At 45.2% G+C, this 132,066-nt stretch overlaps 4 protein-coding genes and 1 non-coding gene across 5 annotated transcripts; 2 read left to right on the top strand and 3 right to left on the bottom strand.

Moving 5' to 3' along the window:
- Positions 1–13,965: 13,965 nt before the first annotated feature.
- On the top strand, positions 13,966–14,037 carry TRNAQ-UUG (transfer RNA glutamine (anticodon UUG)). The gene has a single exon. It is a non-coding gene; the product is annotated as a tRNA-Gln (tRNA).
- Positions 14,038–21,648: 7,611 nt separating this feature from the next.
- GNGT2 (G protein subunit gamma transducin 2) lies at positions 21,649–23,781 on the bottom strand. Its single transcript, XM_065422745.1, has 2 exons — positions 23,698–23,781; positions 21,649–21,774 (listed from the first exon to the last, which is right to left on the bottom strand). The coding sequence occupies exons 1-2, from the start codon at positions 23,779–23,781 to the stop codon at positions 21,649–21,651; spliced, it is 210 nt and encodes a 69-aa protein (XP_065278817.1).
- A 7,109-nt stretch (positions 23,782–30,890) lies between these two features.
- ABI3 (ABI family member 3) lies at positions 30,891–52,982 on the top strand. Its single transcript, XM_065422652.1, has 8 exons — positions 30,891–31,035; positions 35,914–36,081; positions 37,808–37,984; positions 45,250–45,335; positions 47,234–47,329; positions 50,302–50,495; positions 51,915–52,052; positions 52,816–52,982. The coding sequence occupies exons 1-8, from the start codon at positions 30,919–30,921 to the stop codon at positions 52,980–52,982; spliced, it is 1,143 nt and encodes a 380-aa protein (XP_065278724.1). The 5' UTR covers positions 30,891–30,918.
- A 5,532-nt stretch (positions 52,983–58,514) lies between these two features.
- On the bottom strand, positions 58,515–60,484 carry PHOSPHO1 (phosphoethanolamine/phosphocholine phosphatase 1). The gene is made up of 2 exons (XM_065422852.1): positions 60,440–60,484; positions 58,515–59,276 (listed from the first exon to the last, which is right to left on the bottom strand). The coding sequence occupies exons 1-2, from the start codon at positions 60,482–60,484 to the stop codon at positions 58,515–58,517; spliced, it is 807 nt and encodes a 268-aa protein (XP_065278924.1).
- Positions 60,485–86,307: 25,823 nt separating this feature from the next.
- Positions 86,308–121,484, bottom strand: ZNF652 (zinc finger protein 652). The gene is made up of 6 exons (XM_065422498.1): positions 121,414–121,484; positions 96,414–97,561; positions 90,800–90,947; positions 90,393–90,508; positions 89,207–89,351; positions 86,308–88,742 (listed from the first exon to the last, which is right to left on the bottom strand). The coding sequence occupies exons 2-6, from the start codon at positions 97,320–97,322 to the stop codon at positions 88,222–88,224; spliced, it is 1,839 nt and encodes a 612-aa protein (XP_065278570.1). The 5' UTR covers positions 97,323–97,561; positions 121,414–121,484; the 3' UTR covers positions 86,308–88,221.
- Positions 121,485–132,066: the final 10,582 nt, after the last annotated feature.

A 132,066-nucleotide genomic window follows, 5' to 3' on the forward strand; every position in this document is an offset into this window, starting at 1 on the left:
AACCAGTGACCATGCCCCACCTCTCCTTCCCAGTTTGGAAAGGAGAACCCTATGGCGGAAACACTGAACTGGGAGTCAGGAGATCCAGGTTCTATTCCTAGATCTGCCACAGGCTCTCTGTGAACTCAGAAAAGTCACCTAATCTCTCTCGCTGGATGCCTCCTCCCCATGCGGAAGGGAGCAAGGCTGCAAGATTCCACTCCCTGGTGGAGGAGAGAGTTTCTGGTAATGGCATACTGAGGCCATCTTCCCCGCAGCTAGGAGAGGTGACCACTGCCCTCCTATCCAGCATGCAGAAGGGATGGGGACAGAACACAAGGAGGAGGGAAGCTCCAAACCCACTTAAGATCCAGAACAGAGAGGGAAAGAGCCCTCTCTTTCATCCCAGAAACTGGGTCAAGTCAAATACAACCCTCTATATCTCTAACCGCCACCAGCCCAAACAGCAAAACAAGCAACCACATGGGCAGTGTACCCCAGTTTACTAGTTTTCCCTTAAACCACCGCTCCTGCAAACCACACAGCACTTGTGAGCACTTCTAACAAAACCAGTTTTATTTAAGAAAGAATAAAGATTTAAGTAGAAACAAGAAAGGATGGTGGAAACAAATGGTTACAACACAAAACAAAAGCATAAGAAGTGAACCTGGGTCTACACTTACTAATAGTTACCTTTCCTATTTAATAAAGTAGGCTGCCCACCCAAAGTTCAGTCAGTTGCAGAACAGGATGGCTTCACAAAAACCAGGATCCATTTTTTCACGAGAACATCCCTGCTTTCCTCAGGGAATGGATGCAGAGGGTCTCGCTCTCCTCTCTGTTATACTGAAATAGTCTTGTTCCTATTCATAGATAAAACCAAACGGGGGTTCACCCTAATATTCCTTTTTTACCTTCAACAGGTTTTGATTGTTTGCAGTTGTCTCTGGTGGTTTGCCACTCCTTTCCAATTTCTCAAACATGCATTTCCCCAAGTCCCATGGTTTCGTCACTGTTCAAATAATAGCTAGTAGAGAAATATGAAGATAACTATGTTTTAACTGCACTGTACATTGGTCCAGCAACATTTCCCCCCCTCCTTTCTCCTGTGCAGTCTTCCCTAGAAGGAGCTGTACTAAGTCATGTCCATATTGAGCTGTGGTATGCATTGCACAGAAAGAGTGCCTGCCAACAGTTGTGCAACGAACAGGATTTGTATTTAATAACTTGCTATCTGCCTATCATGAAAATACTGAAGCCACAAAGTGGGGTTGCTCAGCATTTGAAGGGGGGGAGGGGAGGAAGAGTCTAACCAAACTTCTCTTTGGGTGCCTAAATTTAGACACTTGGGCTTGAACGTTTGGGCCCACCATTTAAACAAGCCATGGTATGAACACTGGTGGACTAAAAACCACACACCTAAATCATCTATAGCAATCACTTCTAAATAAACCCATGGAAGACAGAAGCACCCTCTGCTCCACGTTTTGAGCTTTAAACTCATCAGCTTACCAGGGGGAATGAGATGGGAATCCTAAACTTAAGGAGGAATGGATTTTTCACATCAGCAGGACTCAAAAGGAGGAAATCCAGCCACACAAAACCTATTCCAGGACCTAGTCTGACATTAGCAATACCACCATGGCTTATTTACATGGACCCAAGAAAGGAAATGGCACTTATACAAACAGCACAGTGTGAGGGGAAAGTCCAACTAGACTTGGAATGCTGTCCATCATGAAGGGCCCCATCCTGCAAGAACACGTACACAGGGAAAAGTCATTTTACTCACACAAGCTATTCTCCATTACTTCCGTAGTATTTTTTGAGTGAGCAAGTTACTCACTTGCCTACATGTTTGCAGAATCAAGTCTTAACAAATAAGTCAGTTAATTATAGGGTTTGTCTTCACTGAAGAATTAACGAGTTCTGTTCACACCCAAACCCTCTGAACTCCAAGTAGGGGTGCTTTTAGCTCAAGTTAGCTGGCCCATCAGGTGTATAGACTACAGCTGGCCAGCTGTTAACACAATTGCTCTGTACTACAGTGGCCACTCACACATCCCCAGAATAATGGACACTCTGGTACTTCTGGGAATGGTGTGGGCCCGCCCCCGCCAGCATGACCTCGCACACCTGGTGCGTACAAGCTCATGCTGCACAGAGGACGCCATTTTGAAGAACGCGCCGCTCCACTCACACAGGCGGAGGTGGAATGGCGCATTCTTCAAAATGGCGTCCCTCGCCTGATACTGGACAAAACCAAGTCTGGTTTTGTCTCAGTAACAGCCAGGGGACAAGTCACCCAAAAAGAGGACTGTCTGGTTTAAAACTGGAGGAATGGCCTTTCTGCACGGTGCTGCTCACGTGAGTCATTTTGCAGTGTGGCACTTTCCCTTCAGCCAGGCTAACTCGAGAAGAGTAATTTGAGTTCACCCAGCAATGACGAAGTTGTAACCATAAATATTCTTTGTTTGTTTGTTTTCCTTTCAGTTTGTCATGTACAGAACAATTAGAGAAAACATTTGTGTTTTTTTTTTTTTAAAGTTCCCATTAAAATTTTTTTAAATACACATCATGGAAATATTTTTTAGTTTTCGGAATTGTAAAAGGCATTTTCCCTTTTATTTTATATATCATTTTACTTAAGATCACTCAAATTGTATTGTGAAGGACAAAATTCAAAAGAAAACAATAACTCTGAAGAAAAATTACTATTTGTCAGGCTTATATCCTCAAGTCACTTTGGATCCTATTCACACAAAAGGCAACTTCCAGATATTTGTAAAAAAGCCAGATCACACAAGAACAGGGAGATTATAAAAATTCTGGTATTTTTAAACAAACCAAAAAAATTAATTCTGCCTCACCGTCCCTTTTAAAATGATTACCCTGAAGAATAAAATTCCAGAAACTAAACAAGGAAGATAATAAAATAAAACATAAGACATTCAGAACTAAAGCAAAACTTGGGACCAGTCCTTAAACATTTAATAATTGTGAACATTATGCCTGGTATTGGTATTGCCTGGTTTACTGGAGCATACCAAGATCTCTTGCTTTTTGGCTGGTGGTAGGAGGAAGATTGTAAAGAAAGCATTACATGCCTCTGGAATTATTGCACTTGATATTTCAGACAACTCCTCCCCAAAAGTAAAAATTTTGTTAGCCTTTTATCTATAGGATTAATCTTGAAACCCTTATTCATTAAAGTAGTTCCTTATGATTTTATTTAAGTCAATATGGCTACTCTCCTGATTAGGGGTCATTTGTAAGGCACCACAAGTCTTACAACCGTATGCAAAGTTTTGGGATAAGCGAATACAACCACCTGCAAGTACAATGATTCAACACAAAAGCATTGACTTGAAGTAGGGGAAGGGGTCTTACTACTATTAGGGCATGGGAACTCATAAAGTGAGGTATTTTTGAGAATATCTTACTTTCAAGTTTTTTTGTTGGCAGAAATACAGGCAAACAGGGAATACAAGTTTACTTCTGCATTTACTCTTCTTGATCAACAAGGAAGAAAGATGTTTAAATGTATCTATGATTGCGACCTTCCTGGGATTTATTGGATTCCTTCGCATTGAGTTCCTCTTCTCTATTTTTAGTACCCTTTATTCTGAGGCATTATGGTAATTTTTCTTTTTGGGACAAGGAAGTGGCTGTGTTTAAACACTGAAGCAGCAGTAGTTTCTTCTCCCCTCTGCCCCCCTCATCATTCAATATAGCTAAGAGATGTGTGCGCCTTTAACACACACACACACACACAACAACAAGCCACAATCAAACCTGCAGTAAGATCTCGGAATCCACTGGCAGCTGAATACCCTGGCTACGTAGGAAGCCCAGGAATAAGGAGAGATCCATTCCCAGAACATGTTGATTCTAACCAACCAAACACGCCCGAGGACCATGAGCTCCCCACAAGTAACCAATTGCACTAATCTGAGCGATATGGCAAAGAGAGCTGTCCAGACCTCCCAGAAACTCACATCCCTAGTACACAGGTACCCAATATCATCTTATCTCCAGGTATTCAGTGTCTACAGCCCACCCTCTTAACAAGTGCAATAACTGCAGATCTACCTGAGAAACAAAGCATCAAACACATCTTTACCCTGAAGATGCTTGTTGGCCGCTCAAGGGGCTCGAGGGGACAACAAAGGTCCGTGGCCCGGTGTGCTTAGCACCAATGAAGACACCGAGGGGAGAAAGCAAGCCAAGTTTATTTCAGAGCTCTGAAATGGCACTAGGAGACCAGCATGTCTCAAATCCAGTGCAACAAATACAAACAACTTTTACCTTTTATACCCCAAACTGTTTCCATACATCTCTTTGTCTGGCTGTTCCCCCACCCCTCCCTTCCAGACAACTGTTACAATAAGCTCTACATAAGCTTGTGAGAAAACTTTCCCAGTCTCTGCGACCTTGGGTTAGATGCCTGTAAACTAACTACCCCTCCTTCCCTCGCTCCTTATCTCTATTATTTCTGCTAGTGTGAGTGAAACTGCAGCCATCTGCTAGAAACGCTGACCAATACATTTCTGCTTCAGCCTGCTTCAGAGCATGTAAGCAGTGAGCATAGAAGTAGGTGAGAGTTCACAAGATGGGATTTGGGGGTTCAGATAGGCCCAGAGCAAAAGAGTTTCATCGACACTTTGGCCTTCCACTCTCTCGAGTTACCTGGTAGCTATGCCTAGTGGACCCCAACAATCCCTCTTTTGAGAACACTCAACAAACCTTTGTCAGAGTTTTCTCATACTCTAAAGACAAAATGCGATTAAGCTCCATGCAATCAGGATTATCAATGAGAGGGTATAAGGGAACTTCTGGAAAGGGGGAGGTACAAATCTTACCTATGAGCACTTTACAGCAAATGAGCAAAAGAACAAGAACAAAACATATCACCACACCTGTGAGCAAGATGCGAACAATACTTCCCCCTATATCCTCTAGTTCCCCTAAACCAGGTATCCAACCCCAAAGGGAATCCAAAATAGTGGGTTCTCCTTCTTGGGCCTTCCACTGGTTAAAGGCCCGTTCAGCTGACAAGATGTGCTTGTTAATGTCCTGTGAAAACTCTGGGACATAGGTACAACACTCTTCTCCAATAAGGGCACATACCCCGCCTCGTGAGGCTAACACATAATCTAGGGCCTGACGGTTCTGTAAAGCCAGCAGTCGAAGCTGGTACAGCTCAGAACTTATGCTTTTCTCTATGGCTAGGGTATCATTGGCAAACTGGGTGAGAAATTTAGACAGTCTTCTGTAAAGTTGGGTTAGCTGTCCCACCCCATAGGAAGGGAGGGCTATCATCCCAAACCTGTCTCCTTCACTGATGGGTTCTAAGGTAGCTCTCAAGGACCGATAGTACCTGGGACGACCTGAGGGAGCCTTGGGTAGAATGCGGAGGGGAGGAGCAAGATAGCCTTTGTAACAGCTACCATGCCAACCATTAGGAAGCCATTTGTAGGCACTAGTACCACAAACCCAAAAGGCTTCACCATAACTAGCCTTTCCATTGTTACCTTGTGAGTCCCGTAGGGTGGCTTGTGGGGAAAGGGTTACCACAAACCCAAATACCCAGAAGACAAGAATTATTGACACTAAACAAGTCAAAAAATAACAAGACCAAATACATAGGCCAGGTCGGCCTTCTGTGAGAAAATAAAACCAATGCTCAGGGTTCTCGCGGGGAGTATGCTGTGACTGTTCAGAAAGATCACAACGCATTCCCAGTGACCCTTACTGTCTTTTGAATAACAGCTTAAGTCCCAAATCGTCGTTAACAGTCTTCTCCGCAGGCTGGACAGTCCACTGTTCAGGAGCGGGTACTGCTTTCAGTCGAGAGTGATGAATCCAGTTCTTGTGTCCTTCGACCTTTGCCGCTGTGTGGGAGACAAGCAGGACGGTGTGGGGTCCCTTCGACTTCTCTTGGAGGGGCTCGTCCTTCCAGGTCCACACGAGAATGGAGTCACCAGGTTGCAGAGAGTGGACCGGAGTATCCAGCAGAAGAGGCTGTGAATCTTTGGTGTACCTGTGAAGAAAAGAAAGAACAGCAGACAGAGAGCACATATACTGAGACAAGAAACCACACCCCACTTCCCATTCCCCTGCCAGAACTGGGGTACCATTCATAGGCCATGCACTTCCAAACATAATCTCGAAGGGACTAAGCCCTATTCTACCCTTAGGGAGAGCACGAATGCGAAGTAACACAAGGGGCAAGGCATCAGGCCACCTAAGAGAGGCCTCCTGACAGACCTTTGAGAGGTGTCGCTTGAGTGTCTGATTTGTGCGTTCCACTACTCCACTGGCTTGTGGTCGCCAGGGTGTGTGGAGTTTCCAGGGGATTTGCAGAGCACTTGATATCTTTTGAACAATTTGAGATGTGAAGTGTGTTCCATTATCAGATTCCATCCACTGAGGAAGGCCGAAGCGAGGAATGATTTCCTTGACAAACTTAAGAGCCACTGTCTTGGCAGTGTTGTTGCGACATGGGAAGGCTTCAGGCCATCCGCTGAATCGATCCACTAAGACGAGGAGGTACCTGTACCCTTGGGTCCTGGGAAACTCAGTAAAGTCTATTTGCCACACCAATCCTGGGCCTGGGGTAGGTTCCAGGGTGGCTGGTGGCACTGCTACTCCTGGTCAAGGGTTATTCTTTTGGCAGATTAAACATTCAGCTTGTAACTGTGATGCTAGGGGTTTAAGTCTAGAGGTTAGAAAATATTTATTCATGAGCTGGGTAAGAGCCTCTCTGCCTGCGTGTGTGGTTTGATGCAGTTCCTGCAACACTGGTCGAATCAAGCCCTTGGGCAGGAGGATTTTCACCTCTGTGGAATAAAGCCATCCCTCCTTTTCCTGGAGACTGAGACTGTCAGCCAGGTTTCTGTCCTCTTGGGAGTACTGAGGGGCTGCCAGCTCCCCTACTGATGGGATGAGGGCATGCATTTGGACATTCTCCTCAGTTGGTGATTTCAGGGTAGCAGCTCGCTTAGCTTCCCTGTCTGCTCTGGCATTGCCCTTGGTTACATCTTGATCTTCCCTTTGATGGGCTTTGCAATGCACCACTGCTACTGCTGAGGGGAGTTGTACTGCTTCTAAAAGCCGGAGAATTTGAGACCCATACTTGACCGGAGAGCCTTGGGCTGTTAGCATTTCCCTTTGCTTCCACAAACCAGCGTGAGCACCCAATACCCCAAAAGCATACTTTGAATCAGTAAAGATATTAACCCGTTTGTCTTTTGCCAGCTCGAGGGCACGAGTTAGGGCCACTAGTTCAGCAAGCTGGGCAGACGTTCCTGCCGGTAAACTCTCAGCTTCCACGGTATCTTGAAGAGACACAATAGCATAACCAGCCCTCCTTTGCCCATCCACAACAGTACTACTTCCATCTGTATACCATTCCAAGTCAGCATTTGGGAGTGGCTGATCTTTTAGATCTGGGCGGCTAGAATACTGAACATCTATGATTTCTAAACAGTCATGTTCCTGCTTTTCTGTCTCTGGTAGCAGTGTAGCTGGATTAAGGGAGGGACAGATCTGCAGGGTGACTTCAGGATTCTCTAACAGCTTCGCCTGGTACCGAGCAACCCGAGCCTGTGTGAGCCAAAGACCACCCTTAGTGTCCAGCAAGGCTCGGACCATATGGGGAACATACACTTGCACAGTTCCTCCCAGTGTCAGCTTTTCCAGCTTCCCCAAGCACTAGAGCAGTAGCTGCGACCGCCCTCAAACAGGCTGGCCATCCCTTTGAAACTTGATCCAGTTGTTTAGAAAAGTATGCCACAGGACGTTTCCAGGCACCTAATAACTGGGTAAGCATTCCCAAAGCTACCCCTTTTCGTTCATGCACATACAGTTGGAACGGCTTAGATATATCGGGCAAGCCCAGGGCTGGAGCTTCCATTAACTTCCTTTTCAAGATTTTAAATGCCCGGTCCGCTTCTGGGGACCAGTGAAAGGGGTCATGTTCCGCTCCCTTAACACATTCATACAGAGGTTTAGCCCACAGTCCAAACTCTGGAATCCATATTCTGCAAAAACCTGCCATGCCCAGGAATGCCCTAAGCCGTTTACGGTTGCTGGGGATGGGAACTTGGCAGATAGCCTCCTTTCTTTCGTTTGAGAGCTGTCTCTCTCCCTGCCTGATGTGAAATCCCAGATATTGAACCTCTGAAAGAGCAATTTGGGCTTTGCTTTGAGATACCCTGTATCCTCGCAGTCCAATAAAGTTTAGGAGACTCACAGTAGCTCTGAGACAAGGGATTAGACCCACAGCAGCAATTAACAAGTCATCTACATATTGCAGCAGGAGGGCTCTGTCTGAATTATCCCACTCCTCCAAGTCTCTGGCCAAAGCCTGGCTGAACAGAGTGGGGGAATTTTTAAATCCTTGAGCCAATACTGTCCAGCAAAACTGCTTTTTAACCCTTCTGTTGTCCTCATTATGCCTGGCAGTATTTTGCTGATCTCATAGTTGCTTGGGCACATTCAGGCCCCCCTTTCTCTTGGTTGTCAGCCAAGTCTTAGCTGTGTACACTGTCCTTGGATGAGCCTGCTAGCTGTATTTTCCTCTCAGTTAACTCATTCTGTGCTTTTTCCTCTTCTCTCTCTCTCGGCTTCTTCTATCTTACAAAGGAACCTTCCACTCTTCACTCATACACCTTTTCTCCAACCATTAACACATACTCATTGCCATCATACCTCTTTCCAGTAACATAACTTCTGTACAGAGCCTTGAAGCAACAAACCAGGACAAACACACTCACTTTTGAGGATTCCACTCTGTACAACCTCTGGTGTCCAATAGCTTTCCCTTTTAAACCTTAAATGCCTTCTCTGTCTTCCTTTTTAGCCTTAGCTGTAACCTGAATCCGCTCCACTTCAGACAACAGGGTTCTCATAAGTATATTACAGTCATCCCAGTCAGGCTTATGGCTAGCTAGACATCCTTCAAAGATTTCTTGTGTTCCTGGACGGGCTACCACACTCTCAGTAATCAACGGATACAATCCCACGGGGGGGGGGGGGGGTACTCTCTGAAGCCTGTGGGGGTGGAGGAGCCGAAGGGGACACCGATTCTGGCATTACAACAGTGGGAGGGTTCTGGGGTTTAGCAGCCATACTACCGAGCCTGTCGGAGTCAAATGGCACTTGAGCAAAATATCAGTCCTATTTCTTAATACCATAAACGTATACGCATAGAGATGTTCATTCCATTCACCTGTTCTCTGACAAAACAAAAGCAACTGAAGGATCATGTTGTAATTAAGTGATCCTTCCGGTGGCCACCTTTCTTGGCACTCCAGCTGGTACTGAGGCCAATCAACTGTACAGAACCTTTTCAATTTACTTTTAATCAACTGATCAGATCCAAACACTTTCCAGTTCACCAGAATGCATTCTAAGGGTGTACACTGTACCCTGCCAGCTGTACTCTGTCCCTGCCCCATACTGAGGGAGACTCTGGGCGTCCCCAGGTCAAAACAGGCAGACACTGGGCGTCCCCAGGTCAAGACAGATAAAGTCCCCACTGGACTGTTCCTACCTTATCCAAGGGTCCGGTTCTGCACCGTCGCCCTATCCACGGGACCGGTTCCCCACCGTCGCCCGCAGCTGCTTCTCCACTGTCTGTGTGCGTTGCACCGTTGTGCCCTCCGGGGTCGAGCAAACCACGTCTCTGCCGAGGCCCCCGATGAAGTCACCGGTGAGCTCTGGGCGTCGGTCGTCGTCGTAATCCGTCGGCCGCCAGGAGGGATCCGGGCAAGGCTAAATTTCAGCCTCGAGCCCACCCAGGGACGCCAAAACTGTTGGCCGCTCAAGGGGCTCGAGGGGACAACAAAGGTCCGTGGCCTGGTGTGCTTAGCACCAATGAAGACACCGAGGGGAGAAAGCAAGCCAAGTTTATTTCAGAGCTCTGAAATGGCACTAGGAGACCAGCATGTCTCAAATCCAGTGCAACAAATACAAACAACTTTTACCTTTTATACCCCAAACTGTTTCCATACATCTCTTTGTCTGGCTGTTCCCCCACCCCTCCCTTCCAGACAACTGTTACAATAAGCTCTACATAAGCTTGTGAGAAAACTTTCCCAGTCTCTGCGACCTTGGGTTAGATGCCTGTAAACTAACTACCCCTCCTTCCCTCGCTCCTTATCTCTATTATTTCTGCTAGTGTGAGTGAAACTGCAGCCATCTGCTAGAAACGCTGACCAATACATTTCTGCTTCAGCCTGCTTCAGAGCATGTAAGCAGTGAGCACAGAAGTAGGTGAGAGTTCACAAGATGGGGTTTGGGGGTTCAGATAGGCCCAGAGCAAAAGAGTTTCATCGACACTTTGGCCTTCCACTCTCTCGAGTTACCTGGTAGCTATGCCTAGTGGACCCCAACATGCTTATAAACAAAACCACCTAAAATGAGCTAGGGGAGAATATTTACCTGCTCTGTGGACTTTTTTAAAAAGCAATTGCTTTAGCGTGGCACAAAACTAGAAACCTGGAACTGCTGCAAAGTCAAATTGTTGGTGAAAAAACATAAAATGTAATTCAATTACGTGTCGGTCTATTAAAATCAGGATAATGACAAACCTCACAACATCTAAGCCAAAAGGAGAAGCCTTGTCCGTTTCAATATAGACAGTGACAACCCAGCAATGCTACTGGAAATGTCCCCAATTCTGAGATTTTCAGCCAAACTACTCAAAAGGTAAAAAACTTCCTCTGTGGGGAATGGCAGAGCTGTACCATCACCCTATGCAAAATTCTCTCCATGAGAACAAACACCTACTAAAAATATACTGCAAACAAACTACTGGTCAGCTTAAAAGGACATAAATATTGTTCTTTTAAAAAAATAACTGCAAACTAAGCAAAATAAATTTTATTTTGGAAATGCAGAAAGAGAACACATACTGAACTGTATAGATACAGGCCTCGTAAGAGATGCAACCCAGAACACCAGTGCCAGAAAGAAACCACTGGATAAATACAATTCACCAGTAAAACAACTTGTTAAATTATTTTTAACAGTATAATCCAGCTCATCCTTCTATGCAGGAGCAAAGTCTGTGGGCCAGTTGTAGCTAATAATTGCTCTGGTTTGGATCAAATCACAGTTGTCAGCAGAGGCAGTAGGAACCCTGCCTATAGAGGTTTGGTTTGGTTTTATTCTTTCAGCTAACAGTTATCTGTCACTGCCATATGAATCAGGGCAGCGTATACCCCCTCCGACCACGCTCACCTGCACCATGGAGATGCTTTCCTCCCATGAAAGGCAGCATCGTCTAGCAGGTAGGAAACTGGTGTGGGAGTCAGGAGAGGTGGGTTCTGTTCCCAGCTCCGTCACTGGCCTGCTGCGTGACCTTAAGCAAGTCCCTTCACCCCTCTGTGCCTCTATTTATTTACCCATCCATCCTTTGGTCTGGTTGGTCTTCTTAGACCAGCAGTTCTCAAACTGTCGGTCGGGACCCGACTTTAATGGGGTTGCCAGGACTGGCTTAGACTCGCTGGGGCCAAAGGCCAAGTCCCACCACCGTGGGCTGATGCCAAAGCCCAAGGGCAGGGCTCAGGGCCGTCTTTAGGATTTATGGGGCCCTATGCAGTATTATTAAACTGGTGCCCTATGCCTGACTTGCTCTTAGTAACACAAACATAAGCTTACAGTATTGGAAAACTTCCTCCTCCGCCCCCCCCCGCTCCCCAAAGTCCCATGCCCACCTCTACCCCCCCCCCCCCCCGCACCCAAGCTCGGCTCCCTCCTCTCTTCCCAGACTCCGGGTACCCCCCGGCTCTGTTCCTAGCCTTACCTGACCCCCCCGGCCAAGTTCCCCAGCCCAGTTCCTCCTCTGCCCCCCCACTCCCCAAAGTCCCATGCCCACCCCCTCTCGTCCCTGACTCCGGGTATCCCCCCACCCCACTCTGTTCCCAGCCTCGCCTGCCCCAGCTCCCCCTGTTTACTTACATGCAAACTTCCAAGCGCTCCTGCTGAGGGGAGGGGAGGGGCCAGGGCGTCTGCTCGGGGAGAAGCCTGCGGGCCCAGCACTGGGGAGGGGCCGGAGAGGAGTCTATGCAGCAGCCCGCGAGGGTGGTGCCCCAAATTTTTGGGTGCCCTACGCAGTCGCGTATGCCTAAGGATGGTCCTGCCGGGGTTGAATCTCTCAGGCTTTGGCCCCCCTACCCCGGATAGTGGGGCTCGGGCTTTGGCCTCCCCACGCAGTGCAGCAGGGCTCGGGTGGGCTGAGGCTTTGGTCCTCGCTCCTGGGGTCATTTGTCAGAAGGGGGTCGAGGTGCAATGAAGTTTGAGAACCCGTCTTAGCCCAGTGGTTTTCAAACTTTTTTTCTGGCAACCCAGTTGAAGAAAATGTTTGATGCCTGTGACCCAATGGAGTTGGGGTGTGGGAGGGGCTCAGGGCTGGGGCAGAGGGTTGGGGTGCAGGAGTGAGGGCTGCTGGGTGGGGCTGGGAATGAGGGGTTCAGGGCATGGGAGGGGGCTCTGGATTAGGGCATGGGGTTGGGGTGTGGGAAGGGGTCAGGGCTCTGGGCTGGGGGTGCAGGCTCTGGGGTGGGGCTGGAGATGAGGGGTTTGGGGTGCAGGAAGGGGCTCTGGGTTTGGGGGGGCTCAGGGCTGGGGATTGGGGCGCGGGGTTGGGGAGCTGGCTTACCTCGGGCGGCTCCCGGTCAGTGGCGCAGCGGGGGTGCTAAGGCAGGCTTCCTGCCTGTCCTGGCACCACGGACCGCGCTGCGCCCCAGAAGTGGCCAGCAGCAAGCCTGGCTCCTAGGCAGAGGCATCTGGAACTGGTGCTCAGGGCGGGGGCAGTGCGCAGAGCACCGTGCCCCCTCCCGGCCTAGGAGCCAGATCTGCTGCTGGCCACTTCCAGGCCGCAGCACAGTGTTAGAACAGATAGGAATTATCCTGCCTTAGCCGGGCAGCACCACCGACAGGACTTTTAATGGCCCAGTCGGCGATGTTGACTAGAGCCGCTGTGACCCAATGCCTTACGTTCCGCAACCCAGTACTGGGTCGCGGCCTGCAGTTTGAAAACCACTGCCTCGGGAAGCAGAGTATTTCAGCTGTGCTGCAGCATGGGGCCCCGAGAGAAGAGTTTATAACGCTGAGGGTGAGAATGCACCTTTCTCTCCCTTTATATTACTGCAAACAGTCTTCCACAGTGGTCTCAACCACTCTTGCTTGCAAGAGTGTTATTGCAGCATATTAGTTCCCAACAAGTGTTTGCACCGAAAGCAAAATCCTCTTTTCGGATCTACATGCGGCAGCTCAACTCTGCTAGCCTGCTCTCTCTAGCTACGATAGGTTCATGTCCTGAGCACAGATCAGAGCCGGGATGTGAGCAGAGAATTTCATCCATGGAGAACACAGCTGTTTTCCTGTCCATAAAACCAAACCCAACCAACACACACTTCAGTGCTCTATCGCCATGGTTGCAACATTGCAGCTTGCACCAGTGTTGGTGCAGCAGCAGGGACCAGTGCTTTTTAAATAAGTGTTTCCACAGATCAAAATCCTCCTCTTGGTAAAGGTTCAACTGTAGCCAAAACAGGGGTGGAGGGAGGACTAGAAGAGAATGCACAAGTCCTCACACACGCTGGGGTGGGTCCCAGCTGCCTTTTCTCATGTCTGCAGCTTGGCCTTCTGGGGGGGGGTTACAATGGCAGCCTAATTCCCATGCTGCTGTCCAAGTGTGAGAGAGCCCAGCATGGTTCAAGTGCAGAAGTAGCCCCTCCTGCTCTCGGGTCCAGCTTTAATCAGGGCTTTCTGCGGGGAGCAAACTGCCCTCTGTAGGCTGCATGGGGCATCCACGCTGGGCTCTGCCTGGTTCCCACAGGACTGAGTGGGGGAGCGGCTCTCGCGTGGCGGGGGAGAGCATGCTGCGGGGAAAGGGGCAGGAAGGAAGGGTTTTTTCCTGCAAAGCAGCTGGTAATGGCTGAGGAAGGTTTCCACGCACTATACTAGGCAGCTGGTCCCATGGTGTAATGGTTAGCACTCTGGACTTTGAATCCAGCGATCCGAGTTCAAATCTCGGTGGGACCTCTAGGGACTTTTTGCCACCGAGTCCTTACTAAATTCACAGGCAGAGCGGAGTCGCGTGCTAGGCGGGAGGGGGCGAGCCCCAAACTCTCCCCCCCGGCTAATATCAAAGGAGGGAGGGGGGCTAAGCTGGGACTCCATTTTGTGTATAGGGAGCAAAGGGTAGCGAGGGCATGTTCGTGCGCATGCGCGGGGAGATGGGGTGCCGAGGAACCGAAGAAATCCGAGTGACGCCGAAGGGCCTGGCCCCGCCCTCCCTAGCGCAGATTGGCTGAGTGAGGGCGTGCGCCCGCCTGCCCCGCCCTGCTATTGGCTGGCCAGCGATGCCCTTCCTCGCATTGGGTCTTGGGGCCGCCGGGTTCGGAGCCGAGCGTGGAGGTTCGGGGGCCGTAGCCTCTTCCCGCCCTCGCCTCGCTTTGGACCTCGGTCTTCCCTCAGCGCTCCCCCCCCCCCACGGCATCGCGGGCTCTGCTGGGAGCCCCCCCCTCCCGTCACGCGGGCTCTGTCTCTAGCTCCTTGGCATCCCTGGGGGGCCTCTCAGGCCATGCTGGTGTTGCGCTGGATTCCCAGCCCCCCCCCCCACCTCCTTAACTCTGACCCCCAGGTTCATGCAGTGTCACAAGGGGGCTTTGAATCCTGCCTCCCTCCTCTCCTCCGTTCCCAACCTTGCCTGGTCTCCCGCCTCGCCCCGCTTCTCTCGGTCCCCCCTGGCCTGAGCCACGCTGCAGCTCCGCTCTTGGAGGGAGCTCACTGCTGAGGCGGTGTGGCCCGGTGGGTAGCGTGCTGGCCTGGCATTGGGGAGACCTGAGTTCTGGTCCCAGCTTGGCCATTGACCTCCTGGGAGACCTTGCACAGTCACGGTCCTGCTCTGTGCCTCAGTTTCCCCTCCCCATTGACCAGCTGTGAGTCTAACTCAGTGGGCTATTTGGCCTTCTCACCTCCCTGCTTGTACTCCCAGGGCCTGGTTTTTTAGAGGTGTTGACCACAGGACCGGCTCTAGGCACCAGCAAACCAAGCACGTGCTTGGGGCGGCACAATTTCAAGGGCCGCATTCTGGGTGTTCTTGGAGGTTTTTTGGGTTGTTTTTTTTGCGCTTGGGGCGGCAAAAAACCTAGCGCTGGCCCTGGTTGACCACCATTGACTTGGACCGGAGGGATGGACGCGCTGCGCTCCTAATAAGCAGGCCTTAAGTAACTTGCCTCTTTTAACCAGGTGTTTGTCACGGCTGGCTGACGCAGTGGCTTTGAAATACTGCAACTTCTCAAAGCACAGGTTCTTCAAATCCCAGAGTCAACTCAGCCCTTCATCCTTCGATTCACTGCTGTTCATTCAGGAGTAGGTCCTTCAGGATATGATCTGCACAGACTCTGAAGACCCCAGTGTTATTTTTTATGACTGGTTTGCCCCCGCAGTTTCCTCTCCCCCAATGCTAGGTCTGCTGTGTGCCATGGGCAGCTGCATTTCCGGAGTGCCGTGTGCCCTTAGAATGAGAAATGCTAGCAAATTTTAAAATGTGTCATGTAGATTTCAGAATGATTTTTAAGGGCCATTGATGTGTGGGAAGGGGAAAAGTTGTGTAGCAAGAGAAAGGAAGCTATTTGTAAAGAGATTGTAGCATTTTGTCAGTTGCCATCCTGACGTTGCATACAAATGAAATGTTGGAGTACTTCAGTAGCTCTCCTGGTATTTCAAACCAAGATTGCTCTGACTAATTACAGTGAAGGCTTCCTAGTCTGGGGTGAGAGAACTGGTTCTCTCTTTCCTGGCACCTGAATAGATGATACTACCACCAGATGGCAGACTGATCACAGAGCTTATGCTCCCAATACTTCAGTTAGTCTTAAAGGTGCCACAGGACCCTCTATTGCTTTTTACAGATTCAGACTAACACGGCTACCCCTCTGATACTTGACTGATTTTGTGACTCTTGTTGTCTGTCAGCTGCTGAAATAAGGATTGAGTGAGACCACTGCCTGTCTTTTGTCTATGACAGTGGTTCCCAAACTTTAACAACCTCTGAATCCCTTTCAATAAAATGCCAAGCCTCATGAACCCCCTCCTAAAAATGAATATTTCCAGGGATTTTCTCCTTTACCTAAGTAAAAATTATGAAAGCAGTGATCTTGGAAATATAAAATTTGTTATTATGACATGCTTATTACACACTATTTATTATTAATTATTAGTTATAATTACAGTATTATTATTACATTATGAAAATGGCAACACTCTTCCAAGATTTCACTTTTGTAGCTTGTATCACTTTGAATAAGCCTGTTATAAGACAAGGCTCCTATGTTTCATCAAGGAGTATTAGATGTGAAACAGCATGACGATATTTAAGAAGCCAACTCAAAGAGTTCCTCCTACACAAGTAGTCAGGTCTTGAGCAGTCCAGGCAAACAACACACGTTACAACAAAGCTTAAACTTGTTCTTCATAATAATTTTAAAAACAATACTAGCTGCCTATTTAATTTTAAAAAACAGCAAAAAATATCCACCTCCCTTTCCATTTCTTATAAGGAGTCTTGAAGTTTAAATCTCCTCACTGTGATAGATATGCTTGCTTTGATCTGTGTAGCTCTTGGAAGTCCAGGGGCTCCGGGCTGCTGGCCCCGTGCTCCCTAGGGACAGCTCTGTCCGCCATTAGGGAATTTTTTCCCCAAGAACCCCCTGTAACATTTCACGAACCCCCATGGGTTCACAAACCCCAGTTTGGGAACCACTGGTCTATGACCACCTACCTGTTGAGAGGGCATCACCTTTCCTCTCTCCACTTGTTTGCAGCTGGTTCTGGGGAGCGTCTCTGAATTGCAATATCTGTGTCAGTGTTCAAACAGCTGTTGCTTCATCCTGTGAGTCTGAAAATGGGAGCAAAATGCAGACTGAGGAATGAAGATTTGCCCCCAAATGGGGCTGAGACCAGGGAATTAGCTGATTTGGGAATATGGCAGGCAAAAAAACTGAAAACACTAAATTACCTGATGGAGACACTTACTAGGATGTTAATTGCTCTTACTTTGCTCTTTGCTCTTACTAGGATGTTAATTTCCAAGTACGAACCTGCAACAGTTTGCCACTTACAATGTGGTTCTATTGCAGAAGGTGGCTAGGTAAAAATGCCCCCCTTAGTCAGCAGATCCATGCTGCACACCCTCTAACTTTAGTGGTAAAAATAAGATTCTACTTCTCTTAGCTCAGCTGAAACAACACAGCAAAGAGATTGAGCTGGGTTGTCATCATGAACAGAATTTTTAACTAAATTCTAATTGTGGGGCCAAACTCCGCCTCGTTATACCAGTGCTGCTCCTCCCCCCCCCCCCCCCCCCGGAGATAATGGAGCTACCTGAGTGTAAGTGAGTGCAGGATGTAAAGACAACAGCATTACACACGTGAGGGCAGAATCTGACTTGCTGTTACTGGTGATGATGTAGGTCTGAAATAACCCAGCTTGATTCTCAGATCCCAAGGCAGGTTTGGAGACTGGCCACTGTTGGTAAGCAGAACAAACTTAATTTGGAGTCACTGAGAGAAGATAAACATGAAGGCCTGGGGTAACATGTCTGCAGAATCGCTTTTCAGATTAGAGCTCCACTCTTCATTTGTGCATCTTTTAAAGGGAGACTTGCAGGTTGTAGAGGGGGAGCTATATTGCACCATTCGCTTTTAAGCAGAAGTCTCCGTGGAAGAGAGAGAGCCGATCTGCCTAAAACCAGATGGTATAGTTGACCTGCTTGGGTCATTAGTTGGATTTAAATCTGGGACCTTCAGATCTAAAAGCATGACTCTTCTCTTTGAACTAAAGGACTAAATCACCTAGGTGGAAATAATATTCTTGTAAACATTTTGTATGCACAAGGCACTACAGCAGAGCAAATGCCCTCATTCTTTTAGAATGGGTTACACAGGCATTATAGGACACCAGACTCTTTTTTTAGGAACCTTCATATTGGCACAAACAAGGTTTATTTCCCTCAATTTTCTGCAAAAATATAGCTATGTAGCAGGCTGAATCATAATGGCCATGGCTACAAGCAGGGAGTCACCATGCTGTGAACATTTTAATTTCCTGAGGCCAGCACTTCTTGTGTCACACTGGAAGGGTGACTTTGGTTCCCCCCCATCACTATGAATGCATTGTTAGTTCTCGCCACCTACTGAGTCTGCTGCCTCTTTCTCCGCAACTGTATTGTATGTATGATCCTGGATCTTGGAAACCCCACCTACCCTATCGAAGACTTCTGACCTGCAGAGGGTATTCCATTGACTAACATTGACTTCCTGTACCAAGCTGGTGGAATCTTAAAAGTTCCAGGATTGGAGTTGCTTGGTTGCTTCAGGAGATTCTAAGGACGCTGCAGGCAGGGTTCAGGAGGCCCTTGCTTAAACAAATTTAAAAGGCTGGTTACAACCCCTGCTTTCAGTGCTGTTGGTAAATCCTTTATAAAGACCAGAGGCCAGTCGAACAGGAAAGGCCCAGAAACCCAAATCCCTTTAATACAGATTATTTCACTCTGACGCAGGTTACAAGGAGCTTAGCTTTCATTAAATAGGTCAATCTGCTTTGAGAACAGTAATACCTGGGTATATTTGATCTATCTCCCCCCTCCCCTCCCTCTCAGATTGGAAATGGAAACAAAGAGCAAAGCTCTTATCTGTCAGTGGGCAAGTTTTAATATTTCATAAGTGCCTGATGGTGACATAATGGGTGACACATTCCAGCAGAGGCTGTTGGGAGAGGAAGATTTGGGGGAGGGGGATGAGAAACTGGGTCTTGTTTTTAACCTGAAGATGTTTGTCTTGATTAGAAAACAGCATATTGTGTGTGCTGATTGGAAAGGCCCTTTCAAAGGATGTCAGATACTTTGCCCTTTCAGTGCCAACAATGGGTCAAACCCCACTAATCCTGACTCAGGCTAAATTCCCATGAACTTCAATTTGAATTTCACTCAAGGAAAGATTGCTGGGTGGTTTTGCCCTCTGTCAGGTTAACTGAGCAGAGGGTTCTGTGTTCCGAGCTGTAAAATCAGGAACAGGTACTTCTCGAAACGACTACTAACTCCACCCCCCCCCCCCAAAAAAGGAAGAAAGATGAGCAATGTTTAAAATATTCAGCAAATTTATTTATAGTCCACAACAGAATGAACAGAACATCTTCTGCTAATTGCATACAAGACATTGAGCAGGATGATGTCAGCTACAGAGGAAATGCATAATTCTCAATTTGGCTTAAAAAATTAGTTATATGCTATTCCCCCTCCCCACACTCATCTCTTGTATGGGAGCTGGGCTCCTTTATGATGCATGTAGGGCCTGATCCTAAGAAGGCTGAGCCCCCTTCCACTCCCGGGAGGTTCAGCAGTGGTCAGGACTGAGCCTCAAGTTAGTGCGAGCGCTGGCTTGGCAGACGAAAATCATACAAGTCAAATGGCCAGCTAGAGAGATTTGTTCGTATGTGGTGCCGACTAAGCCAGTCCTGGTATGACTTCTACTTTGCCACTAAAGTATCAGAAGCTGGTACTTTGGCGTGTTCCAGCACAAACGCTTGACATGCAGAATTGCTACAACAGGCGCTAAAAGATAACCCTGCCACCTCTTCCCACGTCAGTTGTTTTTTATACGGGAGGGAAGAGAATGGACAATTCCTTCGCTGAAAAGCCTTTATTGTCTTTTAACGCTACTAAACCTTACACTGATACATGCCTACTTAAAATGTATCTTTTGTACCTCGGAAGTAAAGTGTTTCATATCCTTTAATATCAGATACACTATTACAGAGAAATCACAGGATGCAGCAGGGGTCTGAGTCGTAGTCTTGGCCACACGTCTTACTCAAAGGGGAAGTGGTAGTGGTGTAGACAGCTCTGCCTCAGACAGGAAGCTTGGATTCCTTGCTGTCTTATTTTCAATATACATTTTTTTCCTGTTGATTTAGGTTATTGCGCAAGTGGTTTTTTTTGGGGGGGGGGCTCCCCAAAAAATGAAGACACCCATAATCACATCGGCTCTTGGAACATTTCAGCCTTGGTGGTTGCAGACGGATACACTTCATCTGTTGGACAGGTAGCAGCATGGGAGGTTGCAAGGTGAGCGCCTCATGCTGCCCTGCCAATGCCTCAAATCTGTCGTAGGAGGCTCAGTCACACTCTCTAGCTCATTTAGTGCTTGGCTTCTAAGCCTGTCAGCAAGTTAGTGCTAAATGTGGGGCAGCTTAGGTGTACTTGACCACTGGGGACTGGACTGAGATCACCCAAGCCGTGGAACTGCAATCTGAGGAATAACTCTCACTACCACCCTAGGCTAGGTTTGAGCAGATGAAGCCTTTCACCCCAAGGTTATTTCCCATTTCCACATCTCTGAGCCTTCCTGTCATCATCTTGCTTCCCCTCGGTTCTGTTAATCCACAGGCCTTCAAACTCCCGAGAGGACTCTGGCTGTTACCAACATGAACGCAGGTGAATTCCAAAGTTAAAATGATGGTCAAAACAACCGTAGTTCCAGTGCAGCTTCCAACATCTACCTCCTCACTGCTCTCTCCTGCTGTAAAGGAATCTGCCCAGCCTCAGATAAGATGGTGGGGGGAAGTAGAGGCAGGGAGAAGAGGGCTCTGAACAAGTCGCTTGCAAACTTTGCTCCCTTCTGTGCCCTTCTTTGGACTTGTGTGCCATATAGGAAAATGCTGCACATTTCAGGCTGGCAGATGGCCAAGCCATCACAATGGCGGCTCTTAAGATCTGGAATTGAGACTTAGCTCATTCCCCACTTCTAAAAAATCTCCCTGCAAACATTTCTCCATGGTGCCTTTCCCTGTCAATGATTGCTATTGGCTCCTTATTATCTTCCTCTCCTGCATACCCATCACTAGATTCAATTTGTATTTTAAGAGGGTGTTTGTGTTTTAAATGGTTAAATTATGTCTGTATTAAATATTTGTTCTTGCATCATGATCTGAGTGCATTGCTGGGGGCAGACGGGGTTGGGGGGTGTCTCTCCCCAAATAATGTAATGAATAAATGAGCAACTTCCAAGTAACTGGTAGCCTGGTATGTGGACAGAGTAAATATGTCAATTTATCAGGCCCCCTAAAATCCTTGGCCGTGATAGTTATAATAATACTTAGCACCTTTGAAACTTAGATCTCTACGTGCTTTGCCAAAGGCGAGCAAGCATTATTATCCCTGTTTTACAGATGGGGAAACTCTGTCACAGAGGTTAAGTGACTTGCTCACAGTCGCCCAAGTCAAGTGGAATTGACTTCCACCTTGAGCTAGGGAGGTCAAGTCTGAAGTTAAGCTTTATAGTCTCAAGGTTTTCTTAATGCCTGATTTAAGTGTTGATTGATAGAAGTGCAGCAGGTTCAACAAATGTGTGTGTATATTAAACTAAATGGAAATCAGCTGTGAGAGCCTAGAGAAGAAGGCTGCCTTCTTGCTGTTAAATTTAGGTATGTCTCCTTTTTTCCCCTCCCATAGATGTGCTGCACTTCAAAAGGGTTTCGTTTTGGGGGGCTGCCCCACCCAATGGAAAGATCATGCTACAGGGTAAGTAAAATTCGTACAGTCTTGGTTTTGTAGGAGGAAAGGGTCCGAAGTTTGTCTGTGAGTGGCGGGGGTCAACTAATTATACAGCCTCCCTTCTCCTTAAAAGGGTTCTTATCCTCAGGAACACCTTTCAAAAGAGGGTCCTCTGCTGCCACGGATTCTATATACTCCTTGAGTTCTTTGCCCGTCTTGGAGATCTGGAGAGAAAGAAGAATCTCTTTTTAGATTATGATAATGAGATCTCATTACATAGGGTTGGCCAGACGGTATCAGACTCATGGTCCCTCTACTCCACTGTCAGACACAGGACAGTGGCGAGTGCTAGATGATTCAGAAGAAGGTGCAGGAAACCTCTCCCCATGTAGAAGTCATCCTAGCCCCTAATTGTTAGAGATTGGCTGAAGATTTTGGAGCATGCAGTTTTTAGATCCCTACCAGACCCGTTTCTTAGCATTAACTGTTCTAACTCTGAATAGCCTTGTTATCCCTATAAATGTCCAATCCCTCTCTGAATCTTGCACCTTGATGGGAATTATTTTTCTGAAGCAGGCCACTTCCCTGGATCAGCAGCAGGAATTTCCCAGAACCCTGGGGCATGGTGCTGAGAACCCTCAGCAAGCCAGTAAAAGCTCCCTGGAGTGAGGGTACTCAACACCAGGAGGAGTCAACAACTTCGCCCTCTGGCACTATGGAACTCTCAACAATAAGGGTCAAAGCTTATCTGTACGGGAGACAGAACCTTCTTCGGGGCTGGTCCGAGACTGTGTAATGAACTCCCCCAGGCACTCAGGGCTATAACAGACCTCATCGCTTTTCGCTCGAAGTGCAAGGCACATTTTTTGACCTTGTCTTCTCTAATGTAAACGTGTAGCAACAGATATATATTTAACAAACAAACCAAAAACCCTAGCAAAACAAGACATTCCCCTGCACACACTTCTCCCTCTGGGGAAGGATAAGAGAACAAACACATGACAGATACATAGTCATGTTGCTTAATGCACTACAGGAAGGTGCTCAGATACTCTGGTGATGAGTGCAGTATAAAAACCTATATAGAATAGAATATCAACGCTGGGCTGATGAAACAGCCAATGAATTCCATGCAGAGAGACCGCACTGCTACCCTGCTCCTGTTTTAAGAACTCTGGCCATGTTCATTCAGCTGGGTTATACTGTAGTAATTTAACGGTACAAGATGGAAATTGGCTAAGACTTTTCAATCCTCTAGTCAATCTCTTCCCTCAGCAAGTCCAGGATTTTTGTCTTCTCTAGCACGTGACTTTGTCTTCTCTGCACAATACAACTGGATTATTTTAAGGGGTCTCCTATACAAATTAGTTCTCCTGCCCCTTAACCTTTTTTTTCTTTTAAACCAAATGGAACATTGCATATAAGTGTCTTAAATCTAATGTCATTCTCCATCAGTTTTGGGCCTGATCCTGCTATCATTGAAGTCAGTGGCAAGATCTTGCTGTTATCCAAGCTCCCATGGACTTCAGTGGAACTGGGCCAGGCTTTTTGTGCAGCAACAGACACTGTGGGACAGATTTTTGAAAAGATTGTGGTGTGTTGAGTGCTGAATGTCAGGATGAGGCTAAACTAAAAATCTAGCCCCATGAGACCAATCCTTCTTTGTACTGAGTGCCCTCTTCTCCCATAGACTATAACAGGAGTTGAGGGCACTTGGCACCTTACATGATTGGGCTGTGTTGGCAAACTGCTATTTGCCATGTGCCTTTAAATACTCAAATGGCAGCCAGAGAAAACTGTGTCCCATATACTCAGGGACCAAGATCCTCATGTCTCATTGATTTCAGTGGGAGTCAGGCACCTAAGTACCTTTGAGATCTGGGCCCAAATCATTTTCTCTTTGTGCTCTCACTAATCGTCCTTTCCTCTAGCCTTTTCATATGCACTAGAAGCCTGAAGTTTGCTATCCGGACAAGTAAAACACAAGGCTAAATCCTATCTTTAAGGTGGAAATGTGAAAACTCAGTCACTGGTTTTGTATTTGAGATTTAATTGAAGGCCCTTAAATTAGGGTGAACGTTGGGCTAGATGGTTACCCCAGGGATTAATTTATCCCATTGTGCTTAGACCCTAATAGAAATACTTGCCATTTGCCTTTCATTCTTCACTTCCTTTTTCAGCTGGTCAAGTTCCATCTTCAGCAGTTCTTTTTCTGTGAGATCTTGAGCCATGTTGCCCTGTAACCAGAGTGGAAGCCCTGTTACTGATTTACATGCATCTTCTGGAAATAGCAGGTATGATCCACAGTCTAGCTTCTCTTAGTACCCAGTGAAGTCAGTGGGGCCAAGAGACACATTAAGGCTATCTAGCTGCTTCCCCATTCAGAGCTGGCATGGAAAATTCTTGAATTTCTCCAGCATTCCCAATAGAAGATATAATCAGTTAAACCTTGATGGGCCAGATCCTCAGCTGGTTTAAACTGGCGGAGTTCTATTAGGGCCAATGGTGCTATGCTGGTTTAGGTAACATAGGAATTTCCACATTAGATCAGACCAATTGTCCAGCTAGTCCAATATTCTGTCACCAGCTGTGACCAGTATTAGGGGAAGGTGTAAGAAACCCTGCAGTGGGCAGTTATGGGATTAGCTGCTACCAGAGAGAGTCTTCCTGGCCCCCCAGTAGCTAGGCTGATGCCCTGAAGCATGAGGGTTAATAGCTCTTCCAAAGCTAATTTTTGTTTTTTTTACTATAACTGGATATTTTTGTTATCCAGGAGAGCATCTAATGGCTTGATGCTGATTTACACTAGCGGAGAATCTAGGCTGATATTAAAAACCCCCACCCAATTCAATATATATTTTAGGTGGGAGATTTTTGCACAGGCACAAACCCTATTCCTTTGGGTAGGTTTGTTACTGGGTTGCTATTTCCAGCTAAATTCTAATACTTTGCCCTTCTCTAGCACCTTCCATCCAAGAGTCCCAAAGCGCTTTATGAACATTAATGAATTAAGTGACATAATGCCCCTGTGAAATAGGTAAGTATTATCCCCATTTTACAGACTTGGTGACCTGAAGATCAGACCGCTCTAGTCACTTGCTCACTGTCACAAAGCAAGTCAGTGGCAGCGCTGGCCATGGAACCCAGGAGTCCTGGCTCTCTGTCCTAGCCCAAACCATCATCTGTGCTCTCACTGTATAAAAAGCAACATGAAAACAACTTCCTAGTTCTAACTTAAACCAAAGGTGGACAGCTGTTAGGTCGGAAACACTGTCCTTTGTTCACCTGCTATGTTTAATTATTGAATGTCTCTCAGAATGCTGTGGGCTGGATTTTCAACCAGAGTAAAGCTGCGTAACTCCCTAGAAGTCAATGGGTGTGTGCTGATTTACATCAGCTGAGGTTCTGGCCCTTGGAGTCTGAAATTAGTTTCGTAGTTGATGTGGAAGGGGAAAACAAATGAAGTATTATTCTGATTCCCCCCCCCCCCCCCCCCCGGCCTTTGTCAGGTTAAGCCAAAACTTAAATATCTCTAATGCTTTTAGGGTTTGTATTTTTTTTTTTTTGGTAATTCTGCTTTAACTTGCAATAATTTAACAATTAACTTGCAAGAGTATTAAAAGGAAACAGCACTATAAGGAGATTTTAAACTGTCCAGAAAAACTGAGCTTGTTCTGAGTATCTAAATATGTATTTAGACTATACTTCTGATCTTTATTATTTATAAGCTGGGAGATAGCAGAGGCAATTAGTTAAGCAACGCCACATAAAATAGAATCCCATTTATGGAAATAGAACAGGGGATATGGAATCTATGGAGAAGTTAGGATTTGGAAAAGAATGAATAATCTTTAGAATAAGTGATGTGCGTGAAATAATCATTATTATCCTAGCAGTATTCAGTAAGGCTTCTGGCAAGAATAAATGTGGCTGCAACTGGTCTGATGTTTGGGTCTAGTTCAGACAGACTTCTTAAGCAAGAGTGATCTCTTTTACATAGAGTTTCTTTTTAAAAAAATGTTATTCAGAATACCAAAATTAAGTGGCCCTCATGATCATAGAATATCAGGGTTGGAAGGGACCTCAGGAGGTCATCTAGTCCAACCCCTGATGGATTAATCAGTTTCATATTTAGAATCAAAACATGTTTGGAGGTCTGGGTGCAAAATATATCTAAGTATAAAGCTGAATGGATTCATTTTAACACACATACACGCTGTGATTCTTCCTGGTTAAGGCAGGTGGCCTGTCTATTGCTAGCAGTGTTGCCATTTTTCTTTGCTCCATCACTTCGTAGGAGTGCACTCTCTATAATGCACTGCAATAGAAATATTCAATATTTCTCGCCCTAGCTTCCTCTACCTACAGTGGTATATAAATACTGTCAAATCCCATAGCTGAGACTGTTACACTTTCGTGCCGACCTGCAACCCATTGACACCTGAGTGCTAAACCAAGGAAAAGCGAGGCTTCAAAGAGAAGCCAGGACACAGCCTGGAGCACAGCAAAGCAGCCTATGCTCTGAGGAAATGAAGGGAACTTACCTACTGGGGTGAGGGCTTTTTCCTTTCCGAAATGCTGAGATGTTTTAGAGATACATCTGTACAGGCTGCTGAGAGGATGGCCTCTGCTCTCTCCTTCTGCTTCCCACTTGAAGACTCCTTCAGACTTACCAGATGGCCAATGGAGCAGATGTCTTCAGTTCCTAATCTGATAATAGACTCAGTTTATTAAGCTGGTCAGGTGTCAGGCATTAACCTCAAAACCCAGGGTAACCGGACAGGGGGCTGCAGAGGCAGATTTTAAAGTTGATCAATAATTTCATAGCTGGCAACTAACATGCTGCTTAAGCGTTGGTCCCAGGATATTAGAGAGAGGTGGATGAGGTAATCCCTTTTATTGGACCAACTTCTCTATTGGAAGTAGATGTTACGTAATGCTTCCTTTTTCTTCACGTTGTGGCATTTCTATTTCAGACGGCAAAATTCGAGATCTTCCCTGGTTGTTGGCAGAGTTCTTGTAGCTGTGTGGGTCCAATGAAAGCAGTTACCTCGCTCACCTCGTTCTACATAAGGGCAGTCTAGAAAGCACCTCCAAACGCTTGGGAGTCGGATTTCCAGTCCAGGCTGGTCATGAGTGAAAAGAATTGGTAGAGATGGGTACAATAGGCCAAGCTATCTGGGATTTTGTCCTAGGGCCATCTTGAGCCATTGCTGCCTGAAGGCCACTCAGTCGCTTTGTGAACTGAGCTTGGTGGGTCTGAATCAAGTTCCTAGTGAGCAGGGGTCAATAATCTAAACCACCCTCCCTTCTCCCCATCTCACACACAACCATCATTGGCGGTCTCCGCAGAGAGAGATACGGATCGAGTGGGCCTCTTTGCCCCCTCTAAGCCAGGACTGAGGACTTTTTCCCATGTTGCTGGTAGGGCAACATGGGAAAAAGTTTGCATTGCTTCTTCTATAGATAGGAGACTGACTCCCCATGTAGACATGGAAAGGTTGACAGAAGGATTCTTCCATTGAACTAGCTACCACCTCTCGGAGAGGTGAATTAACTACATTGACGAAAAACCATCTTCTATCGATGTCAGAGGCGTCTACGCTGTGACACAGCTATTGCACTGTAGTTCTGCTGTAGCAGCCGTAGTGTAGACATACCCTGAGGGCTTGTCTACACAGGGAGCTATTCCAGAATAGCTACTCCTGATTATCTCCATGTGTGGATGGTCTTAATCTGCTTTAAATTCACACCCTACCTTATTCCGGATTAATTTTCATGTGTGGACAAGTCCAAGTAGGAGGGCTCCTGCACTTGGGACGTAAGAGGGATTTTCAGAAGCATTTAGGGTGGGATTCACGATGGTATTTAGGTGCTTAAATCCCATTGATTTGAATGGGAGTTAGGCGCCAAAGTATTTGGCCTACCTCTGCTGCCTTTGGAAATCAAGGTAAAGTTAAATTTTCCTGGATTTCATCAGGAGCAGTCAGGCCAATGCTGAGTGCTTTGGGAAACCCCGCCCTTAAGCCCTTGATTCAGTTGCAGAGGGCCACATGGCAGCAAGTTGTGCTCCTCTGGGAGGATAAACTGACAGGCAGGCAGGTGCACCTGTTATTTTTATGAGGATTCTAGAATTCCACAGATCTTCGAGGGAAGAGAGGATTGCCTTATGGCAAAGGCACTGGCCTGGGACTTGAGTGGCAGCTTGCCACGGTCTCCCTACAAAATGGGATGATTCCTTTGTCTGGGATTTGGACCTTCCCATTAACCCAAATGGCTACTATGTGTCCAAATCTGCTGGGCAGTTTTGAAAAATCTCAGCCTTAGATTGCAATCAATTCAGGACAGGAGTGGTCTTATTCTGAGTCTGTACAATGCCTAGTGCAAAGGTGCCCTGATCTCAGGCAGGGCCGCTAGGTGCTACCATAATATAATTAATATTTAATCCTCCCAGGAAAGATCTCTTGAGGAGGTTCTCTCCTGTAGGCCTCCTCTTGCAATATTTCCATTCTCTACAGGAAAGACAAGAACTACATAATTTAGCATTGGAGGTCTGCTCCTTCCCTAGAGGCAGGATGTTCTCCCTCCCCCACTACTTCTTCTCCCCTTGGAAACCCTTTAGGTCTTGAGTGACCGCACTATTACCTACATCACTGAGCTAGAAATCCATGTGCCAGTTTCTTTCCTGGATTCAGCAGAGAGTGTGGGGGAGGAAGAGTCTGTGAGGTCCCAGAGTACTGGAGAAGGACAAACATCATATCTGTCTTTAAAATGGGGAACAAATAGGACCCAGGGAATTATAGATCAGTCTAACTTTTATACCTGGAAAGATACTAGAACAAATTATTAAACAATCAGTTTGTAGGCATCTAGAGGATAATAGAGTTATAAGGAATAGCCAATATGGATTTGTCAAGAACAAATCATGTCAAAACAACCTAATTGGGAGGGCATATGTAGTGGGGTCCTGGGCCACAGGGGTCAGTCCTGGGTTGTACTGTTCAATATGTTCGTTAATTACTTGGATCATGGAGTGGAGAGTATGCGTATAAAATGTTTGGCTCACACGAAGCTGGGAGGAGTCGCAAGCGCTTTGGAGGACAGGATTAGAATTCAAAATGACCTTGACAAATTGGACAATTGGCCTGAATTCAACAAGATGAAATTCAGTGAAGACAAAGGCCAAGTATTTCACTTAGGAAAGAAAAAAATCAAATGATAACTATAAAATGGGGAATAACTGGGTAGGTGGTCGTCCTGCTGAAAAGAATCTGGGAGTTATAGTGAATCACAAACTGAATATGAGTGAACAATGTGCTGCAGTTGTAAAAAAAAAAAAGGCTAATATCATTCTGGGGCATATTAACAGGGGTTTTGTATGTAAAATGTGGCAAGTAATTGTCTCGCACCGGTGAGGCCTCAGCTGGAGTACTGTGTCCAGTTCTGGGCACTGCACTCTAGGAAGAAGGATATGGACAAATTGAAGAGAGTTCAGAGGAGAGCAACACAAATGATAAAAGATTTGGAAAACCTGACCTGTGAGGAAAGATTAAACAAACTGGCCATGTTCAGTCTTGAGAAAAAAAGACGGACGGGGGAACTCGATAAAACCCTTCAGATATGTTAAGGGCTGTTATAAAGAGGACAGTGGTCAATTGTTCTCCATGTCCACTGAAGGAAGGACAAGAAGTAATGGGCTTAATCTGCAGCAAGTGAGATTGAGGTTAGATATAAGGAAAACTCTAAGCGTCGTTAAGCTCTGGAATAGGCTTCCAAGGGAGGTTGTAGAATCCCCATCATTGGAGGTTTTGAAGAACAAGTGGACAAACACCTGTCAGGGCTGGTCTAGGGTTTACTTGGTCCTGCCTCCATGCAGGGAGCTGGACTTGATGACTTTTCAAAGTCCCTTCCAGCCCAACATTTCTATGATTCTGTAATTAGAGCAGCCTAGGAGCTGCTCTAAAGTGCACCAACTGGCTACGGCCCCCAAGGGGCCATCTGCCGATTGGAAAATAGCTTGAGCTCAGCAGCACTGTGGTCGCATCCCCTGTGCTCTGGGGTAGAGTAGGAACATACTAAACTGGGTCTATGTCAATGGGGACTTGCTCACATTGTGAGAATCTCCAGCTAGGGAGATAAAGTGGCAGCGCAGCACAGGGGGGCTGGAATGGAAGAGCCCCATTGTTGCACATTATAGTGTAGACTGGCCCATAACCAGGTTAAAGCTTTGTTTATGACTGAGTGAAGGGACAACTGCTATGTAGCATGTGGAGTGATGCCAGGCCCTGCATGTTCTGTGGAAAGCAGAGCTGAGCCCATGGCACAAATATCTGAGCCAGATGTTGGGTTTTGAACTGCCCAAGTTCAGGGCTGTTTCGATCTGAGGGGTTGGTTCAGGCCCGTCTCTCCTGGAAACCTTGGTCCCGCTGAATATGAGGAACCCCACTGCTGTATTGCATTCGTCTCTAACTCCCCACTCACTGGTTTCAGTAAGGCCAGGATTTGACCCCCTCGATGCTCTACGGAGGAGCTGCAGCTGTAGAGAGCACCAAGCATGGCACCCACGTTCGGCTATGAACATAGGAACAAACACCTCAAGCAGATGGCAGGAGTGGGACACGAGTCGATGCCTAAGGAGCCTGCTGTTGCCTGATAGTTTAGCTCCCTAGCTGCTGGGTTCTTCTTGGAAATGCTTCTTTTTCCATCGCCCACTTACTTTTCTGCCAGCGGGAACATGACTCACATCCTTTATTGCTGCTGCTTTTCTCTCGCCTGGTCCCCAGAGCTTCCCATGGTGGCTCCATATCCCTGTCTCCGTTGCTCCTCTTCCATCCACCCATTCCCCAAGAGGATCAGACCAATGGTTTGACACCAGTTTCCCCCTTGCTGCAGCCCAGTTCGTGTTGCAATTCCTCTGTCCTACAGAACGTGGGAACCCATTTGGAGCAATCAGTAAACAGACCCAGGGCTAAAATAATAGTTTCCTCTCCTGGCAATTCCGAAGTTTCCTGAGTTATTCCGATCGCCTTGGTTTCTCTTTGTATCAGTCAGCCTCCAGGTCAGGGGCTGGGATGCAAGGAACCAAGGGTGGTTAGGAGCTGGAAGTCGGGTCTCTTTGAATTAACCCCCAGGGTGGCTGAGCAAGTGACCAGTGCATAGTGAATCTGAGGCAGATGACAGAGGTCCTCAGTTCTCTCTGTGAGATGCAAAGGAAAAGGTTCACTGCTGGTGAAGGCAGTTGAAGCGTGACTGAGCTCCTCCCCAGCCAATGACTGCACCAGCGTGTCTGAGAGCTGCAAGGTTCAAAACACCAGGCTAGGACAGCAGCTCTCGCAGAGAAGGAAGTGGGAACAGAGCAAAGCAGCAGCATGTCTGAATTGCAGAAACTTCAGCAGACTGAAATCCCCTCTGCCAGGCAAGTCCTGAGGGAGAATTACAGCAAACTTCACAAAGTGGCCGACTACTGTGAGAATAACTACATGCAGGTAGGTGTGTGCTCTCTGGCCCCAGCACATCATGCTGAGCTCCATGGCGCTGCAGCAGGCATTCAGGGACTGGGGAGAGTGTGTGCTGGGCATGTGGTGGGCTTCCCCTAGGTTGATTGGGCATGTGCCCAGGAGGGGCAGAAGCATGATGCTGTAGGTGCAGAGATCTTGGGCATGCTGTTAGGGGTATGAAAACTTCGGACGCTCTTATGCAAAGGATCAGATGGGGCTGTCTGTGCAGAGTAAAAAGAGAAGGAAAGAAAATCATGTTACCTTTGGAGAGACAGTATGGTCCAGTGACTAGCGCACTGGGCTGGAACTTGGAAGACCTGGATTCTGGTCTCAGTCATCTTAGAGAAACCACTCCATCTACTGTGTCTTGTGTCCTTAGATTGTAAGCTCCGAGGTGCAGAGAGACCATGTCTTCACTGTGGTGGGGCACAGGGGGGAAAGTTGTGTTCTTAACTCAAATTCAGCCCCTGGGGAGTCTGGTCTTTAACTTGACCTGCAAATGTCTGTGAACCTAGCGTCTGCCTGCTCTTCACTAGGCTTCTATCTTGCACTAGCTAACTCGAGTGAAGGACAAACCTTTTTCCATAGCGAAGACAAGCCCTGTGTGTTTGCACAGCGCCTAGCACAATAATAATATATATATATATATATATATAGCACTTTTCCACTTTAGAGCTCAATGAGCTTAGCTAAGTAGAAAGTGTTACCCCCATTTACTGATGGGGAACTAAGGTACAGGTAGGTGAAGTGACGTGCCCAAGGTCACGGGGTCCGTGGGTGGCAGAGCTGGGGATTGAACCTGGATCTTCTGTCTCTACATCCAGTCTTAATGACAAGCCCACCCTGATGGTCTGTAAGTATAAGTGCTGTACTATATAGCGATAAAGACTAGATCAACCCTAATAATTTCTAGATAGGTTTTTAAAGGCGAAGAGTGACCAATTATTCACATACAGTGGGGGCGGGGAGGAGATTGTTCCACGTGGTGACACCAAAAATCACGTGTCAGGAAACGCAGAGGTAAAAGCTGAAGCTCTGTGCTCAGCTCACGCACCTGTGAAATAGCAGAACCCCAAGAGCCGCAAGCGGCAGCCTCAGCTTTGCAGTTTCTGGCTTAGTCACTGCCACAATGTGTCAGTGATAGTTCTTGAGTGAGCAGCTGTCTTCTTCTGTGACTGCTTCATTGAAGAAATTGCAGCGTTATTCCCTTCCATGTGCAACCTGGGAATTAAAACCCACCTCCTTCCCTTCTCCAGATGGGAGTGGAGAACGATCTTGGTATCTAGGCTTATTTCCTTTGCATTGTGGTAGCATCTAGAGGCCTCAGCTGAAATCAGGGCTCTTTGTTGAGGGGTGCTCTACCAAAGCAGTTAAATCCAAATAAACAAGGGGAGCATTATCCTCATTTTATAGGTGGGGAACTGAGATACAGGGAGTCTGTGGCAGAAGCAAGATTTGAATCCTGGTGTGCGGAGTCAAAGTCCAGTGTGTCTTAACCACCTTTGGTCCATATGGATTCTAAAGGGCTGTACAAACTCTTGGTGTGAGGGATTAAACTAGTCACTCTTAAATGCAGCCACTTCTGGGGTGGAACACAGATGGCACCACACAACCATTCAGGGCACAAAGAGAAGTATCACAATGTGTCCAGTTGAAAATAGAGGTGGAATTTCAATACACAGAATGTAATTGTTCGAACTGGAATTTGGGCAGGACACCAAGGGTAGCACTTGTGCTGTTGTGAAAACAGCAATGACTGAAGTGAATCTTGAATGACCACAGATGGCCAGCAGCTTGGTTTTGTATCTTCTGTGAAAATCAGCACCTGGGGCAGAGGTGTGCTAACACCGTGAGGACGCACTGACTCAGAGAACGTTATCTACCACATGGCTAGCACTGCTGAGGGTTTCCCGAGAGGATTGCATCTAAGAACTAAGCTTACCTGACCCTGCTTAGCTTGAGAAGAGGACAGCTTGCAGTCACACAGCAACAGGCAAACAGTGCTGTAGCCTACCTAAGACTCTTGGTTTGTTCCCTTCAGTTCCCACAGAAGATGGGGGTTTTACAGCCTGATCCAAAGCCCATTAAAGTCAATGGGAGACTCACCATTGACCGCAGAGCCCTTTGCATCAAGTCTTCATTCATTTCCACACAGGTCATCTGGAACGGAAGACCCATTTCCAGCACGTCCCGGGCTGGGGGTGCAGGATTCTAGGGCCATGTCTATACATACAGCGGCACAGCTGTACCGCGTACAGCTGCTGTGCGCCTGGTGAAGACGCTCTATGCCGACAGGAGAGAGCTCTCCTGTCAGCATAAAAAAACCCACCTCCACGAGCGGCGGTAGCTATGTCAGCAGGAGAAGCTCTCCTGCTGACATAGCGCTGTGCACACAAACGTTTATGTCGGTGGAATATTCACACCCCTGTGCGACATAAGTTTTGCCGACGTAGGCCGTAGTGTAGACGTAGCCTAGGTGTTTTGTTTCCGCTTCCCAAGTGAGAACACCCTGGCGTCCCTGTCTGGAGTAACAGCAAGGCAAGGCGAGCAAGGGAATATCTTTTATGGCACCAACTTCTGGTGGTGAAAGAGACAAGCTGTCAGGCTCCACAGAGCTCTTCTTCAGGTCTGGGAAGGTGGGTGTAGCTCGAAAGCTTGTCTCTTTCACCACCAGAAGTTGGTGCCGTAGAAGATATTCCCTCACCCGCCTTGTCTCTCTAATATCCTGGGACCAGCACGGATACAATACCGACGAAAAGGGATTAACAGCTGCCTTTATCCTCCTGTCAAGGCCAGGGTGGGGCTGGAGGGAAATGGTGGTGTAGTTTCAGGCAGAGACAAGTGTCCCTGAGTAATGAGTGTCAGTGACCTGCTCTTGTTCTGTTGACGCAGCTGAAGGAAGTTTGATGCATTTGGAAAGCAGAAGGAAACATCTTAAAATTAAGCCCGACACCAATTAAAAGACGTCGTCTCTAAAGGCTCCTTCGCACAGTCAGTTGGCTCTGCTTCCTGAGAGCCCCACCCCTTGCCAGCAATAAACTATCCTCCTCGGGGTCTAATTGACCAGGGACACCACCCGGTTTGCTCTCTGTAAAAGGAATCACGCTAGTGAGCTGGGGCTGGGCGATGGGACCTTTCAGCTCTGCCTCTGGCCCTGGTTGAAAATCATTGTAACAAAGCCAAGGCTGCTTAGGAGTTCATTGTTGTCTCAAACTCTGGCCTCTCAGAACTTCAAAGTGATGGTGGGGATAGAACATGGCATTTTCCTGCTCCAAAACAAGCAGGCATTTAACCTTTGAACTAAAGGGGAATTTCCATGTGCAAAGTAATGTACATTGGAAAACACAATCCCAACTACACATATTAAATGATGGGGTCTAAATTAGCAGTTACCACTCAAGAAAGAGATCTTGGAGTCACTGTGGATCGGTCTCTGAAAACATCCACTCCATGTGCAGCGGCGTCAAAGAAGCAAACAGAATGTTGGGAATCATTAAGAAAGGGATTGATAATAAGACAGAAAATATCCTATTGCCTCTATATAAATTAATGGTACGCCCACATCTTGAATACTGTTGCAGATGTGGTCATCTCCCCTCAAAAAAGATATACTGGCATTAGAAAAAGTTCAGAAAAGGGCAACTAAAATGATTATGGGTTTGGAACAGGTCCCATATGAGGAGAGATTAAAGAGGCTAGGACTTTTCAGCTTGGAAAAGAGATGACTAAGGGGGGATATGATTGAGGTTTATAAAAACATGACTGGTGTGGAGAAAGTAAATAAGGAAGTGTTATTTACTTCTCATAACACAAGAACTAGGGGTCACCAAATGAAATTAATAGGCAGCAGGTTTAAAACAAACAAAAGGAAGTATTTTTTCACACAATGCCCAGTCAAACAGTGGAACTCCTTGCCAGAGGATGTTGTGAAGGCCAAGACTATAACAGGGTTCAAAAAAGAACTAGATAAATTCATGGAGGATAGGTCCATCAATAGCTATTAGCCAGGATGGGCAGGGATGGTGTCCCTAGCCTCTGTTTGCCAGAAGCTGGGAATGGACGACAGGGAATGGATCACTTGATGATTACCTGTTCTGTTCATTCCCTCTGGGGCACCTGGCATTGGCCACTGTCGGAAGACAGGATACTGGGTTAGATGGACCTTTGGTCTGACCCAGTATGGCCGTTCTTATGTTCCATGACAGTAGAGGGCTTATGACACATACAGCTGAACAGTTCTGATCCATCCAGCAAAGGGCAGTGGTTCACATAGACACTATCCAGTCTTACACCACTGACAGCTGAAGGCTGATTGGTGGGCTGTGTGAATGCAGTTGGTGGTCGTAGATTAGTTCCTAGGTCCAAGTGTCTATGTCACATTTGGCCCCCTTGTTGGCTGTCTTAGTGGAGAAGCCAGGAACAAATGGCCCATGGAGATAGAGGGCAGTTTCTTCAGAGCAGCATCTAGGCATGTTAGCTGGGGATAGTACAGGGAGGAGAAGGAGTCTGCACTGACGCTACCCATGCTGTGTTTATCCCCAGGGCAAGTAGTCTTCAGAGCGGTCACTCCTGTACCTTACACCAGCTCTTCATTCCCATGTAAACGAAAACTGGCCTCCTCGATCGAGACACCAGAACTGTTGGCCTAGATACCAAAGGGCCGGTATCCAAGTCCCGAGTCCCTGAGCCTCTCCAGTCCAAAACGTCTTAAAGATTATAGTGGTAGAATGACAGAGAAGCCTACGGACACTGAGACCACACAGGTCTCCTGGCTCTCCCGTTCGGTTGGGTTCTTGTATTGCTCCATCACGATGGTGTCAGAGTCTGGCCAGGGTGACTCCCAAACATTTTTTTTTTCTGTTCCAGGCAACAGACAAGAGGAAAGCCCTGGAGGAGACCATGGCTTACAGTGCCCAGTCCTTGGCTAGCGTCGCATACCAGATCAGCAATCTAGCCAGCAACGTCCTCCAACTGTTGGACCTGCATGCAAGTGAACTCCACCAGGTGGAAGCCAACATCTGCTGCGTTGCGCAGGTGGGTGGGAAATGCATAGAGACAATGGGGGTGGTTCGCCCTGGGTACATCTATACTACAGCACGTGTAGACATCCCCGAGCTAGCTTTGATCTAGATGGTGAATAACAGCAAAGAATCCGCAGCCGCATGGGCTAACCGCTCGAGTACATGCCCATGCTGCCACAGCTTCACTTGTGACACGAGCCAGCTAGATCATCGCACCTCTGATTGCAGCGGAGACATACTCTCCGACTCCTCCTCCGCTGCCTCTGACTTCTGTGCTGCACACAGGTGGGCCACGCCAAACATGTGGCTCTTTGACGCCAGGCTAGGGGTTGGTCCACAGAAGAGGTTTATATTGGCAGCTGATGAAAGCGCTCCTTTAGCTCATGTGGTAGAGGCTCGTGTTTTCAGTGCTGAAAGTCTGGGGTTGAAATCCTGCTGTTGGCTCAAGCGGGGTTTGATACCGGCATGTGGGGGATTTCTACTGTACGTGCCCCACTCCATAATTATAGCCTGTAGTCACTCCTATTGATGGGGCTACAGCCGTCCTCTGTATATGTGGGCCGAGCACAATGAGGCTGTCATCCCTGATCAAGCCACTTAGGTGCTGTCATAGCATGAAGAATAATTGGCGATTGCCCCAGATCCCTTTGGGGACACAGTGGGGCCTGATTTTCACAGGGGGCGGGGCTGACCGCTTGCAGCTCCCACTGAGTTTGAATGGAGTCGTGGGTGCTCTGCACCTCCTGAGAATCCTGTGCTGGGACTTAAGCGAGAGCAGTTTTCGAGCCCATGTGCACACCCTGCAACGCAGGCAAGTGTCACGAAGACCCCTTGGCCCCACAAGCGGGAAAGCCCTGCAGGAATTGCTCCCAGGAGCCCTGTTCAGTTTGACACAGAGGATAGCGAGCTGCTAACTTCGTGTGGGCCGTCCCTTACCGCAAAGGAAAGACGGCCCCATAGCTGACTGAAGGGTTTGACTCTCTGCCCAGCAAGACCGTGTGTATCTGACTGCTCCCCACCCCCATCCTTATCCTCCTGGAGTCTACGGATGCGTGTCGAGCGTTCAGTCACAGCCAGCCCTTTTCCTGTGCGTGAAAGTTGCCTGGTAACTTTCCTGTTAGCTGGAGAATAATAATTGGGGGGGGGGGGGGGAAACCTGCTCAGGAAACTGCAGAGGAATGGATTAAATGCTGCAAAGAGCTGGGGCCTTTGCTTGTCTTGAGTGAGGCTCTCAAAGGACTTTCTGAACGTGAAGGGCCAGATCATCAGCAGGTGTAAATTGGTGTAGCTCCATTGAGGTCAATGGAACTGTGTCCATTTACCTCAGCTGAGCATCTGCCCCCACATGCCTGATCCTGCAGCATTAAAGTGTGGGAACTGTACCACGGAGTTCAGGAGCAGGCCCTCATTAAGTTTCACCACCCCTCCCTGGGAGGCAGCAACCCTTCCCTACCCCCTCAACCCCCAACTTTATAGATGGAGAAACTGAGGCACTGAGAGGGCTTGGGACTTAAGGACCATTGCAGAGCTGGGAAGAGGCCCCAGGAGTCCTGGTTCCCAGGCCTGTGGTCTCCACACAAGAGCCTCTCGTTTAGTGGGAAGAGTGCTTCTGGAGCCCCACAAATTTCAGATGTAGAAACTCATGCCTCTTAGTGGGATAACGACAGGGGTTTGAGGTTCCTCCAAGAGGAAAGACCCTGGCGGGGAAGGTGACGGGTGACGATTGTCTCTCTCTAAAGATGGTGGACGTGCACAAGGAGAAAGTGGCTCGTCGGGAGATTGGAACGCTGACAGTCTGCAAGAGGCCCCCCCACTACCAGAAAATCATCTATCCAACATACCAGGAACCCCTGGAAGCTTACTACAGGAAACCCCTCAACTTCAGCATCCTGGATGGCGTCGGTCATGGGATAAAGGTCAGAATAAACCCCAGGTGAAATCCAGCCTGCTGTGTCCCAGGTCAAGGGGAGCTTGAAGTGACCACACTCAGGCTCAATAACGAGAGAGGCGCTAGTTCAGTTGGCAGTTATTGGGATTGATGGTGTTGCTTACATCGCAGGGAAGACTAATCGCACTGGAGGAATCTCTGGGTGAGATTCTGTGATGTGTGCTACACCGGCCAGGCTGCTCGATGAGCACAATAATCCAACCCGGCCGTAGAAGAGTATGGTCGTCGGTTTGAAAGTATTAATTTTGTTTGAGGTCCTCCAATTTTTCTTTGGGGGCCCAACTTGACACACCTGAAAAGGCCGGGTTTAGAAAGTGCTGAGCGCCTGGCCCTGTGAAAATCAGCCGTCCTCAACGTCTGGCAAGTCAGGCACTCCGACTCGCGCGTCGCCTCTGAAAGTCTTGGCCTATTGGACTAAGGTAAAGAGCTCTCAGCTTCACTGAATTCCCTCTTCATAGATTCATCTAGTCTGACGTCCTGTAGAGCACAGGCCAGAGAACTGCCCCAAAATCATTCCTGGAGGATTTTCTTGTAGAAAAACATCTAAACTTGATTTAAAAATTGCCAGGGATGGAGAATCCACTATGACCCTTGGTAAATTCTTCCAATGGTTAATAACTCTCACAGTTAAAAATGTATGCCTCATTTCCAGTCTTAATTTGTCTAGCTTCAGCTTCCAGCCCTTGGGTCATGCTAGACCTTCTTCTGCTAGTTGAAGTGTTATGGTGCACTCAGAGTATGTAACTTTCCCCTTTGATTCAAGAGGCTCCACCATGTTTTACAGACATTAACTAACCCTTCAAACACTCCTGCAAGGTAGGGAATTATTATCCCACCACAACAGGTGGAGGACCTGAGGCATAGCAAGGTGAAGTGAGTTGCCCGGGGCCGCAAAGTGAGTCAGTGGCAGAAGTGGGAAAAGAATCCAGAATTCTCCTGGAGCCCTGCTCTAGCCACTAGCCCACACACCTCCCTGAATGCAGCCAACATTGCTGCTGATCCAGATGATGCAACAATCCCAATCCCAAAGCGTCCAATCCCAATTTGAAGTAGGGTCTTGTATAAAACCTGGGATGGATCTTGCGATGTCTGCCTCTAAGTCAGCCATTCCAGAGTCCCAATAAAAGGGATGGAAGGGATTTTACCCAGACATTACAATCCAGTCACAAGAAAATTGCTGTAGAAAACACTAGAGTCCAAATCCTGCCCTCACCACTTGGACAACCTTCGTGAGTTTGGTGGGGTTGCGTGGGTGTATGTGAGACACACCAGGAGTTCTGATGACTCACGCAGAGACAGGCAGACAGACACAGCGTCTCTAAGCGCTTCCTTTGTGGGCAGCTAGAGTCCTCTGGTGAGCCACAGTCCAGTCCTCCTCTTCCTCTTTGAAAGGAACAAGAGCAGAGCTTGATGAGAGATGGAAGCCTTGGCAGGAGCTGGAGCCAGAGTGGAAGGGGTAAAGGTGGTGTTGGCGTGATCTGCTATTTGGCCTAACCACTGGGCAACCCATCCTCTACATCTCTCTGGGTGCTGCATTGCTGTCTCCCCGGCACGTATTGCTCAGACTCTGCTGGTAAAGATGATTTGCCAAAGAAAAAGAAAATGGATTTGTGCCCCCAGTAAAATGATCTGCAAGGGTGTCTTTCTGCTGCTGCTTATTTTTTTTTTTTTTTTTTGCCTTCCCTGTTTTTGATGGAGAACTTCTTGGATGCGTCAGAGATGTGTGCATGGCTTTCTCATCCCTGAACGGAGTCGGGAAGGGATGCTGAGTTCTTACCAAGGAACTTTGCTCCCCCAGGTTTTCGATTCAATAGCCATTATGCACTTTGTTGTTGCTGTTTTTGAGACACCGACTAAAAATCCTTTCTTCTCTTGGCGACTCTGATGTTGCTCCCTTGGTATTTGTAGTGTTATGATCCTCTCAGTTCTCCAGTCGCCCAGCGAGCTCTCCAGGGGAGAGGATGCCTGAATCCCTTCAGGTATTTCTTCTGAAAGCAGCAAAAGTGCCACAACAAGCCCTATTTTTTTTTTCTCCTTTGTGAATCACCTTTAAGAAACCAAAAAGAAAAAATAAAATCCCCATGCGTGAGGGTTTCATCAGCTAGGTGCCCAGCAATCTGAGACGACCGTAACCACCCGAGATCGAAACTGCCACGGTTGGCTTAATGCAGACACGGGAAGTTGTCTGCTCGGGCTCGCTTTTCCCACGATCGCCCCCGCTTTCTCAGCAGCGTGCTCACCACAGCTCCGAGGGCTGCTTCCTCCACCCAGCTCTTGCAGGCTTTCTGCTGCTCCCTGTGGCTAAGTGATCAGCCCCCTTGCTCTGAAGGACTTTCTCAGTACTATTTTGTACATGGCAGATTTGAGACTTTTTCCCAATGAGCTTCGCTTCCGTCGAGGGAGCTAAATAAAAGCTAGATCTTCCGACGTGCTCAGCTCCCCGTGCGACGCCGATGGCCATCTTGTCAAAGCATCAGCACCTGCCGGCAGTACGTGAATTCATGTGACCGTCTGTTCCTTAAGGCCTGATCCAAAAGCCATTGAAGTCAATGGAAAGACCCTCCCCCACCCATTGACTTTAGATCAGCTGCTTAATGGTTCTGATCCATTCCTTTCCTGCTAATTCTGGTAGCCTGTGGGGTAATGTTCTCTTGGCCCCTGGCCCCTAGTAAACTGCTGCGTTTACCGGAGTAGGAGGGTTTTTCTTAGCGTTTGGGCTTGTCTGGTTTGCATTATTTTTCCCTTTAACTATTTTAAAGGGCAGGTGAATGTGGCACTGGTGACAGACACTGGCTGCACGGCTTTCCAGCCTGGCTAGCCACAGAAAGATGTGTAGCCATGTACCCAAGCTGGTCAATATGGTGGCCCAGCCTTCCTCCACCCTGGCCTCAGCTCATGCCTCTCGATCCTGTTAGTTTGGCTCTCTGCTGAGGGAGCCACTTTCTGCTGATTGCATAGATGCTGCTGGGCTGAGACCCAGCAGTCCGGGCCCTGAACAGCTCTTGGATGCAAACAGCTTTTGGTTGCTCACTATGAACATGGGCTTTATTCGAACCCGGAGGCCACTGGCTCTGTATCCCGACTGCTTGAGCCATCCAGTCCCGGCTTCGGGACAAGCTGCTTGGCCTGCTTGTTTTAGTCTAGACCCTCAGGCCAAGTGACAGGAAAATCTTTCTACTCTGACATCTTCCTCCTGAGCCTCTCAGATAAACTCATCCTGCTGCTCTCCAGCAGGCACAACACTTTATACGAGGAGCCACACACTAATACGGGGCAGCGGGGGCAGAAATACCCTAGTGCCTTACTCAGTAGGAATGTCCCGAGAAAGTGAACAAGAGTCTGAACAGATCAAGAGGTCAGATTTGCCCCTGCGGTTGCTCCACGGGCTTAGTAGAGTCATCCCAGGGGAAACCCAGCCCTTTGCGTTCGTGTGTAACAAGGTGTAGGACACTACCAGCCCAGCGTTAGGAAGTTTGGGCTCTGTTCCTCTGGAGAAGTGCCTGGCAAAGGAAGTGCCAATGCTCACCATTTGAAGGGGCGTCTTTCCCGAGAGTCTTCTCACCAGTGGTGCATTGGCTTGCTGGCCTTGTTTCTCTCACCATGTGTCTCCTAACAGCTGCAGCTGTGTAACTTCCTCAGTGGATTGACAGCGTGTCCTGTTTCGTTTTGATCTAGCACACGGTGCTGGCAGGGTACAAAAGAAACATGCAGCGATGCAGAGCGAGGAGAGTGGCAATTCTGAAATGCATATTAATATTTTAGGATGTTTTGCCTGTTGGTAACAGGGGAAAAAAGACTTCATGCTATTACTGGCGCTGCCAGGTCGAGTTGTGACAGTGGGTTGTGACAGTTAAAGGGGGGCAGCATTCGCACTGGAAAGATGCTGTCGCTGTCCGTATAACTTACTTTACATCTGTGTAGCCATGGCAGGACTCTCTGGATTCCCTCGGCAGCGTGGGGTAGCGGGAGCCCTGTGAGACAGGACTCCTATGTCAAACTCTGGGAGGGAGTAGGGTGTATTGGTTAGATCAGGGAGCTGGAAGTCTGGGATCCTGAGCAAGGGAGTACAGTCTGCTAGCTAGAGCAGGATTGCAGGAGTTGTGGATGGGTTCCATTCCCAGCTCTGGCTGACAGCATAGCATGCTGGCTATGAGAGAGAGCTGGAAATCACAACTCCTGGAGCCCCTTTCCAGTGCCACCCCTTCTGACCCAAGTAGCTAGCCACAAATTGGGGTCTTACAGGCTGTTCCAGCGGGAGGCAGGTGCCCTTTGATGCAATCTTGTGTAGTTACAAAGTCCTGATACCATGAACACCAGAGGAACCAAACAACTGGAGATAGTTTCTTTGATTACAACCCCAAGCCTCTTTTAGCCAGCACCCCACTGTACTTGTCCAGGCTGTGCGCATAGCTCTGTCTGTTTCTGTGTGCTTTCTCTCCTTGTCTCATCTCTCTCTATCTCTCACATACACACCCACCCTTACCCCAGAAGATCACCAGCAAAGCCCTCTGCCCACATAGTTCGAATTCCAGGGCAGACTTGCGTGTGCCTGTGTTTTGGGTGGGGGATGCTATAAAGGAGCTTAACCGTATCTTAAATGAAGGGCAGTGGTTACACCCACTAGCGCCATAGAGGTTTAACCCAGCCTATACCACCGGCTTTGCCATGGCTTATTGTGTGGCCTTGGCCAAGCACTTTACACCTGCCCCTCAGAAGGTGGCATGGGATGGTTGGAGAATTCATGAAAGTTTGTAAAATGCTTTGTAGTCCTTGTATCAGAGGCCTGGTATGAGGCCTAAGGCCTGAGCTAAAGTAATGGTCAAGACTTTGCTGATATAAAACAAAGTTAAGCTGTGAGCAAGAGGCAGGCCCTGCTCACAGAATCTGGCATGAAGAGGGCTGATGCTGCAAAAACATACATACCTAAAAGGAACTGGGCACAAGTGATGTAAACACTTGTCAGGATGGTACCAGAACACTCCAGCACAAGCACATTCCCCCTCAGATAACAGGAACATGCTGACCCATCCTAAAGACAGGGTTAAAAGGATAATATGATGGATAGAGTTGTTTTGTTCCAACCAACATGTACAAGGTAATAGGCGGCACCTTGACACGTAGAGGGGTTGTACCTCAATACGTTAGGAGTGATGTGTAACTCGTTTGTACCTGTATAAAAAAATGGACCTCTGAGGGGTTGTCTTGGTCTGGCCTAGGGGGCAGTGGTAAGTCCCGCCACTGACTGAGCCGGTCCATTGTCAGGGAGCACATCTGTACTAGCAGAACTGTAGACATCTGATCTGGGGAGCTAGAGATTGTGTTTCGTTTGGCAATAAACCTGGCCGGGTGCCTTCGTACCTTATCAAAGTCTGTGGTCATTGGGGTTTTCCTCGGGGTCTGCGGTGCCAGCTATCTGCGCAGAGCCAGGCCAGCACACACCCACACAGCTGACTGTTATCAACATTGGACAGAGCAGCGCAGAGCATCACACTGTCGATATTCCTCTGATGAAAGATGCAGGAAATACAAAGCATTAGTATTATCAGTGTAACCCTTCTGCCAGGTGGAGCCAGCAGCAACCATGGCCGGGTTCAATATCGAGGGGTTCCTTTTCAACAATACAACACAAAATGGGCTCGAGCCCCCACGCAGTGACCTGGGAAAATTGCACACCACCCCTGGGCGCCTCTGGGAGGCAATACTTCCCCACTTGCAAGCACAGAAAAGAAACGTTTAATGAAAGGAGGGAAGTCACCCGACATTAGTTAGGGAGAATGCCACAAGCAGGATTCATAATCATAAAACTGTGAGCAGGACCCCCACCCCAGAGTGCGTGGGGCAGTGCCTTCCGCCTCATGTTCTTGAGTTCTACAACCAAACGTTCCTTTTCTGTGCCCCTCTCTGCTCCCCCACCATACCCCACTCACAGTGGTTGTCCTTGGTCAGCGAGGGCCCAGGGTTCAGAGGTGCGTCTGTGTGAATTCACCTCCCACCTGGGGAAGAAGGCACCTTGCTTGCACTTGCTCTGGCTGGCTGCCCGCCCTGCCAGTCACTCTTCCATGCCACCGGGCCGCCCTGCCAGCCGTGGCTCCTTGCTGCCTGGCTGCCCCGCCAGTCGCGGTTCCTCACCAGCTGCTTATTGCCTCGTCAGCTGCTCGTTCTGCTCACTGCCTCACCAGCCCACTCGTTCGCCAGTTGACTGTCAGCCACCTTCTGCTGCCACCCGCCTCTTCTGCTGTGACCTCTGCAGCTCAGTCTCTTAGTAATTTTCAGCTCTTTGCAGGTTGGGCAGAAACACTGCCCCATGTCAGGTGATTTCAGCTCTCATTTGAGCACTTTAACATATCACAGAGGTTCCTAATGAAGCCTGTTTAGCTCTATCATTGAACAGTGTGGAGGAACAGGTTAAACCAGACAGGACCCTTAGAGAGCATCTACACCTCCTGGCTGGGACACCTGTCCCCACCCCTCTTACTTTCCCAGGGCTCTGGCATTCGAGCCCCTGGCGTAACGAGGTCCTTTCAACTGAGGGTGGACCCCCTCATTTGGGACAGGTTAAGCACAGTTCTGCTCCCCTTTATTCATACAATAATGACAACAACATTGGTAACAGCATTTCACTACCCCTGCATTCAGTACTAACGCAATTTGTACCCCAACACCAGCCAAAATTGATCACTTTGAGCAACCCTGCTTTATCCGCTGGATATCTAAGCCAGAGTGGGTGTGTTCATGTAAATACGGTTTGCTCCTGAAGTTTCTCCCCCTCCCAGCTAGCTGTCAGGGGAGAATTCATTCAGACCTGGCTTACATCAGCAAGGCCTTGTTGTCTGTGTAATCTAGAAGTGGAGACTGTTGCGAGCACCCTGGCTCATCATTAACAGGGGGCACAAATTAATTTGCTTCTCTCTCAGGCCCCTGGCAGCACTGGAGGGTTTTTTGCACTGCCACAGCTATACCACTGCAACTGGTAAATTACCTGGGCCAGTCGCACTGGAAAAATCTCCATGTTTTGCACCAATGCAGTGTGTCTGCGTTATGGGTTTGCACTCGTATCCAGTGCAAATATCCCTAATTTCGACAAGGCTTAAGAATCCGAATGCTCTTGGTCACACACAGCCATGCCTCTCTGTGGGTAACCCCCTGGGTTGGTGAGTCTTTGTAAACAAGCTTCTTAGGGTTCGTTCTCTCTAGGCGGACATTGATTCTTTCTCTCTTCTTCCCTGGCTGTAGGACCAGAGCACGCAGTTGTCACGAACGGGAACCTTGACTCGGAAAGGATCCAAGATATCATCTGGACAGTCTATGGGCACCATGGGGTGAGATGGCACCACTCTCTTGCACTTGCTCCTGGCAGTCCCACTGCCCTACTTTCCGCCCACCATCCTGTCCTAAATGAGACACAAGCCTGATAAAGAGGTGGCAAGATTCCCCCCTCCCCACTGGAAAATAAACCTTTCAGATCAGCCCCCGAAGGTTCAACATCTGCCCGAGACTGCCCCTTATGCAAATAATGGTCACGCTTTTCACAGTAAGGTTCCATTTATACAGGGTCTAGAAAGGGTTAATTAAAAATTGATAGATGTTTTACTAAATGATTGATCATTTGTTGTAGAGTCCAATCGGTCAGGAGGTTGCTTTTAGCCATGGCTTATCACCCTCTGAAACACCTACTGGCCTGCATATGCCCATCTATAACAGATTCTACTCACGTCAGTAACATGCTTATAGCATTAACCCTTTGTAAGCCGTTTATAAATGTGCCCTGACTAGAGTGTGACCAAAATAATACTAGTCCAGACATAGCCACAAGCCTTGCAGCTGAGCTGGCCAAAAATGAAAGGATTATTATTTGTATTGGTGTAGCACCTAGGAGCCCCCATCACAGACCACGTTCCTGTCCCAGGGGAAATGCTGAGATTTCAAAATTTAGTTTCATTCTGAATCGGGATGACAAAGTAGAAACCTTGGACTCTTTTGCGAGACGATATTCCAGAATATTTCATTTCAGGAAAAATTCCATTTAGACCTTATCAAAACGTTCTGCGTAGGCGATTACAGAGTAACTATAAAATACATCATCAGATACAAGATGAAATGTTTCAACTGCATCGAAACAAAAAGGTTTCGATAATTTTCTGTGGGAAATGTTGACAACAGCAGAACGTCCCCAGAGCAACATTTTGATTTTTGCCAAATCAGCATTTCCAAACATTGGAAAATCTTCCTCCAGCTGTGCTATTAGTGCAGCTGTAGCGTTTTGGGGAAGAACTGTTTGTAAAGGACACGCTGGGCTACATTCACGAAAGGGCTTAGGCACTTTAGGATTCATAACCCCCTGCCCGACTGCCCCTGCACTCTAACTGACCAGCATTGCTCGGCACCTACGTTTCTGCAGTGAAAGTTCGCTTGGCACCTAGGATTCTTCATGAATGTAGCCCACTGCCTTTAAGCCACCCAGCGTATTGAATGGGCCTGGAGACTGACCTCCCTTCTCAGGCCCTCCAGAGCCCTATCAGTTGCCGTAAAGTTGGTGCTTGTTGCAGAAAACTGTCACCAGCCAGTTTCCTCGTGGCCGCAGGGCGTGGGTGTCAGGGTGAGGCACCCAGGTGGAGTCCAGGGGAAGGGAGAGGTTGTATTGCCCCTGCCTTTGCTGGATCTGGGTGGAGGCGAACACAGGGCCTCAATTTGTCAGGCTGAAAGCGCACGGAGTAGTTTTAATCTAAGGTGAAGATTTCCATCTCTGGGAAGCCGGTTTAATTTTTTCATTGGCTGTCTGGTTGTACGGGGCCCTGCTCTGTGCAAAAGGCCATTTGCTGTTACTGTTATGGGCAGACTGGGATCCCGTTTTGCTTGGTGCTGTACAAGCGCATAGCGAGACACAGTCCCTGCCTCAGTAGACTAGACAGGCAAAAAGTGCGAGGGGAAAACAGGGGGGAAGTGACTTGCCCAAGGTCACCCAGCAGGTCAGTGCCAGAGCTGGGAATAGGACCTAGGTCTCCTGGGTCCCAGTCTAGGGATCTGCCCACTGCCTCACACTGATTCTCTTTATACCATCATGACAATCTAACACCGAATCACCGCAGCTCTGGCATTGATACTTTCAGGCCAAACTCAGAATAAAAACGCCTTGCATTCAGCGGAGAAAGGGCAATGAGTTTCTTCCCCAAGATGAACTGGGGGTCTGATTGTGTATTTGTGTCTGTCCCGACTGCAGGAAAAACTCTCGTATCCCAGAGCCCATTCAACTGCCTGTGGTTCCGGAAGGCAAACTCTCAGCGGCCTCCTCCACATCGTCTTTAACATCCCTCAGGTAGCTTGCCCAAGCTCCCAGAGCTCATCAGCCATCCTGGCCGGGGGTTGGGAGACTTGAGGGGAATGTGGGGCTGAGTGAACCTCCTGGCAACGTTGGGGAAACATTCGTTCCTCTCTCTAGTTAAAAACCGTGTCTGTTTCATGCCTCATAGACTCCAAGGCCAGAAGGGACCATTGGGATCTGACCTCCTGTGTAGCACAGGAGATAGTGTGACCAGATCCCAGTCGTCTGTGGGCGGGATGGAACCTGGGACCTCTGAAGCTAAATGCATCAGCCTCTACTGCATGGGCTAAAAACCACATGGCCTTTAGCTAAGGCTGTAGCAGACTGATTAATCTCTTAAGTGGTCTCGGTGCCACTAGAGGGGCACAGCACCACACTCAGGAGGTGTGTGGGTTACAATAGCACTTCCCCAAAATCATTCCTAGAGCAGATCTGTTAGAAAAACATCCCATCTTGATTTTAAAAGGGTCAGAGATGGAGAATCCACCACACTCCTTGGTAAATTGCTCCAGTGGTTAATTACGCTCACCGTTAAAGATGTATGCCTTATTTCTGGTCTGAATTTGTCTCGTTTCAATTTCCATCCATTGCATCGTGCAATACCTCATTCTGCTAGATTGAGGAGCCCATTATTAAATATTTGTTCCCCGTGTAGGAATTTATAGAGTGTAACCAATCACCCCTTAACCACTGCTCAAGGAAAGTTTAGAAAAAGTGGGTTTCCAGCTATAGATCAAACACTGTGAATTGGGGATAGGAGAAGTCGCCCATACACAAAAGCTCGATTAACCAGATGGGAACCATGTGTATGGTCTATATTGGAGCGAGTGACTTTAAAAAAAAAAATTCCTGCAAAAAAGTCCAAAACATTTTCACTTGAAATTTTTTGACAACATATTTTAGGGTTTGGGTTTTTTTTTTTCCCAGCAAGAAACATTTTGAAACTAAAACTTTCATTTTTTTTCTATTCATAATTTCAGTTTTTGAAAACCAAAATATTTCAGGGTTTTCAGTTGGGAAGGGGAGGCTTTCTTCCCATTTCTCTCCTTTTCTGCTGGAAAAAAGTAAAATGGGAAAAGGAGAAAGAGAAGAAAACACAAACCAAATATTCCACACTCCAGAAATCAAAAATGAAAATGAAAAGAGTCATTCAAAATGAAACAAAACATTTTTCTTTTCGTTTGGAATGTTTTCATTAAAAATGTTGTTTAAAACCAAACTCTTTGTGCGAAACATTTCGATGTTGTCGCTAACACTATTTTTCAGTGGACAAACGTTTTGATCAAAATATCTCAACCAGCTTTAATCCATCTAGTGAGGCCGAATAGTCACTGATTCTACGTAGTGCCTAGTATGGGTGTGTTTTCCATTTGAGTTCTCGGGCTCCTCTGCTCCTGTTTCATTCAGCTTCTCACCCGATATTTTTCCCGTTGACCTGGGACAAAATGAGTGGAGCTGGTTGGAAATTGGGCTTTTTTGCCCTTGCTGAAAAATGTATTTTGCTTGAGAAGTGCTCCCGCAGTGCCTCATGGGAGCTGTAGTTCAGGTGCCCTGCTTGGACTGTGTCTCCCCCTAGGAGAAAAGTGGTGCTATTTACTGGGAATTTAGTCCAACCGTCCTTTGCATCTGGAATGCATTGAATCACGGCAGCAGGTAATTTGACCATTGGAGGATCCCAAAGTGCTTTAATAAAGTTCGGCATAGAGTCGCTTGCCTGGTGATCTTGAAAACTACGCCCAGGCTTCTCCTGCCATCCTCTCTACGCCCCTTGCCCCAGCAATGCTGCCTTTCTGAATCCCGCCTTATCTGCAGATGCAGCTAATCCAGTTGGCAGACAGAATCACACAAGCACAGGCAGGTGTCCCTCTTTCGGACGCAATGGGAGGAGGTTTCAGACCTATTGCAGCTAGTTTTGTGGTCACTTTGGCAGGCTCTTGACTGGGTGCAGGTGCCTTTACACAGAGAGGCTGGTAGGAAATGAGCCAGATTTTCAGTATAACCCGGTAGCACAGAAAGGCTAGACTACTCTTTAGCTCAGGGGTGGGTAAACTTTTTGGCCCAAGGGCCACATCTGGGTATGGAAATTGTATGGTGGGCCATGAATGCTTTTGAAATTGGGGGTTGCAGTGTGGGAGGGGGCTCGGTGAGGGCTCCGGCTGGGAGTGTGGGCTCTGGGGTGGGACCAGAAATGAGGAGTTCAGAGTGTGGGAGGGGGCTCCAGGCTGGAGCAGGGGGTTGAGGTGCGGGGGGGAGCGGGGAGGGTGCGGGTTCTGGGGTGGGGCTGGGGATGAAGGGTTTGGGGTGCATGAGGGTGCTCCGGGCTGGGACCGAGGGGTTTGAAGGGCAGGAGGGGAATCGGCCCCTGGGGCACGGGAGGAGGTCAGGGGTGCAGGCTCCAGGCAGCGCTTACCTCAAGCAGCTCCCGGCAGCAGCGGCATGTTCCCCCTCCAGTTCCTGCACGGAGGCACGGCCAGGCGGCTCTGCGGCTGTCCCGTCTGCAGGAGCTGCCCCCGCAGCTCCCGGAAGCAGTGGCACATCCCTCCTCCAGCTCCTACGTGGAGGCACAGCGCCGGCCAGGAGGCTCTGCACACTGCCCCATCGGCAGGCGCTGCCCCTGCAGCTCCCATTGGCCGTGGTTCCTGGCCAATGGGAGCTGCGGGGGTGGTGCTTGGGGCGGGAGCAGCGTGCAGAGCCCCCTGGCTGCCCCTTCGTGTAGGAGCCCAGGGCGGGGGGCATACTGCCGCTTCCTGGAGCTGAACGGAGCCACGGCACGCGCAGAGCGGGGCAAGCCCCCGACCCCCTCCCGGCTGGAGCTCGAGGGCCGGATTAAAACATCTGATGGGCTGGACGTCCTCCGCAGGCCATAATTTGCCCACCCCCTGCTTTAGCTCGACTGCTGGCATTCACTCCTTGAGTCTGGTTACATATGACTCCATGTCACTCTCTCTCATTTATACCCACAACAGTTCCAGTGGAGCAGCTGGCAACTTCAGTGCCAAGGTGCCTGTCGCACAACCTATGCCGCCCTCAGTGCCTCCTCCATTGGACCTAGACACAATGCCTCCCCCTCCCCCTCCGCCTCCTGTAGACATGCCCGAACCACCACCCATCGGTTTCGAGATGCCGCTCCCAGATGTCCCTCCACCATTCTCCATGCCAGGTAGGGCTTGTATTTGACACGGCTTATCCTCAGGTCGAATGCTCCCTATCAGCTAGCAACTAGCGTGGCATCCCTACGCTGAGCCGTGCTGGGATCTTTGCACCATCAGTGGCCAAGCATAGCACTGGGGTGTTACAGGCAGAACTGGTTGAAAGAGGATAGAAAACAATTTTGGGGAGAAAAAATGAAATATGGAAGTTGTTTCCATTTTGCATCAAAGCCGTTTTTTCAATTAATTTTTTTCCACAAGTGTCTGAAAAATTGTGAATTGTCGGAACGTAATGGTTTCCCCGTGCCCACCTCTTTTTGCCACCGCGTGCAATGAAATGAGTGATCTCTAGGTTTTATTCTCATTGTGACTCTGTAAACTTTTCCAAAGTTGGGGCCGTTTTTGAAAGGGACAGCCTGGCCCAAGAGGCAAATGAACCCCTGAAACTACGCTCCGTAACTTTTCAAAATGGCCCCAGCTTTTGCACGTAAAAGTGGCAGAGTTTGAGTTTCATTTTTCTTTTGGCCATGCAATAACCTTCCCCCGCTGAGGAAGTTCTGTAAAAGTTGAGTGGCAAAATAAAGAAGAAAAAAAAAGAAGTGGGAGAAAATAGAATAAAATCAAAATAGACATCACTTATTGTATTCAGTAACAAAAAGAGCGGGAAGACTCTGAAAATTCTTTTTTTGTTTTGTTTCATTTTAAAAAGTTTTTTGGTTTGGAAAAAAACCCACCATTATTTGTTGAACAGAAATTTTGCCCAAATCTCTGAGCTCAGCTGTTGCCCCCAAGACCTCAGCAAATCTCCACTTACAGGGTGAAATTGTCTGCTGTATAAGGTGCATGCACCACTTAACATAGGAGGCTTAAGTGGAACCTACGTAGCGCCTAGGCCATCTGCTGGCTCTCTGTATAGGGTCAATCTAAGGTGCCACAAGGACTCCTCGTTCTTTTTGCGGATACAGACTAACACGGCTACCACTCTGAAACCCCCAGTGAAGTTATTCTATGGAGGAAAAACAGATATTCACTGGAAGAGGCTTCCCTAACTGATCTGTCTGCTCCAGTCGCAGGGTGGCCAGCCCCAAGTGTTGTGCTTTTTTCTAAATCATGAATCAGGCCCCCACAAGTTGATAAGCTTAAAAATCATCAGATTTGAAAATGAATCCTGTTTGGGTTCGTTCTGATTTCTGGCGTTGGAGGCTGAAGCGGCCCTGCTGTCAAGCTGTCCTCCACCGCCCACAAATCACCCTGGGTTTTTTTAAATGAAAGCCGAGTTTCCCGGTTAGGCGATGCCAGGTGGCGGGGCTTCCAGACAGGGACCGAGTACAGGGACAGTTGAGATAAAAACAACCACGGCTGGCAATGCTTGGCCTGGTTTGCAATTAGGACTTCATCCCCCTAGTGATTCTTTGGGGATTTTTCCCCAGGTGCCGACTTCCTGGAGCCCCCCCCTCCGCCTCCTCCAAGCTTGACAGAGTTTGAAGATTTTGCCCCTCCTCCTCCTCCTCCTCCCCCCCTGGGTACAGAGGAACCTGCGTGGGCGCCAGACAGCTACTTGGAGAAAGGTATCTTGTCCCCCCGACCCCCTCCCCGCTTCGTTTGGTTGCAGCAGTGGGGTGGGCAAAGCTTTCTGAATGGGAGGGGGGCTACAGCTCACCAGCCGACCCCCTGGTCTCATTTATTGATTAGATTCCTTGGGCACTGACAGCCTGGTGGTGTGTTACATTGTAGCCTGCGACCTAGCTCATCGCTTGTAAAGGGATCAAAGGGCTAATACCCCTCCGCCCTCCCTCCCTCTGTGCTTCTGAGCATAAGCTGAAGAGCCGGGGTCAATTAGGGAGCCATCACCTGATGGATAGAGGGGGCAGCATGGTCCTGTAGGTAGGGCTGGGACTTAGGTAACCTTCCCAGCTCTGCCACTATCCTGCTGCGTGTGGACTTGGGGAAACCACACCCCCCACAGCCCCCGCTACTTCAGTTTCCCCATCTGTAAGGGGGATCTGTGCACGAAAAATGCTCTATTGGGGCTAATGATTTGTAGTTCTGGAGCCTGTCTCTGCCACTGCAGAGTGGAGCAACGCTCTCCTTTCACAGCTTCCCCCCGAATCAGCTTTGGGTCAGGAAACCCCGTTGTGGAGAGAGTCCTGATTGAAGCTGACCTGCTCCCATCCTCTCACTCTCTCCCCCAGCACCTTTCGGCTGAGATGCAGCTCGGCCAGTCCCTTCTGACTGGGTGCAGGTTTAGACCCCAACCCATGTATTTTCACAATGAGCCTGGCTCCATTTCCTTCCTTCCTTCCCATTCTGAGCTCCTCCTTCGCCTTGCAGTGGTGACCCTCTACCCCTACACTCAGCAAAAGGAGAACGAGCTCTCGTTCCCAGAAGGGGCCGTCATTTACATGACCCGGAAGCACTCGGATGGTTGGTGCGAGGGTGTGACCAGCGAGGCAGAGGGGTTCTTCCCAGGCAACTACGTGGAACCTTTCTGCTGCTGACCCTGCGTGGATGCAGGAGATGACGCCACTGAGGACCAGCAGAGGTTTTCCTCCTTCACCCTCCCCCAACCTCGGGGTTAATGGAGCCCATTCTCTCTGCCAAACCAGTGAGGCCACCTCCATCCCCCTGGCTCTGGCCACAGAATTTCATCACTATCCAGTTACAATCCAGATTGATCAGATTATAGATCCCCCATTCCCCTCCTGGGCTAGGGCACAGACAGGCCCAAATCCCTGGCAGACAGCAACAGGGAAAGGTAGCTCTCCGAACCCAAGACTTATCAGGAGCGGCTTTGGAGGCCCAGGAAAGTGCCCTGCTACGGCACTGCTACTTTCAGGTCAAATCTTAGTCCCCCAGAGCTCAGTGGGAGTTTTGCCATTGCTTACCCCTGGGGACCAGGATTGAAGCCTTTAGCATAGAATCCCTTTGCTTGAGGCTTTGATTATTCTCAGCTCTTTTCCTTCCACCCCCTAAACGTGCACCATGATCAGAGGATCCTATTCCAGGTTCCCCAGGGAGCCTGCAGCCAGTCCCTCCCACCCACCAGAATGAATGCGGCTGACTAGCTGGGAAGGGAGGCAGAGGTAGGCATGTGGAGTGCTCGGAGATTCCCAGTGCTCGGGGCTGCTCCAAGGCGTCCACACTCCTGACTCCTGCAGTAGCTTAGACGGTGCTTAGCAGTCTCTAGTGGGTCTGGCAGAGAGCCTTTTCCCCACCGCCTGGGACAGCGCCGCCCAAGCCCAGAAGTAGCAACGGGCCAGAGATCGAATCCCAGCTCCGACAGAGTCATCCGGTGACCTTGAGCAAGTCCAGTTTCTCTAGTTGGAAACCAGGCACAGTGCTTCCCTGCCTCGCAGGGCTGCAGTGGAGATTAACGTAGGTGCGCGGAAAGCCCTCAGCACAAAGCGTGATGGCAGAGCGGCCGTGCCTCACCCGGCAGAGACGTGAGAAATGGCAAATTAACTGGGGAAGGTGGTTGGAAGATAAGAGGATGTTTTGCAAGGAGCTTTGGCAACGAGACTAAGTTGTACAAACCAGAGCCAGTAGATTCAGGCTCAAATGCACGGGAATAGCCCACTTGTTTCCTGCTGCGTAATGATACCGAGCCATGTAGTACCCTGTCAGGTTGCTGCTTGGGGTATTATGAGCCTTGTCTGCAAAATGTCAGCAGAGCCGCAGCTTCTGCTTTGCCTCCTGTGATTCTTTACTAAAAATGGCAGCTGATTGCCTTGAGGTTTGGAGTGAGTGAAAGGCAGCCCTGCCTTTAAGCCCCACCCAGGGCCTTGCCCCATGGAATTTTTGTGGGCAACCTGTGCGCTCTGAATGCGCCGTGGGGACCCGCCTCGCTGATATCTCGCAGCACATTGGAAGTAGAAAGGGAGGCTCATTGAACCTGGTCCTCTCTAATGCCAGGTGCTGTTGAGAGCATTAGTGAGCAGGTCCTCTGCTCCCTGCATCCTAGCTCGCTCGCTGCTTCGATAAAGTGCCCACTGCTAATAAAGAGTTTTAAAAGCGTGTGTCTCCCCTGGCTGTAGTGGATGGGGGGGAATGTCAGCTGCAGGTTTGCCTCTGCTTAAACGTCCCAGGAACATGCCTGGAAACGAGGGAGTTAACGTACCTGCACTTCCCTTTGTATTTTATTTTTTAAGGCGAGGTTTCCAAAGTGGAGATAGTGGAGCACTGGTGGTTTATGGTGCTGGCTCGCCATCTTGGTGCCAGCAGACAAAAATAATGATATTTGGGCCATTTAAAGCCTCCTCAGAGAGCAGCTGGGTGTTGAGGGAGGGGAATTAATCATACACCTCCCAGCTGGGTGTGGGAATGGCAAAAGAGGGAGAAGGAATCTTCCAAACAGCTGGCTGTATTATTTGCTGCCATAGGCACACTCTGTAGACCTACTCAGTCACTTCACCCTTGTCCTGTTCTATTTAACCCCCTGCTTCACGAGCGACAATGAGAAATTAACATTTGTCCGAGAGCTTGGGTAGGTAAGTGGTGAAGGGAAACATGGGGGAAAGGACAAGCTCTGGAGTCGACTTAGTCTAAGAGCAGTCAACAGGAAAACTCTCCCAGAATCAACAGGTGACCAACAGTTACATCATCAGGGTAATGTGCAATGTTTGCATTTGTCCTAGTTGTAGCAGCTTGGGGCCCCACTCAGAGACACCCCCGCCCCCTTTGAAGTCAAGTGTTTACAGGACTCAGGCCCTTGCTAACACCTGGGTGGGTGTGGGGTAGCTTTTGAATGAACAGCATCATTGCGAGGCGTCAGACTCCACAGGAAAAGCCAGTGGCTGAGGGAAGTGGATTAAACCTCCAAACTGCCATGTTTACATCTAATGGTCCCAGTGCTAAAACACACCTACCCTTCCCTTCATGAGCGTATTTGCCTCTGCACCTGCTAATTAAACCCATTTTACAGGGGGAATCTAATGAATAAGCCAAAGTCCCAGTGAGCCAGGAACAGATCTCGTCAAAGGCCCTGCTTCCTTTTCTTGGACCACAGCACGTCAGTCAACATACTCCTGGCGAAGCCCGGTAGTTAAGACACATGACTAATGCTTAGCCTGAACTGGTGTGTATGGGGCCAGTGCCCATGGGGGGATACTAGATACCACTACCTAAGCTAGTACTCTGGTTTCTGGCACCAGGAAACATTGTTTGCTCCCCATTCCTCCCCTACAGAGCAAACCACCACATACACACACACCCAGCCTACCTTCCTTCTGCCTCCTGGGCAGCAGCCCATCAAAGACGAGTGGCAGGGGCCGGAGACTGCACAAAGGGCTTCTCCAGGTACCACTCCCGCTGCTTTCAACAGCCCCAGGGAAAAGCTGAGAAAGTGAAGTCACAAACCTGTAGTCGCCCAGGCGTGTGCATATAGATATAGATATTAATATATTTATGATCGTTAGGGGCAGGTGGGGTGTTCATTTAAATGTCCACATCAAAATACAACATGCGCAGCAAATTCCAGACAAACGTTTCGTACCTGCTGTTGATATTTACTAGATAACGTTCCTTTTTTTTTTTTTTTTTTTAATTCCATGGCTTTAAGTTCCACATGATTGGAGGGAGGAAGAACAAACAAACAAACTGCAAAGAGGAGGGCAAGCTGGTGCGGCTTTGGTTAGTTCTGTACTGTGCAGAGTACGCTTTGGAGTAGACAGGCTGCAGTTCATCCCGGGAGAAGCCACCCTCATGGGCAGTTAATGCTGCGGCTGCCAAGTGCAATCACGGGGGGGGGTAGTAATACTGCGGCTGCCCAGGGAGAGAATACTGACAAGGAGAGTGGAGAGAGGCTTTGATCCTCTAGCAGTCTGACCCCCAGGGAGTGCTAAGCACCACAGCTCCCCTTGCAGTCAATGGGAGTTTCAGCACCTCCCAGGATCAGGCCAAGGAAGTGGCTCCACCCTAATATAACCACCATGCTGTGAGCTGACTGGTGATTTGTCTACGGTACAAGGAGAGCTCGGCTTATGCTGCTACTTGCTACTCCAAGTGCACCGGAAGCAGCCCATAGCTTGGGGCAATAGCTCTCCTGGGCGCTGTCCACCAGGCCTCTCAAAATTGCCTTTGGGGGGCTGCTTCAAAGCGCAGTTCAGACAGGGCAGTCGTTAGGCTGGGTTTTAAACTAGTTCAATAAACAGGCTTTGGGATCCAGTCTGGACACGGGCTAGTGAGCACAGCTGGTGAGTCACTCATCACTCAGCTGAGGAGTTGGAGCTTCTGCTTTGGAAAGCAGCTGTGTGTCTAAAAGCATTTGCGGGGGGGATGCTCACTTTCAGGCTTAAAATAACAACAGAGAAAGGTGTTTGTTTAAGGTACCGTGGAGAAACTTCTGCCCTGGGGGGGGAAAAATGATTGTTGAAATGAAAGCAAAATAGAGGCAAAGCGTAAGGACTTGGCCCTGACCTCAGGACACCCAGAAATGGTAATCCAAATTAACTAAAGGTGCAAGTTACAAGTAGATTAGTTAAACTGTATAAAACCCCAGTGTGGACACTCTGATTCAGAATTAAGGTGGCCTTACTTCACTTCAGTTTAATTCACTTTTGAATTAAGGGCAGGTCTTCACTACCGGGGGGGGGGGGTGTGTGTGTGTCGATTTAAGATACGCACATTCAGCTACGCGAATAGCGTAGCTGAATTCGACGTATCGGAGCCAACTTACCCCGCTGTGAGGACGGCGGCAAAATCGACCTCCGCGGCTCCCAGTCGACGGCGCTTACTCCCACCTCCGCTGGTGGAGTAAGAGCGTCGATTCGGGGATCGATTGTCGCGTCCTGACGAGACGTGATAATTCGATCCCCGAGAGATCGATTTCTACCCGCCATTCAGGCGGGTAGTGTAGACCTAGCCTCAGATACACCAAATTAAGGCCACTTCAGTTCAGAATGAGTGTGTCCACACAGGGGTTTAACGCAGTTTAACTATTCCACTTTACTTTCCTGAGTGTGCTTGTGCAAACAAGCTGCAGAAATTCAGATTCAGTGAAGTGTTTTAAATGCAAACTAGTTATACTTTGGTGGGGGACAGGGCTTTCTAACTACATGTCACACACTGCCCCCTACATCTCATTATTCCACAGCCCTTTCCAGGAAGGCTGCTGCAGCAAGAAGACATGGGTGCGGTACCAGATTCAGATACACCAAATTAGCCTCAGATACACCAAAGGTATCTGCTGTGATCTGCTCAGAGGGGACAGGGCTGGGGAACTGGAGCCTGTGATGTGCCTAACTCCCATTGGTACCTGTGGAAAATCTCACTCTTGCTTGCTTAGAAATGTGCTTTGGTGAACCACTTGTAATGGAAACCTAAAATCAACAGTGTCCTCCTAACCCCACACCTGAATCTGGTACCGCACCCATGTCTTCTTGCTGCAGCAGCCTTCCTGGAACAAGGGTTTATGGGCAGGGTGGCTCTATGAATAGAAGCTGCCCCTGATTAGGCTTCCACCTGCCTCCTGGACAGAGGCAAGCCCCGTTAGGAATTCTCAGGTCAATTTCAAGTCACCTGATGGGGTGTGGAGGAAGAGGGGTCATGCAGAGGGTGATGACTTAGGTGGACCCCAGCTGCTGTGATCAAGTCACAGATTCGGAGACCTCTGCCTTGGGGCTAATGGGAGCACAGGCACTTCATAGCCTCATGAGAACTAGTTTGTTTTTGTTTCTTTAAAAAAATAAAAGAATCACTTGAAAAAAGAATTCAAGGTGAAGGTAAAAATAAACATATCTGACTAACACCCCCTCTCCTGAACGGGTGTGCAAACTGCATAGAGAAGACCTTGTCTCAAGATCGGGAGGAGGGGGGAGAAAAGGGGACCCAGAGAATGTGCTTTTTTAAAAGAAAAAAAAGGAGGGGGCGGGGGAAGAAATCCAGAAGTTCAGAGAGTCCAACTCTGCAAAGCTAGAAATGGAGTCAGATCAGCCACTGGGTATGGAGATGCTCCTGAACTTCCCACTTTCCTGCACAGTGTCCCCAAGCTGCCTCAAGGTCAGCAGGGGTCTCTTCCTACCCATCAGTCCTTCTCAGCATTTCTTCTTGAGCAGCTCCTGCAGATAGCAGCAAACTTCTACAGCCGAGTCCCAGGGCAGTACGGTGGCCTGGAAGGCTCTGGGTTGCTTTTTCTCCATCTCCTGGGTCATCTGGTGCATGGGGTAGCCCTTCCGCGGGAAAGCAATATCTGTCGAAGTCAAAGCCACGGAAGGGCAGAAGTCATTGGCTCCGTCCCCGACGTAGAAAATGCGCTCAAATTCTGCTCCCTCCTGGGCCCGCTCCATCAGGTACTCAGTGAGGATTTTGCGCTTACACATGTTTGCGGGGCACTGGGGGCACTTGTGAGTGTGATAGGGCCCCAAGGTGAGGTAGCCCCTCTTATCAAACCCAGAGGGGTTGCTAAAGATTTTGCGGAAGAGGGAGTAGACGCCGGCGGCTCTCAAAGTGCACTCGATGCCAAACATGTTGGCGTCAGACAGAAGGATGATCTCAAACTGGTCTTGGTTCTTGGAGAGGAACTGGAAGAGCTCCGGCATCCCAGGAGACAGCGGGATGTTCTCATAGACGGTTTTGTAGTTCAGCATCTTGACCCCTTGGTCTCCCAGGTACTCGAAGACACGCTGCATGTACTCGTTATAGAAGCCATCCCGGAAGGTCTGGCGGATGTGCTCTGGAAGCGCCTGGCCCGGAGCGGCCCTGATGACCGAGTCATCGCTGTTCTCGTTGATGATCGTCTCATCAAAGTCAAAGGCTAGGAGGTATTTTGGAGGCTTGGGGGCAGCCACGCTGACGCCCTGTGAGTTGAACCAATGAGACACAGCAGTTACTCAAGACGGGGGAGGGCTCTTTACCCCAGACACCCTGGTGATGTTAATGGAATCAATCTGACCTGGGTAGCAGAGCTATCAAAGTAACGCTATTTAGGTAAATCAGGGCTGTCTCTCCCTCTCTCCATATATTTTTCTGTCCTAGCTGGGGACCTAATCTGTTCCTTGTATATCTTAACCCTGACCTGAAGAGGCTTACGCACCCTGTAAAGAGATCATTTTGTCACTCTTAATCCTGGACTTTCCTACCCTGGAGACGGTCACTGTGCCAAGCTGCACAGTGGACTCATGCTCACAAGAAGATCTCGTTAACCTTAGGGCGACCCTTTGACTCTGCACAACTGCAACTGGGGCATCTGTGTTTATCTGGCTCTCAATAAGTCCCAGTCAATGTGCTGGGTTTATATGCAAAAAGTACACGGGGAGGTTGCCCCTTAGAGCTGCCAGATTTGCAGACTCACCCTGGCCTCTGGAAAGCCAAGCTAGACTCTCAGGCATCGTCCTGCCACGGAGAGATTCTGCAGGTCGAATTCTGCTACCCACATGCAACTTCCATCACCTTCAAATTCTGGGTCTGATTCACCACCGAGTCATTCCAATGACACCAGACATGGGCAGTGATGAATCAGGCCCTCGTGTCTTCAGTTACCCAGGTGCAGCCCCCAGTGCCTCAAAAAAGGGGGGCCCAAGCATAAGGGAGTCCGGCGTCCAGCCCTGCCATTTGAATGTAGCTAACAGAATTTTGCTGTGGCACACGAGACGGGACAGGACAGAACGCAGCTCAATGTCCCAGAGCCACCTTGTCTCTGCAGGGCTACGCTTAGGCACAGATTCCGCAAGTGGCAGAACTGCGCTTGCTTGGGACCCCCTGACTTAAAACAGGACTCTCTGCAGATGAGACTCTGACCACGCGGAGAGAGACGGGCAGGCTCGGGGCCTTATTTCTGTCACCAGAAGCTGGCAGCTGTGACTCTGAAAATGCACAGGGTGCAGATCAGCTGAGCCACTTTTCATGGCAGGATTGCGCACCTACGACAAGGGCCCCTTTATTAAAACAGCTGCTTCATAAGCCGCAGAGGGAGGAGGAGACAGCCCTGTGCAAAGAGATCAACATGGAGAATTGCACTAACCTTAAAAAGGCATCGCAGCCCAACACCTTCGAAGCACCCGTTCATTTTCAGGACATCACTTGCCAAACACGGCTTTTCTTGCTGCTACAGTCTAAGGCTCCCTTTGTGCTGGTCACATCACTGCAAACCACAAGGGTAATTTCGTTACCAATCACTTTGTTGGCCCCCTTGCACTTTAGGGTACTGTGTCAAAAGTCACAACAGATTGCTCCAGTTCCAAAGAAAATAATCTCCCCTCCCTGTCCCGGAGGGAACGTGTTGGCCTTTCAAGCCCTACAATGAACCCAGGAATGCATGACCTCTAGCACCAAGAACTAGAACAGTTACTGTGCAGGGGAAGGGCTGAGTGGGCAGGGAGAGATTGTTTAATGCAGCCAATCCCTCTTAACCCCTTCAGATGCTAAGAGCTTGTCTACACTGCCTGGCATAGGTACTCCAGAATAGCTTTCCCAGGTGGGGACACACTTCCAGAATAAAAGTGACTTTATTCTGGAATAATTACTGTGCTCACAAGATAAAGTCACTTTTATTCTGGAAGAGTGGATCCACATGAGCTATTCCAGAATAGCTATTGTAGAACAGTTATTCTGGAAGAGCTATGCTGGTCAGTTTCCCCATGTAGACAAGCCCCTTAAGCTAAGTGAAAAACTAGGGGAGCATAAAATGTGCACTTACTCTTCCTGGGTTCTGCTGACCCCTTGTGGCCGGTAACTGTAAAAACCCGGCTCTATAAACAGTCAAACATGCAGGTGATTTTCCGCTGTGCTGAGCGCCTGCAGTTCTTATTGGAGTCAAAAGTATAAATGGGTGCTCAGTGCTTCTGGGAAATCAGACAGCTGTTTAGCCAAGGGACTATTCTGGTGGAAGTGGGGAAGTTGTAGCTCACGTATTCTGATTTAATGGGGAGTGAGACTTCAATCAAATTTTGTCAGCATCCTGATACAACATTTTTTTTTTTTTTTTTGGCCTCAAGATCATTTCTTTTAAGTCTGTTTTGTTCTAAATCCAGTTTCAAAGACTATTTTGGCCAGAAATTGTACTAGAAAGAGTTTTTGCCCTGAATCCTTGTGTTGAACTAATTGCTGCTACTAGAATAAACAACACACGTTATTTGAACATGTCAGGTTTAAAGGGACATGGACAACTACACTGAAATGTTGTTAAAATGAGCTTTCATGGAATCTAGAAACCAAAGTCGTCCTTTCACTTTTAAAAAGATATCCATTGAAAACACGGCAAACAGAAACCCAAATATTGCTGCACTGACTATAAGCAAAAGTGAAACTGACCTAATTGATTTTCATTGTCCAAGTAGAGAGAAATGCAAAAAGTAAAGAGCACAAACATGAAAAAAGTCATTTGGATTTTTAAAAATTCTTTAGTTCTTAATAATGATTTACTACTACTAGTGGGTAGCAGAGGTGAGGAAATGTTTGTTTACATCTGATTAAGTTGACAGTGTCCCTTTAAAATAGCGTCTATGCATGTTCAGCAGTTATAGGCGATACTATTTTATACCAGCTTTCCACTCACAAAATTCTAATCAGTGTGAGACTCTGAGAGCCAGGGCCAAGAATTTAATGGTGGGGAAATAATTTCAGTCCAAGCCCTATGCGGGTGCTAAAATATCAGCGTGAAAGCAGCAATGAAAGGGTGTTGGAAGGGATGTTAATATGTCTCCATAGAAAAGCGTTACTAGTTAAGCTACACCTAAGGGAAAATGGGTCAATCCACACAGATGTGGGAAACAAACTTGCGTTTTGAAAAGCCCTGTAGGCGCCCAATATTTCTGTGTTTACTCACATGGGTAAGGGCTGACCGATCAGACCCTCAGATTCTTTAAGCTAAGCATGTCGGATTACACATGGACATTTAAAGTCAAGAAAAAAATTAAAGAAGCAGGGTTGTTTTTTTTAAGTCACACTTTGGTGCCTTTCACCGGAGGATCTCAAAGCACCATGCACACAGTTGCCTCCTTTGAGTTAAGTGTTGTTACACAGCAGAAAAATCCTGGCTCGGCAATAAGTGAAAACAATTGAGTCAGTTAATTTCTATTCTTCATCCCATCCGAGATCAACAGTTCTGCGGTCTGCAACAGTGTGACCCAAGATCACACATCATGATTGTCCGCTTGTCCACAGAGGAGTTCTTGGAAAGGTGGTTGCTTCTCAGGAGATAAAATTTTCCTCTTGGACTTCCAACTTTATCTTCCCCTTAAATGTGTTATTTTCAGTGGAACAACTTTTGGAATTTGTGGCCATAATGAGGAGAATTCTAGCTACTTCTGATGACCGCTGCACCATCGAAACATATGTAACAATACATATATCAACCTCATGTCCATCAAGGTAAAACAGTGCTCTGGGTCATTCAACCTTGATACTCACTGCAGTGTCACCCCTCCCCCCCACCATTTTTACATGGGGCAAGTGAGTCATGGACACATTTAGACTGAAGTTTTCAAAGTGCCTAAAGGAGTCAAGTGTCCAAAATCCATTGAGTTTTGGTGAGATTGGGTGCCTAAGAGAGGGAAGCATCTTTCAAAATCCCAGCCTAAATGACTTGACCAGGGCCATATAGGGAGTTAGTGGCAGACCCAAGAACAAATCTGGAGACGTCCTGGCTCCCGGTTCTCCTCTGTAACCAATAGCCCACACTCCCTCACCCCAAAGCTTCATCAGAGAAGCTAGACTAATAATACATATTCCTAGCAGGATGTGTCAAGGTGCAGGGTTAGGATCACGTGGGAACAGAACAGACACAATATGGGGCAGGGGAAAGGGATGGCGGCACCTAAAAATGCTGTAGAAAATGGTGAAGGCAGGTTGTACCTGTGCAGTTAACTTGGACATTTGGTGCCATACAGTCCTTTTTGTAAAACAGTAACACATTACATTTCCCCTCCAAGCATTAGCAAGGAGACGTCTATCCGTCTCCTGCCCCTGTCCAGCCCCCTTTCAGAAATCCCCTGTACTGTGATTAACAGAACCCAGTGTGGGTCTTTTGGGGCGGGGAGAGGGAAGGCAAAGGAACACAATCGAATCCCTTAAAATTAGAGGCAGTATGGCCTAATGGATAGAGCACTGGACTGAAACCTGGGTTCTATTCTTGGCTTAGCCACTGGCCTACGGGATGACATTGAGCCTCAGTTTCCCCATCTGATGATACTTCTCCTCCTCTGTGAAATCTTCCAATGAAAAGTGCTAATTTTTATTATTAACCCAGACGTTGTGAACACCTTGCCATTCTCATATTGCTAAATGGGCTAGGTCCTGGCTAGCTAGGGAGGGAGGGGAATGGTATGGAACAGGGTGCTCATGTTATGGAACCACTGACTCAGCCAGTTTAGCAATGAATTAAGATAACGTCTGGTAAAATCCACGTCACAAGCTGGCTCAGTCTGTGCGCAGGAGGGGAGAAAACCAGTGTTTAACAGGACTCTCTCTTCTCTGTCCTGAGTTACCCCATCTAGTAAAGCAATGAGCATGTGTAATGTCCGGTGGGTGAATCAGCAATGCCACATGTACAAAGCATGCACACGAGTCACTGGTTTTGGATTTGCTAAGGGTTAACCACAGAGAGAGAGAGAGAGAGAGAGCGCACTGTCCACAACCATCATCTTCCTTCACAACGGACTCAGGGCTTGAACCAAAGGTTAGTTTTCCTCCTTGCGCTCCACCCCTGCCTTTTTGAAGCCAGATGTTGGTTTGGCTGGACTCAAACAGGCACATGTAGCACCAGCTGCTCACACTTATTGCTCACACACAATAACGCTGTGGTCAGTGTTAAAACAGAAGGGAAAGGAGGGCCTATGAACTCACAGTCAGCACACAACTTAATTTTTTAGGCTGGCATTTCATAAGGACCCTGCTATGCACTGGCACTGCAAATTTTATCAAAAGGCTCTCAAGTGGGTATTACCCCTGTAAGGAAATTGAGGCACAGAGAGATGAAGTGACTTGCCTAAGGACACACAAAAGTCAGTGGCAGAGCTGGGGATAGAAGCCAGGTCTCCGGACTCCCTGAACCTGTACACTAGCCATTATACCACACTGTCCCCCATTTTGCTGGACAACATCCCAATAACAACCTTGGGCTCCTCTTGAAGGCAGGCTGGATTGATGTTAAAGAACTTGTGGGTTTTCAAAACTTTTAGCAACTATTGTCAACTTTCCCGCAAGAACTTTCCGCTTCGCGGCTGTGCCAAGTGTGGAGCCTTGGGTAACACTCTCGCCAGAACTATTTATACATTGCAATGACTCACCTAAGGGCTGCTTCCTGGGTGGGTGTTCTTCCACCTTCTGTAAAAAAAGTAGTCCCTCCAAAATAAAATAAAAGTGGCCGTACTTCCTAACATTATTCAAAGCCTGAATGTTGAAACAGAAAATAGAACAGAAGTGTGCTTATTAATTGCATGAAATACTGGTTTTTTGGAAAAGGTTTAAAACAAATTAAATGTGGGGCGAGGCTCATGGTGCAAAGTGGGGCAGCCATGGAAGGAAGGGTCAGGAGGAATGTGTCTCATGGAGAGGAACTGGTCATTGGGGCAGGAGGCAGATGGAGCTTCTCCCCATGTTCCCTCACCCTTTTTCCCCCTGGAGTGAAGAAAGGAACATACCTCCAAGGCTCCCTACAGGATCCTCCTGTATTGATTTTGCGGGGGGGGGGGGGGGGGGTAGAGAGAAAGGTCCAGCAATACTCCTCACCTTGACTATATCAATTGCAGTGCATTCTGGGGAAACTCGGTACCCTCCTGTCATTCTTGTTAACCGAGGGCCTAATCCTGTAAAGGGTTAGACATGTGAACCATGGGAGTCGTAGGAGCAGTCCCTCACCCGCATAAACCTTTACAGGATTGGGCCCTAAACTAATAAAAATCACATGAAGTCGAGCCTGCATAGGACTTCCGCATGTGCCTACGTCTTTGTGGGATAAGCCATTTATTTCAGATTCTAGAATCGCTGAACTTTGGAATCATCTCAGGCCATATAAATTTCCCAAGAAGGAAATAAATAAATATACAGAGCATTAAACGTACGTGCAGTTGTTTTCCGGGACTCAGTCACACTGTCCCTTGTACGATCTCTTCTCAACTAGCTTTGGTCGCGTCGTGTCATTAAAAAAAAGATTCTAAGACTAAACAAAACTCTGTTTCTCCTGAATGCTTGAAACAATGAGGGAGCTTTCCGGTCCCAAGGGACCACAGGATCCAGGGGCGCCAATAGGAATTTTTTGGCTGCCCCAGGAATTCAGGGATGAGGCCCTTGACGATTAAACTTGCTCTCAACTCTTGCTCTCTCTCTGCCCAGCCTGGGTGTTGCCCAGCTCCAGACGGGGATGAAATTAGAGAGACAAGCCTCACACTTGGTAAGGCAACTCCCATCTCTTCATGTATTTATACCTGCTCCTGTATTTTCCACTCCATGCATCTGATGAAGTGGGTTCTAGCCCACGAAAGCTTATGCCCAAATAAATGTGTTAGTCTCTAAGGTGCCACAAGGACTCCTCGTACTTTTTGCTGATACAGACTAACACAGCGACCACTCTGAAAGGTGGGGGAGGTAATATCTTGTATTGGACCAACTTCTGTGGGTGAGAGAGACAAGGTTTGGCACTTACACAGAGCTCTTCTTCAGATCTGGGAAGAAATGTTATTTGAGTGCCTTCAGAATTTAGGAAGAGGTGGGATGGGGGTGAGGGAAGTTAAAAATTCCCTTCTGCTTTCCCCCATGTGTCTCAGGACCTCTCTCAAGAAGATGATTCAACACATTTTCTCTCCCTAGTTTTGACAGTATTACCCTTACAAAGTACTGTTCTGTGGTTCTAGGGTCAGATTTAAAAAAGGTATTTAGATGCCCAACTCCCACTGAAATCAATCATCTGATTCATTCCAAACTAGTCATCAATCTGCCCTCAAGCCTACTTCCTCAGGTATCCCCCACAAAATCAAAATCAACACAGACAGAGAGAAGCAGAAGACTATTTATTGTTGCCCCGAATGCAGGCAACTGAAAAAACATAGGTCCTCCTCAGCCCATTGTCAATGACACTAATATTTCCACAGGCTAGAGGACTCCAAAGGTGATCCTAGAGCCTGTTTGCCTGACTGGATACTGTTGCTTTTCAATTTATGGGTCACAAGCACAGAGGCTTAGGAACAAGATTTTCAAAAATAGGAGCCTAGAATTAGGTACCTAACAATGGAATTAGGGTTGGATTTTCAAATGTGCCTATGTGACTTTGGAGCACAAGTCGCACTGAAAGTCAACACACGTGCCTTGTGCTCTTAAGATGCCTCAGTGTTTTTGCAAATCCCACCCATAGAAGACTGAGTAAATAGTCTGATTTTGAAAATTGCCAACACCCACCAGCTTAACTTCATCAGGGGCTGTTGGTTGTTCGGCACTTTTGGACATCGGGGTAACATTTTCAAAAGCATCTAAGTAACCCAACGTCATTGGGTCTTGGGTGCTTTTGAAAATGTTACCCTAGATTGCTTATTTAGGAGCCTACATAAAGAATTAGGAGCCTAAGGTTATTAGTATTGGAGCATAAGCTTTCGTGGGTGAATACCCACTTCGTCAGACGCATGTGGCGGAAATTTCCGGAGGCAGGTATAAATATGCAGGTACCTGCCTCTGGAAATTTCCACCACATGCGTCTGATGAAGTGGGTATTCACCCACGAAAGCTTATGCTCCAATACTTCTGTTAGTCTATAAGGTGCCACAGGACTCCTTGTCGCTTTTTACAGATCCAGACTAACACAGCTACCCCTCTGATGCCTAATAACCTTAAGTTTCTCTTTTTGAAAATCTTGGACCAAATGATGATAGTTCATTTTACTTTGGCTCTTTAAGAAACTAAACACCATGACCCAAGTTATCTGGGAACTGAATTCCCACCCGCCCAGGTGAACAACAACAAAAACCACAGACAAAAACCAAAATTCAACACCCCAGATCTGGATAGTTTATGACACTGCCAGGGAGTTAAACAGATTTGTGGAAAGCTCTGGGTCAACGCAGGTTATTAGGACTACATTTTTAAGATGCCCCACAGAAAATTAACCACTAAAATATTACATTAAGCTCAGTGGCCTTTGCAACAAATATCCAGGCTGCGTGCTTGATTTAGTAATAGATCTAAAAGTGCCTGTTTCTCCTGTTGCAACATTTTGGTGGCATGTGCTAGATGCCTCACAAGGAAATGGAGGCATATGTCAAGTTGGCTCAATTTTGAGTGGCATGTTGCTTGCCCTTCAGAGGCGGCAGTATCTGTAAAGCTACTTTAAAACATGATTTTTCCAATTGGTAATATGTAGCAAAGTGATTGCCTTACTTTTTAATTTTGACATTGTGAGTTGTCTTTTGGTGCTTCATTTTTAGGGGATGGATTTTAATTTACAGTGGATTCAGTTTAGTAGGGAGCTTCTAAATGTAGTGTTCACTGTTGATCTCTCTTTTAAATATTCAGTACAGTTTGAACTATCTATTCCACACGCACACAAAATCAGGCCAGATGGCAGCTGGTTTGTGGGAGTCCCACAGAAATGCCTGACCCAGAAAAACCTGGAGAAGAACAAACAAGAGGGAGGGGGAAGGGAAGCAGGGAGTTAAATAAATAAAACTTTGTATAGCAAAGTCTGTATTTGTATTATACACTCCATAATCCAGTGGGACAACCTGCTAGGGAAAGGGGATCGCCTAGGAGCTATATTTAAGGTGTCTGGAATAGAGTATTTTTGGACACATCTCAGTCCAGTGTTGTTCCTGTCCTCTCCCTATCCCGAGCTGAGGGATTAATAGGCGTAGTTTGGTAGTACAGTATTACTCACCTGAGACAGAGGGCAATGGGAAGAGGCAAAGAAAGCAAAGGAGACCAGGATCAGGAGTCAGAAAGGGTATTTTGGAGTGCATGCGTGTGCAGGGATGAGGTAGTGGGGTAGAATGGGATTTTGGAGAGGTGGACGAAAAGATAAAAGGTACCAGGAGAGGTGGGCAGTGGTATTAGGGAATGGAGCAGGAATGGGATACTAGGGACATCTGAGAAATCCAGAGAGGGTGTCAGAACCCTGTACACCTGGATTGGGTGCAATGAATGCAGCATTTGCAGCCCCTCCCCACAGAGTACTAGAGTCCTTCCTGGATTGGGACCTGGTTCATCAGCGTATGACACCCGCTAAACGCTTTCCTCCAATACCAACTACTGGATCATTGTTCCTGGATCCCCACCCTCCATCCTGGTATCGGTCCAACTCACAACCCATTGCTCCTAGACACCCATACCCCTTCTGGTACCAGTGCCAACTCCTGGTCCACTCTTCCAGGATCCCTTCCCCCATCTCCACCCTCAAAAAAACCCAAAACAAAACAAAAAAAACTTCTGTTACTAGTGCTACCTCCAGGCCCTCTGCTTCTGGATACCCCTCACCCCTCCAATAACATCAATGGTACCAGTACCACCTCCTGGCCCATTACTCCTGGATGCCCCCTCAGCATCTATGGCACCAGCACCATCTTCGGGCCCATTGTCCATAGTTACTCTCCTCAACATCTATGGTACCAGTACCACCTCTTGGTCCATTTCCCCCCCCCCCCACATACACACACACACCCTTTGCCTTCTAAGCACCCACCGTTCCCATTAACCTCTCTTGGCCCAGTGTCCTTCTAGTACAAATACCACCTCTTTGGCACGTTTTTCATGGTCCCTATGGAACCGGTGACGCGGATACCAGTACCATCCTCACCCCGCTCATTGCCCTTGGCCCTTTCTGACCTCTCTGACACTGGTACCAGCTGCCAGGATGCAGACTCACGTGTGATCCTCTGGGGCTCGCTCTCTGAAGGGACGTCTCCAGGATCCCGTCGCTGGGGCTGGCCCGGTTCGACCCAGTTCTGGGGTGTTACAGGGAGGCTTCAGCTGTTAACTGCAAATGGTCTCGTCTGCCCACCCCGCTTGGGAGCCTTGGTCCGGTTCGGTACCAGCCGGCACGGTTCGGGTGGATCACCGGGAAACCCAGTGCCTGACCCCCCACTAGGATAGGGCGGGTTTGTCACCCGGCTCCGCCCGGTCCGGTCCGGCGGCAGGCGGTCCGGTTCGGCCCGGTCTCCCACCACCCCACCCCGGATCTCCGGGCTCCAGCAGCCCCGCGACCTCGGTCCCTTTAAAGAGACGGAAACGGAGCCCGGCGCTGCTACAGGGGACAACCGCAGTCCCCGCACGTCACAAACGGGCCAGCCAATGGCAGCTGCGCCGGCGCAGATCAAAGGGGAATGGGAGACCGCAACAGAGCAAGAGCATCCCAGCGCCCCCCCACCCCCCGGTCTCTGCAGCTCGGGTCCCCCCTGCACCCTCCATGCGCGCATGCAAACAGCGCCTCCAGAGCTTGCCACGACCGCCTGCGAGCGGGCACCGCTGCCCCTCGCGCAGGCAAAGGGGTGCACACAGGGCTGCCACTCACGCACGCGAGCACGGGTGGGTAGGTGCGCCGCGCTGCAGGAGGCCCAGGGCCGCCCCCAATGCCTGCCCGCCTGCTAAGGGGCTGGGAGCCTTTAACAAAAGGCTGCTAAACTATCTGGCCGTTTTGTAGGGATTCTGCATCCCCCCAGTCCTCCTCAAGTGGAGCTCAGTCAATTTACCGTGTTAGTCTGTATCCCCCCCAGAAGAACTTGGGGCACCTTAGAGACTAACAAATTGATTTGAGCATAAGCATCCCATGAAGTGGGCTGTAGCCTATGAAAGCTTATGCTCAAATTTGTTAGTCTCTAAGGTTCCACAAGTCCTCCTGTTTTTTTCCAGTAAATTTACTAGCAATTGGGGAACCGCAGGGTGGAGGTTGTCCTTGAAGCGGTCCCTGCTGCACCGCTGAAAAGGTCTCGAAACATCTGGCTTGTAGGCAGGCACGTTTCCCGGCTGTTCCGAGATAGGACACGGCCGGCAAGGCTGCCCACTGCGCCCGGGGAAGAGCTCTCTATAAAATGCTAACAAAGAAAAAAATAAATAAGCCTAAAACCAAAGCCTGCAGGAAGTGAAGAAAACGACCTTAGCCTTTTTAACTAGCGTGGGAGGTGATGTGAACTGGGAAAAGGGAAGAGGCCAAATTGGGTAAGAAATTCATCTACTTAAAACTCTTTTGCCATTAGAAACACAGCTGTGAATCTTGGCACGGTAACGCACTAGTGAAACATTTGTACTGGGAGCGCCTGGAGCATCCCATCTATTTCTGTAAGCTTTAGATCTTTGAACTTTTTTATATTTAAGTCAAAACCCTACAACATAGCCCCCTACAAGATAGCCAAAGACGAATGATAGAAGTCAGTGTGCCTCACTGCATCTATTTCTTCCCCACAATTCATCTCTCTCTCTCTTTTTTTGGGTTCAATCTTAACTTAAAACGCCCAGTGAAAAAATTGGAGACCAAGGGAACACACATATGCTCTCTTTGGCTAAACAAGTTGCCCACAACTGGGCAATGGTCTGGTATTAATGGCTAATTTTAGATCTCAACTCTGCCACAGAACAGGGGATTACAGAGTACTCTTCCAAATCAGTCTCATACAACTGAAGACACATTAAACAAGTTTGCCCACACCCTAAATATTGTCAACGACGCGTTAGGCGGTGCCCTAAGTATCATCTTTGGTTTTGCAGGACTTTCTAATTTGTACCATGGGCTTCAAAGATAAAAGAGAAGCTTGTTCTAAAATTTAAAGGCGTGGGGAGAGAAGGAGGGAGTGGTCAGAGCAACATGACATTAAAAACCAAATAGGAGGTTACAGAAGTATTTTTCTTTTCTTTAAAACCAAGCTTCCAAAAATGGAAGGACCAGACCAAAATCCAAAAGGATCCCCAAACAGCACAAGTCCCTGGCCCCTGAGCCCCACTTTTTGATGGAGTCACTGTCTAGAGAAGTATACATTACACAAAGTGGTTGTGAGTTAAGCTAGATCCCCCTACCCTCTCAAACCTCGCCTTGGACTTCCACACTGAGCAAGTTTCCCACTTTTGCTAACAGGGATTCAAGGTCCACAGGTGGGAGCCGCCAGGCTGCTGGAGTTTTGAACACTGTCGTGATCCGACCCTGCTGTTAGCAAGTTAGATGGCAAAGTACTTAAAATACTGGTGGCAGTCGCTCCACACTAAAATTTCCAGTGTTGCTACCACTAGTGGTAGTTACCAGCACTGGAGTCCACTGACTCCCTTATACACTCAATCTCCCTTAGACTTAAGCATAAAGGAGTTTAATTAGCATGCCAAGGAGTCAGAAGGATGGATAAACTAAAGTAGTCCACTTCCTGCTGACTTAAACCCAGCTGTTGGTCTCTTTTCTTGCTATACTTCTATTTTCTAGCCCCTCAGGTTGAGTTATACCATCTTGAACTCTTGTACACAGATACACACACCACCTGAATTTTGTCTATGTGGGTGGCAGTCTAAGGGCCAGATTCACCACTGCCCTACATCCCCCTGCTAGTGGATAGCGCCAGTACATCATCTCCACAGAAATTCCCAGTGTAGGGGGCATTCCAGGAGCAGGTCAAAGGAAGGGAGGGCCATGCTCCAGTCCTGTCCCAGATTTCTCCCACTGCTGCAAACCCCTACAGAGCAAGTGAGAACAGCTTTCTCCTGCATTGAACTAATCCCCGGAAACCCCAGAATCGATGAGATGCAACCCATCTCATCTGTCCCCGTGTGAACACAAGAATTCTCTGTAATGGTGTAACATGTTGGGGTGCAAAGAGAAACGTACATTTACTTCTCTTTGAACTTCGGTCACTGTTCTGAACGTGGGAGAGCTTGTGTGTAGTTTTACCAACTCAACCACAAACCCAGAAACATTCACGCATGCATGTTCCTTCCAGCTGTTTTTCGCCAACCCTTTATTATATTTTCAAGTGGTAAAAACCGAGGCAGCTTTAAGTCTGAATGGGTTCAGTGGCCTACAAGAAATGAGTTTGGTGTCTCAGCCCAAGTGTCCAACACAACTGGCATTATCTGGGGAGAAGGCCCCAAAAGCTTAACTATTTCTAGAGGTAGGTGATCTCTACAGCAGAGACCTGAGCTACACTGACAGGAAAATCAACGGCAGCTACATTCACATTGTGCCAGCCTTTTTCCAATACAAAATTCCCATTACCAATGTTTCTTTTACTATTGTCAGTGATTTAGCATCTGCATAAAATGTATATGCTCTTATGCCTCAGTGGCTAGGGCACGGGACTGGCTGGTAGATCTAGTCTAGAGCCAGTTTTTTCATGGACTTACTGTGTTACCTGGGGCATCTCTTCCCTGTGCTTCAGTTTCCCCATCTGTAACACAGGGAAAATACCTACCCACCTCGGTAAAGCACTTTGAAATCTATGGATGAAAAGTGCTATATAAAAGGTAAGTATTAGTCAACTGATGTAATGCTACAGTTAGATTTTCAAAGGTTTCCTTGGCTGGGAAGTAGCCTCATGGTGTGCAGGGTTATTGAAAAGGACTACCTGCTGCTGACTCATGTTGCACACCAAATGCAATTAGTATTTAATATCGCGCTAAGCATTTCATTAAGAAGGCGAGAGAAAGAAAAGGGCAAAAATGAGTAAAGAACTCGAAGTCAGGGTGTTGCTAACTGAGCAGTGGTAGAAAGGCAGTTTGAAGACTATGGCCGACACATTTAAAGTGTAGATTCTCAAGAGCAACTACAGAATCTGCTGGCTAAGAGTCTCAAGGCAAAAGCCACAGAGTGTATAAGAATAGTAGTCAAGAAAGCATATAACATAAGGCTATAATTCCATGAAGGGTTTATACAATAAAAAGTCACAGAGTGAAGCTGTAATGGATTGTTAAGGGAATGCCAAGTTATGATTATGCAGCCTTACATAAAATAGGCAACAGGAAAGGGGCCACTTATCAGCTGGCAGAGGTTTCAGCTGTGGTGGTACATATGTATACGCAGCAGTACAGGTCAGCCCTGCTTAGCCAGTTTAGCCACCCTCACACAGCAGTATGGTGGTGAAAAAAGACTAATAAAGCTCTTTCACAGCAATGGCAGTTCACACTGTAAAATAAGACCATGCATTTCTACACATTTAATCGGATAGCTGACCTCTCGTGCATGCAAGTAAATTCAATCTTGTTCTGTACTATCCTATCAATTCCAAACTAGGAATCACCCCTCCCTCTCGCTTTCCCACAGGGAAGCACACAGATACTATTGTGATGGATGCTATTAAAAAGCCTAGACAGCCAGGTAAACGACATACTTAGTGCTTGCTGGAGCCGGATGTTTGTAGATACTGCTAGAAAACCCAAGAACAGCATGCGCAGGAATCAGATTCAATCTGTGCAATTCACAAGTGGGCAGACAATCCTGCTGTCAGAACAGCTGCCATGAAAACGGCTGTAGTGTCACAGAAATTGAATTGTGGTGCTTTACACTAATTAAGAAAATTAGGTTACAGGTGACATTAGCATCCCCAAAGATAGAACTGTAAGCATTAATTTAGGAAGCAGTGAAAGTTTAGTGGGATTAGTACGTGATAACTATTTTGAGAGAACCAAGCCCAAATAGTAGAGCGCTACTAAACCAGTTCGTTCCTTCACCCAGAGGTTCTACATCAGCACCAAAGCAACGTGTACCCTCATTTTGTCTCCTTAGTTTGCTTGTCTTAGGGTCAGTAGCAGGTGTGAATCAACTCCACCCACTATCATCTTCTAGCTATCGCTCCAGAACTTGTTCCTGTTGCTTGCTCTCTCTCCTCCAGTTCAAAAGTGGATCCCAAATCCCAATCCCCTGTTGGATGCTTTCCCCAATCACTAGAGCTTGGGAGAAACCATGAAGTACTGTACAATGGTCATAGCAAATGAGGAGTTAATCCAACTCACGCTAGGACAAGCAGTCTCTACAGTTAAACCAGCCTAAACCACACTCTCCATGGCGATCCAACGTTCATTTCACTAGCAATGAGGGCAATCAACCAAGGATGTCTGTACTCTGATTATACAGGCTAAACCAGATATTTGTACATGCTTTCCGAACAGTATCTACAGATTTAGAATCCAAAGTTTGCAGTGCAATCCCACTAAAAAGTTTCACTTGGAGTTTACATATGGAGGAATTCTGATTGCACCTGTATTCAGAAAATGAGGGGGTTTTAATTTTAAACTTTAAAATAATTTAAAATTCTAACAAGCATTGGAATACGTACTAGATACCTGCAGTGGAACTGGACCTAAGGTTTCTATCTAGCTGGAATTACTTACATTCCACATAACTGCTTTTAAAAAATAATAATGAATGATTGGACGGTGTCTATGCAAAATGGATTACATTCCATGTTATACAAATCACTTGTATATAAATGTGGAAGGTCACAATTAGTACATATGACCGCATGCTACATCATTTGCGACTGTTTTGTCTGCTGAGTCTAGGAAAATATCCAGAAATAGTCAAACATTTATTTGAATGTGTACTTACTGATATAAAGCCATTATGTTTACTTGACCGATTACACAAATTATATATCACAAGATAGAAGTATTATTTGAACATGTAATCTACTATTTATTTCAACCAGTACACATTCAAATACAGGCTATATACAATATATTTTTATTAAGTATGTGATTATTGGTCTATAATGAAGTACTTGGTATCAATGGCTACCTGCTCACATGTATACCTCAGCGCTGCACATTGAAGAATGTACTTTGCATGCAGAGTACAGTATTTTTTAAACACTTCATTTACTTCTATATCGAATTTCTTTGAACATGTCAAAAGGCACAGAGGACTAACTATGATAAGTCATACAAATTATGCTTAAAATCAAGGTAAACAAATATATGCAAAGCTGTACGTGTGCACAAGAACTAGAGAGTTATATTCTGGTAACAACATAAAAAGGTCCAACAAATATATCCGACTTTCCATAAAACTTCACAATTATGAGCAGTTTCCGCTCCAGTAGGTATTTTCCTTCAGATGTTGTAATCAGCCCAAAACAAGAAGATTTATACATGCTTATTTCTAAAACAAAAGTCTCCGCTCTAATTATAGGGTTACTAGCATATTATAATATATACAGTCCCTTTCTTTCTTGGTGATTGTACCATTTTCGGTTACAAATTTGCAACTAAACTGGATAGTCAGATAAATATGCTTCCTCAGTTGCCACACTGAAGATGCCCTCTTATATTGCCAAGGCATCCAGCAAAATAAACAGTCCAGACAGAACAGGAAGTGTAGGATGACATAGCTAATTTAAATCACAAGGCCCATATAAGGAGATAGAAGAGTTATAAAAACTGGAATTTGACCAGGACATGGTAACTCATATCTTATGAAAACTGTCATAGGATCTTTATGACTAGAAATGGTATTTGGTATTTAGGCTTATCTGACAGAGGGCACCGTCAGCAGCTCTAAACTTAGTAGTTCCGAACCAAAGTTTGAAGTGGATATGGTTCCGAGTCATAAACAAATTAAAATGTGTTATCCCTTATTTTGCATATGGCTGTTGCCTTCACATACCAGTTTAAGCGCAACTTCACACTAAGTACACTGATAGTATCTACCACCTTACTATACTGTATACAGGCCATTGCTAGAGAAACCTTACAAAGAGAGGATCATACAAGAAATTGAAGAGAAAATTTGTGTTCTTGTGATTAGAACACGGGATTGGGATTCAAGATAGCTGGGGTCTGGTTCCCAGTTTTACCTCTCACTTCTTGTTTAACCTCAGGCAAGCCACTCTGTTTTCCCATCTATAAAAATGGGGATAATGTCTTCCATCCAAGAGTGCTGTGAGGATGAATTAATACACGAGCTGCTCAAATACTATAGTATTGAGCATCATAGAAAACCCTGTAATGCAGGCAGAGATTTTCTGCCACAGCAGTGCTTTCTAATGAACTTCCTTGTTTTTCCTCACGTTTATGGAGAAGGGTGTCTAGCTGGCAAAGTCTGACACCAGATATTTCTCTTTCTCTGCAGGGTGAAAGGGAGAACTTTTAAATAAACAAGTATATGGAAGCATACAAATATAGGTGTGTCACTGGACAGGGATGCAATCACTGCTTCAATTCATTATCCTGTGTTGAGTTACTAAGGCAAAAAGAAAGGATGGATTCCTGTTGGAAAGTTGAACAGCAGAGTCTATATTGTAACCTGCTACCTCATGAGCTTCTAATTTTGCAAGTTTTCTAGCGTGCCTATCCTATGTGTGATTTCTGGATTGTTCTGTGAAGTGTGTTCAAGTCCACACATAGGCAGACATCGGTACAGCACTTTCCTAGCTTTAACATATGTAAGAATCTGAAGTGCTGTTTCTGTACCAGCACTGGTGAAAAAAAAAAAAAACCTACAATATTTTATAAGTGGTTCCAAACTCCACATTATCTCCTGCCCCAACCACATCTCTCTCAGCTGTGGTCAACCTGACGACGAAGCTGCGAAATTAGGACATCAACAGTCACAGCGGCTCACAGTTAAGAACCTAAATTGATTTTCCATTAAAGCGAAGACTGAAATAAGGAAAAGTAATTATGTTTGATGGATTCTTATGGTTTTAATTTTTTAGTTCAATATTAGCAGCAGCAGGGGCTCTTTTATCAGTATTCTGATTAGTCAGTGTCTATACTGCAGCTTCTCCACTGGTTACTTCTGACCTCTTTTTTTACTGCTTGCTGGCACCAGCTCCCAAGTGCAATGGTAAATACAGTTATTTGTAATGGGGGTGAGGAGAAAAAGTGGGAAAAATCTCAACTTCCCTACATTCTTAAAGAATCCTAGCTCTAGATGTTGAGTAACTTCTAGACATGGAAATGTAGTTACTTTGCTTCTCTTTCTGTAGTCTACATGATGTTATTTATATTATGACTTATTTTATTGGACCTGCAATTTTGGAACCTTCCTTTGGTATTCAAGATATTACACAAATTACAAAAGGGCCCAATAAACCTTCCCTCAACTGATTTTGTAAGAAGGGTTAGTGCAACATACACAGTGAAGACAGACATATGTGTTATATGGCTATTTCTTTTTACTTTGAACATTTGCAAAATGTTGGTTATTGTACACATCCAAAGGCTCAGCATGTCAAACATTGCGAAATGGCACATCTGGTACCAGAGACACTCAAGAATAAAATATACAGTGCAACGATGGGCTAATAAAACAGTAGTTTTTACAATGTGTAACTGTTATAAACTTTATTTTTCAGAGCCATGCTTGAGTTGGGGGAAGTGCACTCTATTGCTAAGGAAACAAACTTAGCAACTGAGTAAATATAAAGAGAAAAAACTCCAGTCCAACTGGATTCGTCCAGATGCAGAAACAGGGCATTCTGAAGAAGAACAATTGAGCATTGTGGGCTAGTTTGAGACTACAGAAGAGGAAATGTGTGAACTTGTATATAATGAACTGGTGATCCAACAGTGCCACTGGTGCACTATAAACCAGAGTGGACACCTCCCCACCCCATCATGGCATCAATCCAAAAAGAGGAGTATTTAGTCTCATTCATCTGCAAGCATCTCAACACCAAACCCCCCTTGCATTTCCCACAGGGTGAGGGTTACTGCCTAACACCTCTCCTTGGAATAAGCTCCAACTGGCCATCTTTGTTTTTTCGCTAGTATGATCAAGTGACTAATTCGTTTGACAAAGGGTTCAATCCTGGACTTCCAATGGAATCAGTGGGGGATGTGTGCCCAACAACTACAGTTTACCTTTAGCTAGCTTCTCTTTGCATAGAGCTAGCTTTAAATGATTCACTGGATGTTTTTCTTAAAATGTCAGAAAAGTGCAAGGAATTTCTGTACTTTATCAGAAAAAATCAATTCTACTATATACAAACTGATCACAGTTTTAGTATTCTTGTTAATTGTAGATTTTATTTTCATGTAGAAGTGGGATTAGAGAAATAATGCAAGACAGAATCCTCTAATCATCCTTAACTAGAGAAAGAGTAAACACTGCTCAGTATCCTCTGAGTCATATTAACATCAGGATAGCATCTCAAAAGGGGCTGGATCAGAGGGCTTCTTTTGAAGAGCCTGCAAGTTCTCCAAGCTTGGTTGAAAGGGAAAGAAGTTGAACAAGAGCAATGTTTCTTTTTGGACTGGAAATTTTATAGCATTTCCAATAGTTCAGAATAATCAAAACTGGGCATTTAAAACCTTCATATGAAAGTACATGGTGAAGTACCCTAGATTACTGTAATCAGCAGCATGAGAACACTTTAGACAGGACAACACAGATACTGGTTCTTATGCTAAATTAGTGGAGTCAAGGGCATGGAGACAATGAACGAGCTGTTTGAAAAAAAATCTTAATAGTATAAAGTAAAAGGACAGGTTCCAAACTTCTAAATGATTAGTTTTCTAACCCAGCCTCGTGCAGCTAGGGAAGCTGAGTACAAAAATTCTTGACACAGTAACACCAATGTGTAACGAACCCCTATTTACTGTCATATACAGCCAAATGTCTATTCACCACACATATAGGGGCACAGCTCTTGTGAAAAGGCTGTCACTCTCAATACCCGACACAGTGAGGGAAGAATGATGAAACATTTCTAAAGAATGTCACAATCAGAAGCAATTTCCTACTTCCTTGGCATTTTCAGTCAGTGAAAAGGGCAGCAGAATAAGTGGTTATAATGATCGGGAGGCAGTGTCAAAGAGTTGTTCACAAGAAATAAAATGGGCAGGCCATTTTTCTAAAGTTTAGGAGAATAAAAATCACCAGATCCCTCTTAAATCCCTATACTCCTTGAAAAGGCTCAGCTAACAAACAGAATAAGCCAACACTGTATAGAGAGCTTTGTGATTATTACTTTTCCAAAAGCAAAGGGTGCCCCCTGCTGCCTACAAACTTCCTCAGTAAGCACCAGAATAAATGACTAGTTGGACTCAATCAGAAATTCCTGGGGAGAGCCATGAAATTAACATAATTCTCACCACTTCTTACTCAGAGTAATCATATTAAAGATTAGCAATCACAAAATTATCTGACTGCTACCAGAAGCAAAGTCATGAGTGTTTCTGAACCTTAAACTGGAAGGAAATTTTATAGAGTTCTGTGCCCAAAAGGCAACTGAGTGGAAAATGAAGAAAACTGTTTTGTCCTTTATTTTTAGCTCGTCTTTCCTTCAGAGAAATTAAGCCTTCTACCAGTCCCATCATTTTATACAGTATCTGCCTTGAAAATTTTCAAGTCTTTCCTTGTCATACCAGTAACAATCCACCAGGGACCCAAATGAAAGGATTAGTAGATTTATAGATTTTAAGGCCAGACGGGACCATCAGGATCTAGTCTAACCTGCGATTAATTCAAAAATTACTCCTCTCCAACCTTTACCTGCCAAACTCTTGGGAGTTTGATTTGCCTTGCAAAAACTAAATTAGGTGTTTACGTCAAGGAAAGCAAATGGTGGAAGAATGAATTCAGATGGAATTGATAAACCTTAAGGCTAGACTATCCTCAGTAGTCTAATTTTACCCATCCGACTAACCCAATTTTCAGTCTTTATTCCCCTTTTCAAAAGCAACTAAGATGAGTCCTTTTGTTCGGTTTCAGGGAACACAGGGGTGAAGGGAAGGGAAGAGAGCTGTTCACAGCACAAACCCCAGCTGCAGCAGCAAAAAAAATAAAAAATAAAAATGGTGGTTTTGTAATTATGTAGGAAGCTGAACCTGATGTGTGAACAATATATTATACCACTTACATGAAGTTAGCTTCTATTGTGCAGGTTCAGAAAACTTTTCACAGAAAAAAATCAGTGTAGAAAAGAAAGGTAGTTTATGGAGAAAATTAAAGAGTGACTCAAGATATTAATAATAAAATAAAAACAAAAATAATAATAATGGGGGGAGGGATAGCTCAGTGGTTTGAGCACTGGCCTGCTAAACCCAGGGTTGGGAGTTCAATCCTTGAGGGGGCCACTTAGGGATCTGGGGCAAAATCAGTACTTGGTCCTGCTAGTGAAGGCAGGGGGCTGGACTCAATGACCTTTCAGGGTCTCTTCCAGTTCTATGAGATAGGTATATCTCCATATATTTAAAAGAAAGGTGGTTTATGGAGAAAATTGAAGAGTGACTCAAGATATTGGGGAGGATTGAGGGAAGTTCAGAACAACAGCTGCATAAAGAGAACATCAAACTTTCAGCTTTTTGCAGCCATGTGGAGGGGCTGGAGTCAAGTGAATGGACAGAGGAGTAAATGGTTGAGTGAGCAAATACTTATGAAAATAAAGGACAATTTAGGACTGCATCTGAAGGTACTTTGAAGCTAGTGAAGTAGGACAGGAGATGATGTGCGCTTACTTCCTGGAACAACAACAAATTGCCTACTAGCAGCATTCTGGTCTCCTTGAACATTAGTGAGAAAGAAGGGATCTAGGAAGAACTGAAATAGGCAAACTAGGAAAGGATTAAGATTTCTGCAGAAGTGTTAATAAATTACACAGAAGGTTACTGAAAGTGTTTGGAGGTCAAAGAAAACTAGATTTCTGGCCTTGAGAGCAAAGGTAGGAAGAGTGATGTAGGAGTTGGAGTCATGGGAAAGACACTAAACCAGATCTATAGTTTTTAAACATTCTGTACTAGAAAATTACAGTATAATCCAGGGGTTGGCAACCTTTCAGAAGTGGTGTGCCGAGTCTTCATTTATTCACTCTAATTTAAGGTTTCGCATGCCGGTAATACATTTTAACGTTTTCAGAGGGTCTCTCTATAAGTCTATAATATATAACTAAACTATTGTTGCATGTAAAGTAAACAAGGTTTTTAAAATGTTTAAGAAGCTTAATTTAAAATTAAATTAAAATGCAGATCTTATCAATTTAGTGCAGTGGTTCTTAACCTGGGGTGCACGTACCCCCTGGAGGTGCGAGATGCCCTTTCTGGGGGTGCAAGACATGCGAGATTTTTTTAGAAGGTAAATCCTCGAACACACAAATTAAGCACAGGCACGGAAATACAACTACTTTGTTTAATCAAACCTATGTATTTATTAACATTATACATGTTTTAATGATTACTGTAATATACAAACAACGTTTTTAAGTTTTCAAGTTTTTAAGCTAATTGTAGTGTAATTTTTGATAAGGGCTGCAGAGTGCTGGGACCAGGCCAGGAGCAGAGCTCCAGGCCGGCAGGAGGGCTGAGCAGGGCCGGAGACCTGGGCCCCGGCTGGCAGGGGGCCGGGTGGCTGGAACCCCAGACCAGCAGTGAGGTGAGTGGGGCCAGTGGACAGAACCCCAGAGTGGCAGCGGGCTGAGCAGTCTGGGGTTCCGTCTGCCGGCTCCTGGCCGCCGGCCCCGGGTTCCGTTCACCCAGGCCGGCAGTGGGCTGAGTGGGGCCGGTGGCCGGGACCACGGCTGGCAGCAGCGTGCCAGTAAAAACTGGCTCGCATGCCACCTTTGGCACGCATGCCGCAGGTTGCCGACTCATGGTATAATCACTATCCAAGAGTCAAAAGAGGAGAGAGATAAGATAGCGGGATCAAACAGCTGAGATGTGGAGCAGGATGACGTTCACATGTAAATGATATTCAAGGATGAAACTATGAAAGAGAGAGAGGAAGGCGGAAGAAAGCTAAAAATAGCCCTGAGATACTCAGTGGAAAGGGACAAAGAGGAAGCCACCCCATCAGAAATTAAAGCAAGGTTTTGAACTGGGATGTGTTTTGGAGACACTGGCTTCCTCAAGGCACTCAAGGACAGAGGGGTAGTGCTGACGCTGTAGGGAGACAGGATAGGACTGATGGTAAGACACACAGAGGTTAGCACCAAATAGGTGATTCTATTACTTGAAACGCATAGCTGGTCCTTTGTCTGAAAAGTGCGTCAAAACCGCATTATATTTTACTAGGCTGAGTTTTATTTAGATTTTGTGTCCCCTGAGATCTTTGCAGAAAAATCAGGTTTTATCTATGTACACATGAAGGTGCTTGATATAAAGCAGCTAAACAAGTCCCTTTTCTTAAGAGGGGACAAAGCAAGTGTCAACTACTAGTAAAGACACCTATACACAAGAAATCAACAAATAGTTCTACAAAATTGTGGAAAATTGTGGAATCAAGTAGTGAGTAAAATGAGTAAATTAGAGTGTAATAAGGTGAACTCTTTAGATGTAGGTTAGCGAATGATGTTGCATAAAAGGATATTTAAATCTTAATGAGTATTTCAGAAATGGCAAGATTTTGTGAGGAGAGCTTCCATATTTAATCCTTAGAAGAGTTAAACTATTACATATTCATAAATGTGGAATTTTGCTTTCTTCAATTGTTGCAATTTTGGATGATTTATGTGGAAAAAATCAGAGTCTAGACTTGAATGTTAAAGTGTTTATCAAGTGTGAAAGCTGACAAGTTTTTGACTAATGATCTTTAAGTTCTAAAATGTCGAGGGCACCTCTCATTTGTTGAGGTAATGTCCAATGCAAGGTGGTTATCAATAATCATATGTTACAGAGCTAGAATCTATTGCATAATAAAGATAACACTTGCATCCTTAATAATGTGTAACTATTCTCCATTATAAACACACACATTTTTCTAATTGGAATGTAATATGTCACCCCAGTCTCAAATTTAGCATGCAAGTTTTCAGCTCAACAGCAATTTTGAAAACCAAAATCCATTTGCCCACTTTAAAATCGTAAGATTGGGAGGGGGGAAAAAAGAAAAAGAAAGAGAGAGAGGCCTGAGATTAAAGGACGTGAATAATCATGACTGGAAAATGGTAGAGCTCAAAATTCAGAAATGGGTCCCTGTGCATGGGCAGTACAATTTTTCCATTCTTTTCCCCATTTAAAAAAAAAAATTATATTGTATTACACAATAGACTGGAAAAGCTCCAAGAATGCTATTACTTGTCTATCAAGTACCCAATGTGTGTTATGGAAACTGCCTCATGTATTTACTTAAATTATCTCAATGATCTCTCAGGTAAATGTGTGTCTTGGGTATTTTTTCCCCTCAAAGCAGCTTTTTAAAGACACAGCTTAATTAAGCCTCTATTTACAGAGGAGATGTTCTATCTCAATGGGTAAAATTGCACAGTTCAACAAGTCTATAATTATGAGTTTTTTCCTTTTTTATTATTAGTCGATGAAATTAAACCATAAAACATTTAAATATTTTATGAGTTTGGGCTAAATTCCCACGAGCTAGAAAGTTTGGCATTACTGACTTAGTACACTCAAGGGCCTCACTACAAGTCACATGGTGTTCTATCACGAGGTCCCTCAACCACTTTCAAATCAAGGGCATGTACATATACAATCCATATGCACAGTCATAAAATCAAAAGTTTCAGTGCACAAACATTTGTATCAAAGTCCAAACAGCACTGGATAATATGACATACCACTCTGAAAAACACTTCTAAAATGCCTCTCCTACAAATATTGTTCATAGTTGGACCATTAATCATTCTATTTGTACTGCAAAGGGATAGGCAGTAATTCAAGTGTATTACAAATATTAATTTTATCCAATAATTCTTAGGTGGGAGTTACATTTTGTTGCTCACCTACTTGGTTAAAAACAGAAGTGAAAATGACATGGAAGTGCTTGTGTATCAGATGGCATAACTTCAGTTTTACCTCCTCCCTTCCTCCATCAAAGAGCAACCGCCACCACCACCAATAATCATTACAAGATCAACAGATTACAAGACCAAAGAAATTCACAGTTCAGGGTAAGGTGCAACAATGAGAGACGTAGGAAGCTCGAGGAAAACAGAAGAATCCCACCTATTGTGGATTTGACTGACGAGAGGCTTTCCCCCTTTAGGGCTTAGGCTTGAATCTGGCTCAAGATACTAAATCTAAAATCATTATACCCCAACAGCTGTTTAATGATTCATAAGCAGCGTTAGTATTTGTTGTAATGGTGGTTTTTTAAGTAGACATCTATCCATTAAGAATTAGACTGATGCTAAATGTTACTATTGTTAGCAGTATCAGCCAAGACGACAATTGTGTAGTCAGGCAGACACAGAACTGCCCTCTCATCTTGAAAGGCTGTTTCCTTTCAGGTCAATTTGAGATACACACAGTATAGGGAAGCTTGCATTGCCACTGCCTTTTCTGAAAATAAATGACTTTTGTCGCCAAGAATAGCAGTTTTGTATTTACCATAAGCACTAAATCACCGAAAGAAAGAAAAAAGGGTAGCTGTCCCACTGCTGCTGTTGTCGGACTCCTAACTGTAAGTAAACTTTGTGTGTGACAACTAGTGTTTGTCAATTTTGCTTTTAAAAATGCGTTTTAAAAGTTTAAAAAATAAAAACTGATTTAGGTTCTAGAAAATTTTGGACTGTCCAGAATTCAGTGTGCCGGACTTCAACAGCGGAGTCCAGATGACAGAAGCGTGCAAAACTTGGAGGCAAATCCTCAGCTAGTGTAAACTGCCTTTGCTGCATTTACTTCAGAGCTATGGGATATACACCAACTGAGGATCTGCTCCTTGGAGAGACTAAGCACTGCCACACCTATTTTAAAGACAAAGTAGGTAAAAATAAGCTTTAAACAGGCAAATCAACTAGCCTACACTGGCTAAAAGCTTCCAGATTTGGAAATGAGTCAGAGCTCTACAAATAAAGAGAAAGCATCTTGTAAATCCACATTTCCATGGTTGTTATATAGTTTTTTAACTCAAAAAGTATCAAATCATTTTCACTCCTGGACTAGCATCTGGGCTGGAATTTTCTCTAGGCTGGAACTTTGTTATATTTTAATACTTTGCTGTCACTAGAAAATTGAGTAACAAACATACTAGTGTCAGGAACAAAACACTCTTTAGACAAATAAAATACACACACAATAAAGCTAATACAAAACTCATGCATATTTTTCCCCCTTCAAGGACAATGTAAAGTGTTAGACAAGTGCTTGTCACATTTTCCAGTATTGTGTGAACCCTGTAAATGAAGCCCATGTTAATATAATTTAGGGCATATGCCACGTTAAGCATATGCCAGTAGCCATGGTAAATCTCTCCTCTGAATTTTCACCTACCCTCTGTTACTGCAGTTTGTAGTTTTATGGTACAATATTGCAGCACTTTTAGACAAGCATGTCAGAGTCCATTTTAAGTTTTCCCCAAATGATTACAGAGAATTTGTCTCCAATAATTTTGTACCATGACATTCTATTAAACATATGACTATAAACATATGACTAATTTTTCCTCGCCCAATTTTACTTTCTTCCGCAGAATGGTAGAAGTTTCTATATCTCAGAGGCAAAATCAGCTGAAATCCAAGGTGTACAAGTACTGTGTACCATAGAAGAGAAAAACTGTCTCAGATTCTAGAATTTTGAATAGCAGCCTAATACTGTAAATTTATTGAGAAGAAAATCATTTTGCAAAACTGGATTACAATTCATTTACCAAGATTTTGTTTTAGCATTTAAAAATCATTTAATAACAGGCCTGACCATAAAATCGTGGCACAACAGAAACGTAGGTTGTAAATGTGACATGGAATGCATAGAACTTTCCTGGGCGGACCAGCCACAGTAAATACAACAGTCATAATCATGAGTGTAAATTCACCTTCATAACTGGCTTTATCACCTATGAGATAAAGGGTGTATATAAATATTATAGAGAAACATTTAAAAAACCCACATTCTTTTATTCTTCAGAAATGGGGGGAGGGGAGGGTATTTTCAGTTCGGTCAAAAATGAGTACGTTGGGCCAAAAGGGCCTAATTCCTGTTCCTAAAATTTCCTATGAAAAAAGAAAGCATTGATGATTAGATGGCAGAAACTTTGTAAAATATCAACAAAGGAGCTAATTCCCAAAAGACAGAATGTGTTTTTTCAAAAAAAAAAAAAAAAAAAAAAAAAAAAAAAAAAAAAGTGATTAACAGCATTAAACTTGAAGAAATAATGCTAGGAAGAATTTCCACCATTTCTGCTACTTTGAAGATATCTATCAGCCACAAAAGCCCAGTTCATTAACTAAAATGGCAATCTGTCTACTGGGGTCTTTGGAGATGGAGTTTGGGTGGGATTCAATTGACAAAGCAGCACAAAATAGTAAGAAACATTTTTGAAACTTACAGTACAATGGCTATGGGCCTCTGACTCTTCATTGAGGGTGGCGACAATTACCTAAATTGCATAATGCTGCTATATTCAATGTCATTTAAACAAAAACACAAACCTGAAAAAATAACCACTCACTGATTAAAACAGATACATTTGGCCTTCCAGCCCACCACCTCTGCACCAAACTTGTCATTTGCCACTCACTCAGTGCCTCACAAGATTATGAAACAGTGACTTGTCTAAATTCAAAGGTTTCTAACCTGTAACTGTCAAACTTAGATTTGCCCCAAAAATGGGACTATGAACCCCTCAATATCATCCCTTATTGTCTGAATGTGTCATGGTTACGGGACAGAGCTCCATACTGTGGATACATACTGCATTTTCTCAGCAATGTGTCTACTTAAACACCATTTTCCCATTCAAATTTCTCCTCTTCTCATTCTTACAATCAACCAAACACCACATTTGTGAAACTAACTTAATTCTCCTCTCCTAAGTCCAGGAATTTTAAAAAAGCAATCTGAACGAGCAGCATTTGATATGATCCCAAAATTAAAATCATACCATAAACAAACATTAAAACCAGGCCTTCCTATATAAAAGAAGATATGCTTGGCTGACTTGAGATAGTTTATTTCCCATCTCCTAAGTCAGATATCTCACTCACCTGTGACTTCATAACTCATGAGCTGCTGAGTCTCTTCACCCAACAGATGTGTCCCTTTCTAACCCAACCCATTCCACACTTCCATCCAACTGAACTAAGTGAAACCTGTAGAGCAGGAGTGTGGTATCTCAATGTCTTTGTTCAATAAGCCTAAGAGACACTGTGGAAGGGGAAAGGGAAGGTTTAAAAACTACTAAATAAATTACATAAAAGTTCTGAAATCAACACCACTTCTCAGGCAGCCTTGCCAGAGACCTCTTGGGTCCCTCTCTTCTCTGAAGCACCGTTTAAGTTGTATGGATGTAAGAATAACTTTAACTATAGAAGCTATTTGCATCTTTTTAGAATCACATTTTGATGATTATAAAATTTTATCTATTATACAACATAGGTCCAGCTACACTGAAAAAATTACACCGCTTATTGAAATACATTTCATTTTAGAAACAGACTACTAAATAGGTCTATACAAAAAACTCTAAAATAATTTCTGTAGTAAAATAAAGAGTGCGTTAGGAGAGCTACACAAACAAATTTTTTTGTCTTTCTCTATAATGCTTGATATACTGTGATACGTGGCTGGCTCACTCCGTAGCCAGCACCAAAAGCTGAAAAGAATTCATTACGATACACAGTGATACAATTAATGCTCTGTATTAATCTCACAGCCTTTCCGATTAGTACAAAGGAAACCAGGCCTATCCCCTCTTTGAGGAGAAGTCCAGGATATAAAAGCAAGCATACCTCATCAGCTGATATGAAATTATAAAATTCCACAAGTCTCAGTATTTGAAATTTATAAAAGTCACCAGTAGAACGCAAGCAAATTGGGTTTCAGTCCCTTTGGTTCCCCTGGTTCAAATGATCACTGCTGATCCAATGGAATTTTCTTGTTCGTTAACTGATTCATGAGAGTACCAGGACCTTCCAAGTGGGGACAAAGAGAGATTTGAAAGATCTTCACTAGCTATCCCTCCGCAATTTCCAGGAGGGCACATTTCCATGTGCATAAAACAGGAAAAACAGCTGGCAGGAGGCAAAGGTGTTAGTGGTGTTGTGCTGAAATGTTTTTTTCTGCCAGGTGTCGCAGAAAGTTGTCCTCACTCTGGCCTCTATGATTTAAAGGCTCACTCTTAAAAAGGGCTGGAGGTGGGGGTAAATGAGGGACTGGGGGGACTGGGAGATGGTGTGGATGGTGTGGGTGAGGGTGAGGATGGAGATGAAGGTGTGAATACGGATGGGGGATGGGACGTGGAGGGAGAGTGTTCACTGGGTTCAGGTTGATGGGTGGAGTTGGGGTGGTGGGTGTGTTTGCTACAGAAAGGACTGCAGTAGCAGGAGAAGTTGTGGTAAGTGGGATCTGAACAGCAGGTGGCACATTAACGGGGCTTGTGACCCGGAAGCACTTCTCCTTGTGCGCCTTGAGCATGTTGGAGAAGCGAAATCGCTGGCCACACACATCACATGGGTAAGGCTTCTCCCCTGTGTGAGTTCTGCGGTGTCTCTTCATGTTTGGGCGGCTGGTGAAGCTTTTGCCACAGATTTCACAGATAAAAGGCTTCTCTCCTATAAGATAAACACAGCAGCCAGTTAGGCTGAAAGCTTCTGCTAACATAATTTACTTCAGCTATAAGTGGTCAATGAGTTGTATATTCCACAGACTGCACTCTTCCCTACTTATGGCCAAAATAAAAACACAACAGACACTGCTTTCCCAAAAAAAACCTCAACCTTCGTGAGCTCCTCTCCCAAGCTTCAAGGTCTGGTGCATGAGGAGAATTCTAAAAAGGCTGGGTAATGGGCTTCTTCAAACCACAGTAACATGAAGAGAAACATGCACAACCACTCATTTTTGCAGTTGAAATACAGTATACAGGGCAGTGGGAGAGGAGATTAGGTGTCACTAAGTTACCGGATGGATCTGGGTTGAATCTGACTTTAGGCATAAGTTTGGTGGGACTGATGCACATGGAAGAGTTGGCATGTTTATGCCCTGGAGGTGTTTGCACTTTTCTTAGATATGTTCTTACCAGTGTGTGTTTTCATGTGCTCATCGAAGTACTGTTTCATGTTGAAGTCTTTGCCACACCACTGGCACATGAACTGTTTGTGCCCAATGTGGATGCTCATGTGGGAACGCAGCTGGTACTTGTACTGAAACCTTTCATCACAGTTCTGCAACAGACACAGACCTTGACTTTCAGTCATCTCCGGTAAGGAAGCATATATAGAAATCCAGAAGACCACCCCAAAGCAGTACACAAGTAGACCCCTCATGCACCAAGAAAACATACAGTCTAGAGATGATTTAACAACAGTAGGCCATCCAGTTAAAAATGCATATATGAAACACACACACACACACAATTGATACCCACACTTTTTTTTTTTTTTTTGGGGGGGGGGGGGGGGAGAGATCCATTATTAGGAGCATTATCTTGTGTACCCAGGAGGTACAGCCTTAAAGAGATTTATGAAAAATCAGGGCTTTGAAACTGCTCATCGGATACCTAATGGCCACAAGTAATATGAAAAATGACTCTCCATTTCACTCACTAACAGGTTGTCTCATTAGAAAGCCCAGTGTATTCCTTGCACTGCTGAAGAGGGAAAACAATGGGCTCTTCCAACAGCACTGTCTCTGGATTCTGTTGAGTCCTATTGTAGTTTGGCATGTAGGTGCCTGGTAAATTTAGAATTACACTCCCCTCCCCCCGAGCTAGGACAGAAAGGGATGCTTTGTTTCTTCATCCTCCCCAACACAGATGAAAGCGATGGCAAGCTTTGTTTTCCTCCATTTTTCCTGAAGATGCTAAGAAGAGAGATCTGGATAAGTGGTCTAAAGGTTTCTTCCTACCCTCCTTCATTCCTGGTTTTGGAAAGAAAGGGAGAGCTTCTTACCCTCTTTACCCTCTCACCCCCAAAACCAATACCCCTTTTCTGCCCCCTTAGTATTCCCAGCAAAGGAAAACGACACACAGTAATTGGCTACTTCCTCTGCAGCACTGAACCAAACCAGATTCTTGATAGTTTTGCATTACTCCTACCTGCACTTATGCTCTGCTCTCCCCAGAGAGTACATTTTTTCCCATGCCTTAATACAACTGCACCTCATTGCATAGATAAGACATTTTCACATTTGTAGCTTCACATTGGTGGGTACTAGATGCATATACCTCATACCATGTCAACACTTCAATAAAGTGGCTGCCTCACCTCACATCTGAAAGGTTTCTCTCCAGAATGCTGTAGGGAATGCACCTTGAGCGACATACTGCGTTTGAACGATTTTCCACAGGTTTCACATGTAAATGGCATATCCTTTGTATGTGCTGCAACATATATATTACATTATGAAAAAAGGTTACTAAAAATGCAACACAAACACATTACTTCACTCAAAATCTCTCATTCTGGAGTCCTGAGAGAAAGACTGGTACTATACAGGTGAATACTATCTGGTGTTCCCGGTACTACGAATGTACACTTTTAGTTTCCCTCTAACAACAGATTAAGCTAAGGAAGTTAGGTTACTTGCGTTAGAGATTAGATATTAAAAACAGTTAAGGACCAGGAAGACAACAAGGTATCAGGATCAGCAAACATAAGCAGCAAGAACTCACCAACCATGTGCTTCCGCACATGGGCCATTGTGTAGAACTTCTTTTCGCAGATCTCACAGGAGAACTTTTTTTCTGCATATCCATGAACAATCTTGATGTGTTCATGGAGAGACCAGAGCTTCTTGAACGATTTCTTACAGGAAACACACTGAATGAATGGGACAAACAAGCAAGCTTAATTCACAAAGAGTTTCAAAGCCACAAGTCAGCAGAGATAAGGCATATACCAACTTGCTCAAGGAAGAATGTTCCCAAAACAAGGAAGGTCGTCAGAATCCCAACATGTACTTCAGCCCAAATTCACTGTTTTTAAGAATCTGGGAAATGTAGATACACTTACAAAGAGTACAGACCAAAGAATAGTGGAATGAGGGAACAGAGGTTAACACACTTGCAGTTTGGTGCCATCTGCTGACATCTCAAGAGCAGTGCAGCAACTACATTACAGTATCCTGTTTCCAAAACCCAGTGGTATCTATAGTGTCAGCTCAAGTTAGGTTGGACTGTCCAGTCGGATTCTAGTATTGGGAGGAGAGGTTTAGAATGTCCATATCAGTGTCCTTGTTTAGTGCCAAAAAGCAAGAAAACTTGCAGGCTTTGCATAACTCTTGGAATGTCTCTTTACTTTTCTTGGCAGCAGGACTACGTAGGAAGAAACATCTTAATGCCAGAGCTCAAACTCCAGCAACAAGCCCAAAGGAGACAGCAATACATGGCCAGATGTCTCTGTTTCTGGAACTCTAGGATCCTGCAGATTGTAAGGTCAGAAGGCACTAGACACTATGCAGCTTAATACTGACCTGTTGCACTTCTGGACACCGCTATTCTAATCTTGATCCTTTATTGAGCAGGGACTGTCAACTGTGTGGTGGCTTTATGAGGTGGATAAGTAAGGAGTAAAGACACACTAAAGTCATTTTCACTAATTACCTAATCCAGACAGCTGGATGCCAGATAGTCATGAGTTGTAACCCTGGCTTGTACAATGACACTGTTTGCCTTGCCTTCAAGACCATTTTATATAGGGAAATATGCAGCACATGACCTCTCAATTCAAACCCCAACCCCAGCATTACCATGAAATCTCCCGACAGGAACAAGGACAAGCATCTCACATACACCCCCATTTTCAAAAGAATATTAATGATAAACATAATTTTTAAAAATCTTTGTAGAATTTTATACATTTCAGAATCACAGTTGTGAAACTTAATGGAGCAATATATGAAGATACCAAACATTTTTTTATCTTTGAAAGGAAAGGGAAGGAGTTCTCTAGAAATTTTCATCTTTTCTGGCTCTCATTCATCCTGCTCCTGTCAAAGTGAGCTGGATGCAGTTTTCTAAAGAGTGCCACTCCTGTCAACATGAGGTGTTCCTCCTCCATCACGGGCAAGTCATACTGCCTTCACAGTGCACCCAATCTTTGCTGGCCTGGGAGTTTGCATACCACACTGCCACCAGGAAGATCCTTCTCCTTTCAAAGGACCTACTTGGAGATGTCAGGAACAAACTGCAGTCGATGGTGGAAAAACCCTGGAGAGTAAAGCAGTGCTAAAAAGTGATCATTTGATTTAACACAAAGTCAGCCATTGGGAACTGGAAATCTAGCATTTCCATGAGCAATCAACAGCAAGTAATCTGGATACACCGATTTAATGTCTGGATACAGCCTAACAGAACAATAAAAGCCTTTGTAAAGGCACTAATTTTGAAAAGGTACTTATCCAACAGAACACAAAGGCTCTTTTGGAATGGCTACAATCCATCATATAGAGCTATATTTAGGTTTATACACGACAGAAGAGCCATTATCATCAGTCCAACTGGCACTTATGTAATCAAGCCACATGGGATTTGTTCTAGACAAGGCTCCATGTCTTACTTGGCATATTAGAACTATATTATGCAACTCTGCCCCCACCTCTTCACTGCCTTTCCAATCAAATTCATTTTTTAAAAAGCTGCTTCCAAATTTTCATTTTTAACATGCTGCAAGTTTTAGAACTGACAAGGTATAATTGCATAATAGATGCTTACAAGGAGAATCTGAAGAAGATAGTCAGGCACCCAGGAAGTTTTGGGAGACAGTTTTTGGATTCTGAAGCATTTGATACTGGAGAGGGAATACATTCTCCTCTTTCCCTCTCCCCTTTGGGCAGAGGCAGAAGTGCCTAAGGGATTGCCTACATGAGAGACTTTTGCATTAGTGTAGCTACACCAATATAGCGAAATCATCGCAAACTCCCAACACAGATATTCTGCACTGGAATAAAGCAGGTCTTATAAGTGGGCTGACTTACCCTGGACTAGGGTACAGTAGTGCAAAATGCCTTGCACTAACATAAGTCATGTCTACGTTAGGAATTTGGCACTGCTATAGCTATACCAGTGGCTAAAAACCAGCAGAGACAAGGCCTTATGTTTGGCTCACATTTAAAAAGTTATCTATGTAACCAATAAGGGCGAGACTTTTAAATGAACGCTTAGATTCTGGAGCACAAGATGCAGCCATTTATGTGGCTGCATAATAGCACCTACTAGCCCCTGGTCCTATAGTTTATATATTATATTATGATGAATATATTATTATATAGAGGCAAAGATAAAATTTTGCTGAATTTGAAATAGGTATAGGATAACATTTTCATGAGCACTTAAAAATATAGGAGCTTAATTCTCATTTCATAAGTGACTCAGACACTTAGGAGTTGACTTTCAATGAGATTTAGGCTCCTAAGTGCCTCAGTCATTTGAATATGTGACTTAAGCTTTTATTCCATTTTTACTCAATATACTGCATACTAACAATGGTCAAAAGACTAACTTATTGTACCAGTGATGCCTTTCAAGCGTGGTAAGTGTCCTGACAAATACTTCTGTTCAATGTCCCCAGAAGTCCCTTACATACCATACGTTAACTACTTATAAAATCCCACTGACAGTTCTAAAAGATTATTTGCTGTGAGCAGCAGAATGTTTATAATTTTTACACGCGCGCACACACAATCAATGGCAATGATATTTACATTGCTACTTAGATGACATATAAGGGGCATTTATAGTGCATCCATAGTCTTAATAAGCACTAATTGATGCTACAGATGCCTTAAATTAATTTTATACAGATATATTTATGGGCTTTTTTCTTTCTGATCTATTACAGGTAAACCGATAGGTCTAACTTCTCCTAGACTATTGTCTACTTTGAGGAATTTTAGAAAAAGTCCTACTGGTGCTGTCACTGGTTCAACTGCACCTGGTGTTAGCATCAGTAAAAGCCTTAGCGTAAACAAGGCTCCAGTGGGTTACAAAGCTTTTATTAGCATGTCAGTTAAACTTGTTGAGAAGCAGGTTTATTTGACAGTGGTAAAAATACCAGACGCTGCTGCTGTCTTGCCTACACTAGGTCTTCAACTGATGTTAACACCAAATGTAACTGAATTAGTGGTAGCATTGCTGGATTTTTTTTTATTATTTCTTTTTAACACCAAAATGCCCAGGTATAAAATGGCTTTATACTAGGCCACTTCATTACATGGTTGTCTCCTAGATATTTTGTTATGTACATTGACTTGCCATTAACAGGTCATGCCCAATTGTTTTACTGCAATTCTAGCTCCAGGATCTACTTTGTGTCCATTCTCAAGCCTGGTCTGCTCTTGGAAATAGTTCTGACTCAGCCAGGAATGGCCACCAATCAGTGTAGTCCGGACCCTTACTTGTAGACAAGGACATACAGGTAGGTTTGCACCAACTGAGGTTTACCCATGTTTGTACTGGGGCAAATCCAAACTTGCCTTGCCTATATTTAAGAGTCAGCACCAGTGTAGCTACACCACATGCTAGCCACCAGTGGCTGAGTCAGGGCTACTCCTAAGTGTAGATACGGTCTAAACTTGGGCGTGAAAACCATTCTGGAATTTGTGTGGTCCAAAGCCTAACCCATTGTTACCTCAATTTTTAAAGCCCAGTGTGGCCTAATGGATAGAACACTGGATTGGGTTCCAGGAAACCTGGGTTTTATTTCTGACTGACACTGGCCTGCTAAGTGATCTTGGTCAAGTCACTTCACTGCTCTCGGCCTCAGTTTCCTCATATGTAAAATGGAGATAATGATGCTGATCTTTTTTGTAAAGTGCTTTGAGATCTACTGAAGTGCTCACTCAGAGCTAGGTAATAATAATAAATAATAACAGGGTTCAAAAAAGAACTAGATAAAATGGAGGATAGGTCCATCAATGACTATTAGCCAGGATAGGCGGGGATGGTGTCCCTAGCCTCTGTTTGCCAGAAGCTGGGTATGAGGAACAGGGGATGGATCACTTGATAATTACCTGTTCATTCCCTAAGGGGCACCTGGCATTGGCCACTGTCGGAAGACAGGATACTGGGCTAGATGGACCTTTGGTCTGACCCAGTGTGGCCGCTCTTATGTCACGTTTCAGCCAAATGTAAGTATTCTTTTTAAAAAGTGCCCTCTTTTGGTGATCCTCATTGGATGGGAATAATTTACTGCCCTTCTGCCTTTCAATGTTACAACTACATTAAAATTGAATTCAAGCAGCTTTACTCTGCGGCAGTGGGCCTATTTCACCACTAGGATGCAGCACTGGGTTAAGTTTTCTTTAACAAAGCAAGACTAAATCACCAGATAAAACAAGACTGCCCATGGTTATGAGGTAACATATGTGCCTATGAGCAGAGAGGAAGTCCCAGATAAGTCAAAAGCTCAGAAATTGTATTCCATAATTTAAATTATTTAAAATGATTCTTTCATGGCAAAGATTTCCACTGTTGTGTGTATAACTAAAAGTGGCAAACCTCCTGGTGAGATGCAGACCAACAGAAATATCCCTACTAACAGCAAATTCAAAAGGCTAATCTATTATTTATTCAGATTTTGCAGCACTGCAGAAATGGGCAGGTTTATGAACAGGTTCATCTTTTGCATTATTAGAAGGATTTCCACACACCTATGTACGTGTATATAAACACCATTGTAAATCAAATTCTCTTAACATATTAATCATCTTAATGTGACCTAGAAAGCAAAGATGACATATTAACACTTTTCACATCTTGAAGGTGTTACAATTTTTCTAGGTCACTTGTGTCTCAGCCAACATGCTACACATTGCTGATTCCCTGACACTTGTCACCATTTTGTTCTCCCCTGAAATTCTTACCTTTATACATTATGTGCCTGATTTTCAAGGGTGCCGAACATTCAAAACTTTGACTAAAGCTACTGGAAGCTGCAGGTGGGTCAGCACCTCTGAAAAATCAGGTCCTATTTTGTACAAAGTGGTGCACTGCAGACACGTTTTCAACCCATTATTCTTGTATCTGGCATTTGTTAAAAAGTAGTCTGGCATCTTCCCACAGTGTAGATTAATCCTAGCAAGAACTGTGCTAAAATAGCACACGGGGCACCCCCTGGTCCTACAAGTTATTTCCTTTGACAGACACCAAGAAGTGCTGACAGGTAGAGGTAGATCTCGGTCAGGACTTTGTCTCCACAAAAAAAATTCCCTCTCTGAGGTGTCCACTAGCTGTATCCAGGGCACAACAGAAAGGTGTGGAAATCTGGCAAGCAGGTGAACTAACCTACCTGAATGTTTTTTTCACAGTCTGTTTGCTGGTGAAGGGACAGCTCACTTTCTAGAACAAATTTCTTCCCACACTTGTCGCAGATCTGCATACGCCTGTGAGTGACGTTCATGTGCTTCTCCAGGTACCAGCGTGTGTTAAACACCCTGGGGCACTTCTCACAGGTCAAAGTCTCCTTTTCTTCACACTTTGATTTCTGCACAGGTGCCTTGGGCTCCTTTGCAGCTTTCTTCTTACGCTTGGGGGGCTCCACACTCTTTCTACGGCCCCTTGTAGTTCTGGGTGAAGGGGAAGTGGTGGCTGCTGCAGCAGATGCAGCTCTCCTTGTTCTCCTTTGGGTAACACTAACTTTTTCCACTCTTTTCTCTTTTTTCTTCTGCCTCTCATTTTCCTCATCATCATTACTGTCTTCAGTGGCCTCTTCCCCACTGTCACCCTCCTCTTCCTCACTGCTGGTCTTAAGAACAGCAGTCTCTTTGGACTGGGAGGGGACACCCTTCTCCCCTTTTGATACATTTAATGTTTGGTTGTTAAGGTTTACCTCCACTATAATCTGCTCCCTTTTGTAAGTCACTTCATCTTCCTCCTCCTCTTCCTCCTCAGAGTTGTCAGAGTTCTCTCTATCTTCTTTCACAGCCCGGACCTCTCCCACCGATCTGTTCTCCCTGAAATATGGCTGCTCCTCTCTTTCATGGAGATGTGGTTTACTCATTTTGCTGTCCACCAACACAGAGTAAGGGCTTCCTGACTCTCTTTTGTACACTTTGGTGGACAGATCAAGTTCCTGACTGGCAGCATGATAAAATGTGGGTGGCACTTGACCACGACGGCTTTCCTCTTGCGCCATCCCTGCTACATGCACGGCACTGTTTTCAACCAGCTGTTGGCAAGAATTGGCTGTTTGATTCATTGGGGGGGCCCTGATTCATTGAGCACCTTTGATCCCAGAAAAATCAAATAAGCAGCTGTGAAATACGATGGGCTTTCAAGATGATGCCTGTTCCATCTAGACAGTATGACTAAAATATGACTCTCTCCTGGTGTTTAGCACTGAAGCGTGGATCACAGAATTCTGGTATTATGGCAAAAGCAGAGCTGTAGTAAATATTCTTCTGAAGAAAGCAGCCAACCAACCTCCAAACATTTTATCTACAAAGAAGAACAGAGAAAATTAAGTCAGTTTCTTAAAAATAATTGAAGAAATTTATCCCCCAAGCTCCTTGTTTTCTTTCCATGTGTACAATTTAGGCAGAGCACAGCAGGATCCACCATACCAATTGTTAATCATTCATTATGCTTAGTGGTCTATTCTTCACACTGCCAATCAAAAAAGTCTTAATTCCACTGATTACTGGCAACTGTGCAGATCTCAACAGACCCTCCAAGAGGGATAAGAGACTATTAAACTGTAAAATATGAAACTGGACCATAGTACTAGAGCCGTAGCTTATAGTGGATAATCTGGAATAAAGGCCATGTGCAAAGAAAAAAAGGGTGCCCACCACCTTTTTTTTTTTTTTTTTAATTAAACTTATGTCTAAAAGCATCCTGAATGATAGTCCTCCTAAAACACCCTCCCCCCTCCCAAATTTTGTTTTCTGTTTTTTTTTGTTTGTTTTTTTTTATATATTTTACATTACAAATTGAAGTCTGCTCTACCCTGTTTTCCTGATGGTCTATGGAAAGGTGGAGAACTGATAGGATGGCAGATGTCATGTTATTAAATCTAAGTACTTGAGAAGGAAGTGATTTTCATTCCAATATAGCTTTGTTAAAGATTCAGCACACAATTAAAGGCTGAGAAGTCTTGCAATACTCATCTGAGACTACTCCCAAAGTTTCCTGTAAAACCTGAGAATAGCAGACTTAATATTCCTGATATATCAAAGATAAATACAAAGTATTTTTGATGGGGAGGACGGCAGAATCTTTTCAAATCTTCTCTATATATCATAAAGAAGCAAAAAAGAGGCACAGACCCTCTTTCTCCTTTTTGCAGGTCACCTTTAAGCAAGTCAACAACCTCATTGTGGTTCCCAGTAGTACCAAGGAGACAATTTCACTGTGCTACAAAGAAAGTTACAGCAGAACAAGAGAAACTCAGATCAAAAAGGCCATGAAAAATTCTGTACATGTGCCAGCCTGGATGAGATGGGTAACCAGACAGGAAAGTTCTGTAGAACACCTGAGAAAGCATCTCTAAGCTGTCTCCTCCCTCTTCTACCCTCCAGGTTGTGGTAGCATGCAAACTGGAATTGATTATGTGCCAAAGGACATTCTACTAATGTACATATTGCATGAAAAGTCTCAGTGTAAACATTTTCATCTTGCAGCAGTAAATTAGATTGGAAGACATTGTGTGTCCAGTTGTTTGTATGAAGAATCTGTGCGGTGGAAACACAATCTCCATTTTATTTAAGGGACCTATTCTCTTCTATCTCAGCTTGTGCCCTGTCCCACGATTACTCACTCCCCAATCTAGTAGCCAAACAATAACAATTTCTACCCATCTAAATTTCACCTGCAGTTATCGAAGTTGGAGTTTGACCAGTACACCAGGGTTAATGCTCCTACTTCCTCCTGCAAAAAATACCATGTGATCTCTACCACTAGTAATCAGAACCTCAATTTTTTTTTCTCACTCAGGAAATGACATTTCAAGCAGCGCAAAATTAGAAAGACAAACCAAGAATCTGGATTGAATGGATGAGATAGAGAGGTATATCCGAGCCATCAGCATAAATGTGGCAGTCAAAAAGTCATGCCTGCAGACAACAGTACCTAGAGAGCGTGCAGAAGGAGGGAACCAAGGATGGAGGCCTGGGGGTAGCCCATCGGAAGGAGAAGGGAGGATGACAGACCACCAAACAAGACTCTGAAGCAGCAATCAGAGAGCTAGGAGAACCAGAAAAGCCAACCACTAAACTGTTGGTGTTAAGAAGAAACATCTTCTATGGGAATATTATTACATAACTGTCCACCTCTAAAGCTTGTTCCACCAGTTCAGAGTTGAGGCACCTTTGATTTAACAACACTGTGTAGTGAGACTTATGCTGCTATTCCTATGCAATACTCATCCCATCAACAACGTAAAACACCTTTGGGTACAATTCAGCACCATTCACATGTACTAAATTGACTTCAATAAGAAAAAACTAAATATGACTTAGGTAGGAAGAATACTATATTACAGCTGTACATTACACACTTCTTTCCACTTAGCACTGTGAGTTACTAATAAAAACATTCTCCAAACCACAAATATGATAACTTCATTCCAGACACAGCTGAATACAATTTATATAAAGAAGGAAGTATATGTTGCATTTTTCTATTCAACAACCTTAAAGAGTTCAATTAAGGTGTTTGAAAAAGGACGACTTCAGGAAAAGTTTTTATGGTAAACAAATTCATTAAACCAGTGGTGCTTCTCCTAGGGTGTACCGACTCTCAATGATCTGCAGAATAAAAAACAAGCATTCTACAGATAGTGCAGGGAGATGAAAGACTGCAAGGCAACAAGGGCCCAAAGAGGTACTTACAAAGTGGTCTGCACAACACAGTGTGAAATCCACCATTATGTCCCTCCCCTCAACAGAATTTTAAAAATTAGTCATAAAACCTAGCAAACAGTGTTTATGACATATAGAAAACCATACCTAGTTATTTCGTAAGCTCATTGAATAGATCTAAGTAACATGGCTAAAACTAGAAGTGTGTATAATCATTGATAGTATAACACCTGAAATAGCTTAACATGCTGCTATGAACAAGCACAAAAATAAAATCATCTTTTCATTGAACATGGAGGAATTTTTGTCTTCATATTTATTAGAATTGTTTCACCTCTGCTCATTTTAGGAACATTCTATATAATAAAACCACTCTACATGAACGTATTACCACTTCAAAAGCAAAAGGACACATTCTGAATCGTATCAAAAGCTGTTTGGTCTTAAACCACTGCACTTTGCAGAAACAGTAACCTAGTTTCACTTTGAATATAATATTTGCAACCCTCAAGGGACCCACAACTTTCGAACAAAATTTCATTAACTGCCACACAGATGGTAAAGAGAGGGACACTTAATAGATTCTCAATACAAACAATGCATTGCATCAGAAGATTAAATAGTTTGAAATAAAAGTGCTAATATATATCCTTTACTAGCAATTTCTGACAAAATATATGAATCTTAATTCTGAAAATACAAAGACGACAAGACAGACAAGAAAAGATCTATTTTTCTTAGAGTGAGTGTCTCATATCTTGATGAATTGTTCAGACTCTGAAAGAATGCTTTTCCTATCAGATGGCAAATGGGAGAAACACAGGCTCTCTTTAAAGGAAGTATATCTGAATTCAAACTCAGGAGGAGTAGTTTTATTATGAATATAAAATGAATAGTTATGAGGCACCTGCAGGAAATTTGTATTCCGAGACTACATTGGAAAAACCTAAAAAGTGAGGTTACAAGAGCTAAAGGCATGAAGCCCAGAAGCAAAAGTGCACCAAATCTTGACTTGCAGACAAATGTGTAGGTGGAGGAAGCATCTACGTGGGAGCAGCATTTCACACAATGCCTTTGCTACTTCTAACGAAAAACCACATTTCTTCATGCTATCTGCCATCTAAAAATAGAAAAATCTACCCAGCAATGAACTCGAACAATTATTTGTTCTAACTTTGATTCAATATCAGCTGTTTTAAATCAAGACCAGTCTGAGTCCGATGTATAGAGTGATACTAACTATAGATTTTAAATTACATCTCCTCAGAGTAGTGTGGTTAATAGAGACTAGACAGAGTGAGAAAACCTGGCTTTTATTCTTAACTCTGCCACTGACTCACCATGTGACCCTGGGCAAGTCTACCTCTGTGCCAAATTTCCCCATCTGTAAAATGGAGATAATGCTTATCCCATTTGTAACACATTTTGTGATCTATAGATGAAAAATATTATATAATTATTCCTGCTTAGCATGGTTCTCCATGAACCGCACAGTTGTGTAGCTACTGACATACACTGTGCAAAACTAGGTGCCTACTATTCAAGTGAGCTGGATGACTTCTGGTGGCTCCCATGGAAGACAGGAAGATGAAGCATTCTACGTCACTCCACAACCACTTTCAGCACTGGGGGAAGCTCTCCGGGGCAGGAGTGACATTGACCTAATTCTTACCAGTTGCGCTGCTATCCATAGGGTTCCCAATATCAGCAGTGATTAACTGCCAAAGATATTGGTCTGTTTTCACTTTGCTGTAGCTTTGCAAACCTACGAGCATTTATATAGAGTCACTGCAGTGGTCTCGGCAGACATAGAAAGACAGCACTGCACTGGGTTTATACTTAGTTATCACCTGAAAGATTATTTTTGCAACCATGAAGGCTAGAAACTTACTTTTTTAAAATGAAAGTTTAGATTGCATACAATTGGTGGCATTTGCTTGGGAAAGCTCTGTGCTCACCATAAGGAAGAGTGAATGAGTGAAGTTTTCAAGTGCTACTCTCTACTATCTACACTCCTTGCAGGAGCTCTCCAACTTCCATCACAAAGATTTGAAAACTGAGGACTGATTCTCACCAAGAAGAATGAAAGGGACTCCAGCAGCCGACTCTCAGGCTATGTCTATACTGCAGAGCCCATGCCAACATAGGCCCCTAGCGTAGACACAGTATACGCCAACAGAAAGAGGAGTTCTGTGGTACAGGACTAGCACCTCTGCCAATGACATTAGCTATGCCGACAGAAACTCTCTTCTGTTGGCATAGTTGTGTCTCAATGAGAGTTTTGTCAGCACAGATATCACAAGCAGATGTGTTTTTTCACACCCCTTACTGATGCAGCTATAATGGTATAAGTTTTAAGTGTAGACTAGGCCTTAGTCTTTAAGCTCAGTACTTACCTTGATTCAGAAACTAGTCATTAAAATGTCTTACGCTGGCAAACAGTATTCCAGAGTTGGAAGTAGAATAAACTAATTTTCTACTTTAAACCTCATTTGTGTTGGACTTCACTTCCACCAACGTGGCATAATAAGAAGTGCCCCCAACTTTAATAATAAAGGTCACAAAAACCCAGGCCAAAACTGATTTTACAGAAAAGAGCATACTACTAACTGTACACAAGCATTAGGAATTAGTTTTACATACAGGCCCACAGAACCGCTAAAACTTACAAAACTGCTTCCTTGTTATGAAATTTATAAAGTAAGCAATCTAAATTTTGCTTACAATGCAGAATAAAAAGCCATGGTTGATGCAAGCAGCCAACTTTAAAGGGATACATGCAGATTACAGATATGACTCCATTAAATAAGAGACCTACTGAAAATTTCACCGCTAGCATGATAATGTAAAAATAGATTTTTTTTTAAACCTTTCCCCACTCTCCCCAAATAAGAATTTTTTGGTTCAGACAAAGACTGACAGATAGGCTTTTCCTTACTGCTTCAATTTAAAAAAACAAAACAGAAATAGTAACAGGTTTTGAAATGGATATGGTCAAGTTATATCTTGTCACCTTAACAGGTTCCACTCTGACTTTTAAAGCAAGTAGCCTCTCCTAACAGCATTATGCCACTTGAGAACCTCTTAACCACACAATGAGATAATTCACAATCCACACCAGTAGAAAGTATAATTAAAAAGACTTATTACCTTTTCTTCATTCCACTATTAAGCAATCCCACTTTACCTGTGCATTAGAAATCTGAAGCAGTTAAGAATTGTGAATGTCTTTTAGTTATACTATGCAGTGTTGTAACCTAACCGTGTGGATCTCAGGATATTAGAAAGACAAGGTGGGTGAGGTAATATCTTTTATTTGACCAGCTTCTGCTGGTGAGAAAGAGACACTTTCGAGCTTCCAGAGAGCTCTTCTTCAGGTCTGGGAAACTTAGGCAATGTCTACACTTCCACTTATGTTGCTCAGGGGTGTGAAAGAACACACCCCTGAGTGACATAAGTTTTGCCAGCATAAGCACTCGTGTGCACAGCACTATGTCAACGCTCGTTTAAGGTGGTTTATCATCTCGACAGGAGAGCTCTCTCCCATCGACATAGGGCGGCTAAACGAGCCGTCTTACAGAGGCACTAAGGTACTAATACAGCTGTGCTGCTGTAAGCTTGCTAGTGTAGACGTGGCCTTACTCAGAGTGTCACAGCTTAATACAAGACGGAACAGATTGTTTAGCATAAGTACTTAACTCATATTTCAAGGGACTGCTCAAGGTAAAGTGGCCTGTTAACTCTTTTTAGTTATATTGGCAATCAGCAGGTGCACCAAGTCCCAGGGCAACAGGATTTGCAGAGTTTACAGGTGGTAAAACTTCACGTGCAGCTATAAACCATGTACATTGTTTAAGATACAGTGCCTCAGCTGCAGAATAGCCAGTATTCATGCAGGAAAATACATTTGGAACAGAAGTACGACACACTTGTTTTTATTGATTTGTTATAGGTCCACTATGCACAATATATAGGCACAAATACAAGAATTAAAATACCACCACTGGCAGAACATTATGGCCCCAAAACCAGACCAGCCTCTGCCCTTTGACCAAACCTCCAACAAATTCCTAACCAGTTAGTGGGTCAACTTCTCCCCTTTCAACAACCAGCAACAAATTCACCTTGACAGCCAAATCACCAACTCACTTGTATTGCATCACAAAGGTATCCAAACTCAGACTAGTACCTCTAAGTCAGTGTTTTTCAACCTTTTCAAGTAGGCAACCCTTAACCCAAGTCGAACATTTTCACAATCGCCTTAACATTTATTATAGGAGTAAAAAATGTACCAGTGATAAGCCCATGTAATGTACGGTTAGATACTAAATGATACAGCATAAGGGGTGGTAATTTGCATGTTACTGAAATGAAAGGCCACACATTAGGGCAGGGGTCGGCAACCTTTCAGAAGTGGTGTGCCGAGTCTTCATTTATTCACTCTATTTTAAGGTTTCACGTGCCAGTAATACATTTTAACGTTTTTAGAAGGTCTCTTTCTATAAGTCTATAATATATAACTAAACTATTGTTGTATGTAAAGTAAATAAGGTTTTAAAAATGTTTAAGAAGCTTCATTTAAAATTAAATTAAAATGCAGAGCCCCCTGGGCCGGTGGCCAGGACCTGGGCAGTGTGAGTGCCACTGAAAATCAGCTCGCGTGCCGCCTTCGGCATGCGTGCCATAGGTTGCCTACCCCTGCATTAGGGCATCTCCATTTCAAATGGATCAGTCTCAATCAATTCCCAGAGGACAAATATGCATGTTTATTAAAACTACCAAGAAAACTGGCACTAATTGGCTATCTTCTTTGGAATCTTGGCAGAGAGACAAAGCACTGACCGAGAAGAAAGTCTGAACTATCCTCTTAAACACACCTCAACTCTGATCTCTAGTTTGCCAGGGCAGTATAAGGAAGCTTGAGGATAGAGGACTTCCGTCTCCAGGGCTGTCAAATCTTTTGAGAACACTAAATTCAGAGAAAATGTTAAAGGAAAAGAGAAAAAAGAAAAGACGGCCATCCTACACATTCCTCTTTCATCTGATAAGCATGTTATAACATACTGTTACTTCTATTCACCTTTCAGTCAAAGTTCCTTCCTATTATATTTTTTAATAATTTATTTTGCACACCCTAAAGTCAGATGTCAAAAGAGTCCAAATTGCTGCGATTTTTCTAGTGGGTGTGTATAAATATATATACACAGATATAGTGAGACAGAGAGTACACCTCAGTTTGATAAAGTAAGGGTATATTGCCTGTTAAAAGCATCAGTAACAGGAAAACAGTGATAGACGCTAGAAAGCCAGAATATACATGTCCAAAGATATTCTCTTACATTTCTACATCGCCTTTCATCCCAGGGCACTGTACAAACTATATCAGAGGTGGGCAAACTACGGCCCGCGGGACAGTCCTGCCCGGCCCCCGAGCTCCTGGCCCAGGAACCTCGCCCCCAGCCTCTCCACCACTGTCCCCCCCACCCCCGCAGCCTCAGCTTGCTCGCTGGCTCCGCCACCAGCACAATGCTCTGGGCGGCGGGGCTGTGAGCTCCTGGGGCAGCGCAGCTGCAGAGCCCAGCCTGACCCGGTGCTCTGTGGTGGCAGCAGGGTGGCCCGGCTCCAGCCAGGCGGCACAGCTGTAGCGCCTCCAGCCACCGGTGCTCCAGGCAGCATGGTAAGGGGTCAGGGAGGGTTGGATAGAGGGCAGGGAAGTTCGGGGTGGTGGTCAGGGGGCTGGGGTGTGGATAGGGGTCGGGGTGGGGAACAGGGGGTTGAATGGGAGCAGGGGTCCGGGGGGGGGGCAGTCAGGAAGGGGGGTTGGATGGGGCGGCAGGGGGCAGGGGTTCCGGGGGCAGTCAAGGGACAGGGAGAAGGGGTGGTTGGATGGGGCAGGGGTCCTGGGGGTGGGGGGTTGTCAAGAATGAGAGGAGGGGTTGGATGGGGCAGCGGGGGTCCGGGAGCGGTCAGGGGACAGGGAGTGGGGGTGTGTGGAGGGGGCAGGGGTCCCAGAGGGGCCATCAGGGAACAGGGGGGGTTGGATGGGGCAGGAGTCCGGGGGGGGCAGATAGGAGGTGGGGGCTGGGCCATGACCCCCTCTCCTAACCAGCCCTCCATACAATTTACGAAACCCAATGTGGCCCTCAGGTCAAAAAGTTTGCCTGCCCCTGAGCTATATACTTAAACCACTAGCAAGAATTAGGCACCTTGGGGTGGCGGGCAGCAAGTTACAAATATACAGCATACACCATGATTGGGGCAGAAGAGTGTGTTTTGGCTAAAGAAACCAAATGAAACCTCTTTAAAAAAGTGGAATGTTATATAATGTCTTTTTTTTTTTTTTTAATATGCCTCATCCAAAAGACCTCAACACGTTAAACTTTTACCCTTCTCAAAAGGATGAAGGACTAAGTCAATCTGCTGGTATTTGAAATTGTAGAAACAGGGAGTCTGAATATTCCAAATTTGATCTTTAGAACACTGAACTATCACACTCTGCAGTTGTCCTTAAATAAACTAAAAGGCCTCCAGAGACTTAGCACACAAGACTGTTAGGTGAATTTAACATTTGCATTAGGACCTTTACAATAGCAAATGTGAAGATTCAGATCTCCAGCCATCTCTCTAATGGTTCCACATTATTTCTTTTTGACAATACTTAAAAACTCTCCGGCACCTATTTAACCAATTTAGCAGGCAACATATTCACTATGTGGAGCTGGCCATTTGCCTGCAAATATTTAATATTCCCATGGAAAAGTGGGAGCAGGCGGGACATCTCCAATTTCAGAAAAAGATACCTTGCATCAGTGTCCTGCAACTGGAGTCTACAAACAAGACTGGCAAACCTGGAGGCCTTCTCCATTAATTAGGTCAGGATCTTATACTGTACCTACGGGTAAGAATTGGGGGACAATGTCTTACAGATCTGTGACTAAAGGGAATCTCCAAATCTATGGATCTGGAATCTTTTGCAAGCACTAAATTCACATGAAAAAGTTGAAGAGGATGTTCTGTCAGGGTTCTTAAAAATATTATAATCCCATAGTCTTTGCTATATGATAAAGACAAAATTTTCTTTGCTTTTAGGGTTATTTTTAGATAACACAATAATACACCTAGATAATTTGGCTACAGACATAGAAAAACTATCTTGAAATATGTTCTAGCCCAGTGATTCTCAGACTGAGGCTCGCAAACCACAAGTGGCTCTTTAATATGTCTCCTTTAGCTCTTTGCAGCACAGGATATTAAAATACTGATTTAATTATTAACCAATCAGGATGCTTTTACTACCAATTGTAGAATATTTGGTAAGTCATTTTGCTATACGAATTTTATATTATATTTACATAAATAGTAAAGGAAACAATGAATTCACTCTACATAGCTCTTTTGGGTAATGTTGATCGCTAATTTGGCTCCTGAACCACTGAGGTCTGAGTGTCACCATGGTTCACTCTAAACCATAAAGTCTAGGTGCACATGTAGAATCAGACTACTATTTAAACAACTAGCGTACGTCTCTACTAATCCAAATTCCTGGAAAACAGACTGTATGGCAGGTCGTCTAACAAAGTCAGCAATGAAACTGCCATTTCCCAATGGCATTTTGATTATAATTTCTGCACTGGCCAAGAAGTCTCAAAAATAAAAAAAGTCCACTAGACTGTAAATTCAATTAGCTTCTTGAGTTGCCTTCAGGAAGCAAAGAATGGAAGATTCTTGAGAAAAAAAATGCAACTGCCCTTGACCACTATAAATCTGTGCTTAGAGATTTATGCTTTTAAAGAAGCACCAAACCTGAGTCCATTTAATACCAATTGCAGAGTCAACTGATTTTAACCAATCATAACAAACAATTGTGCTGGTTATAGTGGGAGAGGCTGTTACAGCGAAGTTGCATAACTCTCTATTCTGCCTGCTTTTTCAGGCACTCAACATTTTCTGAAACTCACTTTTTGGGACAGTGTCCCAGGTTCGTTCCCTACCACAGGGTGAATAATTATATTATTTATTATTATTATTATTATTTTAGCAAAGATGCATTAGCTGGTTTTGAGAAGGAGTGAAAAAAATATTTTCTACATCCTTTGGCAATATTTTTTTCCCAAACAACTCTCAGCTGTAGAGAGTTAGAGTCAGGACAGAGAAAGATGAGCCAGTGCAAATTGTGTTACACCAGTCTAAACTGTGTATATTCTAGGGGTCCGTACTGGTGTAGCTACACCACTGGCTGAAATCCCAGTACAGACAAGGTCTTTGTCTTGTCTATTTAGATTGTAAGGTGTTTGGGGAAGGGACTCTCTCTTACTTTTTTGGGGAGGATGGGGGGTAGTGCCTAGCACAATGGGGCCATGATTTCAGGTTGGGGCATATAGGTGCTAACATAATACAAATAACGTATTCCACATAAAGCACTGGAAACAAAAGGTGCATGTTTCCAACACAGACCTCTAAATATCCTATGAAATGTGCAGGGATTGAGCAATGACCATTTCCTTATGAATCTTGTAAGATAAAAGCTGCACACCTAAAATTTGCAGATAAGGAATTCTCCTCTGCAAACTCTAATGTTCAGAGCAGAGAGCTAACTCCTAGTAGGATCGTGCAAGGTGGATAGGATAGGATGTTCTAGTGGTGTCATACTTCCACATTATAAAATTTATTTTCTCTATCTCTTTCCTTCTAAAAATCATGGAGTTCCATCAATTACAATATTGAGAATCTTAAGGTTGCCCCACACACATCAGGAAATGACAATTATGGCTGCACATGCAACCTTTAATCTGACCAGTATCCATCTGTAAGTTCTTTGGGGAAGGGGCTGTCTTTTTGTTCTGTGTTTGTACAGCTCCTAGCACAACAGGTCCTAGTCCCTGACTAGGGCTCCTAGGTGCTACAATAATATACATTAATGATATTAATTACATGAACATGTACATTTTCTAGTACTGTGTATAACTATATTGAACATGAGAATTGATTAAATTGATTTCTATGACATGCACACAGTAAACTTTCTTACACAACATATTACAGATTAACAACAACAAAGCACTAGTGAAATACACTAGTATAGACAAGCCAGTTTTTCAACTAATCTATCGCTCTAATTGCCTCATCTCCAAAACGGCACCTAAAGACTGATGGCTGGAAAGAAAAGGTATAGTAAATGGCTGCTGATTAAATTATTAAAACACATACACTAAAGATAGAAAACATTTTAGAAGTCTAAAAATACTAGATTGTTTTGGCAAATAAAACAGTGTAAGTCACCAAAATAAAAAAATACAAGATACTGCTTTATGTATCTGAAGTTTTACAATTTTATTTGATATAGTGTATTTGGGAAATAGCAGAGGATCATAACTAAAGACTATCATAATGCATCCATGCAAGAAGGTGGAGTTACAGTTGCACATGTAACCTCAACTTTGGCATTTGATGACTTGAGTGATTAATCATGCAACTTTAATATTTTCTTAGCAATAGTTTCTATGACAATTTAAAAAGTGCAAGAACTCAAATTATTCAATAAAAATCTCTACTTCCAATAGGCTTCACTTTACTTGACCTCAGATTTTGACACCCCCCCCCCCCAAAAAAATATCATAAGACCACATCTGTAGTGGTCATGAAGATTAATTACAGCTGAACAACTTTTTACATTAGAAAGTGCAAAATCATACATTAATAGCCCATCAAAACAACCTCCATGAAACTCTCAAAATAATGGAAAACAGTAGTGAAATAGATAAAACCTACAAAGGTTTTATGAAATGAGATAAAAACACATACTATATCTTGCATTTCATGTGTATATTTATTCCTCAAACATAAGACACATTCGTTGTCCAAAATTAAAAGTTTGCAATTCTGTAAGTAATTTATTTGAATGTAATCATCAAATTCCCAGTCTATTAATTAGTTATACCTAATGTCATGATGGAGGGACAGCTAGGCCAAACTTGAGTAGCACTGCAATCCTGTGCTTCAGGTCACATCATCCAGAGAGGGGAACCAGTCCCAGCCCCATGGGACAGAAACCACTGCTGTGCGGGGTGAATGCAAGGCATACTTGCACTCCGACAACACCCTCTCCAAGGAACTGCCCTCTGTCCTGGGTTGCAGTGCCAGGGCAGAAGGTGCATATATGGAATATTGGGTCACAAAAAAGAAAATGCAGTTAGTGGGTCACTTCAGTAAAAAATTTCTGAACCACTGACCTAGTCTATAATGAAGTTTCACCCAAACCAAACCAAGTGTGTTAAAATACACTCAACAGATGTTGAGCTTATTGGACAGGAGTGAAAGTCTTCTAAACATTGAAAAAATTCTGAATTCAACTGTCCTGTCTTGTGATTTTACTTCTACAATTTCCCACTATTAGATGGAACAAACAATGACAATCTCCTTCAAAAGCAGATTGGCGGTAGAAATGTGGATTTTCAACTTTAAATGCCAAAAAAAAAAAAAAAGTGTAGAATTTTAGATTTCGTTCGAATCACATTTCCGACTCTTCTTCTTGTTCTGGACCCCAACTATGACCTTTGTCTTTGGGATCAATCATGTTAGCTAAATAATAAAGAAGGTCCATACCTTCTTTTCTTCTTGTAGGGTTCCAGTTCTTTGCCATTAATTAGATCAAGCCAGATTTCCAGAGACTGAGAAAGAAGTGTTATCAGGCTATAATTTGTCAAGTCCCACTGAAACCTCCTCCAATATAAGTTTAGTGCTTCTCTGTAGTCCCTTGTTGTTTAAAATAGATGCTATATTTTGATCAAAGTCCTCCTCAACACTTTTATGGCAGCTGGATACAAATACACAGTATTCCTTAGATTTCACCAAAAGATGGGCCATCGGGGGGAAAAAAAAGAAGCAATGAAATGACCTTTAGGCCCATGAATGGTTGAGAAAAATATGCTCATTTTGTGCTACACTAAAAGCAACACTGCTAGCACAGAAGAAGGTTGCAACTTTATCAGGTTTAAGTCTCTGCCTTTCAGTTGTTTTTACAGCAAAACCATTGATCGATCTTTACCATTTGTGAAGTGTCACAAACACTGACTGCTCCTGAATGAAGCTGATGTTGAAGAGCTTTAACGTGGCTTGTGTAGTCACGGTACACTCTAAAAATACCACCTCCACAAGGGGCGTAGCTCCCAGCGCTGGCGCACTGTCTATACTGGTTCTTTACAGCGCTGAAACTTGCTGCGCTCGGGGGGTGTGGGTGTGTGTGTTTTCACTCCCCTGAGCGAGAAAGTTGCAGCGCTGTAAAGTGCCAGTACTTTCCCCACGTAGACAGCCCTAAGATGGATAGGCCTTTAACAACACATGGTGGGCCAGAATGGGGGTGGTTTCATTTGGAAGGACTTACTTTCTATAAATGCTCTCCTAGGAGTCACCTTAATTAAAATGTTAACAAGAGTTTTGTTGTTTGACTATAAAATTTTGAATAATTTAGGATAATTGATATTCTACCAGGTAATGTGCTCCAATACCACTCATCTTTTAGGAGATCCACCATCACAACTTCAATCAAAATCTTTACTGTGAATCCACTATGTTGAGGACTCACTCCACCTGAACATTGGTCTTAACTCATTAATTAAAAAAATTAATTAATAATTAATGGAGATATCCTATCTCCTAGAACTGGAAGGGACCTTGAAAGGTCATCAAGTCCAGCCCCCTGCCTTCACTAGCAGGACCAAGTGCTGATTTTTGCCCCAGATCCCTAAGTGGTCCCCTCAAGGACTGAACTCCCAACCCTGGGTTTAGCAGGCCAATGCTCAAACCACTGAGCTATCCCTCCCCCAACTCATCCCGCCTAGGTTGACAAAACCATCAGACTTTTTTTTTTTTTTTTCTTAAGACATTTTGACTCACTGCTAGCCTATTAGCAGGTGTTTTATAAATTAAAATGTTTTAATAAATTAAACATTTCTGATTATTTGCTGAGGGCAATAAAAGGTAAAAGTTTGCACTAAAATAGTAAGCTCTTTCTGAGCTTTGTGGAAGCATGCATTTAAAACCAACTTTATTTTTTAAACTTATTGCTTTAGAATATTGAAATATGCCCACAGATCATGGTGTTAAATGTTCTCCCCTGTCCAATAGAGCCTTGTACAATAAGCTCGTCACACACCTCATATCCACATGCAAAATTGCTTGCAATGGGTGCACAACTGTTTTATGCACAGTTGGAACCACATGTGCTTGGAATGTAACTCACTATCATTAATCTGATACTGAGTCCACTCTGCACCGCTATAGTAATAGTGTAGAAAAAGGCTTTGCCTGCAATTAATTCTTTCAAAATCCCCTTCCATTGCCACCACCAATATAGATGACACCAGTTTGGAGTTTTAGTTTAGATCTGTTGCTAGCATTTTAAACCATTTGAACCCTGCTCAGAGCAGGTCTAGCCAGCATGGGGGTTAAGATATAGGTGGCTATGTCTCTATGTTAGCACTACCACCTGTGGAACTGCAGCCACAATAACAATGGTGAAAAGCTTTTAAGAAAAGAAGTTTAGAGTTGACAAGTTCTAAACGTGCTGATGCAGCCGTCTCAACCGGGTCTGCTTGCACAGTCTCTCAATACTCCTGCAAACTTTCAGTGATCTCCTATATTCCTAATTACTGTACTTTGTTTTGACCTACTGGAGCTTCTGAAATTTTATGCATACCAAGTTTGCTTTACAAAGTGAAATGCATGTAAACTTAAGGCTTTTCTTGTTTCAACAAATAAAGAACATGTTTATGCAATACTTCTAACATTTAATTGACAAAACACATTTTATATAGTGAAAAATGGTATATAGTTCACATCTCAAAATTTTTTTGGTACAACACCTCTCCAGCCATGTATTGCCATTCCTACAAAATCCTGCTTTTCAAACCTCTGCTGAAAACTCTGGGTTAGGTACTCAGAATGCATTAGTACTGCAGCAGTTGGAGGGAGTGTTATGTTATGTATGGACATGCTGAAAAGGTCTACATCAGCCAGGATGGCCAGTGCAGACACACTATTTAAATAGCTCATGTCAACCTTCTTTTGTTGGACTGATGCAAGAGACACTCTCTGAGAGCTGAGGGTGAAAACATTATCTACTATCTGTTCAGTGGTAGAGATTTAGAGCTGGGTTCTTGGATGCTATTCCCAGTTCTTCCACTAACTCATGCTGTGATGCTGGGCAACTCGCCTCCCCTCCGTGCAAGATCAGGATAGCACACACCTAAGGTTTTTCATCACTGTAGTACTGCAAACCTAACTCTCAGGGGTGAGGAGGCTTACATTCATGTTTGCAAAGTGCCTTCACATAATTGGACTAAAGCACCTATATAAGCAAACAGTATTCCTGTTACTGGTTCCGGAAGCACATATAATGAAGAGATGTGATCCCTTAAAATGACCAATTTACTTAGGTGGGTGTAACCAGACCCTACAATTTGCAACGAGATAGCAAGGAGAGAGAAGTAGCGCCATAACAAATCCTAGGATGCTTCATGAGAACTGAAGTGAAGAAACACTTTTTCCAGAGCTTGAAAAATTCATCTGCCTGTGGCAAATAGGAATCTCTCTTAGACAAATGCCACCAACTTATGCATAATCTATGCTTTCATTTTAAAATAATATATTTCAAGCTCTTATAATTGCAAAAACAACCTTCCAAATAGGAACCAAATGTATACCTGACACGTTCTCCTCTGGAATCAACACACGCACCTTCAGTATCTCAGCTACTATTCATAGCTTTTGCAAACCCAGAGTGAAAACTGCAGGTAGCAATGGAAGTATCGAGATTCAGGTCAAATTCACATCTTGGGAAAGCTATGAATAGCTGAAGAGGTGGGCTGAAGAGATATTTACTGGGGACAAGGACCCAAATCAGAGGGTTGACGATGGCTACACTGGAAACACCTGCCTTGCAACAGCCCAGGATTTCTAGTGTGGGAACAGTGGAACAGAAAAAGGTTAGAGAACATTAAACTGATAAACTGCCAGTAAGAACCAAAAAACATGGAGCCACTGAGCAAGAGCCAGGAACTGCATTCTAATAGCAATCCTAGCATTCTCCCCTTTTCCAATAGCCAGAGGTTTGTGGATGAGGAGGGATGGCTGAGAGACAGTGGGGAACTTTTAACTTCATAGAGTTCTTTGGATTTTACGTTTGGATGGCAGGATGAACAGAAGTGGGATGTGAGAGTGGCTGGATGGACAAACGGATGTCTGTGGGAGAGGTTATTTTTAATTATTTTATATCACCCATAAATTGGCTAAGTTTACAGAATAAGATCAGGAACCTGTCTTCAAAGAAAGGTACAAGTTAGAAAAGAAGTAAGGAAGAGAAAAAGATAGATTTAGGGGAGAAGTAGGAGAAATAAAAAAACAGAGAAGGAAGTAGAGAACAAAAAGTAGAGAAAGAAAACAGATAAGGGCATGCAAAACAAAGATTTCAGACATGACTGAGGTACATTTTAAGAAAACAAAAAGATAAGAAATAACAATTAATAGCACACAATTTGTTCTGTATCTTTAAAATGCAGGAGCCATAGCCTACAGGCAGATAGGCATAGCATGATAGCAGAGGTGGTTTTTTTTACCCTGACTAGTAGATTTAATCCTTGCACTAGATAGAAGACCTGCACATTTCAAAAAATAGACAAATTAGAGCAGTAGTTCTCAACTCATCTAGATATTTGCCTAGTTTTACAACAGGCTACATAAAAAGCACTAGCGAAGTCAGTACAAACTAAAATTTTATACAGACAATGACTTGTTTATGCTGATCTATACACCAAAATGCAAGTACAATATTTATATTCCAGTCGATTTATTTTATAATTATATGGTAAAAATGAGAAAGCAAGCAATTTTTCGGTACTGGTGTGCTGTGACATTTTTGTATTTTTATGCCTGATTTTGTAAGCAAGTAGTTTTTAAGGGAGGTGAAACTTGGGGTATGTAAGACAAATCAGACTCCTGAAAGGGGTACTGTAGTCTGGAAAAGTTGAGAGTCCTGAACTAGAGGGCCATAGCAGCCATTTTTGCCACTACATTACATGGGTGAGGAAGAGTTATTGCTATGTAATTTGGTCCCTGTCTCAAACTCCAAAAATCACTTCTCTGAACAAGAGCTTGTCTTTTCACGGCATAAGTTTACTGAAAATCATGTACATTGAAGGCCAATCCCATTCTAGTGCATGTCTCCAGAAAGAAGAAGTGTTATTAACAGTAACCTGGGTCCAAGTGCAATGCTATATTACAGGAAATCTAAGTGCATTACTGGTAGCAGATGCCATCCTATTGTGAATTAAGGTTGCAACCAACCGTATTATCCATGTGCCAATCCTTTCCCAGTGTAAATCTTTAGGAAACCCAGATATGTTCACAGATTTGATCACAGTGAAAGAATAGGGAACCCAGAGAGATGATGATAGTAAACTGATCCCATCAAGAAATCTATAAGAAATCCTAATTAAATAAGGTTCCTTCACTGAGTTAACTGTAGCTGCACCCCTCGATCCACTAAGATTGAAAAACAAGAGGAATTAGTTGGAGTCAGGGATACAAATTCCATTTTGTATTTTATGAAATGATCTAACTTGCAAGGAATAAACAAAAAAAATCAGAAAAACAGTGTGTAGGAAGGAGAGTTATTAAAGTTACTGCTTAAAAAAACCAGCTTGCTTGATTTTTTTTAAATGTAAGTTGCAAAGAACATTCACCTTTAGCTGAAATCCTAAATATGAGTGTATCTGTAGATGTCGAACACAACCATAGTGATGCTATCAGGACTGTCAGCCTTTAACAATCACATTAACATACAGTAAATGTCCAATCTCTCTGCTGATTTAATCTGCTGCCTACATTAACCACTAAAATTCACACTAGGCCTGCCATGTGATTTGACAGACACGGCATTCATTGAGACATTAATGTCTTACAACACCCCTTTCACCACAAACTCTAAATAGGTTTAAATAAGCAATGCCTCTGAGTAAGTGTAGCATTTGGAGCAGATTTTTACTGTCTTAATCAAAACCAGCCAGCCACAGTGCAACCAAAGTTCCAATAAGCCCTCTGCATCTGCAAGATTCAGCTACGTTCCAAGTCAAATATTTCCACCTTATTGTGTACAGCATTCAAACAAATGAAGGTATGCAGATCATAGAATGCTAGCCCATAAATTTTCAACCATAAAATCTACAGCCTGAAAAAAGTTAAGCAGATCTGTACTCTTATACTACTTGATTACCTGTCTACATGAGGTCTCTCTAGCTTGGTTACCACCTCAGATATTCATTTAGAAATAAGACTAAAAAGAAGTTTTCAGTGTTTGGAAAAGAATGAAACTGCTTAACAGGTTTCATCTCAGCTGACAGCAAGGTCCTAATACTGTTGACACAAGAACTCAAATCTCCTTGTCAAGGAAAGTTAGTAGTCATCCTCAATTTAAAAAATATGCTATAAGCCTTTAGAAGTACACTTTTTGGCAGCCTCTCAAACATTGAGCACAGATAAGAGCAAGGGTGCATTTAGATGTTTTTGCAACTATATTGAGAAAACTTTTTTGAGGCTTCATCACTGCAAGTTAATTTAATACTAAATCATTTTTTGCATTGTAGCAACAAGAAGCAAGCCCATTACTAAACTCTTTCCTATATTCCTTTTAAGCACACTTTCCCTCAAAAATAATCAAATTTCCAAATTTAGGAGTAAAACTGCAAGCAGGAGCTCCAGAAACTCTGAATGTAGCTCTGGTTGCAGCAGTCTGCAAAGCTGAGTGCTTCTCCTGAGAGAAAACTATTGGTCGGAAACCTCCTTAGGGAAGAGTGAAAGTGTCAAGGAAACTAATGCAAGCTGTTTGTACTAATGAGTTTGAGCTGCTGGCACCACAGCTACCTCAAGAGTTTCACTCCCTCTGCAATTGTCCTCCAACAGGGTGGAGTGATATAAATCACTCAGGTTTCAGAGTAGCAGCCGTGTTAGTCTGTATCCGCAAAAAGAACAGGAGTACTTGTGGCACCTTAGAGACTAACAAATTTATTTGAGCATAAGCTTTCGTGGGCTACAGCCTATGAAGCCTATGCATCCGATGAAGTGGGCTGTAGCCCACAAAAGCTTATGCTCAAATAAATTTGTTAGTCTCTAAGGTGCCACAAGTACTCCTAAATCACTCAGGGTACGTCTTCACTTACATCCGGGTCCGGATGTAAGCAATCGGTTTTCTGAGTTCGATTTATCGCGTCTGGTTAAGACGCGATAAATCGATCCCGGATCGATCCCGGAAGTGCCCCGGATCGATCCCGGAAGTGCTCGCCTTCGACGCTGGTACTCCAGCTCGGCGAGCGGAGTACGCAGCATCGACGGGGGAGCCTTCCTGCCGCGTCTGGACCGCGGTAACTTCGGACTAAGGTACTTCGAATTCAGCTACGTTATTAACGTAGCTGAATTTGCGTACCTTAGTCCGAAGTGGGGGGGTTAGTGTAGACCTGGCCTCAGTTTTATGAAGCCTCAAAAAAAAAAATATTGAAAATTTGTACTACTGCTCATTTAGAAGTTTAAAATTTAAAATGAACTAAATTACAAAGGTTTTCTTTTTTAAAATAACATTACCATTAGGGTAATTTATTTGAATTTTACAAAATTGCAGAACTTGATCCTGCAAATGCTTAAGGAGATAAATAACTTTACTGACATGAACTCACTTAAAGTTAAGCATGTACACAAGTAATTGCAGCATCTGAGACAAAAACTGTATTTCTATTAAATACTTAGAGGTATAACATTTGTTACTTCAAAACAAACAATAGCATCAGTGTTAATAATGAAAAGTTATTTAGACTTACAATACAATAAAGTTAATATGAACTTTTTATATATATACACAAATAAAATCTAAAGTTGGGATCCTAAACCCATATTTAAGGGTAGGATATTCTAAAGCACCTATGTAATTCAGAAATATAAATCCCATTGACTTCAAACCCTGATGGAGAAGTATTAGCGTGGTTGAAATATTTTAGCGTTCCTGACTAATAAAAGTTCAATATAACCGAAGATGGCACAGGCTGCAATTACAGTATGGGGTATTTGCTTATCAATTCGGTGGCTGAATTTGTGTTCTTACAATAAAAATATTAACAATGCCCTGGACTTATCTTTTTCAGTATAGATGAACCTTTTAAATATGAAGCTTCTTAATAGACAAAATTTCCATGTAAAATCTGAAATTCTACTAACAATTGGGAAGTTAAGTAAACATACAATAATCTACTTTAGTAATTTAAGATTATAAAATGGGAAGAGTGTAAAGAACTAGCAACACAAATAAATATTTTTTAAAAATTTTCGTTTTTTTTTTTTTAAATTATGATTTTATCCAGTTTGTCTTCCAGTACAAGCCAAGCGCTGAATCTCACAGGAAGACAACAGTTTTCATAGCAGAACACATTACATGACTAGCTGCTCTGTGTTGTAGGAATTTAAGTAAGTAAATGGTTAGAAAAAGTTCTGTAATATTAACCCAAAGAAGCAGGTTTTCAGAAGAGATTATCTTCTCAGCAGGTTGCCACTTCTTTGCCCCCACAAAAGAAATTTAACATAAGGGGAACAATAGGCTTGCTTTTTGTACAGGAATATTATGGCACTAGTATATAGAGAGTGCTAAATAAACGTAGGTCATTTCTGGCATGCAGTTTTGGAATCGCCTAAAACATTTCTATCCCTGTCTCAGGAATATGTTGTCTGCACGCTACTCTTCAATTAAACATTCATATATAAAACATGATAATAAGGATGAAAGATGTTCTCTTGTTTATTGAGGTCTATCCAAGTTTAGCTGCATGAGTTTAAAGGATTTTTTCACCAGCTCTTCCTGAGGCTAACACTACATAAGATCCTCTAGCTCTAAATGGGGAAGAAACTTCCTGTATGTGTGTACGTACACACACACACACACACACACACACACAGTTTTCCCCTTTATATGCAATTACTCAACTCTAATTATAGTATGATATTCTCACATTCCCTAACCCTAACACTCAGACAACAAAAGCAGATTCTCCCAGCATCCTACGTGTCCAAATTGATATACACCTCTACCCTGATATAACGCTATCCTCGGGAGCCAAAAAAAATCTTACCGTGTTATAGGTGAAACCGCGTTATATTGAACTTGCTTTGATCTACCGGAGTGCGCAGCCTCCCCCTCCCCCCCCCCCGAGCGCTGCTTTACCGCGTTATATCCAAATTCGTGTTATATCGGTTCGCGTTATATCGGGGTAGAGGTGTACTACCCTTAAAATCTAGCTAACTTGTTACTAAAGTAGAGATCTCCTCATGAAAGATGTACTTGGAAAAACTGAACCTCTGTATTTTCACATTAGTGTCAAACAAACAAAAAAAGCAATACCACTTAACCCACCAGATCATTTAAAATAGGTCAGTGATACAGTACTAGCTTAAAAGTGCAAGCCGAATAGCTTCTGCTAGTGTAAATGACCTAAGTCCACGTTATAAAGCTAAACAATTACACAAGCTACTTCATACTACAGCTTTATTTTCATTCTGAAATGACCTTCACAAATATACCAGATCTAGTTTCTTGCAGGTCAGTTCTGAAGCTGGTAGCTGGAGAAACCCAAATCACTAAATACAATTCTGAAAAAAACTGAACACAGCTCACTAAAAATTTTACAATAAGAAATGTATAAAACCCCTCTCCCCAGGCACTGCACAACTGCATAATTACAAAGTCAATATAAACTATTGAATTATTTCACGTTTTATGATCTCTCAGTTGTACACTCTGAGAAGCCTCCTACCCAACATCTGCACCACCCCTGACTTATGTTGTCAATATCAAGATTTGAGCATAAACTGTCAATGGCAGGGATTGGGTTTTTCTTTTTTCATACAGTACAAACACACTGTAGGTGCTTGATTAATCACCATAAAATAGACAGAGTATCTTAAGCAGGTGAAAAGGGGAGGGAAAAGACTCTAGAAACAAGGTACCACTGGTTATACTAAAACCATGTTAGGTGTTGAAAGTGGAAAGGGATGATTTTTTTAAACCAAAGACAGTCTGTAAAAAGTCGTTAAAGATACTATACTTTTTAAATGAGATTCTCAACACACACACACACACACACCCTTTTTCCATAACATACTCTATGAACCCAGAACCCACACCAATGCAATTCAGTACAGGCATATCAGAGCTCAAACCAGTGGATGCACAAGGCTAACCTCCACATTAAGACCACGTGAACAAACAAGGCAGGCAGTCAATGCCATGACAAATCAAGGTGCATCAGACCATCTTTCACAAATCAATGCTTGCACATTAGAGCATCTCCTCTATTCAGTGCACACACACCAGCATCATTCTCCTGATTCATCGCGCATACACCACTGTCAACAAAGCATGTGCCAGTTGCCATTCCCAGAACAATAAGGCGCAGGTCATCCTCTGAAAAAATGCACATCCCTCATATCCTCAGTGCACACACTATCTCCTCCACTCTTCCTTAGATCACTTCTACACCCAAACCCAAAACCTCAAGCACAATAAAAAAAAAGTGCACATATAATACTGTTATGCTTAACCATTTCATTCTTGCAATGCAGGTACAGTACCAAGATATTCACAGATCCATGAGCTTCACACAAGACAGCTCCATACAAACTGAAGCATGCATACTGCACGATTTGTCCTGGGATCATCAAGGCAATGTGCCTTATGGAGTGATTGAAGAAACTAGAAAACATTACCCACACCCGTTGACAGCCCTAGAGTAGGAATCACCGGGGGGAGGGGGGCAGAAAAAGAAGGAGAATACATTTCCCCTCCCTACATAACCCCAGAACAACTCCAGAGCCAGCAACAGAGGAGGGAAGGGGATGCATTTAACAGCCCCCACGCATCCCTGCCAATCTGGGACATGCACACACAGTGGGTGGCGGGTGCACTGCTCGCAGGTGACAGGGAGAAGAGGTTGCACCTGATCTCTCCGTTGCCCCACACTTATTCCGCCGCTCCAGGGAAGGAGGAAGGCGAGACCCAGGCACATCATCGAGCGAAGGGAGGGGGTGTGTGGAAATGCAACCCCCCCCCCCCCAGCTCAATGCAAGATGCAGCAAGAGAAGGTTTACCTGCTTCATGCAACCCAGCCCCCACCTGCCCGGGCTACAAGCAGCTGGTGCAACCCCCCCGCCCCCCGTACGACCCCTCTGCCCCCAAGGTGCAGTAGCTGGCGCACGCCCCGCGCACCCCAGGGTGCGCCTCCCCCGGGGGCTTCAGCTGTTGCAGCCTCCCCAGGGCGCAGCAGCCGGCGCACCCCACTCCCCCCCAGGCGGGGAAGCGACTCTGCCCAAGTTCCTTCCCCCCCAAGGCTGGGCCTAGCGCTACCAGCCGGCTGCCCCCAGGCCCGACGGGGGTCCCCTGCCGGGCGGGCGGCCCACACTCACCCAGGCCGAGCCCCTCTTGGCCTCCTCCGCCGCCGTCCATGCCGGGCGGTGGAGGAGAGGGGGAGAGGGAGGGAGGGGGGCGGGCGCCAGGGGCCCTCCCTCCCGCTCAGCCCCCGAAGCCGCCGCCGCCGCGGCGCTCGCGTAGCTGCCGCCTCAGGCCCAGGCCCCGCCGCCGCCGGACGCGGCTCCCGCTCCCCTCAGCCGCCGCCGCCGCAGCGCTACGTGGCCGCCGCAGCCAGTCTCGCGACTCAGGCTCGAGCGCGAGCGATGAGGGGGGGAGGGAGGGGAGGGGGAAAAAAAGGGAGTGAAAGGGAGCGCGCGAGGCGCCTCGCGCCGCCTTTTCAGCCTGTCGCGCGCGCAGCCCCATAGGCGGCGGCGGCGGGGGGAGAATGAGGATGGAGTTGGCGCATGCGCCATAGGGCGGCCCCGTGCTCACCTCTGCCAGCAAGTGAAATCCAGCTGGAGGGGAGGAACCGGGCGCAGGGGGTTTCGGTGCATACGTGAGAGGCTCGCCCTGGGGCAAGCTGGGTGTTGGAGAGGGGTAGAAGTCAGTGCTCAGAGAGGGGGGTGGATACTGAGCTCAGCTGGGTGAAGGGGGGGAGGCAGTGCTGAGAGTGGGGCTCAGGGAGGTAGAGTGTGTGGGGTCATGCTGAGGGGGTGGGGGTCGGGTTTGGAGTGGGGGGTCATGCTGAGGGGAGTGGGGATCAGGGGGTTGGAGTGGGGGTCATGCTGAGGGGGTGGGGATCAGGGGGTTGGAGTGGGGGTCATGCTGAGGGGGGTTGGAATGGGGGGGTCATGCTGAGGGGGGTGGAATAGGCCCTAGGCTTGGAAGGGGGATGGGTGCAATACTCAGGAGGTTGCAGTGGGTGCCAGCTTTGGAAGGGGGATGGGTGTGGGGCTCAGGGGGTTGGAGTGAGTGCCAGCCTTGGAAGGAGGATGGGTGTGGGGTTCAGGAGGGTAGGTGCTGAGCTTAGTAGGGTGGAGTGATTGCCTGGCTGTGGAGGAGGGCTGGTGGATGTTGATCACTGGATTAATGATTATTGCTAATGATTAATTCTCTTTGCACCGTTAAGAAACCTAAAACTACTGTACTGTACAACTACTTCAAAGATGCAAAAACCTACAAGTCTTGCCATCATAAATAAGATCTGGGCCACTGACACAACAGAATCCTGTAGCATGGTTGATAAGGGCAAGTACTAAAGACTGAAGCCACAAAATTGCAAAGTGTCACATGCAGTTGTTGCAAATGCAGCACTGTTTGCAGGTATATGTGATTTCATTTTTCTGGGGTCCCCCTGTTGCAGCACCTAATCCTGCAACCAGTGTGGCTATGGCAAAACTCCAATAAGAACAGCATCAGACACACTGTTGGTACCAGCGTGAGCAGTCTCTCCTGCAGCAAGATTAAAAAATAAGTTCAGTTGCTTTCTCTCTATGCATGCAATTCTGTGCCCCCACCCCCCAGTTACTTCTTAGTATTGTCATCCCTACACATCCTCCAACCTCTTATGCTGGAGAAAGAGGCTAATGCTGACTGATCGCAGCACAGATAAAGTTGTAGTGTAAATAATCCCAGGCTGCCTAAACTAACCGTTACTCTATTGTCCTCATCTAGGTAATTACAGTGAGATTTCACTTAATTAAAGTCAGCTGAGCTGGGCGAGCTGCGGCAATGCTCCGAGAGCTTTGAGGCACTGTGGCTAACACCAACCCACGCATGGATTGTCGTTTGGCTCTGAGTAAAAGTGACTGGGTTCTGGGCTCCATTGCTCTTCAGCAGCATGTGGGTTTATATTAGAAACAGCAGTGAAACCCCTGTCTGTCAGCTTCACTGAAGGGTGCATGGAAGCATGAACCTGTAGCATAAGGCAAATGATGCCCTATTTTCTTTTATTCAAAGGCTTGTTGCACTTAAGTGTCCTAACATTGATATGGAATATATGAAGCACAAAGGTACATGTAGAGGGAGATGTGGTCTGGTTATAGGACTCGAAACCATCTCCTGGGTTTTCTCCTAGCTCTGCTACTGACTCACTGTATGGCACTGGCCAAGTCATTTGATCTTTCGGTATCTGTTTTCCCATCTGTACAATAGAGATAATACATATATTACCTACATTCCAGAGGGCTTATGAAGAAGAATGCTTTTAATGTGCTTTGAAGGCAAGTGCCAAATATTAGTAAGTGTTCTTATTGTTTCTAGTGTTGTTGTAGCCGTGTTGGTCCCAGGATATTAGAGGGACGAGGTGGGTGAGGTAATATCTTTTACTGGACCAAATTCTGTTGGTGAGAGAGACAAACTTGCAAGCTTACACAGAGCTGTTCTTCAGGTCCTGAAAGAAAGCTTGTCTCTCTCATTAACAAAAGTTGGTCCAATAAAAGATATTACCTCATCCATCTTGTCCCTCTCTATGTTCGTGTAGCACTCTGCCTTTGCAAGGTTTGATCCAGATCTCATTGACTGAGAAGGCTTTGGCCCCGCCATCAAAAACTTTAACACCCGTCTGGACCTCTCTGGAGTATAATTATCCTCCATTTTACAGATTGGGAAACTGAGGCAAAGATGTGGTCACTCAGTAAGGCTGATGGTCGTGAGTTTTGTTTTCCCTGGTGTAAATCAGGAGTAGCTGCATTGACCTCAGTGGAGTTATGTTGATGTAAAACAGTTGTGGTAGGAAAGTCAGAGCCTATTGTGTCGATGGAGTTAGGATCAGACTTCAGTGGAGTTAATCCAGATTGACACTGGTGTGACTATGCAGAATTGGGTCCCAAGAATATAAGATCTTCAGATCTAGCCACCTCCAGGTTAGATTTGGTTACAGCTTGGCTGGAAAAGCACCTAGTGGTTAGAACAGCAGATTGGGAGTCAGGACACTCTGTTCTAGTCACACCTCTGCCACCAGTTTGCTGTGTAACCTTGGCCAAATCACTTAACCTTGCTCTGCCTCAGTTTTCCTGTTGGTAAAATGGTAATAATGTTTAATTTACTGGGATGTTGTGAGACTAAGTTAATATTGTAAAGTGCATTGACATTCTCAGATGAAAAGTGCTATAAAAGGGCAACATGTTACTGTATTATGAAGGCCGCTATGAAAGTACAAGTATTTATCTCTCTCACAGGGGCATTGTAAAATGTTTTACGTTTGTAATTGAGACAGAGAGAGATTCTATGATTTACCCACGTCATTGGCAGTCAGCAAGAAAAACCAGTAGTCTTGATTTGCAGTCTGCTGCTCTAAACCCTACCTCCAAGTTTCTTAGTCTTTTTCCACCTAGAACCCCTCCCACCAAAATTCTGCCTCTAGTGGATAGCACACTGGACTGCGACCCCAGGGACCTGAGTTCTATTCCTGGCTCTGCCACTGGCCTTCTTGGTGACCTTGGACAAGTCACTTGACTTTGCTGGTCCTCAGTTTCCCCACAGGTAAAATGAGGATAATGATACTGACCTCCTTTGTAAAGTGCTTTGAGATCTACTGGTGAGCAGCACTACATAAGAGCTATGTATTCTTTATAGCACTCTTCCATGGCTTCTTACTGTGACCTGAATTTCCCAATGCTTTGCGGGAACTGAGTCACTGAAGAAACTAAGGGATAGCTGTTGGTGCTGGCGGGGCTATTGCTTGGTGGGTGGGTGCTGGCTAAGGGTGGTTGGTGGGAGATATAGGGCTGGAAGAGGATGCTGGATTGACGTGGAGCTGTTTTCTTCCTGCTCCTGCATCTCATAGTGCTCAGGGGAGGCCCTGCTTTGAGAGGCTGTGAAGCCTGTCCCGTGGCCTTTAGATGCATGACTTCCCTTGCCCCAGAGCTGAACACAATGTAGGAGGGGCAAAAATTCCATTGTGACCAGATTAGGGGGTAAAAGAGGGTAGGGCAAGAGTGGCACCAATTGGAAAGGGGAGGGTTCAAAGTGATTAACTTGAGCTGGTTCCTAGTCGCATTTTTTCTGTAGCTCAGCAGTTGGGTTGTGACCCACAGTGAGTGTCACCTCTCTCTAGGGTGACCAGATGTCCTGATTTTGGGGTCATTTTCTTATATAGGCTCCTATTACCCCCCACCCCGTCCCGATTTTTCACATTTGCTGTCTGGTCACCCTACCTCTCTCCCCACCGACTGACCACATTTCCTCTGGTCCTTGGGGTTGTTTCTTGTATTGCCTTGTCTGTTGTGCACAGCAGGTAAAGTTTGGTGGGAGGTTTTCCTAAGCAATTCTTTTTGTATTTAAATCACCCACAAACAGATTTGACCTGGTCACAATTAGTACAACATGAAAATGACTCAGTCCCTTAATACAGGGTTACAACAGAGTTCTCCTGAAATCTTTCATTTACAACAGTGATACTCAGAGCTCAGTGACTCAGGAGCCAAATTAGCGATCAGCATTATCCAAAAGAGCCACAGAAGTGTGAATTGATTGTTTCGTTTACGGTAGTACTATATATTCATATTTAAATGGTATGATGGGGAAATATTAATATATATACAAATTTCTCACAGCAAAATGACTGACCAAGTATTATTATTTTAATCAACTACAGTTGGTTAATAGCATAGTAAAAGCATCCTGATTAGTTGTTAATTAAATCTCACGGTGCTTTAATATCATGTGCCGCAAAGACCTGCAGAGATGCATTAAAGAGCCCCTGGCGGCTCAGATACTCAGTCTGAGTATCACTGAATTAAAACCTCAAATAAAAGAGACAATGTAAGTTGGGGAGCCCCCCGGGGCATAGGGCCAGCCAGGGCCGGCTCCAGGCACCAGGCAACCAAGCTGGTGCTTGGGGCGGCACCTGGAGGGGGGCGGCCCTGCGCTCTGGCCGCCGGGGGGAGAGCCGAGCCCCCGCCGGGGCTCGCCGCCCTGCCCCCTGCGCTCTGGCCGCCGGGGGGGAGAGCCGAGCCCCCGCCGGGGCTCGCCGCCCTCCTCCCAGGGCTCCGGCCGCCCTCCCCTCCGGCACCCTCCCCCCGGCCGCCGCCCCTCCCCTGGGGCGGCAAAAAAGCCAGAGCCGGCCCTGGGGCCAGCATAGCTGACTTTCGTTTCTCACCACCTACCGCACTCACTATAGGGACATGGCTGCAGTACCTTTGCTCCCATCCGGTCCCTGGAAGTTATAAACTACCAGCTGTCCCCAGGCTAGTTTGAGAGTCAGGGAGCCCTTGCTGTGGCCAGGGAAGAATCTAGGCCTAACAGAATCAGGGCTGCCTCTTTTGACTGCAGAGAGAAGGCGGCTCAGGTGAAGGGGGAGGGTGGTCTCTCCTTGCAAGAGCAGTACCTGCCTGTGTGAATGAATTCAATTACAAAGAAACTCAATGTGTGCTCCAAAATTACAACTTTAAATGCAAAAACTTAGGAACCTGCAGCTTAGAGAGCCGGATGATTGAGATGGCTATGAGCAAAGAGATCTGCCTCCTGGATTTGGTAGCTCAGGGAAGGAAGGGTTTCTGATCTGGTCTTCCAGTTCAGGCCTGCTTCTCGAGAGAATGAAATCGTTTCCCAAACATCATCTCTGTACCACAAAGGCCGAATGGTGCCCTATAGAAGATGCTGTTCTAGAGCAGTTTGACTTTTCTCCTAGCCTTGGGCCCCTGTCCTGTACATCTCCTGCAGGCCCTGAGTGCCTTGTGGGACACTCTCTTTGTTAGTGATTTACCAATCCCAATGACCGTTCTCAGTTTCCCCAGTAAGACTCTCTCGGAGATGTTGGCTGCCAAACTCAGTTCCTATTCCCACAAAGGAGTCTGTTTTGGCTACTTCTGTTTTTCTCTTTGATCCAAGTTTTGACATGAAAAGACATGTCGGCCAGGTAGGGAAAAAAACAACCAAACCCACACCTCTGCCTCCACATGAGCTTCTTCAACACATGGAGCTGCACACTTGCCAGTCAGCCACAGATCCTTATCTGCTCTCTGATTTCCTCATTGTCGTCTTCCCTCTACAGTCTCCTTTCACATCATTGTACAACCTCTAGAGGTATGTAACCCATCCTGCAAACCCCCCCTCCCTCCAAGAAAGGATATAAAACATAAGCCCCGACCACGTGCTCACTGAAGACCCTGTGGCATTGCTCAAGATATCCTGGGGCAATTCCAATGTGGGTAATTATCTTCTACATTCTACATCCCTCCCCTACAGTTTCAGATGGATATGGCATAGTTCTGCCCATGACTGTTGTGTAGGGTTCCCCAAACAGCTGCTCTATCTCACCCCAGAGGTAGCTGCATTTCAGTGGTAGGTGAAGTGCCTCCTGTGCATAGTTTGTAGATCAGCTCATTAAATCTGCAAAGCACCTTGGGATCTTGTTGGATGAAAGGTGCTATAAAAATGTAAGTAATTATTAGGCTAGCATCATTAAACACGCCCTGGGATTTTTAATATTATCATACATTTATTATATATGAAGCATTTTTTAAGTTAAAGAATCCCAAAGAGCTTTACAAACTTAACAAATTAGAGCAGCAGCACTGAGGTGCAGCTGGCTCTGGGGTGGAGAGCAGTGACCAAACACCACGCAGCACACTGCAGAACAGTGTGGGAAGGGAAAGCCAAGGACACTGAGCTAAGCTCCTACTTTTACAAGAAGTGCAATGGGATCGTAAACATCCCTGCGGCATAGGCAGGGTCTCAGTTTTGACACCTACTATCACCCAGTAAACTAAATGGTCTACATTTTATATCTACCTAGGAAGGAAAAAAGGTTGAGGTCGGCTCTGCTGGGATCAGAACTGATGGTGTCAAGGTGTCTCAAGCCTAATGTTTTAGGCTGCTAAGCCATCCTTGCTGGCTGTCACTTTGGGAGAGGAAGAAGCTACAGATCCCGTATAACAATGAAAGCCCTAATGGATCAGTGCCTGGTAATTAAACTGTAAATTCACTGGGGCAAAGCGTGTCTCATCATATATGTTTGCACCGTGCTGGACACAGCAGTGATGCTCAGAAAAAGAACAGTTATTCCCTGAGAGGGTCCCTGTGTGGATCTTTGGTCTAATATCACTTTTAAACACTGGAAAGTAAGCTAATGAGTCTGGCACCGTGGCAGCTGGAGGGCTGGGAATGGGAGAGCTATTGTGTGAAAGGGAATCTGTCAGGGGTTGGGGAGAATTGCAACTTTCAAATTCTGTTCTGTTGACTCTTTGCTAATATGTTGGTTCTTTGTATCTGTCTGTCTTGTTCTTACTGTAAGCGCTTCAGGGCAGGGATGAACTCTTCTAAAGTCTTGTCTACGTGGGAAAGTTTTGACCAGTTATACCAGTATAATTATACCAATGTAGTTAACCTGATATACTGGTATGACTCCACATGTGGACACATTTTTTTTTTTTCTGATTTGAGTGGCTTCGGGGGAGGGGGGTAAGCTTAAACCCCTTCCCAAGTAAAAAGCTAAACCAAAACCAAGCCTGCTTATACTGGGATAAGTGTCTACACGGGGGTTATACCTCTATAACTACAGTGCTTTAAAATCACATCCTACCTTATACCAGTATAACTTCCCTGTGTAGACAAACTCTAAGGCCCAGATTCTCCAAGGTATTTAGGTGCCTAACTCCCATTGATTTTAATGGGAGCTTGGCCCAGATTCTGCAAGGTGTTTAGGCACCCAAGTGTTTGTAAAGCACCTAACCCAATGGCTCCAATCCAGGGTGGAGTTTTTGGTGCTAGAGGAATACAAAGAATACATAGGTTCTTACTCCCCACCTTATAGAATTAGCCTCAGGAGTCCTGTCCCCTCTAAAGGACTTGTTTGAATTAATCTCTCTTGGACATGCTCATTTTGCTTAGACTTAACCCCTGCTTCCTTCCTGTTCTTGCCTCTCTTGAACACAAGAGTATTTTTAACCTAATGCTTTGGTGGCATGTTGAGCGCGCTCCTGTCCAGCCTTGTCCCACCCTTCCTGTTGCTGCCACCACTCCTTGCCCTCCGGCTTAGCTGTAATTGAGAGGACAAATTTTGCAACTAGCCAGTGGTACATGGACCCTGAGCCTTCTGCATAACCCTCCTGAACCTCCATAGTTCCCCTCTGCCCCGATGAACTCTGGGGCAGTTCCTAGGAGACTGGAGGGAGCTTGTTCCTTATTATGGCTGCTACCCATGGACCTGGCATGGAGCTGAGAGTCAGGTCTCCTTGGGTAATGAGACCATCTCTACTCATGTCTTGCTGTGTGACCTTAGGCATTCCCTGTTCGTCTTGCTGCACCACCCTGGGTGTCCTTTCGACTTCACCATCTCTGTGACCTTGAGCAAGTATTTCCCTGCTGTGTCAAATGGGGAGAATGAGGCTCGCCTTGCAAAGTACCTTTACATCTAGAGATGAAAAGCTGCCTCATCAGTGGAAAGTTTTTTTTATTTTATTAACTTCCTCTATCAAGTGGGTGACACTGTCTCCCAAGTTGGGGTGAAGTTTCTTCTATTGTCCTGTGGTGCCCGTCCTTTACAGCTCTGTTTTTGATTTCCTGGGATGACGTTTATTATACCATATCAGTGGCATTTTTACTTTGTTCTTCATCAGGCCACTTATTCTATATCTTTGGGTTTTATGCTGTCACCCATCACTGCAGTGTCTGGGGTTCTTCCATGTAAAGAGCTAGAATTAACTCGAGTGTTGCCCCTAACTTGAGTCCAGTCCACACACAAAATCCTTTCACTGGAGTGTAGGGGTGCTTTTCACTCGAGATGGCCGGCCTGCCAGGGGTGTAGGTACAGTCAGCACAACTTGTCAGCTGCCCCCCAGACCGCTCTGCAGCGTGGATGCAGCTTAGCTTTGCTGGAATGCTGCTAGTTCTCCTGTGCCTTCCCACAATTCCCCCGGTGTGCCCAGAAAGGACAGACAAGTTATCCCCCAATTCATTGGGAAAGAATTCCTAGAGTGGTTCAGGTTATTGCAGTACAAAGAACCCAGGGATGTGCCCTCACATGAGGGGCTCGACATGAGTGAGTGCAGCGTCAGCGTGGATACAGCCGCTCCAGGGTTAGCTCTCAGTGGGGCCGTTCTTGCTTGAGCTTGGTTAACTAGCGAGGAGCAACCCCAGTGCAAATCTCTCGAGTCCCCTCTGCAGCGAAGACAGACCCGAAATCATTAGCGAAGGCTCTATTGGAGTCACTCCTCTCCTTCTAGGGCAGGGATAGGCAACCTATGGCACGCGTGCCGAAGGCGGCACGCGAGCTGATTTTCAGTGGCACTCACACCGCCAGGGTCCTGGCCACTGTCCGGGGGGCTCTGCATTTTAATTTAATTTTAAATGAAGCTTCTTAAACATTTTAAAAACCTTATTTACTTTACATACAACAATAGTTTAGTTATATATTATAGACTTCTAGAAAGAGACCTTCTAAAAACGTTAAAATGTATGACTGGCATGCGAAACCTTAAATTAGAGTGAATAAATGAAGACTCGGCACAGCACTTCTGAGAGGTTGCCAACCCCTGCTCTAGGGGGTGTGAGCTCTGCTTGAGGCGGGATGTTTTCTTTTGTTTCCGTCTGGGTTGTTTTAGGCTGAGTAGATGTAGGTGTCAGTGGTGTGAGAGTCATTCGTGCTATGGTTAAAAGACTTTCTTGAAGAGGAAGATTTTGCAGTATTTTCTAAAGATGATCAGATTACTATTTACTGTTTGTATCACTGTAGTGCGGGGGTTCTCAAAGTGGGGGTCGGGACCCCTCAGGAGGTTGTGAGGTTATTACCTGGGGCTGGGGGGGGGGGGGGTCGCGAGCTGTCAGCCTCCACCCCCAAACCCCACTTTGCTTCCAGCATTTATAATGGTGTTAAATATATAAAAAAGTGTTTTTAATTTATTGGGGGGGGGTCGCACTCAGAGGCTTGATGTGTGAAAGGAGTCAAGTACAAAAGTTTAAGAACCTCTGCTGTAATGCCTAGGGCAGAGGTCCCTAAACTGTGGGGCACACCCCTGAACATTCAGGGGTGTGTGGCAGGGCCTGGCCTAGCCTCCACTGGGCTGAGGAGGGAGCTTGGCTGAGGCTCCATTCCTGGCTATGCTCTTGGCCCCAGACTCAACCCCTACTCCTGTCTGCGGTTTCCGCCCCCCTTCTCCCCCGGGAGCCACTGCGCCGCTCCTGGCTCCGGGGAGAACAGATAGGGGAGGGGGGGGCACGACCCTGAAAAGTTTGGGGACCACTGACCTAGGGGCCTCAGTCAGAGACCCGGACCCCGGTGTGCTAGGTGCTGTACAAACACAGAACACAAAAACCGTCTCTGCTCCAAGGGGCTTACAGTCTGCTAGGATCGTGTCATCTCCTCCGCAGGTTTGACCCAGATCTCATTGACTGAGAAGGCTTTGGCCCCTCCATCAGTAACATTAACATCCTGCTGGACCTGTTGTAAAACGGTTGTGGTAGAAAAGTCAGGGCCTGTTGTGATGATGGAATTAGGATCAGACTTCAGTGGAGTTAATCCAGATTGACACTGGTGTGACTACGCAGAATTGGGCCCCAAGAATTTAAGATCTTCAGATCTAGCCACCTCCAGGTTAGATTTGATTACAGCTCGGCTCAGAATTTGGCTAACTCCCTTCTCCCCCACTTTTCCAGTGCAGTATATTTCTCACTCTGTGCACCTCAGCGTGGTGGTGTTTTATACTGCCGCTGTGAACTACTCCACCAGCTGCAAAACAACGATGAACCAGACCCTAGGTCTTGCCTTA

This window comes from Emys orbicularis, chromosome 25, assembly GCF_028017835.1.
Source record: "Emys orbicularis isolate rEmyOrb1 chromosome 25, rEmyOrb1.hap1, whole genome shotgun sequence".
Classification (NCBI taxonomy): Eukaryota; Metazoa; Chordata; order Testudines; family Emydidae; genus Emys; species Emys orbicularis.

Bases quoted from the DNA above. Each gene is read 5' to 3' on its own strand.
- GNGT2 (XM_065422745.1), bottom strand. From the start codon at position 23,781: ATGGCTCAAGATCTCACAGAAAAAGAACTGCTGAAGATGGAACTTGAC. The intron at 21,775-23,697 runs GCAAGTATTTCT...CTTTCTCTCCAG, and splicing joins TGAAGAATGAAAGGCAAATG to ATCTCCAAGACGGGCAAAGA.
- ABI3 (XM_065422652.1), top strand. From the start codon at position 30,919: ATGTCTGAATTGCAGAAACTTCAGCAGACTGAAATCCCCTCTGCCAGG. The intron at 36,082-37,807 runs GTGGGTGGGAAA...CTCTCTCTAAAG, and splicing joins ACATCTGCTGCGTTGCGCAG to ATGGTGGACGTGCACAAGGA. The intron at 45,336-47,233 runs GTGAGATGGCAC...TCCCGACTGCAG, and splicing joins CAGTCTATGGGCACCATGGG to GAAAAACTCTCGTATCCCAG.
- PHOSPHO1 (XM_065422852.1), bottom strand. From the start codon at position 60,484: ATGAACGGGTGCTTCGAAGGTGTTGGGCTGCGATGCCTTTTTAAG. The intron at 59,277-60,439 runs GTTAGTGCAATT...TTCAACTCACAG, and splicing joins GGCTGCGATGCCTTTTTAAG to GGCGTCAGCGTGGCTGCCCC.
- ZNF652 (XM_065422498.1), bottom strand. From the start codon at position 97,322: ATGAATCAAACAGCCAATTCTTGCCAACAGCTGGTTGAAAACAGTGCC. The intron at 90,948-96,413 runs GTAGGTTAGTTC...CCATTCATTCAG, and splicing joins ACTGTGAAAAAAACATTCAG to TGTGTTTCCTGTAAGAAATC. The intron at 89,352-90,392 runs GTGAGGCAGCCA...TGTCTGTTGCAG, and splicing joins AGAAACCTTTCAGATGTGAG to AACTGTGATGAAAGGTTTCA.